The following is a 144,179-nucleotide window of genomic DNA, read 5'->3' as shown; positions in this document are numbered from 1 at the left end:
TCTAGTCCTCCACTGATGCTTCTCTCGACTCTCCATAGCTAGGTGCTCCTGATACATCTCCTGAGTAGGTGGGAGTAGAGGCAAAGGCATGGTTGGAATAGATGCAGACACATATCTCATGGCGGGGTAAGGCATACTAATCTTCTCAGCTTGGTTTATCACCCACTGTGTATAGGCCTCATGAGCAACACCGGATCTCACACCCATATGCTTCACCTCTTTCTTCCGAAGCTTAGACCAAGCCTCCATGAAATCTTCTCTTATTCCCGTGGGTGCATTGGAGTAGTGAAAGAAGTAAGGAGATGTAGCAAGATTGATGGGCTTTTCTTTCATCGGGAACCCAAATTGTCGCAAGGCAAGCTCCGGGTTATAGTTGATTCCACCCCGGGTACCAAGAAGAGGCACATTAAAAAACTTTCCACCACCAAAGATAATTTCCTTGACTCTAGCAGCGGGAGTGAGCCAAACCACTTCACTAGGAGTGAGAGCCATGATCCGCTGTGAAATAGACCAATTCTCTGGATTATCATGGAAAGACTTCGGAAGGTGCGAAATAAACCACCTATAGAGGAGAGGTACACTGCAGAGAATATATCCACGACCCTTGCCGGATCGATCATGAATAACATGGTATGTGTCAGCTAGCAAAGTAGGAACCGGATTCTTGGAGTGGAAGATCATAATAGCATTCATGTCCACGAAGTCATCAAGATTTGGAAAGAGAATAAGCCCATAGATGAGGAGTGCAAGAATGGCTTCAAGAGTGTCTTTGATGAGTCTATATTTAGTCTATTTTTATGCATTATTTAGTTTAGTTTTATTTAGATTTGAATTTATTTTATTGCAATAATATTTCCTTTTTTGAATCTTTTTACTACAATTGCATATTTTATATTTCAGGAACGAATATATGATGGAAGGTGTCTTGGAGCAAAAGAAAGGAGTCTGGAGCTGATTTGGAGCAAAAATACGAAAGATTCGGAACAAAAATATAGAGCCCCCAAGTCAGAAGCTTGGCACGGCCCGTGCTAAGGTTGGCACGGCCGTGCCACCTCTCTGGATAACTTTTACTGCTTTTGCTTTAGGCCCAAGTTACCCTGTTATAGTTTTACCGAATAGCCCTTATAGTTGCTTAGATTTTAAGTCAATTGTAAAGCTATAAATAGAGTAGCTCTCCATCATAAACATTCATCTTTTGTTCTTGGAATAAAAGTTCACTTTTACTTTACTGTTTTATTTTATATTCTTCTTCTCCTTCCTCTCTATGTCTACAATGAACGTTAGTGAGTAGACTCTTCTCGTCTTGGGATTGTTGGATAAGTCTAATGACGTAATCCGGATCAAGCCAAGCCTTAAACCCTAATTATATGTTACCTTAATTTCTTATCTAAATTCACCGTTTTAACATGAATTAATTATTATCAAACTGTGGAAGCGAACGCGGAGGGTTTGATAATGGTTAATTCATCATCACAAATATCAATTCATAAAGCGAACGCGGAGCTTTGATATTCGAACAAGTGAATTTAGACAAGGTTTGCGAAACATGAGAATAGTCTAGCAAACCTTGGGACACATAAAGTTTCGACCTTCAAGGGTCCCAAAGGCAATCACCCATGAGAATAGGTGTGGTTGTTGGAGGGATACACTCACTGACTTCGAGAGAAGCTTTGATATGCTAAAGAGAAACTTGTCCTTAGAAATTAAGAATAACATAGAATTATAAAGTTTAAGGCTTGCTTGTGAAAAGATTCGTTATTATGATGAACCAATGATCCCAAGGCTCTTTTATTTTTATTGTTATTTACCTTCAGCAATTAACCCCCTATTTTATAATCTTTCTCCTCTTCTAATCATTCTCTAAAAAGTTAATTGAATTCACAACTCCCTAGCGGAACGATACTCTTTCTTACTACTATTACTTCGATAGGCCGTGCACTTGCGGTTTGGCCCTATCAAGTTTTTGGCGCCGTTGCCGGGGAGTTGTTGAAATTTGATTAACTTTTTAATAGTGATTAGACTAAAAAAAAAAAAAAATCTTTTTCGTTGTTTTATTTTATTTTATTGTTTCTTTCAAAAAAAAAAATCTTTATTTGATTCTATTTTATTTTATTTACTTCAAAAAAAAAAAAAATCTTTCTCTTTATCTTATTTTATTTTATATATAAAAAAAAAAAAATCTTTTTCTATTTCTTCTTTTTCCTTTAACTTCTTGGGAAGACAATAACGATATGGCTAAGGAACGCTCTCTCAACGAGTATGCAATCCCATCTTCAAATGAGTCATACGATGCTATTGTGTACCCAACGGTTGAGGACAATTTTGAAATAGAACCTGCACTTATTGAGTTAGTGCAGCAAAATCAATTTTTCGGATCACCCACTGAGGATCCGAATCTTCATGTTTCAATTTTTTTAAGACTCAGTGGAACCTTGAATGCAAACCAAGAGGCCGTAAGGCTGCACCTCTTTCCTTTCTCCTTAGGGGGTAGAGCTAGTGCTTGGTTTCATTCATTGGAAATTGGTTCTATCTTTTCATGGCAACAAATGAAGCAAGTTTTTCTTGCCCAATTCTTTCCCTATTCTAAAACCGTCCAATTAAGAATTCAAATCACACAATTCACTCAAAAAGATGGAGAATCTCTTTACGATGCGTGGGAGCGTTTCAAAGAAATGCTTAGACTTTGTCCCCATCATGGTTTAAAGAACTGGCTTATTATTCACATTTTTTATAATGGTCTTTTGTATACCACAAAAATTTATGTTGATGCAGCTGCAGGTGGAGCTTTAATGAACAAGAATTACACAGAAGCATACGCCTTGATTGAAGACATGGCTCAAAATCATTACAAGTGGACCAACGAGAGAGCCATCACTAATTCTTCACCCTCCAAAAAGGAGGCAGGTATGTATGAAGTTTCTAACTATGATCACCTAGCCGTTAAGATTGATGCATTAACCCAAAAATTTGAAAACAAAAATGTTAGTGTCATCTCTTCTTCTTCTTCTTCTGCATCTCCTTCTTGTGAAATTTGTGGTATATTTGGCCATATTGGCATTGATTGCAAACTAGGTAGTGTTGTTAGAAGTCCTGAGCAAGTAAACTATGCTCAATATAATCAAGGGTTTAGAAACAACCAAATTTTTTTTCAAACCCCTCAAAATCTTTTTGGACAACAAACAACACCACCCAGTTATGCAAACAACCAAAGAGTCCCTCAAAAATCTAGCTTGGAACTTTTTTTAGAAAATTTTTGTATAAATCAATCCGAGCAGCTCCAAGAGCTTAAAAATCAAACTGAATTTTTGAGTGACTCTCTTGCCAAACTTACGTCAAAAGAAGACTCCATAGTTACTCACAATCAGACTCAGACTTCTCAAGTACCCCAACATGTGGCTACTTCCTCTCAATCCTACGAAGTCCTCCTAGACCAAACCGAAACCAACCCCAAAAACCATATAAGTGCTATTACTCTTAGGGATGGTAAACAATTAGAGGACCCCGTTGTGAAAATTAAGAACAATGAAGGAGAGATAGGGTGTGATGAGCCTCAAAGTGAGAAAGCCATAGGAGAGAATGAAAAGTCATTTGTTTCACCATCTCATGAGCAAGAAATTCCATTAACACAAGGGTTTGATGAGTCCAAGTTAGATGAGCAGTTTATGAATCTTATTGAAATACTTCCAAACAAATTGCCACCTAAACTTAAGAATCTAGGAAGCTTTTCCCTACCTTGTGTCATAGGATCTGAAACCTTTGAGAAAGCCATGTGTGATTTGGGAGAGAATGTTAGTTTGATGCCATTGTCCCTTTCTGAACGATTGGGTATAGGATAGTTAAACCACTTTCTAACCGTCAAGCTAATGACTCTAAACGAGCGCTTCGTGGGAGGCAACCCACGCATTTATTTGCTTTATTTTGTTTGTTTTCCTTTGTTTTAAGTGTTTTGTAGGTAATTGTCCGATTGTGATTCAAGAAAAATTGAAAAATTTTGAAGTCCCATGTCCAGAAGGTTGGCACGGCCCGTGCTAAGGTTGGCACGGCCGTGCCAAATTTCCAAAGCCAAAAACAAATCCAACTACCAGAATGTTGGCACGGCCCGTGCCAAGGTTGGCACGGCCGTGCCCGACCCCTATGCCTCTATAACCACAATTTTTCTCTTCTTCTTCCTCATTCTCACACACAAACCTCTTTCATCTTTCAAACTTCTCTCTAAACCTCCATAACCATCCACCTTCAAACCTTCATATCTCCCTCAAAACTTCACCAAACCAATCAACTCTTTAACCCAATCAACTCTTAACTTCATTCTACACAAAACCCTTCCATCAAAAACAACTTTCATCCACCCAAACCCATAATTCACCAAAGCCTTATTTCCCTAAAACCTAACCCAAAAACCACATATTCTTAACCAATCTCCACACCTAAACCAACCTTTCCTACCAAAATTCTTCCCAAACCCTAACCTTTACCCAAACCACACAAAGTCAACCTAAGGTTGATGGCTTCAAGAAGAGGTGGTAAAGAAGTAGCAAGCTCTTCCGGAGGACCTCAAGCAAAGAAGAAAGCACCGGCAAAGAATCATGGAATCCAATTCAAAGACAACACACAAAGGGATAGGTATCAAGTTCTAACTTCTAAACCTTTACATCCTTGTCGATATCCTGATTCTCATAGTTTGAATGTGCTAGGCATTAGAGATAATGTGTATAAGTTGCTAGGAAACTTAGGATGGATTGAGATATTGAAACCTATGAGAGGGTGTGAGAATTTCACCTATGAGTTTCTAAGTTCAATTGTTTTTTCTAAAGATAGGTTGAATTTTGATGATCCTAACCATAGAGTTTGTTTCCACTTAGGCTGTGAACACTTGTTTCTACTTGCTTGATTATCTTGCCGATGTAGGTAATAGACCTGCCGGAAAGGGGGAGATAGTAGTGAGTGGCATCATCACATACATAACTAGGCAATTTTGAGTGGGTGAAAATGAGGGGGTAAATCCAATTGAGGGAAACAATAGCCTAAACATAGAAACCCTCATTGCAATGAACTTCATAAAACATCATCCGCCCATGCAATATTCACTCAAGCTTAATGTGTCTATTTTGTTACTACTTCCTAACCCATCTCGGACTAGCATCGAGGTGGAAGCAAATTTGTTGCATGTTGATGATAATCAGGTACATGAAGAGAACAATCTTGATGGAGGAGACAATGCTAACTAGCACCAAGAGGAGGAGCACCATGGCCATAACACCGATAATCTAAATGAAGATCAAAGATGGACATGGATCCACAATGAGATTGAGAGGATGAGCACCGAGCAACAAAAGCAAGGTGTTGAGATCTTCGGGCTTCGAAATGATGTTCAAAGGGGCAACCACTTAACACAAGAAAATAATGAAATGCTCCGCCGGATGATGCAACACCTTCATCTCCAAGGTCCTCCCTATGGACCTTAATGAACAATTGTGAGCTTTCCTCTTCCTCTCTTCCCTTATCTCTTCTTCTTCATCTTCTTCTCCTATTCTTCTTCTTCTACTCCTTCTTCTTCTTCTCTTTTCTTTTTCTTTGAATCATTGAGGACAATGCTTCCCCTAAGTGTGGGGGGCCTAATAAAGTGTCTAGAGTCGTAGTGTTCCCAAACTCCCTTGAACTTTATTCTTTTGTTTTGTTTTTATAACAAGAGGCATGATTAGTAGCTTGTTTTTAATGTAAAATATGGCATAAAAATTTTTGTTTTGTCTCTTCTTTAAAAGTTGTTTCTTGTACATGAAAGTAGTTTCTTGTGTTCTTGCTATACCCACATCTTGTTTTATTGTGAAAAATCTCCAATGAGAAAAGCACCCAGTTGCAATCTTTGAGCAAGTGTATGAATAGGTATTTTAAGGAGCACGTTCTATCTTTAGTGTTAACTTAGACCCTTTAAAGTCTTCAGAGTAAAAGTAATATAAGTTTGTGTGGGAAAATAATCAATGTTCTTAATTGTTTTATGCTTAATTGTTAACGTTAAATTGAGGCGGGAGAATGGCACCAACATGTGGGGGAAAGGATAATCCCTAACTTCCTAATTGTGGTGGTGACTCCCTGATTTGAACTTAAAGTGAAACAAATTCATCAATGCTAGGGGGAAAGGACAATTACATCCAAAAAGACTTCCTACGCGGAGATGAAACAAATATTAATTTTGCAGCACTGCTTAGGGTGATTTTGAATCTAGGGGGAAAGGACAATTACATCCGAGAAGACTTCCTATGAGGATAGATAGCCCCTAAGCATCTGCAGCCCCTTTGTGCTTAATTGTTAATATTTAATTTTAACTTAAATTCCCATCACTCTTATATGAAATGAAGAAAGGACTTTTCTCGGTTACTTTAGCATTAAGGATAGAACCTGTTCCTCATAATATCTGTCTTATACAGGAGCAAGAAAAGGGTTGGACTGCACACACACACTCACTTGAGACTTGATGTTGGGTTGAATAGGTTCACGAGGAATGTTTGAAATTGTGATTAGTGTACTTGAAACAAAACCTTCAAAGAGACTTGTGTTTTCAATTGCATTGCCATAATTAATCCTTTTAGTTGCTGCTATGTCCATTGCCTTTTGCTTGAGGACAAGCAAAGATTCAAGTGTGGGGGAGTTTGATGAGTCTATATTTAGTCTATTTTTATGCATTATTTAGTTTAGTTTTATTTAGATTTGAATTTATTTTATTGCAATAATATTTCCTTTTTTGAATCTTTTTACTACAATTGCATATTTTATATTTCAGGAACGAATATATGATGGAAGGTGTCTTGGAGCAAAAGAAAGGAGTCTGGAGCTGATTTGGAGCAAAAATACGAAAGATTCGGAACAAAAATATAGAGCCCCCAAGTCAGAAGCTTGGCACGGCCCGTGCTAAGGTTGGCACGGCCGTGCCACCTCTCTGGATAACTTTTACTGCTTTTGCTTTAGGCCCAAGTTACCCTGTTGTAGTTTTACCGAATAGCCCTTATAGTTGCTTAGATTTTAAGTCAATTGTAAAGCTATAAATAGAGTAGCTCTCCATCATAAACATTCATCTTTTGTTCTTGGAATAAAAGTTCACTTTTACTTTACTGTTTTATTTTATATTCTTCTTCTCCTTCCTCTCTATGTCTACAATGAACGTTAGTGAGTAGACTCTTCTCGTCTTGGGATTGTTGGATAAGTCTAATGACGTAATCCGGATCAAGCCAAGCCTTAAACCCTAATTATATGTTACCTTAATTTCTTATCTAAATTCACCGTTTTAACATGAATTAATTATTATCAAACTGTGGAAGCGAACGCGGAGGGTTTGATAATGGTTAATTCATCATCACAAATATCAATTCATAAAGCGAACGCGGAGCTTTGATATTCGAACAAGTGAATTTAGACAAGGTTTGCGAAACATGAGAATAGTCTAGCAAACCTTGGGACACATAAAGTTTCGACCTTCAAGGGTCCCAAAGGCAATCACCCATGAGAATAGGTGTGGTTGTTGGAGGGATACACTCACTGACTTCGAGAGAAGCTTTGATATGCTAAAGAGAAACTTGTCCTTAGAAATTAAGAATAACATAGAATTATAAAGTTTAAGGCTTGCTTGTGAAAAGATTCGTTATTATGATGAACCAATGATCCCAAGGCTCTTTTATTTTTATTGTTATTTACCTTCAGCAATTAACCCCCTATTTTATAATCTTTCTCCTCTTCTAATCATTCTCTAAAAAGTTAATTGAATTCACAACTCCCTAGCGGAACGATACTCTTTCTTACTACTATTACTTCGATAGGCCGTGCACTTGCGGTTTGGCCCTATCAGTCTTGACAAGTGGTCTTGAGGTTGGCTTTCTCAAGTAGGTACTTCGAAGTGAACCCTCGGATGTGAGCCTTAGTGACAAGATTCTTGGAGACATCGGTGGTCTTGAGATGAAGATCACGGGCAATAACCAAAGGAGTAGGAGGATTCTCAAGTCCTGCGAAGGGTACCCCCTGAGCAATAGATAGTTCCATCAAGCAAGAATAAGCCTCGAGTGTGGGCACCAACTGAAAGTCGGGAAAAGTGAAGCACCGATAGTCCCGATCATAGAATTGCACTAGAGTGTGCACAAGATTCTCATCCACATTAGTCCGGAGAATGGTAAGTAAATCCCCATAACGGTGTCAGAAACCAATCGGATCCTTGATCTTGAGTGCCAAATCTCTCAAACTAGCCGAATCCACTTCCTTGAACTTGTAGGACTTAGTCTTCCCCATTCCTACAATGTTTACAAATTCAATTGGTCTAAGCCCTTCGATAAATGCATGGAAAAAGTTTATGCATGTATGCATGTATGCATGATTATATTCAAGTACGGAGAAAACATGTTGGGTTGAAGTTCAAAGTCAAGGAGTCATGGGTAGACACGGTGTCCGGTGTAACTAGGGCTTTGGATAATAGTAACCGGGTTCTAAAAAGGTTCCCAAGTTGCAACCTCTCCGACGTATATCATAGTACCACGAGACAAACACTCGCTCCATGATTATTCGTAAGAAGACCTAACTTGAGTGTAGTATCGCGTGACGACTAAAACTCGAGACGGCACTCAGTTTAGCCTCCGCACTACATCCTAGAAAATGGCCATGGATGGGTTCGGTTATCTATGGTTCATAGCGTCATAGAACAATTAGAAGTAAAGTGCCTAAACGCGACAACACGCGCCGACAACATCACCCCCAAAATGCCTCAGCTATGTGGGATTGATCACATAATCCAATACACGAGGCAACCCTCGGAATGAATTGTCGATTATATCCCTCCTAAATCCTAAGTTCACTCAGCCCGGGTGTAGGACTTTTGATATTCTCACCCCACACGTTTGCAAAAATCTAAACATTTATTCACATAAGAAGACAAAAATAAGCAAGTAAAAGCGAAGGCGCAAGCGTGGAAATAAAGACTAGGCGTAACTCTCGAATCTCCCAAGTGAAGTCGCCAGCTGTTTTATCTTGGTTTTTCGGGTGTCAAACATTGATTACGTTTGAACCTTTTTAACCGGTGATATCTCATTTTTTCTTGGGAAGGGAAAAAAATAAGCAAAACCCTTGAGAATCGAGGTCCGGGAGTTATTTTCGCTACGGGAAGGTGTTAGGCACCCATAACGACTATAGTATCCTATAGGAACCGTCTTTACTTTCTACGCGCGCGCTTTATTTTTAAATGCTATTTTGAAAGTGTTTATTTAAACCTAAAAGTTTACTAAGTGAAGAATTGGAGGGAGAAGAAAGTGTTTGAATTTTTATTTTATTTGAATTGAAGGAATTTTGATTCCTTGCCTACGTACCCTTTTAAGGGATCAAATCCACCGTAGTTCTCTTCCAAAAAATGATTTTGTTTCTGTTGGTTGTTTTTAAGTTTGAAAATGGGATTTTGAAGAATAGAAAGAGGCCTCAAGGGCATAAGATTGTGAAATTGTGGGGTTGAATTAGTTATTTTGCAAAAAAGTCTAAGTATGATTAAGAATTTGTTAAGATTTTTGTTTAAGAAAAGAGAAGGAAAATTCAATGGGATTTTGATCCCAAGGTTTATTTAGAAAATTATTTGAGTGATATTGTTCATATTTTTTTGGGAAATTGATTTTTTCTAAGTGTAAATCCTAAGCATTCATCTAACCATGCAATCCTAAACATACGTCTAAACATGCATATCCTAGCCATACATCTAAAGTAACCATGTGATATGTGTGTGCATGTGTCGGTGCTTGTGTCGGTGTACATCATTAGAGTCCATTGTCCTTTACATCATTGGCCTAGATACATGCTATGGTCTTGGGAAGCAGTCTGCGGAGGAACCCAAGCCCAGGCCCAAGGGAACATGGATCCTGGATCATCCAAACGCATCAGGGGCGTTGGATTGATCCAGGTCAATCTAAACCTAAATCAAACGGTTGAAAATGAATCAGAGCTGAACCAGGACTGAACCGGTCTGGTTCAGAGGTCTATAAAAAGGCCAAGGGACCGGTCCAGTCCATTTCTCACTTCTCTTTCTCTCTCTAAGCTTATCCTAGTGAGAGAAGCTCTCACTTCTCTCTTCTTCTCCGTTCACCTCTCCACCGCCGGTTTCTGGAATGAAACGGCTGGAGACGATGAAGATTCATCGGAATCTTCATTGTCACCGCCGTGAATTCCAGATTCCGGCGACATTTCAAATGCTTCGAATCTCATGAATCCAAACCCTAATCTGTTCTATTTTTCATGCTGATTATGAATTTGAACTTGATTTTACGAAATAAACGGTGAATCATCCTAGATCTGCATTTTAGGGTTTCGGTTCTGAACTTTTTCAATCTTTTTCAAACTTTTTCGAAAGAACAGGTTTTAAAAATTGTTGATCTACTCTGTTTCACCGTTTATTTTTGGTTACGAACTTTCGATGATGATTTAAAACAAAAACGAGAAGAGTTCGTGTGTTTACCTGGCTTTAAGTTGGAGATTCGAACGAAAGATTCTTGAGAAAGCTTTTGATTCTTCTGGTAAGTGTTGAACCGAAAATAAATCGGTGAAACTCTCTTCTCCTTCTTCACCGGTTCGAAACTTGCCTTGATTCTTCTTCTTCTCTTCTCAAACCTTCTTCTTGTGATCGTCCTCGACTTGAATTGCAAGAAGATGAATGATATGGTTCGATGATGATGATTTCCGTAAGGAATCACTGAGAACAAACATGAATTAAACCGAATTTGATGAAGGTTTTTCTAATTGAAACGGTGTTGATCTTTGGTTTTCTGAAAGTTTATTTTGATTTTGTGTGCTTGATGATGAATCTTTGATAGAAATCTGAAACGGTTAGGGTTTTGTGATGATGAAGTTCTTCGTAAGTTTCATCATGTTCTTGATGAAAAGTGATTTTTGATTCTGTTAGAGGAGAGAGAATTGGTGAAACGTGTTTGTTGAGTTGGCAAATTGTGATTGATTCTGTTGGCACTTGTGCAGTGATTGTGCCTTTTATAGGCTGCCATGTGTTCTGGTGCTTCAATAGAATGTTGACATGTGGACTTTGAACTTTGTTGGCTCGGCCTTGCTGAGTTTGGTGCTTAAGGACTAATCTGCAAATCAAAAACTTAAAGGGACAAAACTGAAAAAAAAAATAGAAAAAGGACTGAACTGCAATTTATTTAAGACTAAGGGCTTAATTGCAATTGACCTAAAAAGGACTTTAAAAAATAAAGTTTGACCTGAAAGGACTAAAACCTAAATTAAGAAAAAACTTTAAAAGAAATAAAAATGAAAAAGGACTAAAGTGCAATTTTTTTAAAGTTTGAAGGACTGAGATGCAATTTTAGAAATTTTGAGGACTAAAATGAAAAATTAAAATAAAATTGAATTTAAAATTGGTAAATGGAAAATAACGTAAAGTGGAACCAATAAAAAACACAAAATGGACTAAAATGAACCAATTACTTAAATGAGGTACTTCAAAGTAACCTCTCTCTGTCAAAATTTTGTATGAAATGACCAAAATGCCCCTAGGGACTAAACTGACTCAAAATGACTCAGATGCAATTTTAAAATGATTTTTTTAACAAGGAATTAAAGCAAAAGTTTATACAAGCACATTGAAAAAGACTCAGAGACAATTTTTAGAAATTAAACAGAGTTTTAACACATGAAAAGACTAAAATGCCCCTAGGGGATAAACTGACTCAAAATGACTTCAAATGCAATTTTTGAAATGGATTTTGACATGGAATTGAAATAAAGACTTATTCAAACTATTTGAAAAGATTCAAACAATTTTCAAGGACTAAAATGAATTTGAATGCAGGAAATGACTAAAATACCCTTTTTCATGAATTTTGCAAATAACATTGAAATAAAATGCAGAGAAATATGCAAGTGATCAGAGACAAATTCAAATGACTTGAAATGCAAGAAAAGAAGAATTGAGCTAGTATTTTTAGGTCCAAAATTAGGGTATAACAGGTTCTTACTCTCTCAAGGGAAATTGAAGCATAGACTTAAATTAGAGTTCCTAAATTTATCATAAAGGTTCCCTTGTCAATGAATCTTAGAAGTGCATCAGAATACTCTTTCGCTTGCTAGCTCTACCAACGAACAACCCTATCTCGTCTACCTTACCGAGGATAAAAGGGTAATTATACTATTCTAGGTGTGTAGATTCAGCCACAGTGTTCATAGTTAAGAGAGTTTTCCTAATTCAAGTGGTTGTCCACTATTATCTTAGATACTTTCTAATTCGAGTAATTCACCGTTATATTAGGTATCTCACTTCCCGAATGGAGTAATTTATCGTTATCTCATGTGCATCCTAGCTCATGTGAAATAATCACATACTTTGCATAATAAAATTAAACAGGACACATAAAATAAATTAATATAAAGACTTAAATTAAATACTCCAATAAAATAAAACAGAGGTTCATCTTAGAACCCTGTCCAATAGGGTTTAGTTAGAGCATCCACAATGGAGACCCTCAATCTTGAGGTCTTAAACGGGTCCCACTTGCCACGTCACTTTTTTATAATTTTTTAATAATAGTACCTAATAGGTACTCAACCAGTCCAATAGAGACCCTCTAACAAAATGTCTAAATGAGTCCCACTAATAACTCTTTATCGTTTACATTTCAACAAAAGCAACTCAATAATGATTATTTTATTAAAAAGTGGTGTGATGTTCACTTAAGACTTAGGGTCTTAAGAGACCCCCAAAAAAAATTCTCGAATAGGAGTACCTATTAGGTATCGGGTCTTAAATAGTGAAGACCTCACCATTGAGGATGGTCTTACTCATGGTAACTAAAGACAAATAAAAACAATCACGGGTATGGAGCATATATCTAAATGGATATTGATAACATGTTATTTACTTTATTTTTAGATAAGTTTTTATTTAATACATTAATGTTTTTATGTAAGTTTATTTGCATTTCACTACATTTTCCTTTTGTTTTGAATAAATAGATAATGCAAGAGAGATATGAAGATATAGTGCAATATAATGATGGAATTCTTACAAAGAATGAAGACTTGTTGACCAAGACAAGTCTTGAAGCAGTGAAAACTCCTTTCAAAGACCAAGCAGTGAAAACTCGTTCACCAAACCTTCAAAAATCATAGCAATTAGTTTCATAATTGCCACCAAAGAAGCAAGGAAGATAAATATCAAGGATTTAAATTGTAGTGGTTGTTACGGTTAGCCCTAATCCCAGCCTACAACCATAACAACCAAGTAGTTTTAATTTTTGTTTTTCTTTGAAAGATCTTGGATGTTTTGTGTTGAAACTATCCTTAATGTCTTGTAATATCTGATGGCGCAAGAAGTTAGAAGACGTAGGCTATAAATAGGACAAATCTATAATTGATTCTCACCACACTTCACCATAGAACTCTTGTAATTTTGCACTTCTTTTCAGTAAAAGTTTTATTTTTGTTTACTTGTTTTTTTATTTTTATTAAGTAGCTCATCACTTTGATGAGTGATTAGTCTCTCTTGGTCTTCCATCATGGAAAGTAGTCCTATGATGAACTTTTCATAATCCCGTTATTTTCTTTTGTTAATGGAATTCAAAACATAATCTAGCCTTGGTGTGTTTAAGAAAAATATTAGTCAACTACTTTAGTCCAGAGACAAAGAGGTTGCTGGAAATATAAGGCTAAACAAAGGTTTCAAATCATGAGAACAACCTAGGAAGTTTTGAGATAAAATGGGTAATCGGGTTTAATGGCTCGAGTAAACATAAAAATTGCAAGAATAGGAAGCTATGTTTATGATGCACTTCTTTTGTTGCTAGAAATAGAAGAATATATAATAAAGAGATTACATCATCCTAAGGTAATGAATTCCTAAGGCAAAAGAAAAGAATAGGATTCGAAAATGTTTGGTGTAGTGATGAACTACGACGATTTTGAGGCACTTTTATCAATTACATATTTTCGACTAAAATACAATCATCAATCTTTCAATAACTCACAAGTAATTTTAATTGCATACTTAGGAGAAAAAGATAACCCTGATATTAACAAGTCTTTATAGATACGATACTCTTTTATTACTATGACATACACATACACTTAATTTAAACTGATATTTAAAATAACAGTCAGCTAATGGATGCAGAGACGGGGTAATGGTGCCTATATCCGCAGATATTTGTACCTGATAGTAGATTAGTAAGACTACTAACAGATCTTATTATTTAAATATAAAATTTTCTCCCCTGAAAGAAACCATAACTTAATTTTCTAATTTATGTTTATTCTTTAATTATTAATTTTGTTTTCCAAATGTGAGTGCAATGCATTAATATTTGTATGTGTTCATATACTCTTTTGTATTGTCAAAAAACGATATTTTTTTTAAAGATATGCAATTTTGTTTTATACAACTTTATATTTGTGGATATTCGCAAATACATGTAGATATTTCAAAATTGTTAAATACTCATCTAAAGATACTCATGCAGATCTGAAACGAGTGAAACTATCATTTTTATCCAACGAGACGGATAATAAATTGCTGATATTTGTGTATATAGTAATAGTATAGAAGATTATTGTTAAAAAAATATAGAAGATTTTTTTTTGAAGAAAAAAATACATATTAATGGTTTTCACATTATTTTTTCGTAAAGCATTCTATAACCAATTTTTAAATATTTGGTAAAATGCTTTTAATGTCACATATCGTGAAAATAAAAAAAAATTATAATTCAATAAGAAGGAAATATTTATAAGATAACTTTAGTCTTTTTTTGGACAAAGGATAACTTTAGACTTTTGTTTTTATTAAAATTGGTAATATCATTGAAATGAAATGTCCTTTAAAAAAAATTATTGAAATTAAATGTATATAGAAAATAATTATAGAATAAATTAATTAATTTATATAGAAAATCATTGAAATTAAATGTATATAGAAAAAAATCATTGAAATTAAAATTGGTAATACAACTTTCTTTATATTCATCGACAAAGTGAATTACCTTTCATTAGTCAAAAAAGAACGAATTATCTTTCAAAATAATTATAGAATAAATTAATGAATTTCAACAAAAAAAAGAACAAACAAGAATGAATTAATAGAAATATCTATAATTTATACACCAATGCATAAAAAAAATTCAACACGCGAACAAAGATCAGATATAGTGAATGAGGTTAGACTCCTACAATGTAGCAAACCATTATTCAAATTTAAAATGGAAAAGATATCTCACACGTCTCGAAAAGTATTATCTTCGACAGAGAGAGCAGGGGGCAAAAAACTCAACACATATTTTCGTAATTATAGCGGTCCATGCCCCATGTGAAAATCAATGGGATAACTAACAACCATGTAACTATATGGTAATTATCCATTCTTGTCTAAAAAATAATAATAAATCATCATAAAATCTGAAAATTATGATTATTTCCAAAATCAAAGTCTCGTATTAATGATTGAAAAGTGCCCTCACACTATAAAGCAACCCTTCCATAATCCCAATTCATTTCATTTTTCATAGTCTTTTGTGTAATTAACCTAGTACTAAATACACAATGGAGATGAAGAAGATTGCTTTTGTTGTTGTTCTCTTTGCTGTCATAAGCACCATTCTGGCACATGATCACCATGGTCATCATGAGGCTCCAGTCCCAACTCCAGGACCAAGCAAGAGTCATGCTCCAGGACCAAGCAAGAGTGATGCTGCTTCTCTTGGTTCAATCTTTGGTGCCTCTATCTTCTCCTTTGTTGCCTACTACTTGCATTTTCATGTGTAATAACACACGTGGGTGTTTGTGATTGGAAAGAGATGACGATGTAATCTACATTGTTCAAATCTATCTAATTTTAATAATAAGAGGAGGTTTTGTATTTCCCGTCATGTGATGCATGCAACCATTACTTGTATTGCTGAGAAACAACAATTAAAATTTTTAGAAATATTGATCCTCCTTTCTTTATACCTTTTGTTTTGCTTTTAATTTAAATTTTTCAGTTATGATCAAATGTGTAAGCATCCAATCAATTAATTGATCTCTAGTAGTTAACATGCATCAAATTGTTTTTCGTAGATGACAAACTGAAATAATAAAATAATATTTATGTCATTTTTAAAATGATAAAAAAAGTGTCTTCTCTCTTAACGCCCCTACTCTCGTGGTGCAATCACAGGTTTTCCATCGAAACACCACCTACTTCAACCTTTTTTAGGAACTGTTAACGCATTCACTGTCGTTCCTCCGCGCCAGTGACTTGCTTTCAGTGACTATAATGTGTCTGAGTGTGGCTCTGTTGGATCTGAATCCATTTGGTTTTAAGATTTGGTTTTATGAAATTTGTTCGATCGGTGGTCGTGTTTCAATCATTTATTGATGAGTTTCTGGGTTCTTCTTCGAAGGTCTCTAGTTACCTCATTGTTGCCTCTATTATTGTTGTTGTTTCTAGTTTTTTCCATAGATTGACAGTGATAAAGGTTATGAGTTGCTAGTGGTTCATTTCTCCATATCTGGATTTGTTAGTTGTGGGTTCATTGGAGATCTTAAGATTGACATCGAACTATATGGCTTGAAATGGTCGTGGAGCTTGGCTGTCATAGTGTTTCGATGCAGTGAGTTGTTGATTGTGTTGATCTGTTACCGTGTTGGCGGTCAGTTTCGATCGCCATTTTTAAGAATGTTAGTGTCTGTGGCGTGTTCCTACCCCTAAATTCTCTTATTATTTTCTAGATCTCTTAAGTTATTTACTTGATTCGTTACTCATATAATTTTAAAGATCAAACATATAAATATCTATAACCATAACATATATAATTTATCTAAAGTTGATTTCCTCGCCGTTTTAGTTTACAAAAATGTTACAAATTTTTTTAGTGTTAGACAATATTTAAATCTATTAAAAATATTAATTATAAGAAATTTTGTAGAAGTAAATTATAATAATTTTTATAAAAAAAAGTTATTTTTTATACATGCCAATGTGTTTAATCTGTGACCCGTATAGGACCAAGCTCAAGTAGTTATTTTTAGAACCTGTATTTTAATACTCCCTCCATCCCAAATTGTATGACGTTTTGGGCATTTCACACATATTAATATTGTGTGGAAAAGAGATATTATAAGTTGTTTTACAAAATTGCCCTTAATAAATAATATGGGAAAGATAAATGAAAGAATTAAAAGAAGGGAGAGTAATAAATATGTAAGGTTATAACAGGAAAAATAACATTAATGTTGCATTGGTATTATAAAACGACATATAATTTGGGACAGAAATACACAATATATAACTAGAAAAACTTGAAAGATGGTAAAACGACATATCTTATACCATTAAGAAATCAAAAGATGGTAAGAAGTTCCAAAATTTAAATCATGCCAAAATTCATTTTGATAGTTTTAACCTATAAACAACTTCTTCCTAGTCACAGAATCTAAATTCCTCCACCAATTCACACAACCCTTCTTCCTCCAATACACATTAGCAGCATTTCCAGCCACATTCAGCTTATCCTTCAATTTCATAATCAAATTGTCTAAACTAATTACTAGTTCAATTATCTTAAGGTATGTTTGGATAGAGTGTTTTGGTGGGAACAACCTACTTTTTTTTCTTTAAATTGCGACCACTATAAAATGTTCATGTGTTATTCCAATTCCAAACAGTCATAAATGTCACTCTTAGGGGCTTGTTTGGATTGACTTATTTGAGCTTATCTACTCACAAGTTTTGTGAGATTGTTTGCGAGAACTTATGAAAACAGCTTATGACATTGTTCATAAGCTATTTCCAACTTATTTTCATAAGTTGTCCAAGATAGTTTATGAAAACAGCTTATAGCTTACACGAAAACAATTGATTATTATTTTAACTTTTTCTATAAAAATAGTTTCTACATAAGCACTTACCATGACAAGTGCTTTTTCTATATGGAACAAGAAAATCGAAAAGAAAAAAAAACGAACTGAGAGCAAATATCAGACCAAAAATACCTGAGTTGCAGAACGAATAGGACAATGATACGGTGGGAGAATGGACGGTGGTTATCCGCCAACGGTGTAGCGGAGGCGGAGCGAAAGAGATATGGTTTGTTGGGATGGTGGCGGCTGTGAGTGGTGAGAGTGAGAGACGAGAGACGATGAAGTTGGTATTATGGTTTCAAATTCAGGGCATGTTTGTTTAAGATTTTTTTTTTGAGCAATTTAAAAACATGTTTGGAGAATGAAATCTTCATAATACATATTAACATATTTGCAAAAACCATTTTCAAAATATATCACTTAAGATTCAGGTTCTTTTATTTTACTGTATTGTGTCTGTAATTATTGTTCTGACTTTGTTGTTTCCACCCTGGTACACCTTGTGCTAGGGGGATCTTTTGTTGTGGTAATATAATTCATTTTAGCCTCTTCAAAAAAAAAAAAAGATTCAGGAAATGAATATGTTAATGAGGAAACTAGAACAAAATTTATGAACATCATCAAATTTTATACGGTTATGTTATAATTAAGGTATTTTTATGATCCAATTCTAAGGCATACCATGATATGTCATCTTAGGAACAAAGTTTAGATGAACCATTGAAAGTAAGAATGATTCAAGTTGCATTTTACAACAAGAACTTATTTAGAAATGCATTTTAAGAATATTACAATGATTTCATTAAGAATGCCAACAGATGAATTTTGTCGAAATGATGTTGAATCATTTATCATTCATAAAGATATCTTAGAAGGAATAAATGTAAAATTAGGGAATATTATTCAGAAATTTCACTTTATACAACATTAGCTGTTTTTTGAATTTAGAACACACTAATTCATATTAAATGCATTCTTAAACATGTCTTCTTAAAACTTAAAGCATAATTCAACAATTTTAATCATCAAATCCGATTTATAAAATAGGTTATGGATATTATATCTCCATGAAAGGAGCATGAATGAAAAAATAGTTACATTTTAGGCTAAGAATTAGATATCATAAAAATTGATGCAAACAACTAAGGTTTAAAGTCATATATTTTTGGAATTGATTTTATCATGCATTTCTTAGAGCATCAAATTATTTATAACAAAACATTGCATACCAATTTTCAAATATTACAAAGTTTATAAATGAGTGTTATAATTATAGAAAAAGTATTAATCTAAGTTATTATACATTATTATGTGATAATATAAATAGTTTTAATAATTTTTGTGAAACATTTTGATTAATTCACACCGCAAAAACAATTATTTGTATCGCAGCGTCCGTTACAACCGAAATCGAGACAACCTTAACGTGACCGCGACCTCAACCGCGACCGTTATTTAAAATCTTACGGTTTAAAAAGAATATAATCAAATGGAGAGACTGAAAACAAATCAGTTTATTTTCAAAGCAGAGAAGCTCTAAACTATGAGCCCAACAAACAATGCAAGTATCACAACAAATATGTGAATGACTAGTCAAACTAAAGACATGGCTTCTAACTTAATTGGTTGAGTAACAGACAATTACTAAAATGAGTCACAAAATGAAAATATATACCACACCATAATGATAAGCACTTGTTAAGTTATTCCGCCGGACATTAACTTTTACACTATAACTATAAAGCATACCATCAATATCAAATTCAATTTTCCCTCACTATCCGACCCACCAATGCCATTCTTAACATCTTCTATTGATTTTCATTTGGTGGCCAAAACAATAAAATGCATATCTTATACCATTAAGAAATCAAAAGATGGTAAGAAGTTCCAAAATTTAAACCATGCCAAAAGTTCATGTTGATAGTTTTAACTTTTAAACAACTTCTTCCTAGTCACAGAATCTAAATTCCTCCACCAATTCACACAACCCTTCTTCCTCCAATACACATTAGCAGCATTCCCAGCCACATTCAGCTTATCCTTCAATTTCATAATCAAATTGTCTAAACTAATTACCAGTTCAATTATCTTAAGGTATGTTTGGATAGAGTGTTTTGGTGGGAACGACCTACTTTTTTTTCGTTAAATTGCGACCACTATAAAATGTTCATGTGTTATTCCAATTCCAAACAGTCATAAATGTCACTTCTAGGGGCTTGTTTGGATTGACTTATTTGAACTTATCTACTTACATAAGTTTTGTGAGACTGTTTGCGAGAACTTATGAAAACAGCTTATGACATTGTTCATAAGCTATTTCCAACTTATTTTCATAAGTTGTCCAAGATAGTTTATGAAAACAGCTTACAGCTTACACGAAAACAATTGATTATTATTTTAACTTTTTCTATAAAAATTGCTTCTACATAAGCACTTACCATGACAAGTGCTTTTTCTATAATGAAGAAGAAAATCAAAAAGAAAAAAGAAACGAACTGAGAGCAAAGATCAGACCAAAAATATCTGAGTTGCAGAACGAAGAGGACAACGATACGGTGGGAGAATGGACGGTGGTTATCCGCCAGCGGTGTAACGGAGGCGGAGCAAAAGATATACGGTTTGTTGGGATGGTGGCGGCTGTGAGTGGATAGAGTGAGAGACGATGAAGTTGGTATTATGGTTTCAAATTCAGGGCATGTTTGTTTAAGGTTTTTTTTTTTTTTAGCATTGTTTATTTAAGTTAAAACTTAAAAGAATAAATATAAAGTTCAAATTTTAATTTTTTGGAAGTTAAATTAAAATCAGAATAAGAAATTATCACCAAAAAAATATTGAATTTAATTTTTTTATTTGATTTGTTAACATTCATTTGAAGATTTGAATTGATTTGATTTTAAATTTAAAATAGGTAGGACTAGATTATTCATCAAAAACAATAAAAAAAAAAGTACTCCCTCCGTCCCACAATACTTGACACAGTTGACCTTCTTACGCATCCCAATGCATAACTTTGAGCTTAAATATCTTGAATAATATATTAGAAAAAAATTATGAAAATTTGATATTTTGAAAATACTCATCGAGACGAATCTAACGACATCTTATATGATATTATTTATCTTTGTATATTAGTAGAAAAATACCGTCAAAGTAAGTGTTTACGTTGGATTTTCGTAAACAACCGCTGGTTTACAAATGGTAACTTGCAAGATCAACCAGTAAATCTTAGGACATATTGTGTTTGTTCTTGTTGTTAGAAATTCTGCGTTTTTGATGTCAAAAATATAAGAAATATGATAAAAACAATCGAATTCAATCCACTTGAACTCAATCGAACTTAATAAAGTAAAGTGCAAGAACACTTAAAGAACAAAGGGTAAATTGCATTGATTAAACAAAGGTTGGTACACAGATTCATACATTGCAACTTGTGACTCGTTTCTCGCTTCCATACGGATACTTTGAGTGTAAGTTTGTATGACGGAATTGTGACCCGTTTTTCCTATGAAAAACTACTATTTATACTAAGTCTAGAAATAACTACACTTCTTTGAAATTCAAACTACAACTGCCACAAGTCGACAGTTTTACTTATTTGAAAACAAACTTAAAATAAAAACTGACTTAAAGAATAACTGTTGATAACCACCTTCGAAAACTGCTTTATCGAAGTCTTCTAGCATCTTCGAACCCATATTTGCTTTCAACACAACACTCTGTTCGAATCTTCTTTAAATCTAGGTCAACTATACTTTGACCACATTTATTACAGCTAGTAAAATATATTGGCTAACAAATTGCCCCCCAGAAACGCCATTTTCGATTTCACCGAAGGAGAAAAAGACGTTTTTGAAAAAACTAACATTCTCCATCGAAATGAATGATGTCAGTATTTAATTCAAAACTAATTCAAATTTCCTTTAAATACTGACCCCACAATCTTAGTTAGTGGGCCACGTTCTCTATCATTGGAAAAGACAACACTTTAATGGTAAAACTGTCAAAATAAGATCTTGACATGTGTCATGATCAAAGGTCCATATAGAAGCAAACTCACCTTTACTCTTTTCACTTTTCACCATTTCATTTTCACTTTCACTGTTCCTCTTCTCCGCCAAAAAGTTCTCTCGAAGAAAAAACTTTGAACTTTCTGCAACTCCTATCTTTAAACACGAACTATTCATCAAATTCTCACAAAAACACTTAAACAATGACGAACGCAGCAGGAACCTCTCATGTGAATCGCGAAGAACCCATTGATTTTACTAAAGAAATCGCTAGTACTGCTCCTGCTTTTATGAACGAACCAGAGATCAATGAAGCTGAAAAAGCTATCTGGAAAACCCAGGTAATCATCCCTTGTACTGATACTCCACATGCATTTTTAGGCCCCATTTCTCTAGAACCTGAAACTCCAGAGATTAACTCTCTTTTCCCATGCATTGAAACTCAACCTCCTTTAATTTTCACAAAAGGTCCTTTTGACCTAAGTTTTGTAAAATCCAAAATTAGGACTGAACCGAAAACTTATCCAGAATACATTGCTTGGTTAGACAAAGTTCAAAAACAAAAGGGCCAATTTTGGAAAGAGAAAGGGATTTTTGATCTCATCCAAATATCTCGATATGGTCCAAAATACCATAATGAATTGATATTTGCTGCTTTACATTTTTGGAACCCATCGAACAACAGCCTTCACTTGAAATGTGGAATGCTCACTCCTACCCTTTTAGATGTGGCTGGCCTTACTAGCTTAAAACCAACTGGATACACCTTTAATCCAGATGTTACCACTTCTCAATACTCAGTAAATTTCGATAGCCCTGCCTATGGTTTATTTATAGCTAACAACCATGATACCGAATGTGCTGAAGTATCTGCAGATGAACATGTAGCTTTTTTGACCTACTGGTTATCTATGCATGTTTTTTGCTCAAGGTCAGTACAAGTCCCTAAGAAATTCATGTGTCTAGCTAGTCAGTTGCATGAAGGAACAGATATCTGTTTAAGCAAACTGATTCTAGGTTCTTTATATGAAACCCTTAACCAAACAACTAATAATCTTAGAGATTATCCCCAAACTGGTGGAAATTTAGTTGTATCAGGACCCATATGGTTGTTTCAACTATGGCTTTTAGCCATTTTTGGATCAAAACTTGCTTCGATCCTACCTTCCTCTTACACATCAGCATACTCAGACAAGACCACTGAAGGTATAGGCTTAGCTATGTTTCACCCCGATGGGAACAAGTCTTCACAACAACTTTTTGAAAATGCTTATACAACCCTGCTTGATTGTCCCATTTTCACCCCTATGATGGCACCATTTACCACTAGGAAATATGGACCTAACTGGTTCAAAGAGGACTTTCCTACTACTTCGAAAAAAGCCAATAAAACAGAAATCAATGCTATATGGGAAGCTTATTTGACCCCTACCTATCTATCTAGCAGACTTACACCTGGTAGCCCTTATGGAGTATATGGTTATCAACCTAACCATGTAGCTAGACAGTTTGGTATGGTTCAATCAAAACCCAGCTCCTTGTTCAAAAGTATAAGTGAATGGAAAATTCCTCTGATCGAACCTGTGTGGAAATCCATAATTCAAGCCAAGAGAACAACTGTGTTCGAGCCTACATATTTTTCAACATCATTTGCATGCTCTGAAGCATTCTTTCGATGGTGGCGAAATTATTACATACGCCAATCCAATCGAGGGAATCCCGATGAATTGCTGCCTCAACTGACCAGTACTTTTCACACTTTGCAGAACAAAGACAAGAAGACTAGAGGTACGCACATTAAAGAAATTCAGCAATTTCAAAGATATTATCAAACAACATATGACCCTTTACATCCAAAGAGGACAGTATATTATGCTGCTCAAACTCTGAGAGATAAAGTTCGAGAGAAAATTTCAGAAACAATTTTTCCCCCTGGAACACCCAATAAATATCTTTATGTTTTAGAAAAGAAAATGAGACTAGCAAGACTTCCATCTTGTAATCTTGCTTTGGCCTTCAGGCCACCATACCCAAAATGGTTACTTTATAATTTCAAATTCCCACAAAATAATTTAGTAACCTATGCTAAATGCAATTTATACCAATATAATGGTGAACTTGGCTATGAATTATCCCAAGTTCGAATCGAAACTCCCAGTATCATGGGTATGATTTTTTCTTTCGCTAAAACACATTAATACTATTGTTAAAAGAAATAGTACTTATCTGTATAATCACATATTTCAGCTTTGCCTTTAACTCCAGGAGAAGCAAAGCTCGATGATGCCAGCACCCAGAACACTTCGAAAAGCAAGTCTGACAAGAAGAAAAAGAAAGCTTCCCAAACTAAAGAAGTTGAATCGAAGAAATCTGAGGCTGCATCGAAGGAACCTCCTAAATCAAAGGAACCCAAAGTGAAAACAACTTCATCAAAAGGACATTCTAGATCGAAGAGCAAGAAAGAACAAGCAACTGTCGATCTCTCTGATGATGATAGTGAGGTGGAGATAACTAAAGAACAGATCGAAGCTTCCAAAGTAACACTTCCCAAAGTCCATACTGAAGGAAGAAGGAAAAGAAAACAAGAACAAATATCACTTGTCCAAGAAAAGGAAGTCGAAGTGGAAGCTTCTGAAAGTTCTCCCCCCATCTCACCATCTAAACCATTCAAACGTCGTCGAAAGACTTCTCATTCTAGTGCTCATTCACATGTTGGTGATAATGGTTCGAAGGTATTTTATCGAAACCATATTTTATACGAAATATCTCTAAATGTCTTGTTTTTTAAGCATCTATCTTATTCTTTTTAGGGTATCGAACAAGAACAAACTAATCCATCACAACATGGGCAAGTTCTTCCTTCTTCGAAGACCACTTCACCAACTGCTGAAGACAAAGAGGATGAGCATGATGATGCTAGCAGTCCAGAAGGTCTTAAAGTGGATCCTCCTCAACAACAACAGGCAGAAACACCCACTGATGACTTGGTAAATGATGAATCACTTAACAATGACCAATCTCATTCTGCACCCACCCTTGGAGATAATGTATCGAACTTTGCTACTGAAGATACAAACATAACTACTCAACAAGATGCTCCTGGTGATGCAGAGATGATTGCTCAACAAGATGCCCCTATGATCGATCTGGAAGAAATCGATCGATTGGCCAAAGATGATCCTTTCAATGCCTTTGCCTTGATAGCTAAGAGTAATACTCTTTTCTCAACTAGCACTGGCCAAACTTCTGATTCATCCAAGGGAAATCCCTCTGAGACTTCAAAGAACAACATGCTAGCAGAATTTCAAAAGAAGATCATCGAAGCCAACTTGCTAGAGTTGATTGAAAAGGATGCTGGAGCTCTTGCTGAAATCAAGAGTTTATTTGAAAAACTTGGTGCTCTCCCAACTGGTTGGAAGTTTCGAAACCTGTTTAATTATCTTGAACCAATGTTGGAGAGTGTTAATCAAAATTTCCAGAAGAGGAAAACTGGTCAAGCTCAAATGGCAGAGAAGAAAGCGCATCATGATCAAATTGTGATCGAACTGTCATCCTTCCAAGAGAAATTTAAAATTCTTCAACAAGAAAGAAACAATGCGAAGCAGCAAGTGGTTGACATCGATGCCAAGATTAAAGAACTGGAAGCTCAGAAAGCTGAAATTTTGGCTAAGGATGAAGCCAGAAATCGAGAAGCCAATGAAGCTGTTAACAAATTCAAGCTCTCCAAGGAACTAGAGTCTACCATTGCTCAACTTGCAAATGACAACCATGCTCTCGATACCCAATTGGCTGAATACAAAAGCCAAATTGAGAAACTCATCTCATCATTTGAGATTTAGTTCTGTTTCCATTTTATTCTCTAAGACTTTTATTTTATTTCAGCCTTATCGAATATCTTGGTCTGTAATGTTTTTATAACAATTTGTGGACCATTTTCTATTTCGAACGACAATTTCTTTTCAATCATCGAAATTCCTTTCTTATTTTCTTGTATCGAATTTAAATTTTATTTAAATCCAAATAAGATTGGAACAATTTCCAAGACATTTTAATGATGAGGAAACAAAAAAGTAACTTTTTGTTTAACCCAACAAGTTAAACTTGCCTAGGAAGTTGAAAAGAAATAAAACAAATAAATGACCTTTTAACACAAATTAATCCTTTTTAAAATAAAACCTTTAAAACTTCCCTCAGATTACGAAGTTAAGTAACCATTGGCCATCGGAATAACTGTTCCCACGTGTCATCATCTTCAAAGCAAGAAGAACCGTTTGATTGAGCCACTTCTTTCAACTTCCCTCCATTATAAATATGATTTTCCCTTTTATAAAAATCACTCTTTTCTTTGTTTCGTCTTCGTCTGAAAAATCTTTCTTACTCAAAGCTTTTCTTTCTTAAATCATCATGACCACCATTGATAATCTGAGTGATGATCTTTTAGTCAAGATTGCTGCAAAGATTGCTGCTCAAAGCAGGAAAGATCTTTTCGCCTTTCGCCATACCAATAGCAGGCATTGGCGCGTCAGTGAAGATTCTGAAATTTCTAGGGCTTTTGGAAATGATGTCCTCTACTTCCTCTACGACCCCAATGAATGGTACAACAATGCTATGGTGGCTCATTCTAAGTTTGCTTTTAAACTTAGACTCTGGAATCATGGCAACGCCATGTTCTGTATTCTTCGAAGCACTCAACACATGTTGGATGCTAATCCAAACATTGAAGAAATGAAACGCCTCCTTACTACTGCTATCAATGCCACTGGCTCTCTGAGTGCAAGGTACTACCTTCTTCTCATCAATGCGCTCTCCATGCCTATGCCAGAAAACATCCTCGAAGACTTCAAAGATCTTGCATGGACACATCGATTGGCAGAATTTCGAAGCGACATTTTGGGAGGAACTTCAACTTATCGATTTCGCTGTCCTTGGTGGAATAGGCCCATGCCTATTTGGCTTACTAGGCGTCGTTTTTGCAACAACTACCACAACTGTGCAGGAGATGGGAGAATTGGAGGCTGGTATTCACTTCTACCTGGGCCAGATCATGACTACTACTTGGTCAATGCTTGCTTCAGGTGTCGTCTCGATACAGAAATTCGCTGGTTTCTCGATCGTTTTGGGATTGTAACTGAATGGTGAAAACCATTTCTAAATGCTTTCTAGACTTTAAGTACTTTGTGTTTTCTTTTGTAATGGTTTTTCCATTTTAAGCATTTCAATGTAACCTGCCCATCAGTTGGCATTTTTAAATTAACGCCAAGTTTTTATTTCGAATCAAATTACTCTTGTGTAATTTTAATTTCTTGTAACATCGGTTTATATTTTTTCAAATATTTACCGTTTATGCGTAGAATTCTCTGATCTTCTTGTAGTTCCTCGATCTCATACGCATTATTCGAAAAAACTCTTAGAATTTTCCATGGTCCTTCCCAACTAGGAGACCATTTTCCTAAACATCGATCCTTTTTATCCATAGGCAAAATAACTTTCCAAACTAAGTCTCCTTGCAGGAATAATTTCGATTTAACTCTTTTGTTATAGGCTTTTGCTATTCTTTCTTTTTGCTTTGTAAGCACTTCTAAAGCCATCAATCTTTCTTCATCAATATCTACTAATTCATCCAACATCATATCCAAATATTGATTTGTTGGAATTTCGATTTGTCTTTGAATTCGAGTAGATTGAAGTAAGATTTCTGTTGGCAATACAGCATCATGGCCATATGTTAATCGAAAAGGAGTAGTATTTATAGATTCTTTAGGAGAAGTTCGAACTGCCCATAAAGCTTCATAAAGAAACTCATGTCATTCTTTGGGTTTTTTCTTTTGGCTAGCTTTTCTTTTGATTATAGTAATCAAATTCTTATTTGCTGCTTCTACCTGACCATTTGCCTGAGCATAATATGGTGTTGAAGTCAACAATTTATATCCCATTTCTTCAGCAAATTTTACCATCTTTCGACCAGTGAATACAGATCCTTGATCTGTAGTAATAGTTTCTGGTATGCCAAATCTATAAACAATAAATTTTTGAATGAAGTTTATAACTTCATCTTGAGTAACATCTTTTAGTGGAACAGCTTCTATCCATTTAGTGAAATAATCTATTCCAACCAAAATATATTTGTAGCCTTTGGATGACTTAGGTTTGATTTCCCCAATTACATCTAAAGCCCATCCTCTGAATGGCCAAGGTTTTACTATTGAATGTAATTCACTAGCTGGTACTTTTTGAATTCCAGCATGTTCTTGACATTCTTTACAACCTTTAGCAAAGTTTATGCAATCTTTTAACATGGTTGGCCAATAAACACCTTGTCGAAACAAAAGCCATTTTATTTTATGGCCTGCTTGATGTGTACCACAAGCACCACTATGAGTATTCGATACAGCCAAATATGCTTCTGCTTCACTAAGGCATAAGTAAAACTCCTTCTGGAGTCTTTTTAAATAATTCATTGCCTATTATCACATAACTCAAGGCTCTATATTTGACTTTTCTACAAGTTGTGCCATCTGGATTTTCCAAAAAATTGACTATGGGTTTTCGCCAATCATCATCATCCAAATTGTTAATGACCAAAATTTCAGAAAATTTTGCACTCTGAAGGTATCCTTGAGATGTTTCCATGCCCCCAAGTTTTGGTCTTAACAATTTGTTAGGCACAATGTCCATCGAATTACGCTTTGTTTTAATTTCAATAACCTCTTGCTCTTGTTCCTTCGAAAGTTTGTACCCAGAAGCCAATTGAGCTAAATCATTAGCTTCTTGATTTTCTGCTCTAGGAACATGTTGAACTTCAATTTGAACAAAATGTTTAAGTAATGCATTAACTATAGTGTAATACATTATCAAAGTTTCTTTGAGGCATTTATACTCTTTTGTTATTTGCTTTATTACTAATTCAGAATCACCTCTAATAATTAAACATTTTGCCCCCAGTCCGAGCAAAATCTCTAAACCATTTATTAAGGCTTCATATTCTGCCTCATTATTCGAACAATATTGGCTAATTCGAAATTTATATTTGGTTACCTCATTTGTTGGTGAAACAATAACTATACCTATTCCAGAACCATTTTTATGACTAGACCCATCGAAATACAATGTCCATGGAAATGTTTCGATGCCCCCAGTCACAGGTTCTTCAATGGAATGATCAGCAATAAAATCAGCCACTATTTGGCCTTTCACAGTTTTCAAAGATTGATAAGTTAAAGAATATTCTGTGAGTGCCAAAGCCCATTTACCAACTCTACTATGCAGAATAGGTTTAGATAACATGTGCTTAATAATATCGAAATGGGAATAAACATAAACATCAAAAGGCTTTATATAATGTTTAAGTTTCATACATGAGAAATATAAACAAAGACATAGTTTCTCACTAGGATGATATCTTGTTTCAACATCACTTAAAACTCTACTAAGATAATAAATGGCTCTTTCTATACCATTTTCATCCTCTTGTGCTAACATACTCCCTATAGTTCTTTCAGATGATGCTATATATAACTTCATCTTTTTGTTTTTCAACAAAGGTGAAAGAATAGGAGGATTAGATAAATATGACTTTATGTCTTCAAATGCCTTTTGATGTTCAGGCTCCCATCTAAAAGTTTCCTCTTTCTTTAATCGAAGTAATGACGAGAATGCTTGCGCTCTGCCACTGAGATTAGAGATAAATCTTCTGAGGAAATTTATTTTGCCTAATAAAGACTGCAACTCTTTTTTGGTAGAGGGTGCTTTAGCCTCCATTATAGCTTTAGTCTTATTTTGATTGATTTCGATGCCCTTTTTATGGACAACAAATCCTAAAAAATCACCTGCACAAACACCAAACGCACATTTTAATGGATTCATTTTTAATCCATATTGTCTCATCCTTTCGAATGATAACCGTAAATGTTCTAAGTGTTTGTTTTCAGAAGATGATTTCACAACAATATCATCAATGTAAATTTGCATAAAATCTTCAATAAAATCATGAAACATTGAATTCATTGCTCTTTGATATATAGCACCAGCATTTTTAAGACCAAATGGCATTACTATCCACTCATAACATCCTAATGCCCCTGGGCATCGAAATGCTGTTTTAGAAACATCTTCTTCAGCAATAAATATTTGATTATAACCTGAATAACCATCAAGCATACTCAAATATTCGAAACCTGCTGCAGAATCTACCAACATTTCTGCTACTGGCATAGGATATTCATCTTTGGGAGTAGCGAGATTTAAATCTCTAAAATCAATACAAACTCTTATACTACCATTTTTCTTTTTAACAGGAACTACATTAGCTAACCAATCAACATACCTTGCAGGTCTGATGAAGCCACATTTGAGGAGTCTTTCGATTTCTTCTTTTATTTTTGGTAGAATCTCTGGTGCAAACCTTCTTGGAATTTGCTTCACTGGTTTCTTGTCTGTCCTGATTGGCAATTGCAACTCTACTACCTTTCTACTCAAACCAGGCATCTCATGATAATCCCAAGCAAAGCAATCCTTGTAATTTTTCAAAAGCGCCACAATTCGATCTTTGAAGCTCTTAGGAATCTTTGAACTTATGTATGTTGGTCTTTTTACAGAACCATCTCCTATATCCACTTCTTCAAGAGGATCTTGGGCCTTCATTTTTATTGTAGATCCCATTGGATCTTCTTCAAAACCCAAAGGTTCATCATCATAAATACAATCTAATTTTTTATCATCAATGAGGTCATCAGAATTATTTTCCACTGAAGCATCGAAGACCTCTTCTTCTTTGGCTGTTTCAGCCAAATCGAAGTTTTTCTCGGCTACATAAGCCGTAATCTTTTCCCATATGCTGGGCTCAACCATTGATCACTTATTGATATCCCACCTAGTTGGTGAGATTCCATTTGCTGAACATCCTTGGTCATCAGTGACCCTCTTGTACGAAGTACTTCTTGTCTTCAGCAAATCTTTTTCCTTTACAGGTATCTTCTCATGGCAATCTTCGTTGTTCACCACTACGAAGTCATCGTCGAATGCAGTTTTCCAACGAAAACCCCATTCTGGTGCAAGTTTTACAAAGAATTTTTCTTCTTTAGTCATAGAACTTGATGCATCATTTTCCATGAATGGTGCAATAAATTGAAGCTGTTTGTCAAAGTTCTTTTTGTTGATATCTTGATTATCAACTTCAGCTTTAAAATAATAACTCTGATCAGCCTCAATATTCTCTACCAAACCATCTTTCCTCCAAATCACAATCCTTTGATGCATTGTAGAAGGAACTGCACCTACAGCATGGATCCATTCCCTTCCTAATAATGCATTGAAATTGGCTTTAGAAGGAACTACCAAAAACACAGTTGCTCTGGTTATGCTTCCTACTACCAATTCTAGTTCGATAGCACCAAGAGATTGTCCAGTAGATCCCTCATAATTAGTGAGCACTACATTATGTGGTTTCAAATCACATTCAGAAATACCAAGTTTCCTTAGAAAAGATTGTGGTAAGAGATTAACAGTAGCACCACCATCTACCAACACTTTGTTAATTCCAACACCATTTAATTTAGCTTGAATAAACAAAGGCTTTAAATGAAGCTTCATGCTATCATCAGGTTTCTCGAACACTGCATGTTGATCTTCGATGCAGCCATTATTCATAACATAATAACATAGAGGTCTATGACGAGCCATTTCCTCAGTGAAATCACATTCATCATCATGATTGGCCTTCGAAGATACATCATGTGCATATTCAATTGGTAGTACAGAAACCACACATATAATGTCAAGACTTGGTTCAGAATCTGAAAAAGTAGAAGTTAGAATATCATCATCCCCTTTAGGGATGTTTAAAGCAGAAGATAATGGAGGGAAAATTCTTTCAGTAGCTGGTTTTTTAACCATTTCGAAAACTATTGGTTGTTTTCCCTTACTTTTGTCACCATTAGTGACATCTTTTAAAACTCCTTCCTTTTTCTGGCGTTGAAAACGGCGCCATTGAGTTCTAGTCATAGGATTCTTACCTTTATAGTTATTTTTGTAAGCATACTTGTTAGGATTAGAACTCTCTGGTTGGTCTGGAACTTTGACAGCTCTTTTTACCCATTTTGTTGGTGGTGCTGGAGGCGCAGAATGACCAGTTTTCTTGCCTCCAGAGAAAACCCAAGTATCAATAGGAGACTTCGATGAAGGAACGAACGTCTTCTTATGGTTCTTCACTTGATACTTCTCTGAAGTTTTCATCTTGTAAGGAACACCTCTTTTGTTAAAGCCAAACTTAGAACGGTTCTTGAACCACCCTCCTTTACGTTTTGTTTGAGGTTGATATCCTTCAACTGATTTCGCAGCTTCTTTATCGAACACTGCACTACATCGAGGACAAAGCATAGCATGGGTGTTAGATATTTTACATCGGTTTAAAAAATCAACCAAATCTTCTTCAGCCTTTGGATATGCTTTCTCCATTTCCTTGGCCAATTGATCTTCAGTAACCACTGGCTCTTCAATTCGATGGTCCTCAGTAACCATTTCTACATCAATATTATCTGAAATTTCCACCATATTGATAGAAATACCAGCAAACATGGATTCTACCACATTGGTAGACACATCAGCAAACATGGACTCTGCCTTTTTCATAGGATCTCCATCCACTTGTTGTTTTGGTTTTTCTCCGAATTTTAGCCTCCCTTCATCAAGAGCTTTTTGTACAGAATCCCTGAAACGAGTACATCGAGATAGGTTATGACCTAAAAAACCATGGAATTTACAAAATCCTCTTTTCTTCCTTTGTTCCAAAGGAGGTAACTTCATATTAGGTGGCACCAATATTATGCCATCATTAACTAATAGATCAAAAATTTCTTCACTTTTAGTAATATCAAAAGTATAAGTTTTAGAAGGATATTTGTCACTCTTGGGATCTTCAGGATTTTTTCCATTGGATGGCCTCAACATTTTACAAGCATATGGAGGTCCGTCTTTTAATTCTGCCAGGTTTATATCATTGTCTTCAACGATATCTAAACCCCAATCGAATTCGGGTTCACTATCTCCTGTTTCTATATAGGCAATTTTTTCTTTTTTAGAAAATTTGTTATGAGTTCTAGTTTTTTCAGCTTTAAGTCTTTCAACTTGTCGAACTCTGTCTGCCAATTGGGCCATGTCTCTTAAGTACTGGGTATCTAATTTCTTTCGAACAGAATAATCGAGGCCACCAGCAGCCATTTCGACTAATTCATATTCTGGAACAGAAGTAAAACATCTAGCCTTAAGGAGACGAAACCTATTGAGATAATCATCGATTGACTCATGACTTTTACATCGAACACTGGCCAATTCTTTCAAACTAATCTTAGATTGACCCATGTAAAATTGTTCATGAAAAGCTTTTTCTAATTGGTTCCAACTATAAATTGAATGAGGAGGTAAAGTTGTAAACCAAGTAAAAGCATTTTTTGTCAAAGAACTTGGGAAATATTTCATTCTCAAATTTTCATTTTCTGCAATATTTCCTGCTTCCATGAGAAACCTAGCAATGTGTTCGACAGTAGATTCATCAGTTTCTCCAGCAAATTTGGTAAACTTTGGAATTTTCCAATTTCTAGGCAATTCAGCATCTAAAACATACTCAGACAAAGGAGACGCAAAATTTGGTCGACGTAAACCCATATTAAAACCACTTTGGGCTAACAAGGCCTCGACAATACCCGCTATATTATTCTGACCATCGAAATTGTTCCGACGGGCTTGTAAAACCACTTGATCGGCATCCTGGTTTCTATTAACCAAAATGGGTTGCCTTTCAGGTTCTGCCTGAACTTGTGGTTGTACTACTTGTGGTTGGACAATATTTTCATGATTTCGAACCATTGGTTCATCAGCAATTATTTCAATTGCCCTCACATTTCGATTTTGAGGCAATTGGGTATTTTGGATTGGTGGAGCGCCAAAGAAATTGGCAATTCTTTCCATTTGATCAGACAACCGTTGATAACTAGTGTTGGTGTCTCGAATTAAAGGATTTATGACAGTACCAATTTGTTGGGTCATCATATTAATCATATCATGATTAGTTTCTTCCATAGTTTGCCTAATGGCAGCCATAGAAGTGTTGGTTAAATTTTGTTGGGGACTTCTATATGTTGTAGATACCCCAGGACCAAAAAGTTGTGGTAATGAAACATTTAAATTCTCTGAAAACATATTACCACTAGTTTGTAAGCCTTGCATTAATGATGATGGCATACCATATGGCATTGATCTATGATCCCAAACTCCTTGAATAGAAGTATTATTTGGATAATCATGTGAAGTTTGGGTAACCATCGAAGGCATGGCTTGAGAAATTACTGTGGCCATCGAAGGCATGGCCTGAGACGATGTTTGAATGACTGTATTACTAGTTGGAATAGCCTGGGATGTTCTAACATTCCCTGGGGATGAAACATCATCTTCAACCGTCACTTGATCCACATCTTCATTTGAAGATGTTGGATTTGTTTTCTTTTGGTTGTTAGCGCGTGTCATATTAAGAAGCAATTTCTTGTTTCTTAATTGCATACACAACAAAACAAACCAGAATTAAAAGAAACTCTAACAAAAACTATAAACAAAAACACAAACGGTCCCACTGGGCGTGCCAATTTGTTTACGTTGGATTTTCGTAAACAACCGCTGGTTTACAAATGGTAACTTGCAAGATCAACCAGTAAATCTTAGGACATATTGTGTTTGTTCTTGTTGTTAGAAATTCTGCGTTTTTGATGTCAAAAATATAAGAAATATGATAAAAACAATCGAATTCAATCCACTTGAACTCAATCGAACTTAATAAAGTAAAGTGCAAGAACACTTAAAGAACAAAGGGTAAATTGCATTGATTAAACAAAGGTTGGTACACAGATTCATACATTGCAACTTGTGACTCGTTTCTCGCTTCCATACGGATACTTTGAGTGTAAGTTTGTATGACGGAATTGTGACCCGTTTTTCCTATGAAAAACTACTATTTATACTAAGTCTAGAAATAACTACACTTCTTTGAAATTCAAACTACAACTGCCACAAGTCGACAGTTTTACTTATTTGAAAACAAACTTAAAATAAAAACTGACTTAAAGAATAACTGTTGATAACCACCTTCGAAAACTGCTTTATCGAAGTCTTCTAGCATCTTCGAACCCATATTTGCTTTCAACACAACACTCTGTTCGAATCTTCTTTAAATCTAGGTCAACTATACTTTGACCACATTTATTACAGCTAGTAAAATATATTGGCTAACAGTAAGTTAGGTCAAAATTGCATATTTTCAAATGAGTCATCTATTGCGGGACAGAGGGAGTACTAGATTATATTTGATTTGATTCAAATTAAAAATTAGGATTAAACTCGATTATTACATTAAGTAAAAAACTGTTGACTGAATGGTAAAATTGTTTTGTTGCAATAAGACAAAGATTGGAAGAACGCTCTACAATCTTTTGGTTTAAGGACGGACATGATTCTTCCTCGTCTTGTTTGTTCAAGAGTTTATTTAGATTAAATTGTCAAATCAGCTTCGATCCAATTAATAACTTTGGTGTCGTTAATATTGCATATCCGGAGACATGAGTATTCCGGAGACTTGAATAAAGTCATATTTATAGACTTATGTACTTTGACGTTTTACGATATTAACATGGATGATGTGACTTTGTTCGCAGATTTTTTTTTTTTTTATAAAGCAGATTTATTCTTTTGGGTTTTTAGAGAATTTGTATTGTATCATTATACTTTATCAAATATTTTTGTTGTAGTGTTATACTTTATCAATTTGAATGAATGAATGTCGTTTATTTTTAATAAAAAGAAAAAACGAAACATGTTTATCATGTTCCTTTCTTATTCGTATACAACTATGTATTGAATCATGTTTCTATCATATTCTATATTCTCATAAATAAACGGATATGCGATAAACATATAAAAAAATCCATCATTTTTCATATATTTTAAATTTTCCCTTAAGTGCAACAATCAAAGTCTGGAGAAATATTTGATATGTTGATATTCAAACTCGAACTTGCAATAGTCTTAATCTTTTGTGATCGAGATTGATTGTTCAAGCTTGAACAACGTTCGTCGAGATGGATGTTGGGGGTGGTCTTTATAAACACTCCGACAATCAAGTCAGTATAACATCAAAGCGTGAGAAATATTAGGTGGAAAGAATTGTGTACCTTGCATTGTGTTAAAGAAAGATTTTTATAAGGATCAGACATGAGTCGTTGGACGGTGATGGAATGGTAGTTGCAAACAACACCCTCACCAATGTTTAGATCTGATGGTCGTTGAAGGGTGTTACTAGTCGTTGGGCCGTTACGAGTTGGATAGGATTCGATGATGATGGAGAGTTGTGGTGGATTGGCCTTTGCTTAGTGGACAATGAGTTGATGATAAATTTGGATCTTGGGTCAGTCCAGAACAATACTCTCTTGTTTCATGTGAGTTTTACCTCCGCGTTATTTTTTTGGATACGAAGCTAAAGAGACGAGAGAGGAAAAACAAGGAAAACTACACCCAAGTTCCCATATAGTACGACTTGTGTTGAGAAGGTTTGAGAGACATGGGTTCCCATATAGCAAGAAAATCAGCAAAACAATTTTCATCCTAAAGAGTATGAGCGATGCGGATATTTTAATCTTACGAAGAAGATCTTTGATGTTTTAGATAAAAATAACAAACTTGTGGAATATTGAAGTTTGACCATTGAGGACGTCAACACACTAAAGAGAGTTTGTGGTGCAAATCACCTCATGGCAGTTCAGTTGCTTAGCCTATAAAAGTTTTTGATAGATGGCACGAAGCTTTGCTTTAAGAAGAATTTGAAAGGATCTTGAGAATAGCCCAAAGAAGCCTAATATCTTTTTTTTTTGGTAGTGAAGAAACCTAATATCTAGTTACCGGAAGAGTGACAAATAATACCAAAAAAATTAAAAAAATAAAAACAATTTGATTTGATTTGTATTTGTCGTCAAAACCATTCATAATAAAAAGAAGTTAAACCTTCGTTTTAACCTAACCAAAAACCCTATTTCTAACCTAGCTTGGCACATGCATGTGACATCATATCATCAGTAACAACGACATCCTCCAGTCCTCCACCATGAAAAGGCAGAAAATTTCTTGCAATTCTTCGCAACAACAGATGCTTTCTTCAATAGATTTTGATTTACCGTATGATTGCTGCGAACTTATCTTCCAATTCCTCACCGACAGCGACGACCACAGCTACTTGAAGTCTCTCTCCGTCTTCTCAAAACAATTACTCTCCCTCACAAACCATCACAAATTCTCTCTCACTATCTCTAATCAAACCCTCCCTTTCCTTCCTCGCCTTTTCCAAAGGTTCACCAACCTCACCTCTCTTGACATATCATCTTACTACGGTGACCACAACAAGCTTCTCATCCAAATACCGGGTTTTCCATTAAAACTCACATCGCTCAATCTCTCCAACCAACCTGTGATTCCTACAAATTGTTTACGAGTTTTTTCCCAAAAGATTACAACTTTGACCTCTCTCACTTGTTCCAACATTGGTTCTATCTATAGCACTGACATCAGCCTCATTACGGACTGCTTTCCTTTGCTCCAAGAACTCGACCTTAGTTACCCCACAAAGTTTATAAGTCACACAAACAGATTCCTTGTTGGAGTAGAGGCTCTTTCCTTGACACTTTTGAAACTCCTCAAGGTTAATCTCTCTGGTCATTATTACATCAACAACAGTTTAGTTTACGACTTGTTTAAGAATTGCAAGCATCTTGAAGAAGCGTTCATGCTTGACTGTGATCAAATAACCAACGCAGACGTTGTTGCTTCTGCTCTTCTTGAAAGACCAACATTGAGGTCTTTATATTATGATCTATTGACGGTGTAATATTTGTTAATACTATGAAGTGAAAAGATACATGCATGCTTGTTAAGAGAAAAGAAGGGTTCCCTTGTCAATGTGGTTGGGGTTAGAGAGACGGGGTCGTTGCTCAACTAACCAACCATCGCGAAATGATAATTCATATGTTGGACGGTGAGATGTTCATCAGATTAAGATGTTCCATTTCAGAATCCATGCTTACTCTCCTTAAAGACATGAAAATGATGATTTATATGTTGTTGATGTTACTTGGGACTCACTCACTTCACAGTCACAGCAAATTAACAAGTGTCACATATTCTAAGAAAAGGTATTCGGTTGCGGCGGTCCATATATAAGTACTGCTTGTACTAAACGAGAGAGTATATATATAGACATAGTATGGACCTTATATTTAGAGGACCATAGTCATAGGTGCACCTCAGTAAATTACCGTCTATAAAGGGTACCAACTTTGTGGGTCCGGTTTCCATCTGCTTCTTCTTTGTTGACAAAAAGTCTGGTTTCCATCTTGTGTATACAAAATTCATCACTTTTTTCTCTAGTTCTCTAGTTACATAAATGGCTTCTCCGAATCACAAATACGTAAATATGACGGTTTGGGCAATTTAAAATGTATAGGCAACTTTTCTTCCTCATTTCAAGCAATAATCATATTATTTTTTTTCTTTCTATTATGAACAATTGTAACGATCTCAAACAAGAAAACCATAAATTAGTTGGTTGATTACATGCCCAATAGATCTTTTTCCTGAAAGAAAATAATCTAAAGTTAGTCCTACCTTCTTTGTTACTAAAAAAGCAGGTCTAATGAAGTCAGGAACATCATGCCAAAAAGAAATGGAACTCAGATATAGACCATGAGTGGCCAAAGAGTCAGCCATTTGGTTACCTTCTTTATAAACATGCGAAACAATACAATGCAGGCTTAGCAGCAAGACTTTCACATTATTCCAACGGTTCCGTAAATGCCAAGGAACATGGTTAGAACTTTTGGAAGCAAGAACAACTAAAGAAGAATCAGTTTCAATCCAAATGTTGTTCCAATGGTTTTGAGAGATAATTTCCACAACTCTCATAAAAGCACAGAGCTCAGCCTGAAAAGCTGTACAAATACCAAGGGGTTCAGCGAAGCAAAGAATTACATCAGAGTTGTGATCTCTAAAAATACCTCCACAAGCTGAATTGCCAGGATTGCCGGATGAAGCTCATCAATGTTACACTTGATCCAGTTGGAGTGAGGAGGAAACCAAAAAACTTCTCTAATTTGAGGAGCCTTAGGATGACGAATCTTACAACTAAAAACTTCTCTAATTTGAGGAGCCTTAGGATGACGATTATTATTATTATTATTATTATTATTATTATTATTATTATTATTATTATTATTATTATTTTGTTAATGTCCTTTAAAAAAATATAATATTTTGTTAACGTATTTTAATTTTAAAAGAATTGATTTATTACAGTGTTTTTATTTAGTTGTTTTGTTGAGAAACATTATTTGAAATTCAAAAAGACAAAAGCAGAATTGAGTAGTAACCACCATTTCCCTCTCGTGCGATTCTCCTCCGCCAGCCACGTCCGGAGCGCCTCCGTCACATTTACAAACAGGTTCGCACGATTCCTTCTGCTTCTCGAATTGCAATTTTCTCCTTGTAACAGATTCAAATTTCAGAAATTCTCATAAATGGATCAAAATCAGAAACGGGAGGAGGAATGGTCGATCAACGACTTCGAGATCGGAAAGCCACTCGGGAGAGGCAAATTCGGCAGAGTCTATGTTGCCAGAGAAGTCAAGGTACTGACTCAATTTCCCCCCTTTTTCACTGCTGAAAGTTTTTATTGTATTGTACAAATTGGTCATGAACAACTAAATGTAGTAGAGATTTGATATGATGATGGATGACAACATTATAGAGACTATAGAGTGTTGGGGGGGGGGGGGGGGGGGGTAACATCTATTGTAGAAAAGATGGTTGAAATTCGGTTTAGGTGGTTTGACTATAGAGAGAAGAGATGTAGATTATGTTGTAGTAAGGACTAAGGAGAGTAGATCAGGTAAATTTAGCGGCATCCAATAGATTCTTTAGTAAATTTGATCTTTTTTTCAGAGTAAATATGTGATTGCATTGAAGGTCATCTTTAAGGAACAACTAGAAAAGTATAACATTCTTCACCAACTGAGGAGGGAAATGGAGATACAGATCAGTCTTAAACATCCAAACATCTTGCGTCTCTATGGTTGGTTTCATGATGCCGAGCGTGTTTTCTTGATTCTTGAATATGCTCATAATGGTGAACTATACAAGGAGCTTCGCAAAAAAGGTCATTTCTCTGAGAAACAAGCTGCAACGGTAATCCTTTATTTGCTTATTGAGTGTATGCCTATTTTGAAGAATTATCATCATGATGCTGTTTTGAACTTTGTTTTAACTAGAGTCATGACTCATGACATGGGAATATGAAGGTTGTCTTTCCTGCTTACCTTTTCATAGCTATTAGATGCCTTCCTGCTTTTTATGTCATTCTAACAAACTATTATCATTGCTTTGACCTGGCCTTGTTTTGGAGGATGCCTAACTGTATCTAAGTTATGGAGGAACATTTTCATTGGTTCTAGGCATTTTGTTAGGTCATTTTGTTTGGTTTTGACTTTAAAGAAAAGTTGCGAGAGAAAAGAAGTCATGGTTTGTTTTAGAGAAAGTTTTTTTTTGAGAGGTTGTTTTAAGAGAAAGTTATTAACATAACTGTTGCTTTATAAACTACACACACACACACACACAGAGAGAGATAGATAGATAGAGAGATAGAGAGAGAGAGAGAGTGAGAGAGAGAGAGAGAGAGTGAGAGAGAGAGAGAGAGAGCTTTTGTTAATGCATCTTGCCTATGTCATATCTTGATTGTTAATTTTTTGATCGGTTTCTCGTAGACTGTATCCGTGTGCGATAGTATCCATGTTATGATACCATTGATATGTCTATGATAATTTTAGCAGTTATGCTAAAATTAAATTTGTAACAAAATGCAGTGTCATATGGACTACAAAGAATTTCTAAGTAGGGATTACGTCATATTCTATCATTCTATGCTTATTGTTTTTTGAAGTAAATCTTTGTAGTATACTGACTGTTTGTTTATTTCAAATTTGAAAATTTTAGTACATTTTAAGCCTTACAAAGGCATTGGCATATTGTCACGAGAAGCATGTTATTCACAGAGATATTAAGCCTGAAAATCTGTTGCTTGACCATGAGGTATGTTTTTATTCTTTTGCCTATTTTATTACCCTTTTCTAGTGCTAACAATGCATATATTTTTGTTTGCTCTGTCAATGATGGTAGCACAATCTAAAGAATTCAGTAACCTTCATAATATTAAGCATAAACCATTTTGCAGTACATTTCAATCCTTTTTTATAATCTTTATTGTAGATATTTGTAGATATCAATTGGGAGTTCATTTTAGCCAGTTGATTATACAATTATATTTGAATTTTGAGGGAACTTGTACAACTAATTTGATAATAGCTTGTTTACAGGGTCGTCTTAAGATTGCAGACTTTGGTTGGTCTGTACAATCTGTAAAAAAAAGAAAGACAATGTGTGGAACATTGGATTATTTAGCTCCTGAAATGGTAGAAAACAAAGGTCATGATTATGCAGTTGATAACTGGACTCTGGGTATTCTTTGTTATGAGTTCCTCTATGGTGCTCCTCCATTTGAGGCTAAGAGTCAAGAAGATACCTTCAAAAGGTATGGAATGAGTTCCTTTATGGCGTGCGCGCGCACACACACACACACATATAGTAAACTAAATCGCTTCCTATGTATATATGTAATGTAATGTATTTAAACTTGTGTAGGATAAGAGATGTTGATCTGAACTTCCCTCCTACCCCTCATGTTTCTAAAAATGCCAAAAATCTGATAAGTCGGGTATGATTGTTTTACATTATATCTATCTACATTTACATATCCATGATTAGGCTGTTCTTCTTACTGCTACATGTAAATTTGTGCAGCTACTGGTAAAAGATTCTTCAAAAAGGCTCTCACTTCAGAAGATAATGGAGCATCCTTGGATAAAAGAGAATGCAAACCATACGGGTGTCTGCGAGTAGTATCGTTACTTGTTACGACGACTTTTTACATGTGGTGTCCAATTCATATGATAGTCAGACTCTTGATTTTGGATTACAGCAAAACATTTCATATTAATTCACAATCTGACTACTATAAATACTTTTAGAATGTATGTAAATCAAGGTAAGATGTGCCCCTCTATCATTCCAATTTCAAATGATCACTATGTTTGCTCATGTTGAACCACAAATGAGAAGTTAGGTTCAATTTATTTCAGCTCCTGTGACTTCTTTTCCAATGTCGAAAACAAACATGATCAGATCGTATCAGACCAGACTTTGCTCAAACCAAACAAAATTGGATCGAATCTGTTCAAACACAAGAACATGTGCGAGACCAAAATATTGCCTACTGTAACCGTGTCTTCAAAGTCAAAAATATGATTCACAGTTGGATAAAATTAAAGATTGTGATCCTAAAGAACATGCAAAAGGAGGAATTTGGGTTGGTTGTTAGGATTTAGATGTTGACTTGGTAATGCTTTTTTAGATTCCGCACTCCATGTGTGTTTGGTTGCTTAAGACTTGATTGACTTGGGATGTTAAATAAATTGAGTTTGAGTCTTGAAGATGAAAAAGTGTAGTTGAGAGAAGAGATCTCACTACATCCATGTTTTTAGTATTTCTTGTTAAACTAGTCATGAGCAAAACCTGATGATACTTCCCACCATTGATCAGATTTAGAAGATTTCATCCATTTTTTAAAAGAACTTTTATAATGTTCTAATCATCTTTGCGAAAAATCATTCATAAATTTAAAAGTTTAAGACTAAACTAACTTAAATTTAGGAGGATTTCATTTTTGGTAGGGACAAAAGTTTTTTTTTTTTAAGTAGTTTATTGGGTAAAAATTCATCTCTTAAAGTGAGTAAGTGAATGTTTAAGGCATGAATCCTGACCCCTTATATATATAATCTTTCTTTTATATATATAATGTAATGTTTCTACCAATTGAGCTAAATTCACGAATCTTAAAAAGTGCATATCATCCCTTAAAAAAATAGGAAAAACTTGTTTCAAATAATTTGTATTCCTTTTGAAAATCATTTATCAATAATTTTTAATAAGGTAAACCAACACAAAATATATTTTATAAAAAATCTCAAAATTAGAGAATGTCAAAATCAATTCTTTCTATAATCACTTTTTATCTTTGTAAACAAAAAACAAATAACAGCAGTTGCATACACTACCCCAATCTTCACCATCTATCTTCCTTCCCACACCACACTGCAATTCAATTCAAGTTAATCCATTCTCCATTTTCAATTTCAATTTCATTTTTCATAACCCATTTTCCCAAATTTTCAATTTTCCCCTTTCCCCCCTTTCATTTAATTTTCCCTCATTTTCTCGAGAAAATAACCAGAAAATCACATAACCAATTTTCTCGGTGTTTCATTTTTTCAGGTGAAGGAGTGAATCGAACATGTCGAGTGCTGTAGATGCTGCTGGAAACCCGATCCCAACATCTGCTGTATTGATGGCATCTTCGAAGCAATTTGGAGTTTCTGAAATGTAAGAAGAAAGATCAAAATAATCCTGAAAAGTGTCTTGATAAGGGACGTGATGTTACTCGCTGTGTCCTTGGACTGTGAGTTTCTTCTTTAATTTAAATTAAAGGGTAAATTGCACTGACCTCCCTTGAGGTTTCATTAAACTACACTCACACCCCCTCTAGTTTTTAAATAGACACTTAACTCCCTTACTTATGTTTGCAATTGATAGAAACTCCCCTCTCACCAGTTTGTTCCTGCTGCTTGCCGTTTGCGATTTGCGATTTTGTTGTGTGTTTTTTTTTTTTTTTTTTTTTTGAGTGAATAACACTTTCTGTTGCGTATGCGCAGCTTCCTTTTACAATAATAATAATAATAATTAATAATTACTTTTACATGGTTTATTTGCAAAACCACACCTTTCTTGTACCTAGAGAATAAAATTCACCACTTTCTCAATCTATCTCATATCACACTCCTCTAATGGCCGCCATCATTTCACGTAGGTTAAGGTTAACCTCTTCAATCCTAAAACCCTCTCATTTTCAATCTCCATCGTCTTCAACCAACCCATTATTCAACAACCCTCAATTTCCAATCTTTGAACCCTTTTCCCACAACCCATCTTCTTCCTTTTTCTCTCAATCAACAAAACCCACTTTCTCATCACACAAAGTTTCAAATTTTAACAACCCTTTTGCTCAATTCACAAAACCCAGGTTTTTATCAACCAATGATCCATCATCATCATCATCATCATCTGATTCTGACAAAGAGAAAGAGAAAGATTCAAGCCCATACCCAAGTGAAAATCCAAATTTCAAGCACCAAGAAATTGAAGGACCAACAGTGGAAAGAGATTTATCACCACTTGCCAATGAAACACGTGAGGTTCTAGAAAGAATGATGAAGAACATCTATGGATTAAGCAGGGTTGTAGCGTTAATGGGTCTAGTTCAGCTTGGTGTTGGAGGATGGATCACATACGTAACAAGATCTTCACCTATTACTGAGGTTTCTGTGCAAAGCTTTTTGGCTTTTGCGTTTCCTTTTTGTTTGGCTTTTATGTTGCGTCAATCTTTGAAGCCAATGCATTTCTTTAAGAAGATGGAGGAACAAGGTAGGTTGCAGATTTTGACACTGACGCTTCAGGTTGCGAAGCAGTTGAATATTTTGTTTGTTAGGGTTCGTGGGGTTTCTTTTCTTTGTATGATTGGTTTGTCTGCTGGTTTGGTTTTTGCTGTGGTTTCTAGATGAGGTTGTTTTTGGGATAGGGGTTACAAATTTTATTTTGATTCTAGTTTAGTTGCTATATTTTACTTGAAAAGGTGAAATGTTATGGGTATAGGTGTTTTGAGAGCTTATTTGAATTGTTTTTACAATGCTGTTTGAATTCATTTACTTACTTGGATGATGTTAAAGCATGGAAAAGAAATAATATGATTGTTGAATAAACTTTTTTTCTCTTGAAGGAAACATGCTTATGTTGTTTTGTATAAAATGCAAGAATTAATATGTTCCAACCTCAAATTCGCTGTGTTTTCAATGTATTGTTCGCTTTAGGCCTAGTTAGGTTGAGGTGTGCTATGTTGTCAATAGCGCCCTACAGCAGTGCCAATGTGGAATAGCATAGCAGTAGTAGTTTTCGGCACAATGCTTTTGGTCCACAAATCGCTTTCAACAATAGCTGTTGTTGCGGCTGTTGATTGCGGTGAAATTGTGGCTCCAAACCGCGCTATCATGTTTGCTATTAGGATTTTGAGGCGAAATTCCTCAAATCTTTTTTTAAACTGATTTTTATCTAGAGTATAAATGTCAATTCGAACCCTTTTAAGGGTAATGTTCTGTTCTTTTTAAGTTTTATTGCTTTACAATTTAGGTTCATATATTATTAAGTATGATGGCATCTTTAATATTGTGTATTTTTCGAGTTTTGAGTATTTATGTTTACCTTGTACACTGATTTTTAGTCATTTCAATTGTGGCTATCCCACTATCTGCTATTACCACTACAAAATTTTAGGGGGTCAGTGCTAGGCAATTCTATCTGAGACTAACAACATAGGGTGTGTGAGTGTTGTTTATATACTACTCGTAACCTCAATTTCCAAACAATGAGATTTTTTGGCATACCAAAACAAGATACAATAGGGTACTTGAAAAGCATCATGGAGACTAGGTAATAATATAATATCTCTAGCTAGCTTATGAGTTGTCATATTAACTTGTCTGTTAACAAATATAAGTCTATAGTTCTGTTAAGAGTCCATTAAAGTACGATATTCGTGAAGGATGGACTGAAGATCATAAACATCAAATAAAGAAGTAGGAAACTTGTCTACAATCCCTTTACAATCCACCTCAAAAATGACATGCTCTTGGTGAAGCTCTAACATTCTTTGAATAGCATGAAGAAGTGCAAGAGCCTCACCATCCATGGATTTAGGGACAGTCACCATATATGATGCTACAAACGCACCGCCTTTGCCATTTAAATTGTAAGCCAATACGGTAAATCTCGTGTTCTGAAAAAGTGGCGTGTTTACATTACACTTCATTGTACCCTTTGTTGGTGCATCAAAACCAATTGCTGGATGGTTTGTGTCTTTGTGACAACTCTACTCCGAACACTTGATGCACCTTATGATTGTTCCAATCGGACCAAGTATGGAAGGCTTTGTTAACGACCTGGGGTGCTTGTGTGTCTTCTTCACCTTTTCAAAGCATTCTATTGTATTTGCTCCACAAGATCCAACGTGGAATCACACAACACAACCACTAGCCTAAGGGTTTTTGCAGTTGCAGGGGTGGATAGACTTTGAGTATGATACCATCTTAGAATTTCAATTGAGTTAAACTCAACCCTACAAAACAAGGTTTGTAAGGCAAGCGACTTTTCCCTACTTCTTAACACATTTTTAGGTCGTATCTTATCGAATGTGAGATTCTCGGCATTATGTTATCAGTAAGTTGGGGTAGGTTGTATTTGTATGTCAATGTATTGTGATATGTGAGAAAATGGAATTGTGTTACTGAGATACTTGAGCACTATTTCTCTATTTGTCACTGTTGTTCTGTTTTTATTTTAATATTTTGGACCATTTGTTGAAATGGCCGTTTGTGTGTGGAACCTTAGCTGAGTTAGGCATTCAATGAGCACGCTATTCTTTGGAAAAAGTTAAATATGCAAAACCTATTTATTTTACCCTTGAATCCAGCTGAATGATGTCAAAGTTCTGGCATTTTCCCCTCTTGCATGGCATTGCCCTTGTTATTTATTTATTGATACGAAGTAGATACTAAGACCTTGGTTAGTGATTGTATGATACCCTATATGGTCGACAGCACCTTAAAGAGGCTAACCACTTACTGAAATTTAGAGTACCTGCTTTCTTACGGCCTTGACACTGTTGTGTTCGGTACTTCTTGCTTGGTACCCTAGTGATTTGCGCCAGGCCTCGCAGACCGAGGTCAAGCAGGTTGACCGGGGTACAAAACCCCTTGAGAGCTGGCCAAATGAGTTACCTACATCAAGGAAAATCTGACCAGCTATTGCGTGCCACCCTCACTCACAGCGTGTACCTCACCCAATCATTGCCAGCTAAGAACAGAATATTCTCTGGGACCTGCACTTCACTTGGTTTTGGGCCTGGCAATGATTGGAGGGACTAGAAACTCACGAAACACTAGAGGAAACACTATATTAGGGGGACTTGGCTTCTAGAGCAAGGATCAGACTCACTACGTACACAACACTCTCCCCAAAACCCTAGATAACAGCCCCTAATGAGGACCCTCGGACAGTGTTCTAGACCAGAACAGGGATGCTTGGATAATTTAATCTTTTAGTTTATGTTCAATTTGTGATTGTTGTTGGAAAAAATTTCTTCCAGTTTCTTTTTGATTGCTCATGACATATCTTACTCATATTGGTTTTGACATGCTTCTAATTTATTAGAGTGTTGAATAGCTGTAACAGTTCCAATTTAATACGGGAATGATTGCGATTTTTTCCTTTTCACAAGAAACTTCAAATGAAAATACAGTTTTATAATACGGGAATGCTGCTAGCATATTTGAATTTTAACCTGAGATTTAATATGATGACGATAGTTAGTTTTTTAGGAATCCTCATTTTTTATACTTGAGAAACAAAATCATGCTCCTATCTCAAAAAGTTATGTTTCTTTTTCTTTTGTTTCAAGTAAAAATTAAATCGATATTAATACCCTTTTCAGTGGTATTTTTTAAGGGGCCCTTTTTAGTGGTTATTGTGTCAATTTTAATTTACTTTTTTTTTTTTTCATCAATACGTAAAAAAATTCCATTCATCACTGAATTTTATATCAATTAAATTAATATTTTAAAATTTCATAGAAATAAGTGGCTCGTGTGATTGTTTGAATATTCAATAGTCTTGGGGATTCGTCATGCTTGTTTATTGCTGACTTCAGCCTCTTATCACCAAATTCATGGATCTTAACAAGTCATTACTAAACCTTTGGTACTTTGTTTTTAGAATAAAACATTTCTTAACACAAAAGTACCATATGTTAGATGGATCTTATTATTATTGGTCACACCGCAACCATTACTCTCTAGTTTTTCAGTTATTGAAAGATGCAAACACCTTATTAAAAAGGTACTGGTTGATGACTCCTTGGCCTTTTGAGACTAAGAATCATTTCACTTTTTTTGTGGAAAGGAAAAAAAAAAATGGATAAAAAGGCCATGCATTGTGGGTGTAACACCTAATGAAAATCAACTATTTTGCCACATCACCCCGCTTTTATAAGGGTGTTTTGAAATTGGTGGTATGAGATGGAAAAATGGTGGTCTCTCATTAAATGTCAGTGTAAAATTGTTTTAAGCTGACCGTGTATGACCATTATTAAACTCTAAACTTATTGGCATTAACACCGCTGGATACACTGCCTTTTACAAATAGTTTAATTTCAACATAACTCTGCTTAGAAGTAAGGGAAACCCTTCTATATTCAATTCATTGGAAAGGTATAGTATGTTGGCACAACTACTTGCTTATTCCTGTCCGTCTAATCGGGTTGGCCTATCAACCCTAAAAATCTCATCAAGCTCTCACTCTTTCAGGCTCAACGGTTCAATGTTTGCTAATGTTCGAAAGAATTAGAATATACCTCTGTATTTAAAAACCAGCGTAAAGAGCTGAACTTTCTTCAGTCTCTTCCCCAGTGGGTCCAAGACTTCTATATGAAAACTCTCTTAATACTATTGAAATGTACGATTGGGCAGTCAAATAGACATTTAGTCTTGACTCTGGCTTTACTTAGCCCCACTTCCCCGCTTTTTCTTGGTATTTTTATTCTGGCATTATTGATTTTCGATCCACCTTGTCAAGATCCATTCAAGTAGATTTAAGGCCCTACTTTATGGTTTTTGAACTGACCGAAAGTCCTTAAGGAGTGTCCTTAACGGACCTATACCTCTGGCCTCTCCCTTTGTTAGAGATGCTGCTTCAGTCTATTGCTCAACGGCCTATGGCTTCTAGAGTCAAGAGTATTCCTAGAGCCTTTCCAGATAAGTCCTTGTATTCTATCTAGGTTTAAGCTATACAAACAGTTTTTTATGATGATAGTTGTTCTCTAAGATACATGATGTTTTTTTCTATTGATTTATTTGATTTGTTATGGACTTATGGTTGAGTTTACAGTTTGATGACTGGCAAGTGTTAATCAGTTTCTATAATTGTATGAAGCATTCTCTGTTACACTTACACAACTGATTTTCTCCTCAAGAATTTCCAGTTGATAGTATTAAATGCTTGTTGTGCAGTCTCAAGGATCTACACCAAAAGTGCACGAAGGAGATGGACGATTACGTCGGTTGCATGTACTACCATACAAATGAATTTGACTTGTGCCGCAAAGAGCAGGAAGCATTTGAGAAAAAATGTTCTTTGGAATGAAATGAGTGCACACTGCTCTTGTTCAAAATAATATCACAGGCAATTTGGAGTTGAGCAAATGCGCCTGTTTCACAAATTTAGTTGATTTTTCTCTGTTTGTATGAATCTTAGCCATCGACTATGTTGGTCATCTATATGCCTGGAGAAATGCTTCGTGCAGGACAAAACAATACTCTTCAAACATAATAACTGATTAGAGATTTTGAAGTTGGAACATGCTTGCAATTTAATTGTGTTGAAAATGCACATTTTTATTGTGCTGTTAGATAAAATGGTGTCATGCCAAACTATAGCTATGATGTCCTTGTTGGCTTTTGCTAACTGATTGAAACCCAAGACACACTCCATATTGATTTTCTATTGCATCTTTGAGAACCATAATCAAACTTGAGCAAAGAAGACTATGGCTTCACCAAGATTAAGAATTACTTTTAGGGTCTTGTTAACGAGTGTCCCCAGGACACTCTTTTATTGAAGTAAGTAATACATTATTATTGCAGAAATTCAAATTTACAGAGATTAAAACTAGTAGTACTATGTCCTCCACTGTTGGTTACTTTGGCCATTTCAGCGTCAAGGGACGACGATTCAAGGATTCAAACCCTGGTGTTGCCATTTGAGTGTGTTTGTGTGGTGTTTATTTGTTATTTCGTCTAAGCTGGAAAAAAAAAAAAACTAGTAGTAGTTGGCTAGTAAAATTGGAAAAAAAACTAGTAGGAGTTGGCTAGTAAAATTTAATCTATGTTAAATATGATACACACGAAAACAATGATGAGAATGAACATATAAATATTCTAAACAACATGAAGATACAACGATATGAATTAACGAATGAGGAATCAAAACACGACAATTCGTCAAGGTTTTATGTTCAAGTCTTGTAAAAAAACGAGTTTTAAAAAACTTGGGTGCTTATATAGTTTCACTGGCATGACTTGTAGAGTTGAAAATCAAATCAATGTATATCCTGTGAGTCTAAATAAAAAATTAGCAATTAGAGATTTAGAGTTCAAGGTGACTTTTAAGTAGCATGTCTAATAAATTTCATCGGAGAATGGAATTAAGTTGTCGCTACATGTATAAATAAGTTAATTTATTCATGGAATATTGTGTTTTTCCTGAAATTTGATATTAAGCTCAAGGTTTGATTAATCTGGGACTTAATCCCACGAGTCTTCACCACTAGGTCAACTTTTGGGTTGTGAAAAACATTTTCATCAAGACTATTCTATAAAAAAACAAATTAAAGATGATGATTTACCACCCTTTGACATTTATATTAGAGAAATATGTAAAACATTACTAACGCTCGAGAGTCATTTTACCCTAGCTCGAGATTCATTTTACCCCTCACCGTATGTATTTTTATTGACTAAACAAATATAAAAATCTAGAATATTTTTTTAGAAAATTTAGTTATACTTGTTTACAAACCAGATTTAAAATTGTAAGAGTTGGATTCGACTGAATTAATTTACAAAACGTACCTGTATATACTGAACTCCTATTAATGTCATCTGTATTATGGTTAAATAAAAAAAATGGTACAAACTAACAACAAATGGTTTTGTGGTGTAGTTGGCTATCACGTCAGTCTAACACACTGAAGGTCCCCAGTTCCCGAACATGGGCGAAGCCATTTTCCACTTTTTTTCAATTACCTGCACGAAGCCATTTTCCACTTTTTTCATTGAATTTTGCTCTCCACCCAGCACGTTTTGCTCGCACCCTGCAAGCGTACCAAAAATGCCCTTGCGCAAGTTAAGTCACGCAGCGTGACTTAACTAACGCACGTTGTATTTATGCGTGACTTAAGTCACGCAATACGCGAGTTAAGTCGCGCTAATAAGACTGATTTTTACTTCTTGTTTTTTTTATGCCCTCTTGAGGTCAAAACTTATTTGATACCCTCTTCGGTATATGCCAAATAGCTCATGGGAAAAATAGTGATCAGCCCTGGGGAAAACGACATCAAGATGCCCTTTTCCCGACCGGACCGACCACTACTTCCCCCCATAAGCCACTGGTATATACCTAAAGCGGTATAACCACCCTAGAAACTAATAAGAAACAAAGAAGAAGAAGAACAAGAAGAAAAGAAAGGGGGGGAGAGTGGGATGAGAAAATGTGAGGAAAAGAGGAAGTATGTGAGGGTTTTTATAGGGGGTATTAGGTATATAGCAATTAATGAGTCAAAAAACGTGGTCAAATGTGAAGGAAAACGTGCAAAAACCATTGAAGACCATTGACTAGCGTCCAAGAAACGTTTGTGCTTCAGTTTTTAGAACCGGCCAACTTACGCAAGTTAACTTGCGCAGAGCTTATAACGTGTGTGACTTAAGTCACGCACAGCTTATATGGTGCGTTAGTTAAGTCACGCATCGTGACTTAATTAACGCACTATATTTTTTCTAATAAAGTAAAAAAAATAAATTAGAAGATTAAAGTCAATAAAATAAATTTGAATAAAATTAGAATAAATATTGCGAGTGCGTGAATTCGAATAAATATTGCGAGTGCGTGAATTCAAATAAATATTGTGATAGCGTGAATTCAAATAAATATTGCGATAGCGTGAATTCAAATAAATATTGTGATAGCGTGAATTCAAATAAATATTGCGATAGCGTGAATTCGAATAAATATTGCGTATCGAATAAGTGAATTATAATAAGTACACAACATTAATTCAAATAAAAATGACGTATTGAATAAATAAATTCGATAAGTACACAACATTAATTCTTAGACAATTTTATTTAGATATAATTTCATCTACGTTACATTACATTGTGGTATCATTACATTACATTACGTAAAAGACATGTACGTCAATTCGGAAATGTACCTTCCAACTACAACAATTGTCTTACCTCTGAAATGGGGTAAATTCAAATTTGCCAAACAACGGGACTCAAGCATTTCGCTCGCCATTCATGCTTTCCTTTGAAAAGAATAAATTTTTGTCAGGCTTGATTTAGATGAAGGTATTCAAGTGCCACCGAAATGAGGTCCATTCCTTGACACTTAATACCTTCATCTAAACCAGCCTAACAAGAATTTAATCTTTTCAAAGGAAAAACATGAATAGCGAGCGAAATGCTTGAGTTAAGAAAGCACGCAGCGTGAGTTAACTAACGCTGCGCATGTTAACTCACGCAGCGTTACTTAACTTGCGTAACAATTAACACTTGCGCAAGTTAACTTGCGCAAGGGTATTTTTGGTACGCTTGCAGGGTGCGAGAAAAACGTGCTGGGTGGAGAGCAAAATTCTTTTTCATTTTCATTTTCATTTTTCTTTTGAATGGCCCAAATCTGTGCACATTGGTTGGTTTTCACATTAAAAAAACCTAAAATGCAACTTAGAAAATCTGATTCATATATTCTTCATGAACACATATTGATAATGTGTTAGACCATTACACATTTACACACAAAACTGATCTCAGTTTGCAGATAGGTTAACAAAGTTCATTCATATATAAACACCAAACATGTTACAAGAAATTAAACAAAACTACTTAGAAAGAAAGATAGCTACACTCATTCATGGTGTCGGTGATGGTGGCACTACTATCATCAGCATCACCGCTGCTAATACTTTTCTCATTACAATCAACAAAGGGCGAACTTTCTTGAACCGACATTGAAAGTTTTGTGCTCGGAGACCAACAATTCGCTTTCTGGATGTCGGTTGGAGCCGAAGGGTAGGGCAACTGAGCAATGGTAACAGCTGAACTAATATCACTAGTTTTAGGAATAACCGTGGTGGCAGGAAGAGATTCGAGGTTTGTAAAACGCCTTTTAGCACCTCTATGCATATGTGTTGCACAATACTTCTGACCAGGAAGAACCGCGCTCTTGCATCACCACTTCTTACCGTCTGTTCTTCGGCGTCTACCGGGTTCAGGTTCTATTATACTGGTTTTGATGTTGATGCATGAATCATTGCAACCAGAAACTGAAATTACATCAGAAAATGAGCAAGAAAGCTCTATTAGCTTTATGATGAAAAGTTTTCCCAAAAATAAGAGATTCATAAACAATGCTACCTCTATCCCTATATATAAGCTTCCTTTTAAAAACAATTTTGTCATTGGAGATAAGAAGTCGGAGTGAAACACATTCACACACTATATTTTAGGAACATGTATACACAAAATAGACATTAAATACATTACCTACTCAGGTTACATATATGTAGTTTCATACTCCAAACAGTACTCACCAATAACATTAGTCTTTAAATTAGTAACAATATAAGAAAACCCCTTGATGTGTCTTCTCAATAATACTACTTGAAATTGCACATTTTCCCAACAAATGATTCAAATAGAGGAGTTAGCTCCTCTGGACATTTTTTCTTTTGGAAACTCGGTAACTAGCCCAAGCACCGATGCTCCTTTGGACTTAAAATGAGATCAAGACACTATCCTCAAACAACATCGCAAAAAGACTTAGACCACGGAAACCAAAAAACAACGATGCAGCTCTGGGGGATTTATTTTATTTTGGGTTAACTAAATCGCTAATGAGGGGCTAAACATAGATGAAAATTTTTGTACGAGACCAAACATGATAGGATGATATTTTATAAGAACTAAAACCATATTTAACTCTTTTATCCCTTGAATCTGGGGTGACTAATATATACAATGTGAAAATGGGATGCCAATACAGAACCACCCCATTTTCGTAGCCGCTGCCCCCATCACCCCGCCACTCCATCTCTCTCTACCCTAAGCCCTCCCCATCGAGATACTCCTCACTTAAATCCACCCCGACCTCCCTCCTTTGTCCCTTGAACGACATCACCCTCGGCTGCCCCAATGCTAGGCCGAACACTTAGATGCCTCTACCTCCCCACTACCCTAGCATTTTTATGGACGCTTGCCTATGGTAAACAAACTGACACTTTGTGTACGGAAAAACACGCCTATGCAATCATCCAATCCCATGAAATAAAAACAAATTTGTTGCAACAAGAATTACCTTGAAGAACACTCTTTGGGGAAAAGCCTATTCCAGTAGACCATCGAGGGTCTTTATGTCCCATGATTTGATTGAGTTTGCAAACTTCTATGGGACTCTCGATGGTCTTTGAATGAAGTTAGACCATCGAGGGTCCAATAGAAGTTTGCAAACTCAATCAAATCATGGGACATAAAGACCATCGAGGAAAGTCCCCTCACTTTCATTGAGAAATAACAAGTAAGACAGATATCAATAGAGAAAAGAAGGTACCTTTAGCTTTTGTGTACTGTCTTTATTCTTTATCCAACAAAATTAGAAGCGCCATCAAATCAAGGAGTTGCAAAAGTGTGATGAACATCAATGCAAATAGTGTAATGAATATCAATGCAAAGGCATGAAAGTTCTCACACGAGTAATAAATCCACAACTTATTCAAATCATCATAAGTGGTCTCTTCTTTTATAAAATTGATCACAGAAAGTATACCACGGATAGTAATGCTTATCTCTGCCATGTTTATAGCAAGTACTATTTTGCTTACATTTGGAGGCAGTTTCTATAAAGAATATAAAAGCAAAAGAGTAAATGATTTATCTAAATGCTGCAAGATTGATTCAAAATCGAACATAAAAAAGGTTCTACAAGCATTATGATATTTTCTGCCATCAACTACATATTGAAGAAAATGTTTTTGACAAGAGAATTTTTAGTAAGAGAGCATGAGAAGGAAAAATAGAGTTATCATAGAATACCCTAGATTTGTAAGTACCAAAATTAGGGAATACCTTCGCAATAAGCAGGCAAACATAATTGGCAATGACCTTCGCAATAAGCAGGCAAGCATAATTGACAATGAATGTGCAGAATTTATTATGCATACATTACATGAAGTTTTCACATTCCTTCAGAATCTTGTTATAACATGATGCAAACAAACTTCGCACGATGAATGTTGTAAGCAGGAGTTCTGAATGCTTTTACAACAGGCCGCATTTTACATCAACAACAGTATATGCAGTGGTCTTGGAAAACCTGGAGATTTTGGAAGTAAGGATGGGCTAGAAAAAGAAACAGGCTCAAATTTAAAGTAATTACAAGTATGGATAACTAAAAACAAATCTTTTACATAATTTCAAATGTTTTGATCGTACAAATATTTATAAAAACAAAATTAAGTTATTGTTCTCTATGTTGTTGATTTTCCCTTTTTCTAATAAGGAACATTTACCAACTTAGCCCTATTTGTAGCAATGTAACTTCCATAGTTTAATCAAACATAAAATCAATTTACATATTTCAAGACAAGTTATTAGTATTAATTAGGGACATGTTTAGGAAAAAGATAATAAATGCATCTAGTAATTTGAAAAAAAGTTTACATTTAAGGACAAATATAAAATCAAATGGGTGGTTACATATAGAGACGGAGGGAGTAGTTAAGAAAACAAATGAAGAAAATTTTGTATTAAAACTAATGTTTTCTACACTTTCAATAATTACTAAGTGGCGTCATCATACCGAAACAAACAAACACGATGTGGCGTCAAGACAAGTTATTAGTATTAATTTGGGTCTTGTTAACCGATGTCTCCGGGGCATTAGTTAAGAAACTAAAAGTAGAAATAAAACACAAAATTTGTATTAAAAAAAACACTTATTCAAATATAATACACATTTTCCGAAGTAATATTTCCTTTTATAATTGCTTAACAAGTGCCCCGAGGCACTTGTTAACATTTTCCTTATTTTTTAACAGTCAATGTTAATGGTAATACTTAATACGTTGATTATTATGGTCTTTCTTTGATTAATAGTTGTTTACTAAAAAGATATTTTGATGAAGATCGATAGTTGTCAACTATAAAGATATTTTGATGAAAAGAATAAGTTGATCGACATTCTTTACTTTAAAGAACTAATTTTTTTTTTTTTTTTAAAATTTGAGTGTTTTAACTAGGGGTGTTCGTGGGTGGGTTTGGGCTGGGTTTGGTCAAATCTAAGACCAGAACCATATAGGATACTTTGGTTTGGGTGACGTAAAACGTCCACCCGTTATATTAATGGGTGGATTTGGGCAAACCCACTTGTTTCCGGTTTGGTTTGGGTTGAGTTGTGGGTGACCCAAATTATTTTTCTCTTTTTTTTTGTTAATATTAAATGGCGCGTCCTCGTATTTTTTCTCATAAAAATTACTCAAATTTTTATTTTCTTAAAAAAATTGTGTAACATATTTCACTATATTTTAGCGTTATAAAATAATAAGTTATAATATTAAATAACAAATTTCATCATAAAATACTTGCAACAAACCAAAGTTGGATGACGTAAAATTGCTTTAACATCAAAATAACTAAAAAGTGCAACATCATAATTTGTAACTATAACATGTTTTGATTTTCAATATAAAGAATTTGTTGTGTCAATTTTTGAAATTAGACTTGAGTTATAACCATTTTTTTTTTTAAAGAAAGATTATAACCAAAACCTTTGTTATTCTCCTTCCTCCCTATGAAAATGAAAATGAAAATAAAAATATGAATATTATTGGGTAAGTGGATTTATTGAGTCTGGGTCTGGTTTTACCCAAAACCCATTATTTTTTATGGGTTTATCATTTTTTAAAACCATATCCACCCAATCACCTAACCCAACCCACTTTTTTTGGTTTTTTTGGGTGGGTTTGACGGGTTTTTGGGTTGACCCAACCCATGAACACCCCTAGTTTTAACTTCCCTGATGACATACCTCAAAGAAAATATTCGATACATTGTCCAAGAAAGACAGACACGAAACATACTTCCTCCGTTTCAAAATAAGTGTCACTTACTAGCCATTTGCACGTATATTAAGGAATATAATGAAATGATCATTAGACATAACACTTTTACTAAACTTGCCTTACTTTATAAGAAAAAGACAAACTTAAAGTTGCATTGAAAATTGTGTGAGAGAAAAGAAAATTGTGTGAGAAAAGTTGGAGAGGGTAAAGTTGGAGGAAGAAAAAAAATTAAAGTTGTATTGGAAATGTAAAGTAACATTCATTTTGAAACAAATTTTTTTGGCTAAAGCGACACTCATTTTAAAACGGAGGGAGTATAAAGTAAACTAGAATACTTTATCAAATTTTTATGCATGTCTTGTTTCATGTGATTTAATTCTAGTTGATGATGTGAGAGATAGAGATAAAATGGAGTTTTAAATAAATGTGTGAAAAAGTGGGGTGTACAAATATCAGGATCCTTATTAATAATGTCATCATCTCACTTCAACCCCGGTCATGTAAGAATTAGTTGTTACATATTCAATCTCCAGCACCCCGAGTCCTAAACCTTAATGTATATCAATCAATAATTATTCTTCAAAGTTGTCCGGGTTAATTACTAGCCAAATTTACGAATTGAAAGTTTGGTCATAAAACTATGTTGGTCAGATATCATTTCATATCTTCTGTCATTTTATGTTGCCCTTGAATTCCTTATTATTTGCATGTCGACTTTAAAGAAAAATATCACAGGACAGACTAGCAAAATAACCATAAAAAATGCACTCATAAGTGAAGACTGAAAACAAAGTGAATGTTATGTAAGCAGTAACACCAGCAAGGCATCAATAACCGCAAGAACAAACTGTAACCATAGAAAGAATCAAGTATCTATGTACACAATGAAGTTGAATGAAGCAATAATACACTAGTGTATGTTTTGTTTTCCCCTTTTACCTCAACTTTTCTTTCCCTAATAGTACTTACAAAGTAACACAAGACTATCCAGCGACAAAAAAAGACCATGTCAGGATCAACAATATCCAGAAGAAATTTAAACATTGGGAGGAAAAATTCATGTCAGGATCCCAACAGTTCCATATTCATTCTAACAAAATTCATGTCCTTATCATCTGTGGCTTCAACAACCAGCGATGAAAAATAGACACTATTAAACTTCACTTGCTAACTTGAATATCTAGATACTAAACTGTCCTCCAACATGTACAGAGAATAAAATTCCAAAAATCAAGCCTCAGGTGTCTCCTAATATTCAATAGTTTGTTTTCCTTGGTTTTTTGGACCATCAGACATTAAGCTACTCTGATGCAACAACTATAGTCTGCGACCATTTTTTGAAGAATTAAACTGCGTTGTACTCAAGCTGCCATCTAGCTTAGATTCTGGTCTGACATAGGTGAGACCTCTAGAAACAGGTGCAGAAATACTGCTGTTATTTAAAGTCGCACCGTTGTCAGATGAAGTGCCTTGGCCATCCCGCTTCCATTGCAAGCTCCTGGCACCAAATTTAACTGGGGGCCTAGGTCTAAATGCCCCAGCAGTACCTGTTGGAATGGGAGCTTTGAGAAATCTTGCAGAAGGATAAGGAGATCCCCTAACTCCACTTGACCATGGCACGGCTGGAGCATAGTCTTGTTGTTCTGCAGTACTTTTCCTCACAACCTGTAACAAGATTAATAGCAAAACAATTCAGTCACTAACTAATGTTTTTAGGTACAGGAATAAGTCAATTTACTATCCAATCAAACCATTTATTAACCAAAACACATGTGGCTGGTGAATAGAATTTTAAAATTGCATTAGAAACATGAAATGTAGGTAAATCAGTTAGTTACATGATATGATCCCTTTTTATTGAGTTCTAGGAAAAACACCTTCAAAAGCCATTAATTACTGGCCACATCAAGAACTCAAGAAACCTCAGATCACAAACTAATCTCCTCAAGTGATCAAACATGAGCCTAATGAAATCAGCCATCCATATCGACTTTACACAGCCAAATTCATCCTTCCGGCATTTGTTTATTAGCTTTACGTACAAAAAGATACCGAAAAAAATTTCCAAGAGACTAGTGACAGAAATGGATCAAAACATTTGGAAGGGGTGGATGAGTAATGGGCAGTACAATATTGGGAAATGGTTCACTGACAGCAACTCTTACAAAACACATACATAGTTTCATAATATTTTTTATTCAAATTTCTTTGGGAAAGTTCTGATAGAGCCCAAGAGTACATGCCCAAAGAAGACGTGATCGATTGAATCATGGACGAAAGTTATGGAGAGTTTAGTTTAGAAGAAAAAGGAGAAATCGAAATCAAATATAAGAGGAAGTTGTTCAGCCACAGGTTTTGGCTAACTGCTCTGGGAGTGGTAGGGTCGGAAAAAATCTATGGAAAAGTTAGAGGGGGAAATAGTAGTTTGACATTTTTCAGAAGTGGTCAGCCATAGGCTTTGGCTAACCGCTCCGGGAGCTTAGGGATATTTTCATTTTGTTATTCAAATTTCTAGTGTTCAAATATAGCCTTTCTTCATTTAATTGTAATCCTCATTTTAGATTATTAACCAGAGGATTATTCTTAAAATTCTGTGTCATAGTTCCATCGTATTATTGGTCTGACCTGTCAGATCAGTCCCGGTGCAACAAGATAGAAACCAAATTACAATTCCTTGTTGTGCCAAACGAGACAGAGTTAGCAACGATGGAGGCAAAGGTTCAAGAACTAATGTTTTTGGGTCTATCAAGTCAGAGCAGCAAGAGCACTCGAAGTTCTGCTCTCTCTTTGCTAAGTTCACCAAGCAATGGGAAAATAATCAAAAGGGGAAACCATCTTTGCTTCCCCAAGGATCAAACCGCTTGGATTTGTGATGTTTGGAAGTGAAACACATTCTTTCAGGACAATGAAGCTGGAAGGATCAGAGAATAGCGGTGGGGCCACCCATAACTTTATTTCAACGGAAGTTATTAGTACATTAGAACTGGGGGGAGGGGGTGTTCCAGAATAATATAGGGGGATGGTTATAATCATATAACTTTCACATGAGGAAGGTTTCTGACATCGATGTGGCAATTGGCAAATATTCGAGTGTCATTGACGCTTGGGTGTTGGATATGGGTCAATTGGATTTAGTTTTAGGTATTGCATGGCTGAGAACTTTGGCAGAGGTGACAATAGATTGAGTAACCATGAATATCAGGTTTCAAAATAAAGAGGAGGAAGTGCAGGCAAGATTTATTGAAGTGTTTCAGGAACCTATTATCTCCCTAAGGAACTTTGATCCTGCTATTAATTTTCTTCCAGGGAAAGGTCCGGTTAGTTTTTACCCCCTATACATGCCCTCCGCTACACAATGATGAAATCCAAAGATATGTCCAGTACCTGTTGCAAAATCGAATTACTGGGAACAGTAACAGTACCTATTATTGCAGTCCTGCTATTCTAGAAGGATTTTAGTTGGAGTGTGTGTGTGGATTATTATAAAGCCCTTCACAAGGTAACAATACAAGATAAATTTGCTGATTGCGGCTGTTGGCTCCATGAATCCCACTACTTTTCTAAGTTGGATTTAAAATCTGGCTATCACCGTAATAGGATGAAAGAGAAGATTTCAAAAGACTGCATTTATTTAGGACAGATGATGGTCATTAAGAGTATATAGTAATGCCATTTGGCCTTACTAATGCTCCATCAACATTTGAAGCAGCTAGGTATGATGATTTTATTGGCCTTACATTCCAAACATGTTTTACTGGCAAAGGAGAATCATGAACAACGAGTCCTTAATGAAAATCATAGAAAACTTTCGATTTCTTATTGTGGGGTTTTTTCTATTTATTTCTTAACTTCATGTAATAATGACACAAATTGTAAGAACTGACTCCTGGACCAACATTTCAAATATGTTTTACAGGTGTTTTATACCCATTCAGATGCAAGAGCGTAGCAGTCAACAGGCAGTTGATTGAGAGCATTAATCTTAGGTTAGTGACACAATGAAAAGCTTATAACATATCAACTATCTAATCAATTTAAAGAGATACAAACAAACCGTGGAGGAAAACCGAATATGAATAATTATGAGGAAAGCCTCAAGATAACTCTAGTACTATGCATACATCAATACCTTCAAAATACGTGACATGAAGGAAGTTCCATCCAGTGATAATGCATTATCTGCTGCTTCTTTATACATGAACTCCACATAAGCTGCCCTGCTCGAAAAAAAAGTGAATTGATATAGAGAAATACAAAAAATCTTGAACATAGTCATAAACATATAATGCCGACCCCACTTAGTGGGATAAGGCTTGGTTGTTGTTGTTGTATAGTCATAAACATATAATGTAAATGAACATCTGAAAATTCTTACCCTTTTGGTTTCCCTGTTATCGAATCAGTAACTATAACAGCTTTTAGCACTTCCCCAACTTTATTAAAATGCCGACATATGGCATCTTTGGTAGCAGCAAAATGAACCTGAGAAGATCAATATGCAACTTTAGAGTAAACAAATCTTATTCCTAAGTACCCCGAAAGGACCTACCCAACCCATAACAAAGGAGCAAGAGTTATTACATTGCTAGCAAAAATGGTTCGAGAGTCAGCATCATCTAACGGACAACTAGCAGCACTTGAACCTGAGAACATAAAAGCTCATATAATTAGTACAACTTCAGATAAATAGATTGGAAATGGAAATTCTATTGTGCTGTGATAAAATAAAATAAAAAATGGTAAAATTTATGTCCCACACCAAAAAAAACAATATTTCACAGGCCTACTGTGAGCAGGAAGCTTTGACGCCAAAGAAATGTAGAACTTACCGGTACCGGGAGTTGATGGTTGTGCCTTCTGAGTCACTTTCAGAAAATCCAAAGTAGGTTTCGCCTGTTAACGCCATAAGCCAACAACATCAATGAAAATGAGCTCACAGAAACTCCAAGTGTCATTAGACTGTATGCAAGTAAAACAACTCACTTTTCCACTGTCAATTTTCGCAGTTTTGGCATTCTCATTCACCATACTCAGGCCAGATTTTGGAGCTCTAGTTCCACTGTTTAAAGTTTTGTGACCAGATAATTCTGCAACCTTTCTTGGTTTTGCGTATTGTTTTGGGACTGGTGGATTCCAAGCATTTACATTAACAGAAATATTCACTATCTTGGAACTGTTAGGTGCAGCAGCAGATTGGTCCTGGTTTCTATTCTTTTTTAGAAGCATACTATCATCATTTTTGGCTGCACTATAGTTCCCCATCAGTGAATCCTCACCCCTCTTTCCACCAGAAGAACTAAACTGAGAAACTCTACCCACCCTATTGCTCATGAAATTAACATCATCAAACCCTTCATTGTCTGAAGAAGAATCAGAAGGAACACCAGTTTCATGATCCAGCATCGTCATATTTGCAGCATACTGATCACCAAAGTCATTTTTTTCATGATACAAAAATGGGCTTTCCTCCTCGTATTGGTGATCTTCGAATTGAAAACCAGTTTCATGATCCAACGTCGTCATATTTGCAGGATACTGATCACCATAGTCAGTTTTTTCATGATACAAAAATGGGCTTTCCTCCTGATATTGGTTATCTTCAAATTGAAAACCAGTTTCATGATCCAACGTCGTCATATTTGCAGCATACTGATCACCATAGTCATTTTTTTCATGATATAAAAATGGGCTTTCCTCCTGGTATTGGTTATCTTCAATTTGAAAACCAGTTTCATGCTCCAACATCATCATATTTGCAGCATACTGATCATCATAGTCATTTTTTTGGTGATACAAAAATAGGCTTTCCTCCTGATATTGATTATCTTCAAGTTGCACGTTACCATATGGGCTTTCCTCCTGATATTGATTATCTCCAAGTTGCACGTTACCATATGAAGGATACATATCACAATTAATCGGATCAAATGCACTTCCTGAGGACTTAAACTTTACCATGTTGGAAATGGTCTGCATCCTATGAGGATGTTCAACCATCGATGACTCAACGTAGGATGAAGAAGCTGCAGCACGGAGACGCTTTAAAGAGGGTTCCACTGTTGTGCCCAAATTAGAAGCAGACACTGCATCTCGCACAGCAAACTGAAGCAGTCGTCGAGGAGCATCAATAGTTACTTGTGAAACCGAATCCCTCTGCCAAAGTTATTTGGTAAGCTAGATGCTTGTGAAAGCATAAAATCAAGATGTATTCACTCAATTATACAAAAATAAAATTGGGCAAGGAAAATAACACCGAGCTAAAATTATATTCAAATAGGATATAATTTATTTACATATCATTGGATCTAAAAGAAAACGAGTATTGATAAACAATAAGTGATGGGGGGCTAATTTATTTATTCAATACATTTCCAAAGAGCAAGAATGCAGTGTCCAGAGCAAGTGAAAATAAAATCACTAAAGCAACTATTGTTCCACATGTGTTGTGTATACATGTCACTTATACCATACATGATAAACCCATTATTAGTGTTGAAAATTTACTAGAAGAACTAAAATAAAAAAATATCCGAGAATGATATCATTAGTGTTTCAAACCTTGGTCTTCTGTTGTTCAACAGCACAACCCCTCTTCATAGTCTTCTGTTGTTCAACAGCACAACCCTTCTTCATAGTCTTCTGTTGTTCAACAGCACAACCCTTTTTCCTCTGAACAGGTGGTGCAAGAGATGGTGCCCTTGGACCACGGTTGACTTTAGATTGGACTTTTTCGTCCAAATGCATGTTGTCAACCACAAAGCTCAGCAGGGGTGGTGCTTCAGTATCGCTGCCCACTAACCCGTTCCAATCTTTGTTACGACGACTTCTAGACTTTACACTTTCTGACTTTTGATTCAAACTCTGAAAATCATCATCGCCAGCTTGGGCCTTTGATAGAATCTTGCTTTTGGGAGCTTCATCTTGCAATCCCTTAGGTTGTACATATAAATCTATATTCAAAGCCAAATGATCCCACAGCCTGTTAACAAGACACAGATACAAATTAGCACAAACAAAGAATCATGGTTGTACTTTTAGGTACTGCATTGCTTTCACTGACATTAAATTTACTGGTATCTATCAAAAAGGGGCTAAACAGAAGTTACCACTTACCAGGATACAAAAGAATCACTGTCATCCCCCAAAATAAGATTCAAATCATTCTTCGCTTGATTTTTAGCTTTACCATTCTTCAGTAATACAATAACATAATTCTGCCAGTGCATTAGGTAAGTGAACTTCAATTCTCATTTGTAATAACAAATACTTTACATCAATAAAAGTAAAAATCCATCGTATGGGAATCGTAATATCCCACAGTAAATTCCCTTTAGCTAACCAATTACAAATACCACATGTATAATAATAAAAAATTAAACAGGAAAAATGTCATACTCATTCAACAAAGTCTGACATGTACCAAAAATTAAATAAAAGAATAAAGAGAAAGTTGTTATATGATATTTTTGAAATTGAAGGTTAAAACAAACAAAATAGAGAATCAAATTAGAAATCAAACAGACACCTAGTTCATCTAAAACAACCTTCCCCGGCAACTTGCCTACTTATTTATCAATCATACCAAAAGCAGAATTATTAACTACACTCAAATCCAAACATGGTTGTAGTGACATCATCTCCTTGTTCATTCTCACCAACAAAAAAAAAATTACTACAGGGGAAGAAATTTGTTTCAACAATGAGTGGAATTCATAGAACCATGATTCATATATAGCTCCTATACGCAATCTATGAAGGATTAATTCATATACATGGTCAGCGTAAAGATTTTTTTCAATACCAATCAAACAACAACAACAACCAAGTTTTATCCCGGTAAGTGGGGTCGGCTACATGGATCAAATTTCGCCATAATGTTGTATCATAAACCACGTTTGGATCCAACTCATTAATCTTTGAATCTTTCCTAATAGTTTCTCTTATCGTTTTTCTAGGTCTTCTCGCTACCAATCAAACATAATCGTCAAATCATTAAAAATGTGTGACTTTAATCACAATTACTTTTAAATTTGTTGTTACTTTTAAAATGGTTGGCTGCACTTCTGATTGAAGGTGTGTATGATGTCTTCACACCAACACAGACACATGTAATTACATTCAATTATGTTATTTTCTCAAATTATTATCAGCTATCATGTGTTAATGTGGTGCCTGGTGTCCGAGTTTGTGATTCATAGGTCGACAGTGTAAAAAAAAAATTACACTAACAATGAATGTATCAAAATTAATCTCATCTATGCAACACTGAACATTATAACAAAACCAATCAAGAATCTAAAAGATAGTGTGGATGAACACGTACCACAAGAGTTTCATCAGTATCCCCCATTAACTCCTTGACTTTCTCATTCAATTTTTCCTTTAACACCGCTATTCCCTCGTCGGTGAAATTCGTCTGAAAAGACCGGTTATCGGAACGATCAATGCTACCCATCTCCAATCAACAAACAAACCCTAAATCAAAAATTGCGACGGTTTTTTTTAAGGGTGAACGAAATAGGGTTGAGTGTATCGATGAGAATTGCGACGAGAATCGAAAATAGAAGAAAAAGAATGAATGATTATGATTTTGAATTTGAATGGAATTTTCGCGAGAAAGTGATGGAAAATAGTGGTGAGAATGGAAAATTTAAACCCCCCAGAGAGGGGAGGGAAGTGATGAAGAACAGAAGTGGTTTCCAAAGCTTCGTTTCTTATTGTACCCTCCCTACTGTAGAACCACAAACATTGCGCAGCACACGATTCTTGCTAAACTATTGTATTATGTCCTCATCAATAGTCTCTATACTATAGAATATATCATCTTTATCTGGGTGAACTAAAGTGAATATTCTAAGTTATTTTTTGTAGATCAGATTATCATGTAAAAAAAAAAAAATTGAATGATATCATGTAAAATTTAATTAGTTTATAGTTGATCTAAATTAGTATTTTTTACTTTGATGGAGATTATCTATAAAGAACTCAAATATAACCCACATGTTTATATTTTTTTTTATTTGTAATTACATGTAGTTAAATTAATATTCATTTTGAATCAAAATTAATTATAACAAAAAATAAAAACTACATTTTCAATGGAATAAAAATAACACATAACAATAAAAAAAAACAAATTACATTTTAACTGAAATATAAAATAATACAAAAATTAATGATATAAAATAATAGATTTGATGCTTGTGATTTTTTATCTATGATTTCAATGCTTGAGCTTTTTTTAGGTTGGTTTTACAATTGATGCACCTTAAATTTTAGTTCATCCTTTTCCATGTCATGCTTACAACAATGCTAGTTTTTATAGTTGTTATCATCAATAAAAAAATAAAATAAAAAATTGGGCATAATGCATTGTGCACTGAAGTTGCTCTTATCCATTTCAAGGCTCTTTTAATTTCACCTAAAAAAAGATTTTTTTTTTTATTTGACAAATCAATTTCTTGATTTGTTGAACAAAATTCGTGATTAGTCCTTTAAAAAAAACATATCGTGATTAGTCATTTCATGGGCCTAATTTCCTTTAATAAAAAATGAACCTTACATTTTTTTTTTGGCTTTATCTTTTAGTATTTATTAAAATGGTTATATTTATGTTATAAATACTAGCGAAAAGAGGAACACTCATGTGTCCGTCTTTCCGCTCTTTTTATTGCGCCTACGTTTAAAAATTATGAACGGTATTTTTTTATGAAATTTTGGTTTTGATTAAAATTAAAAATATAAATGATTTTTCTTTTAAATTATAACAAATAAATTAATCATGATTAATTATTTCAATGACACCAATAATATATATAAAATATATAATTTAAATTCTTTTTTTAAATGACACCAACAACAATCTTTATTATAGAAAAAAGTTGTTTAAGGGTATAATTAGGATAATAAAAAAGTAAGTATAAATATACTCATCTAGTTTGTTACACTTTTTCAATGATAAAGGAATAAAAATTGGACAAATATATATACATTCATATCGTGTTTGTTACATTTTTTTTAAAATTTAAATTTATTCTTATCTATTTGTTACTTGTGTTATTTGTATTAAAATTAAGGGCATTTTCGGAAAGAGAAAAAGTCAGCACAAAAGAGCTGAAAGAGATATTTTTCTTTATATGTAGTATTGATAATAGGCTCACGCTAATAAGAGTAATCGCTTCTAGTAACTCATAATGAATAAGGTTGTTTTTGTGATGGTTACCTCAAAATTGGGAAAGAAGAAAAAGAAGAAGAGTGATAGTTATGAGGCTCAAGAAATTGATTCCAAAGATAAAGGGGAATAATGTATTGAGAATGTGAAGGATGATGAAGATGGAAAATATGACATCTTCACTTGATGATCAACGAGATGTTAGTATTAGTGATGTTATTGTGGATGATTTATAGCTTCATTCCATTGATTAAGAAGAAGATGACGATGTCACTGAAGTGGTAGACAACAGGGAAGGAGGTTTTGATGATCTTGATGACTATCTTCTTGACATGGGATTGAAACTGTCTTGGGCTTAAATGCCTAGTCTTTCTTCTATGAATTATGTCTTTTGAGAAACTTATTTTGAACTTATGGTTTTTTTTAGTACTTATGAACTAGATGTTTTGGTCCTCGTGAGCTTAGCTCAGTTGACAAGGACAATGCATAATATATGCAAGGTCCGGGTTCGAACCCCGGCTACCACCAAAAAAAAATAGATGTTTTGAGTACGTGTGAACTTAGTCTTTTGGATTTTGAGTTACTTTATGAACTCACTGCTTGGTTGTTAGGAATTTGAGGAATGATGATTATGACTTATTAATTTAATTTAATGTACTTATGATTTATAAGTTATTTTGTTCTTGTAATATAATTCCTATGCTTAGTCTGTGTGTGTGAAGTTTTAATTTTTCCTTTGAGTGGGTTTTTACGAACCGTGTTACGTTTTTTGTGTTTACCTTCCTTCACCGACCGGCCAATCCTACTCAGGATCCCGATCCTGACTACATTGGCCAGAACAACTTCAACAACCTAATTCAACATATTATAATAACTAATACAACAACAATAACAATCGCAACAACATAATTAAACGCAAATAAGATCATGATGAGGCAAATTAATCTCTTCTTCAACTTCATTCATTCACGCTCTAATTTCTTCATATGTTTTAGGTTGAAACATATTTCCTGAATATCATGAATATACCTCACCAAGGAATTGTCTAACTCAATCGGTTCCTTCACACTATACTGATCAAGTACAGAGAACGTGATTCTCACGTCATTGTTGTTCTAGAGTTTTATCTATTTGAATCACATGTGTCCATCTAAGCCAATTGAAGACCGCAAATACTCAACATTAAATACCATTCTCGTGTAGTTGTGGTTAAGACATATTTTAATTTGGTTAAATTGATCTTTCAAATCAGACACGGTAAAATCAACACTAATCAAAAACATAATAGGTTATCCCCATGTTGTAGTAAACTACATCTAGGTTAGAGTTCATTTAAACTAGATATTCATTATGTTGTGGTGTGGAATATGAAAATGAGCCAAACACGCCAATTTATAAAAGTTTGTGTGCATTGTGGAACACAAAAATGATTGGTGCATTATTGACCATAGAAAATATTGTCTTTGACTAGCTCAGATTATAGAATATGAATTGTACCAAACCCTGATCTACAAGGTTTTACTCAAGTTTGAATACTCCCTCCGGTCCTATTTATAAGAGAAATTTGGGTCAACAAAAGTGAACGTATTTGGTCCAATTTTTTAACCAGGTACATTAAATTTTATTAACCAAAATTTCTCTTATAAATAGGACCGAAGGGAGTATTAGTATATTGACAAGTTTTGGATTGTATAGAGTGAATAAGTAAAATATTGTTTCAGTTTATAGAATCTAAACTAGGGATGCACATGATTTTGCAATTTTCTGAACTTGTGTACACATGTTTTGAACACATGCATATAATATAACAAGATAGGAAACAATATAACATATCATATCATCTAAAATGTATTCTATCGTTAACACATAATATCATCCAAAATGTTAGACACAAGAGCTAACAAATAATATATCATAAAAAATGAAATATACTCGTTGTCAAATAAAATGCAACCAAGTCAAGAATAAGCAAATGATAGTCATGAGACCGATTATTTGTTGTAAAATTAGAGTATGTATATGTGGATATTTTTCTATTTTGACAATTACTCTGTTGTAGTGAGTTGTGCGGGTCACCTTTATTTGGAGAAAGAAAGGAAGGATATATACATCAGAGTTGTGGTGAGTTCTCTGTAACAAGTGTGTTTTTTCTACTGAAAATAAAAGAACCGTAAGGTTTTGTATAGTGAGCAAGTTTGGTGGTTCCTTATAATTAGGAAGTAATTAACACATGGTCAAAGCAAAAAAATAAATGCAACATTTGAGAGAGAAAACTACAAATAAGGCTAATTTCAACATTTACAACTTTGACTAAGTATATCAAAGTGTGGTCAAATTAATAGTTTAGTAAAGGAAAAAGATTCATGAACACCCCTTTTCATACCACTCCTCCATACACCTCCTAGCTGGCAGGTATTTTTGTAATATCAAAAAAGAAAAATCTTTTAAACCAGTTCTTCAAAAAACCAGTTTAAAAAGTCTAAAACAAAAACACAGCAACAGAAGGAAAAAAAAACACAGTAACATTCTTTCTCTTTCCCTTCTCTCATCTCTATCCCCACATATCACTCACCAGCGCCGCCGCCCCCATTCTCAAGCCTTCTCCGTCCTCTTGCTCGCGCCTCCGACCCACTCTCACACCCGTCTCCGACCCTAACACCACCACAATCACCACCTCTTCTCTTCAAAACGATTTGACTGCAACACAACCTCACCGCCTCCTCTTCTTCTTCACAACCGCCGTCCTCGTCAATATCGTCGTTGTCTCTTGAAATCTGTTCAGATCTAAAAACTACGGCGTCGACAACCCGACCTCCCGTCGCCCCGTCCCTCACTCCCTCCGCCGGCATCTGCTTCAAATCTGACAGACATTCAGATTCGCTTTTAAAACAATCACCGTTTCTGCTTAGATCCGGCTCCGACGTCGATGAGAGAGTAACGGTGGTGAGAGATGATTTCTTTGAATTTGGGTAGATTTGAGAGGAGGATGAGGAAGAGGAACAGTTTCACTCTGCCCCCACCTCCGTCGCGTCCTCTTTGAATTTTGAATGCAGGGAAAAAATGGTTACGCCTTTGACAAATTATGGTTATATTGTTCGTTTATTTGGTTATCTGTAACTTACATGTGCAAAAAAAAAAAAATCAATTCAAGCCAATTGTCACTGAGACATTATAATTTATGAAAAAATAGTGGTCACGTATATGTAAAAATGTGGTCATACAGACCATATATTTGGCTAGTTTTTCTTTCCCAGGTGTAAATAATATCGTTTTAGGCAAATCGAACGCATGATCTCATTTGATCACTGCACTAAAAGCATTTCCAACCATAAATAACCTGTTTTACAATTGGCAAGTTTATCACGCCTAAGGACGGACAAGTTCTAATTTATGAAAAAATAGTGGTCATGTATTTGTAAAAATGTGGTCATACAGACCATATATTTGGCTAGTTTTTCTTTCCAAGATGTAAATAATATCGTTTTAGGCGAATCGAACGCATGATCTCATTTAATCACTGCACTAAATGCATTTCCAACCATAAATAACCTGTTTTACAATCGGCAAGTTTATCACGCCTAAGGACGGACAAGTTCTAATTTATGAAAAAATAGTGGTCATGTATTTGTAAAAATGTGGTCATACAGACCATATATTTGGCTAGTTTTTCTTTCCCAGATGTAAATAATATCGTTTTAGGCGAATCGAACGCATATCTCATTTGATCACGGCACTAAAAGCATTTCCAACCATAAATAACTTGTTTTACAATCGGCAAGTTTATCACGCCTAAGGACGGACAAGTTCTAATTTATGAAAAAATAGTGGTCATGTATTTGTAAAAATGTGGTCATACAGACCATATATTTGGCTAGTTTATATTTCCCAGATGTAAATAATTTCGTTTTAGGCGAATCGAACGCATAATCTCATTTGATCACTGCACTAAAAGCATTTCCAACCATAAATAACATGTTTTACAATCGGCAAGTTTATCACGCCTAAAGACGGACAAGTTCTAATTTATGAAAAAAATAGTGGTCACGTATTTGTAAAAATGTGGTCACACAAAACATATTCATATTCATAATCTGTCAATATCTATCTTAAGAACCATAAAACCATACATAGTGCGATTAGAAGGAATAGTACATTACAAGCTTAGTGAGTACCATACTATAGTATTGTTCAAGAAAGTTAGTAAAAGAAGGAATAGTACATTACAAGCTTAAAAGAGCATAAAAAAATTTACATTAAATTTTGATTACGCGACTACACTATTTTTATTCTTCCTCGTATCACTCTTCACCCAAGGTGTTCCAAGAACCCCGCTCTTGACACGATTTCTTGACTTGTCTTTTATTCGAGTGAACACGGTTGATGCTTGGTGATCTTCATCATCTGATACATTTGATGATCTTCATCATGTGGATACCCGAACCTTTGCTTGGTATTATATTGTAGAATTCACAAGCTTCACATTTGGTATTCTTGCACCCATCTTGTTCAAGTTATCATCAATTTTCTTTGGCATGTTAGCCTGTTAAAAATCTAGCCATAAAAGGCCATCGTACTCTGGCCAAATAGATGAATCACAACACCAACCATATACTCTAGCCAATTAACTCTCTCCCAAGCTCAATATGACAACATTAGATGCCACCATTTCAACACTAACACATGCATAACAATCCCACAATACAACACCAGAAACTGAACCAGAACACAAGCTTACGATGAAAAAAAATTGGTTGCAAAATAGTGAAGATTGAGCAGCTTGAATTGACAAATAGAGAGATGTGAAAGCAATAATAGGTGAAGCAAATAACGAGAATTTTACAAAGGTTTAACACAAGCCTTAAACCATGTGATCAGAGTCAATTCGGACTTAATTCAAGCTATGGATTCACTTCAATGTCGAGTCTAACAAATTCGGATCACGCAAATGTGTCCATCACAATACTTTTTTCAATTAACTTGCACATCCCTGCAGAATCAATAGCAAGACATGTGTATAAATCATGTATTCATTACCTTGGAAAACAAATTATGGAAGCAAACCAACATTTGTATAAAGTATGTATTCACTTGAAAATATTACCTCTCTCACATTCTCACTTAAATTAAATGTGTGAAAAGATCCGATTCATGAAAATGAAAAGTTTCTATGCAACAGGTGCATGCATCTCACCTGTATGTTTCATCCAATACACTACGAATTTCCTCTTTGAAATGATGAACCCAGCCTTTCCAGGTTGTCGATCATATAGAGACGGGCATATATATATCCAGAGGATAAACTGTCGGAACTGAATATTTTAAAAAGAAAAGAAAGATTAAATTAATGCACAAAAGGTTGGTAGCTGAAATAAGTTTGGAGAAATGTAAGTTTGAAATCATACCAGCATTCCCAAACTTTGATAATATTGATTGAAGGTAACTAAGACAGTCAGCATTGTTTAAGTGCTGAAAAACAACTGCTGATGTAGCATGTGAATTAAAGAAAGATCCATTCTTTTCTTTGATACTTCATGATTGTATTGAAGTCCAATGAGTTCAGCATTCCTTCGGATACATACACTAGATGTGCTCTCCACCCTACTGAATTACTTTCAAAGCCTCTATATTAAATCAAATGCACCAGAAATAGGTCAGTTTGGTTATTTTCTATTTTATGTTTTAAACCTGTAGTTCCTCCTTGCAAGTTAACCTATTGTGACATCTAGAAGCTGACCATTGCAGATCCATTCCAAGTTAACCTTTCATAATCTAAGGGATAATCCAAGTTAAAAGCTGTTCCGGAAGAAACATGGTAAAGAGAAAGAAAAGAAACCATCAAATTAAATTCAACTTAGTATTTGACACGTCTAACAAACAACAAAGAACAATGAATCTTCACAATTGTGGCAGATAACTTGTAATCAACTAAGAATATTTTATCACTACTTTAGATTTTAACATTGCTAAGAATATACATAAATAATACTAACACTTGCTTGAATCCAGGGGTGTGCAAAAATGTGGTTAACTGAAACCATATCACTAAGCTGAACCAAACTGAACCATTTTAATGGTTGAGTGGTTCATGAACTGAACCACAAATTTAAACCAATTCAATAAGACACAATTCCACCAAATAAAAATCACCAATTCCATCAAATAACAAGACACAGTTTCAGAAACAACTCAACACTGGAACAACATAATTTTCCTAATTTTTTAGGCTAAACAGAAAAATTAATTTTTCACTAATTTCACACTTGCAGGAACTTATTCTTCAGTTTTTCACAAATTTTGCATCAATTACACAATAATAAAAATAAAAACAGGATTAAACACAAACAAAAAAAAATTGAGTTATTCTAGATTGAATACAGCACAACACAGATAATGAAATTGAACAGAATCAGAACAAAATCGAAGAAGTTTGTAACAACAACACAGATAATGAACAAAATCGAAGAGGTGTGTAACAGCAACACAAATAATGAACAGAATCGAAACAGAATCCAAAAATTGAAAGGGAAGAAGAAGTAGGTTTATACCTGAACAATCTGAAGAAGTGCGTAACAGCAACAACTTATGAAATCTGGAGATTATGCGGTTCTTTTCATTGTGCGAGAGAGATCTGAAGAAGTAGGTTCAATTGATGCTTTGTTGTTTTCATAGATGGATGGAGTAAGAAATTTGGGGATTTAGGTTTTCATAGATGAAAGAAAAAGCTACTGAGTTGAATAGAGAAAGAACACATTTTGCCAACATATATCACATTTGTTTTACTATTACTGACGGATTTTGTGTATTACTGACGGTGGCCGGTGACGAAGGTGGTGGTTGCCGACGAGAAAGAAAGAGGGAGTGGTGGTGGTTAAGGAGTGTGGTGGTGAGATAGAGTGAAGTGAGAGAGATTTGTTTGGAGATGAAAAGAGAGTGGTTGTGTGATGAAATTTCTAAAATGTCCCTTGCCACATGTCATTTTTTTATGTGGGTGTAGGAGTGGTATTGCCACCTATGGTGGTATACCTATCAGGACTCTTTAGGAAAATAAAACATATTTCTAATTAACTTTTGAAATAAAATAAAACTCTGGAATTACAACATTATTTGGGTAATTCAACAAAGGTAAAAGGAACAATAAATGTTTGATGCCTATAACAGTAAAAACCAAACAAATATATGTCTTCTGGCAACATTCCATCCACATCTTCATCTGGACGAGGCAATGAAACACATGCTAAAGAAAGGATGGTCACTATATGGGGTGGTCCCACAAGATAGTCACCTTTATTGGAGGAGGCGACAATTGGAAAGGTTCTCTTAAAACGTGGTTCTTCCTTTTTTGATATAATCTCTCTATACAACGTAAGAATGAATTCTTCTACGCATGAAGGGGAAGAACATGATCAGTAGTATGCTTTGGTCTCTTCTTCATAATGGAGAGCCTTTTGGTCTTATTACATAACTTGAAGACAGACATATCTTAACATATATAAATGTTAAACAGTGCTGATTAACCCTAATCCCGCCACTGTTTAACCTAATCCCACCTTTTTTGATGGATTTCAAAAATATTTATGAAAAAACTCCCTACAGAGAATCGAACCGCAGGGATTTAAAAAATATTTATGAAAAAACTCCCTACAGAGAATCGAACCGCAGCACAATGGCAATTTATCAGTATTATGCCCACTAAGCCACCAGCACTTTTGTGACACATTTTTGATTCCAACAAATGATATCCAATATAAACACACCCATTTTAAAGACTCTTTCAATCCCTTTTTCTTTCTTTCCTGAACGATTTTCATCAATTTTCCCCCTTTTTTCCTTCGACCTCAACCCACAGCTGACTGGTTTTCATCCGTTTCTTCCCTTTTTCCTTCAATTTCTCCTCCAAAATGTGATACAGATTTTATAAATGGTATGACTACTGAACTAATTTTCATATTAATGCTGTTTTATTCATTTTCATTTTTTGGTATCAAAATAGATTACAGTTATATTGATTGTGATTGTGCAAGTAATATCGATTGTGATTGTCTCAATTTTGTTATTATAGGCAAATATTTGAATTAGCCCTAAAAATAGGGAAATTTTCCAGCTCAAGCATTATTTCCTTGAAATGCGCTTTAGTTAGTTTTTCTTGAACCTGAACACGTTGCATTTGTTGTTGTTGCTTGAAAATAGCTACCACTCCAACCATTGCTAATGTGTAGTGGGTGGTTTCACATAAGTCCTCTGATAAATCCTTGAAAATATCCACCACTCCAAGCATCGTGGGTGGTTTTCATAAAGAACAAGTAACTTTTAAATTCTCATTCTCTTATAAATAGACACTTCCCTAAAATTCATCTCTGACATTGCCTGTGGGAAGATTGAGTTTAACGTGAGCGTTAGAGTAATTCACCTCTGCTCAATTCTGAATCACACCAACTCCTAAGAGGAAGGAAGCATTCATATGCTTCTGCTGGATGATAAGGTAATATATTAATTCTGTTCATTACTGCAGAATTAAGCTTCATTGCTAATTTAGGTAATATATTAATTCTGTTCATTACTGCAGAATTAAGCTTCATTGCTAATTTTGAAGATGTCCATATGGACTTTTGTTGCTAGGTTCCTTGATGCAGATTTTGTGGAGAAGGAGAGGTGGAGGTACACTGCTCTTAATCAGAAAACAATTGAAGTTTAGTATTATGTAAATTTGATTTGTTCATTACGTTATTTGGATTATAGAAAACTAAAAAATGTGTGAACTTGGATGAAGATTTTGTGTTGATTCTCCCAAGGGAATTAATCTCTTATTCACTCATTTGTCTGACAAGTTCGCAAGTTATTAGACATCAAGTTATTAGTTCAATATAATTTACTTCTTTTTTTGGATAAATTTTGTAAAACCAGTATTCAAATTATGTGATATGTCTGTAACAGATGGAAAATGAAAATGCCGAAGTTGATGATGTTTATGCGCTTAGTGACATGGCTGACAAAAACTTTTGTACTTTAAAAAAAATGCTTTGGTACTGTTTTGTTTTACAACCTTTTAAAATCATCAACATTAATACAATTTCTAATGTTACCACTTATATTTGTTTTAGGAAATTACTGAAGGTGGTGATTCAAATGACAAGGAAAAGTTAGTTGGAATAGATTCAATGCCAACCCCAATCACCAAGTCATTGGGTAAGAGGCCTGCTGATAGTATCAATATTTGGTGTTGCGGGTGAAGAAGAGAGTGGTGTTTCATCCGTGACTAAAGAGCCGAAAATGTGTGTAAAGCTTGAAAACACCAAGTGATCTTATATGTTATGTTTCGCGTATCTTATGTTTTGTTGGTCCGCATTAGTGTCTTCTGTTAGGGCCTTATTATGTTTTGTTAGTTCGCATTAGTGTCTAATGTTTGGGTCTTCTTATGTTTTCTTCAACATGTTGTGGTGTCTTAATTTCAAGTGTTTTATTGAACAATGTAATTGCCTTCCATGGCATAATTTTGTCAATAATTTGGATATGCTTTGGCCCTGTCCTATTTTGTTATCATTTTTATGTTATTCTCTATGAATTTGAACTTTAGTAATTTGAATTAATAATCTTCCAATTATGTTGTTCTCTGTGAATTTGAACTTTAGTAATTTGAATTAATAATCTTCCAGGATTTTCCAATTAATTTATTATAGCCGTGAACAAATCTAAAAAGAAATACTTATTGTACATAGTAATTCTACCTCCCGCTTAGTTCCAGAGACATGTTTCCATCAAGTCCTGTTCCTTCATTATAAGTGCTAATCAAAGCATGACGATTAAAGTTTGTAACACTGTGTTATAACTTATTTATCTTCATTAGTTATATTTATGATGACATATTTGCTTTCCATAGTTAGAAAAGAGTAGTTATTCATGTGGTTGCTATTAGTTCCGTAAATCCATTTAATATGTTGCTTATTTCTATCTACAAAGGTTCGAGTTTTTGCTTGCAATTGTAGAATGGAAAATGGTGAGTTGATTAAAAAAAATCATAAATTTATTTATTCAATAGTATCATTGTCTTTATTCAAATGTTATACATAATACATTTAAGCATGTCGACGACTAATAATATAGTCAATTTGTTAAAGCTTATATGTGAAACTCGAAATAAACCCGTGCATCGCACGGGTAGGGGTCTAGTTGAAATAATACATAGACAAAAATTAGCATCTACGAACTAACTTTGGCAACTATAATCTAAAATGATGATGAATCCAATTCATATACTATATGTTGAAGGGCACCGAAAAACCATAACTTGTAATGCTTATTAACCTTGACACATGCATCAAAAGATAATTTTCAATGCAATCGGAAGATGCTTTATGATCAATCTGAATATAGTCCTTGTAAGGATAAAACATAGATTTTACTCGTGTGTTTTAGATTCTTTATGTTTTGGTCCTCTACTAGCTTAATCACTCTTGAGGGACTCAACTAGCTTAATCACACATGAGAAGCTAATATGACATAAAATCTTGCCACACGATTACTACCATGTGAATTCTTTAATGATGTGGCATTTTTTATATAAAAAGTTATTTTTTCCACAAATTAATATTTTGTTATCATCTTTTTCTCTCTATTTCAATCTAAATAAGTGATTTTTCACATCGATCTAGGTTTTTTCTTTATAATTTTGTCATCCAAGTGTGGTGGTGGTGTGTTGTTCGTCGTCTTGTGCGGCGCTGTTTGATTTTCCGTTTTTTGCGGTGTTCATTTTATTCATATTGAAAGATCAATTATTCAATCAAAGATTTGTGCTTCAATGTTGCAGATCCGGAGACATGGGTATTCCTGTTACTTTAATTTTATCATATATTTTTGTAGGCATTATGCCGTTATATGCTATTAACTTGGATGATGTGAGATTGTTCGCATATTCATCCTTTACGTTTTTAGCGGTATTGAATGATGTACTCTATCGATTTGAATGAATGAATGTCGTTTTGCTTTTGTAAAAAAATAACATTATTCGATAGACTATAATAAAGAAAAAAATGAACCATTTTACCTTGTAGACATAAAGTCCATGAAAATGGAATAGGAGTCAAATTTTTATGATTTTTGTAGGCTTATTCAGGACGTTAAAATAAGGTCTCCCACATAAAATTAGATTTTTTTTTTTACAAAGATCAATTTAATTATGAATTTTAAAGAGGTAAACACTCAAAAACTAAAATAACATAAACCTCAACCTATAAATTAAATTTTGAGTTTTTTTTTAGAGACCTCGATATAAAAATACATAGAAAAGATCGTCAAAGTTTTATAACATTTGAAAGACACCTCGATTTATTTTAATTTTTAGACGAAAATGTCTAAAATTGAAATTTTGTTCCAAGTAAGCATATACTCACGAGTCATATTTCGTTTTCCTATTCTGCACCATGTTCAGAACATCATAAAAAATTCTACCATGAAATTTTGAAGTTTTTAAATGAGGGGTGAATTAATTATGAATTTTCATTCCCCATACTTATGAATTTCTTAAAACAATTCATAGTTAATCATTCTCTCTTTTAAAAAGTCCAAAATTGAATGCTGGAGGTTCTTATAATGTTTTAAAGATGAGTGGAAAATTTCAGGAAAATATTTGACCCGTGAGTATATATACTTATTTAAAACAAAAATGCAATTTTAAACGTTTTGCTCGAAAAATCAAAATAAATTTAGGCATCTTTAGAATTCTATAAAACTTTACCGATATTTTATATGTAGTTTTATAGAAGTCTCTGTAAAAATCAGCTCAAATTCAATTTCTAGATCGATGTTTATGTTTTTTTCTTAATTTTATTTTAGCGTTTTTGGTGCTTATAAAAATTCATAATTAATACGCTCTTTGTCAAAAGTTTATAATTTTACATGAGAAGCATTGTTTTAACGTCCTAAAAAATGACATCTAAGTCACTTTTATGGACTTTATGTCTACAAAACATAGTTTATTTTTCTTTATTTCAGTCCCTTAAATAACGTTGGTAAAAAATTATGCAAAAAAAAGTAATTGTGAGAAAAAAAATTATGCAAAAAATACCACATCATCAAAATAATCCGAGTGACAGCAGACATATGACAAGATTCTCAGTCATGCCAATATCTCCTACGTGACTAGGCTGTTGGAGGATCAAAATGGAAAGAAGAAAAAAAGGGTTAAATATGTTTTTGGTCCCCATAAATATGTCAACTTTTCGTTTTAGTCCCTCTAAAATTTTCCTTCAATCTTCATTTTTGGTCCCTCTTTTAAAGTAAACTCTTATGTAGAATTCATATTTTTTAATAAAATTTTCCAGAAAAATTCAAAAAATTATAAGAATCACTCCCAAAAAAATTTAGAATTTTTTTATAAAACATGAATTTAATATGAATTTTTATATTTTTTACGGTTAAAAATTCATATTTAATTTGTGTTTTGTTAAAAAATTCTAATTTTTTTTAGATTTTTTTTTAATATTTTACACATTTCTGCACAATTTTATTAAAAAATACAAAAATTAAATTAAAAATAGGGACCAAAAGTAGTGATTGAAAATTTTATAGGGACTAAAAGTTGAAGAAATTTTTTAGAGGGAATAAAACGAAAAATTGACATATTTATAGGGACCAAAAACATATTTAACCCAAAAAAAAATCATGTATAACCTGTGTTTTTGGTTTTACAATGGTTATTTTCAAATTTCATGTATATTACATGAGGTATTTCAACAATTAACATATTCTAAACATTTATGCAAAGACTTGTTAACAAATATGAAAGGTATATCTAAGTTGATTAAAAAGTATGGACCAAAATTAGAGATGAAAAACTTTTTACACTAAAAATTGAAGAAATATTTTAGAAGAATTAAAAAAAATTAAAAAATTTAAAAAAGCTTAAAACTTATTTAATCTTATTTTTTTGTCGAATAGTCTAGTGATCAAAATTCATTTTTTAAGATGCATAAATGATGTGTTTGATGTTGAAACCCTAACGTATTATACATTGTCCCTGGGACAATATATTTTTCTTCTCCAATATTGGTGATGACATACACATTTTAGCATAGTGTACGGGGAGGGCAACCACCCCTTGAATTTGAGGCTTGGACCCTCCATGTTTCCTTTCCATTCCCTATAGAAAGAGGACACGAACAAATGAAGTAGCAGTGACGGGGCAATGAGCGTGTGAGCCACCAAAAGGTTGAAAAGGACTTATAATAAGAAGAATTCGATAGAAGGTATCGTGGTCAGATTGGGCGGCCGACCCCTCCTTCCTTGTTATTGTCACTAATGACACACTGTTTTTTCTTTACCCTTCTCTTTTCCTATTTTGCCCTTCTTTCTTTTTCGAGACAACAACTTAACCATAAAGAAAAAAAGTGGAGTACTAGCCAAATAAAATATTAACCAACTTGCATTCAGCAGCAGAGAAATTGTATAATGCAGCAAATAGTGGCATATGCAAAAGCAACTATCCAAATAAATAAAATAAAATCATTATTTCCCATTGTGTTCTATCAAGCAGGCCAATAATAAACACATGTTTTACTTTTATAAATAATAAATATTAGTAGAATTAAATAAATACAGATGACTTTTTGAATGAAATTTATTAAGTAAACAAGAAAATTCAGAGGAATATAAATTTTATTTGACTCGTAATTTTTCTGTGCAAAAGCTGAACTTTTTTTATAAATTGGATATCCTCCACGCGTAGTTAGTAGAGACTAATTCTCGAGTTTTGTGAGATTTAAATGAACGGCAAACTCTTTTATACAAACTGAATTCAAACATTTGATTTTAGTTAAGTTAAAAGAGACTTGTGTCATCTCATCCAAACGGTTTTGGGTTGTTAAAAACTGATTTTGCTGGCATTTTAAAATCTGTAAAAGCAATTACTTATATGAAATGAAATAAGTTGATTTTAATATACACTCAATGAAATTTTATAATTAAGCAAACGACAAAGCCCTGAAATTGCACTAAGCTCTGTTGGAGCATGATTGCCGTTGTTGCAAGTAGTCAACTACATGTGATTGCCATTGTCAGCTATACTACATCTTTATTCGCACAAAAAAGTACCACTAGAGTTCGTTTAATATTTACTTGTATTAGAAAAAAAGAATTCGATCATTATGTCGTAAGAATGATTTCCTACTCTTTGTTAGTAGAGTAATTTTTAAAAGATAAATGCCTAAGAAAAAGATAAATATTCCTAGTAACAATACTACTTGTTGGAGTAACTTTTTAGCAAAACCTTAAAATACTATATATACAAATCAATTTTTTTTATATATTTAATATTTAACTCATTCACATATAAGATTTGACTTCAACAATTCTCTCTCAAGTACGAGTGACTTACATTCTATACTTGCATCATCATCAACACAAACATGACATAGATCATGACTACATTGTTAGAAAGACAACACTTGCGATACAAAGATTCAACAATGGGATTGACTCTCGCTCCCTCTCAAGTCAAACTAGGATTATGATACCATTTTTGAAGAGACAAGGAGAACGCCGAAAACATAAACAAATCAATGCTTCAAAACCACAAGACAGAGAGACCGCCTCTTCACAAAAACATTAATGCAATGAAGAAATGAATCATATTTCTTATATATATTCAACATTTAACTCATCCACACTTGTATATGACTTAACCAATCACACCTTAAACTCAATATTTGAATGACCCTCCCTCCCTCCGGCCATCATGCGAACAAATCATGCATACGAGTCATATGAAACAAAAATTCCAAAATTTCATTTCAAAATGTTAAATAGATTTTGTTCTTTGATAAATTATATGTACATAGCATAATTATTTAAAGATATTTACATATATTAGCAAAAAAAGCATGTTAAAATGTTTTTCAAACACAAAATATGGCATCAACACTATATTTATATAATATATAATGAGAAATGTTATTATTAAAAACCTTTTGGTTGTTCAACACCGCATTTCTCTCTTTTATTGTAACACGAATAATTATAAATTATGTATTTTTATATAAATTGTCAAATTATTGTTGATTTTTAGATATTTAAATAACATTATTCATTTACAATGTCCAACTTTTACATCGTTTTTCTTTGCTTATCAAATAAAAAGTTGTTTTTTCTCCCTTCAATTCAAACACCAAATACATGCGAATTACTCATGTTCTTGTTAAAATGACAAAATTCTTTTTTTACACATATACTGCTGACCTAAATCCTACTCATTTTCCTATTAAAACGACTAATTAATTTTTTTAACACATTTAGAATAACCCTAAAATAAAAGTAGACCACGTCAAAAGAGAGCACAATCAGAATGGCGGTGTGGGAGAAATAAAATAATGGACAAAGTAGTAAAATTGCATAGTGGGTCACAAAAAGGCATTATGATACGCGTCTCCATAATGTCCATAATATTCAATTTGCATTTCCCAATTGCATTCTCAATTTGCACAATTTACCTATCTCATCTCATCCCATCCCTTTATACTACAACCTCTCTTCTCAATTCTCAAATTCTCTATCTCTATCTCTTCCTTCAACCACCAACAACCAAAAAAACTCTTTCATTTCATTTCAAGAAAAAGCCTAAAAAAAAAAAATGGCTCACAAAATAACCAAAAAAGAAGAAACAGAATTCCAAGTTCCTGAAACAATAACACCACCATGCATCAACCCAACACAAACAACAACAACAACAACACCAACAACAACCACAACAACAACGTTAACAGAACCATCTAGATTCTTTGAAGACAAATCTTCTAAAGCCAGATCTGCCACGTCATCGTTTTCACAAAAGAGATCTCATCCAAGCAACGATGATTCAGATCTTCAGCCTCAAACGACGTCGTCAGAAGCAAAACGCGCCGTGAATCGTTGCTCCGGTTGTCGGAAGAGAGTCGGTCTTACCGGATTCCGTTGCCGATGCGGTGATCTTTTCTGCTCCGAGCATCGATACTCCGATCGTCATGATTGTTCGTATGATTATAAAGCTGCTGGAAGAGTATCTATTGCTAGAGAAAATCCTATTGTTAAAGCTGCGAAGATTGTTAAGCTCTGAATCTGAACAAGCTTGGGAAAATTTAACGAAGAAATTGATCGGAAAAAACACGAAAAATATGAAGAAAATTGTTCTTATTCAGATCGTGATTTGATGAATTATTCGTGTCTGTTTCTCGCAGAAAAATTCGAAGGAGCTTGGATCTTTTTCTTTTTAATAATTTCTAATTTTTCTTGTAATTTTATTTAGTTTGGTTTGGAAATTTATAAATTATATTGATTACGTGAAAAAATTGAAATTGTTCGAATTATTTTTTATTTTTATTATTTTGTTTGTGATCGTGTTCTTGTTATCGTGAATTCTTACAGGAAATGGTTTGATGAAGAAGGATTAGGGGGTGTGGGAAGTAAAATTCGAACGAGTTTTGAGGGTAAAATTGTCATTTGGGGGGTGTGGAAAGTAAAATTGAATGAGTTTTGAGGGTAGAATTGTCAATTTGAGTTGTTGTACTTTGGGGTTATCGAGAAGGTTGATGAATAATGTGGAAAAGTTGGCTGGACCAGCTTTGCTTGATTGAGCATGTGACGATTATTTCGAGATGCGATATGGTCGCGAGATTTTGAGTTTGCGTGTTTTTATTTTTAAAATATCGTGAGATTGTGACTTTAACTTTTTAGGTGTATTGAGAGCCAATGGGGTTGTGACATGTGTGAAAGTATAGCTTGTGAATGGAATATTGGATTTTTTTTTTTTTTGGTGTTTAATTTTTAATTAGTTTTGGTTGTGGGTGATAATTGCGTTTTGCTTTATTATTGTTGTGGGAGGAATCTCGAGGGAACGTCATGATCCAACGCATAGGATTTGGTGGGGATGCCATTTCGTGTCGTGGATTTGGTGGTGGATGTTGTTTTGGTATCTGATTTCAATGGATTGATAATTAAAGGGAAATGCTAACCTACACCATCTGGTCACTATTATAAACAAAAATCAACATTTTAGATTCATTTATTTAATAATGTATGTGGTCTATAATAAAGATCACATACATCGTTAAATGAATGAACCTACAATATTGTTTTTTGCTTATAATAGTGATCAGCGGGTGTATGTCTTAAGGTACAAATTAATGAATTAAATATACGAATTAGAATGTGTGCATTACATTTAATCTTTACTCTCTTCGGTCATATTTATAAGCAAAAAAACATTTTTGAGATTCATTTAATATTTAATAAATTTGGTTTATATATATACCAAATAGATTATGTATTCAATGAACCTTAAAAGTTCTTTTTTGCTTATAAATGTGATCGGATGAAGCAACTTTCTAATGAATTGAATGCACAAAATTGGAAAGAACATTTCTTCTTTTGGGTTTCTTAACATGTGTTTTAAAGACACAACTTAGCACTACTTATAATTAAAAAGGGAAATGTTAACAGATGTCTGATATTCTTTAAAGATAATAGTAGTAAGTATTTATGAAAATATATGTAATAATGTATTTAAAATCGAAAAATTTAACTTTTTTTAAGAATAATTGCTTATTTTTGGAACTCTTGAAAGTGTCAGGATTCGTGAGCTTAGCTCAGTTGGAAGGACAATGTATAATATATGTAAGATCCGGGGTTCGAACCCCGGCCACCACCCAAAAAAGACACAAGACTTAATTAAAAAAGAGGAATAATATTTGTACGACCGATAATTTTTGAGTAAAGATACTATCCATTTGCTTAAAATAAATGGATAATGACATTAGGTGGGAGATAGATACAAAAAGTATGCAATGAGTTTTACCGCTAAGTGGATTCCACCATTGTTAATTATTTTCAAACTTTTTTGTGTTTTTATCTCTCCAAATGAGAGAAATGGAAAGATTAATAAACGGAGAGGATCCCAGCTCATAATTTTTGAGATAATTTTTTTTAAAGGAAGATAGAGAGAGTAAGAATACAAATATGAGTATGTTGTTCAAAAGTTGTCGCAAAATAGTTGTATAATATTTTTTACAGCTATTTTGTGATAGATTTTGGAGTAATATTTTTTTCTTCTTCTTTGTATTAGTCAAAAACGATATACAAAGAAAGAGGAAGAGAGAGAGTAAACATACAATGAAAAGTATGATAGAATTGTCTAAAAGTTGGTCAAAAATGGTTGTACAAATATTATTTCTTACTAGTGAAAAGACTTTTCCACTCTTTTTATTGTGTTAACGTTTGAAAATTATGAACATTTTTTATGGAAAATGTTAACAAGTGCCCTTAGGGCACTTGATAAGAGGTTTAAAATGGAAATTTTGTATTAAAATTTGTGCATTTAACACATTAAAACATCAAAAAGTAACTTTTTCTACGTAAAAGTTATCAATTGTTTCTATTTTTTGAATCTTTAACAACTGCCCTAAGGGCACTTGTTAACAAGACCCTTTTTTTATTATGAAATTTTTATTTTGATTAAAACTAAAAATATAAATGTTTCATGTTGTCACATGAGAATATCAACATATTAGAGACAATTTCAAGATAGACAAAATGTAGAGTAAATTACAATCCCCTCCCCTCAAAGATGCTTGAATTACACTCTCCTCCCCTCTTATGTTAAAATATACACTACCCTCCCTTCAAAATAAAATCTATACTCCCCTCCCCTATAAGATGTTTGAATTACGACCCACCCCCTTAATAATTAAATATGGACTACACTTGAATCTATTATAATATATATTAATTTTGAATCACCGTTTAAAAAATATAAAATTGTTTCTTTATAATCTAAATGTCAATGACAATTAAATTTAAATATTTTGTTATTAATTTTATAATTTAGAGTATAAAATTCACTTTTAAATAACCATATTTAATCGACTTTAGTAATTTTTCATATATTTTAATTTTATTTTGGGCTTTTTCATATTTTATAATAGGGTTTAAAACTACATGTTAATGAAATTGTGAATAAAAAATAGATAAAGATATGTATTCAAAATTTGATTATATTAAAATGAACCCGCAGTGCTATTTTTCTTTGAAGTGTATTAGATTATTTTTTTTGCTAGATTATTAGAAATAAAAAAAATCTTGAGGGACTAAAACGTAAATTTTAACATAAGAGGGGAGGGGAATGTAATTCAAGCTTCTCTCAAGGGAGGGGAGTGAAATATTTTCTAATATGTTTTGAATAAGAGGGGAGGGAAGTGTATATTTTAACATAAGAGGGGAGATGTGTGTAATTCAAGCATTTTTTATTGGAGGGGAGTGTAATTTACTCCAAAATGTATGACAATAAGGTTCTGTTTAGATTGATGAAACAAAACGGAGCGGAACAAAATGGAATGAAGTGGAGCAGAGTAAAATGGAACAGAGGTTCTATTCCATTGTTTGGATATGTTATGATATGTTCCATTATTTTCATTTTTACCCTTATTTATAAAATGCTATTATGATGTAAAACAATATTACTAAGATCTTATTTTTTTCCTTCAAAAGAAATAGAATAAAAAAAGGGTTATGTTAACCAGTGCCCCCATAGGACTGGTTAAGGAAGTCAAAATAGGAAATTTTAAGTAAAAAAATATACTCCATCCATTTCAAAATATATGTTCAATTTTTGCAATGTGCACTATTAACTTGACTTACTTTGGTCATACTTTTTAACTAATGTATAAATACAAATATTAACATGTAAGTTGTTGTTTGATTTGTCTCGACAAATATTTTCAAAATATTAAATTTTTATAATTTTTTACTTTAGATAATTAAAGATATTAACGGTCAAAATTGTGCATTGGCATGTGCGAAGTGGTTGCCTTGGACATGTATTTTGAAACGGAGGAAGTACTTTTTAAGCTTTTAATGCATTGACTACACAACTTTCAATGCACTGGTTAGCATTTCCCTAAAAAAAGAAGGGAAATGTTAATTTGTGCTCAACTAGACACAAATTATATAGAGTACAATGATGCAAGAAACCGAGAAAGTTTTTTTTTGGTTTCTCAACACTAAAAAATTCACCAAATCAAGAATAAAAGGAAAAAAACACGTTAGAGCAAAAATCATAACATGCAGAGATGAAAGTAAGGAATAACACACATACAAGACTGTTTATAAAGAAACTTTGGAAATAAAAAATGTAACTTAACTTTTTCATATATTAAATTTGGTATTTCGTGAAGAAACCATATTAATATCGGGGTTTGGATCCCCTCCAATAACTGCACCATAGTGAAATCTTATCCATTAAAAATTAATTAAGTGAGAGTATTTAATGTTAAAAAAGAAGGAGAGAGATAACTATTAATAGCTATGATTAAAACTGCAGAAAAAACTGGAGAGACTCCACTGGAGAGGAACTTTTCCCTTAGTATTGAGTGGATTCATCAAGCAACAACATGGGAGACGATGAAACGAAACGGTGCAACAAGGATTTTTTTTTGGTATGCATTGAGCATAAGAAGAAATGTGAGAATACATATTGGAGAGGATCTAAGGAAGAGGTATTAAGATAGGGATAAAATAGTAATATTTTAATTATAAAGTTCCATTTCATTGGATACATCTCAAATTGGGAGGAAAGAATATTGAAGGATCTGATGGAATGAGGTGGAATGAGTTCCATTATGTATCATTCCACTCCATTCATTTTTAACAAATCTAAGCAATGGAACATAATTATAGTTACCACTCCATTCCATCTCACTCCATTACATTTCGTCAATTCAAACATAACCTAAATTTACAAGGGTTGACAATAGTGATTTACCCTAAAATTTGTATCATCTCTCTCTCCACAGACAGGTATCTTCCAAGATGATTTTGACATAGATTTATTGGTTGGTGAATTTGTTTATATATTAAAAAATTAAACAACTTCATCGTAATAATATAACTTATCACACTATGAGGCTATTGTATTCAATTAAGACATTATTAGTTTGCTAACTACTAATGTGAAATATGAAAAAGGGAATAGAAGAGAATATGAAAAAGGGTGTGAAATATGCATTTGAATTTGATTTTTCATTCCTAAAATTCAATCTAACGATTAGTAATTACATAAGTAGTGTGTGTTTGCAACAATATTATAAAATATCTCTCCGTGTGTATTTGTGTTTTTTAAGATAGTTTTTCATTTTTTTTAACATAGTTTTTTTTTCCAGTTTAAATTGATTTAGGTGGTTACAATTATGTGTTTCATTTTAATAGATTCTTTGCATGTATACCAAGTTGATTTTTGGATAAGAATCTTCCATTTCTAATTGTGAACAAGCATATTAGATTTTTAATGTTTTTTTTGTTGAAAAAAATCATGTTTAAATAGAGCCCACTTCAATTTATATTAATCATGTTATATTATCTAAAAAAAATGCCATAAAAATGTCTCCGTGAGCATAACTCAGTTGACAGGGACAAACATTATTATATGCAGAGATCGGGGTTCGAACCCAGGACATCCCATCTTTTCACTTTAAAAAGTGAATTCTAGCCACTATGCTACTTGACAAAAAAAATGCCATAAAAATAATAAAATAGTTTAAATATTGTTATAAAAAATAGTCAATGAAAGTTAACGCACTTGATATGAAAAGTTAACTTACCCGCAATGCCGTGTGTTTAACTCCCGGGTGATGATCTATTTGATGGATGATTTGTAAGTACCTCTACCATCGTTTATTGAGCCTTAAGGCCTACTATGACCATGCTAAACCTCTGAAGCCCGAAAGGATAAAAGAATTTAAATGAAGAAAAACAATGAAATAAAAAAAATCACTTCAAAAATATGTTTATAAGATATACATACATTTTCATGTATTTTAAACTTATTCTTTTTTATAACAAGTATTATCAACATAAATTAAAATATATAAAAGAAATCCAGCACAAATTTTCCAATGCAGGACACAAATTTCAAACTAGTGATTATAAAAAAAAAACTTGTCTTTTTTATATTCAGATAGTATAGAGTATTTAATAAGGAAAATAATAAATTTGAACGTGTTTTCCATAAATACAATAATGTATATGATCTTTATTATAGACTACATACATCATTTAATGAATGAATCTAAAATGTTGATTTTTGCTTATAATAATGATCAGATGATGTAGTGTTTTAAAATTAGAGATGACCGTTTTGATTCCCTGAAAATGGTTCGTTGTTATTAACATTGATTTTTTGTGATTTTGTATTGATTATATTCTCGTTTTCATTTGCAGGTCCAAAATAACATTAAGCTAGGATGAGTCAAACAGAACGCGTGGTTACATGATTTAGTTGTACTCCTTCAAGAATTCCTTTTATGGCTCCAAAATCTGAGAAGGTGAGTGGTAGCTATATACCCGATGACATTGCAATCTGTATTTTCTCTAAACTTCCTGATAAATCGGTTAAGCGGTTTATCCGCGTTCGCAAACCATGGTCACTTTTGTTTGAAAATGTTACTTTCTTAACCATGTTCCGCAACAATTTGGTTTCCAAATCCCATTCATTGTATGATGATGACGATGATGATGTATGTCTCATCTTCAATTGGTTTTTGTTTCCGAGTATGTTGTATATGCTTTTAGGTGAGAGGTTTGCGAATAAGGTCAACTTGGATCCACCACCTCCATACGATCATCATCTACCAAGTGACAATTTTCTTCTTCATATTTTAGGTTCTGCTATTAATGGCATTATTTGTTTCTATAATTGTTTCGATCATAGAAATGTAGTATTATGGAACCCGGCTATTAAGGAAATTAAGGTCGTTCCTCCTAACCTCTCTAATGCATTTAGTCTTCAAGCATTTGGTTATGATTATGTTAGAGATGATTTCAATGTCATTCGACGTTTGTATTGTGATTTATCTGATGATGAATCTTTGGAAGATGTGTTTATGTCGCCCGACTTTTGAGAGATATATAGTTTAAGAAGTAACTCGTGGAGAAAACTCAATGCTAATATTCCAATTCCTTACTTTAGTCCTCTAGGTTCTGAAGTGTACTTGAATGGGGTGTGCCATTGGTTGGCGAATACAAAGGATCAAACTTTTGTTGTATCATTTAACTTATGCAATGATGTGTTTTCCACTACACCCATAGATGGGTATGATGTTTTTTCTGTTAGATTGGTGGTGTTAAATGAGTCTCTTGCTATGATCACAAAGTATGACAATGCCACGTCTTTCAATATATCAATTTTGGGTGAAATCGGCGTCAAGAAATCTTGGACTAGACTCTTTGATATTGGACCTTTCTCTTCCGTTGAACATTCTATCGTAGCTGGGAAAAAGGACAATATATTCTTCAATAAAAAAGATGGTAAAGTAGCTTGTTTTGATTTAGCTACCAGGATGATTGAGGGGATTGATGTTAAAGGAGAAATACGTAGTCGTTGTTGTCAAATCGTAATTTACAAGAAAAGCCTTTATCCAATTGAAGGAATGAACTATTAGTTCTTCTTAAAGGCAAAGCTTAAAGCTTTCACCCTTGAGGTTTGCAAGTCTAGTTATTAAGATTTAATGCTTTCTAAAACCCATTTGGGTTGACCTAGTGGTATAGGTTTGGGATCTGGGAGTGTGCTCTTCCTCGAGGTCTCAGGTTCGATTCTCCCTAATGTCAATTTAGGTGAGCTAATTTAGCTTCTTCAAAAAAGGTGAGCTAATTTAGCTTCTTCAAAAAAAAAAAAAGATTTAACGCTTACTGATAATTTTATCAAGTTATTTGTATGCAAATTTGCTTTCTCTGCTTTGCTAATTTATACTAATGTTGATGTAATGAAAGAAGTAATAGTATGAATTCTACTTATGATATGCATGCACTATGTTTGCTTTTTGTATTACTTACTTTTTAGTACTTCCTAGTGAAGTATGTTCAAGCGATTTGATTGCTTTGTTAATCAAGCTTATGAACTTTAGAGTTATTATGCAAATAGGTACTATAATATACATTGACTTACAAAGAATTGTGCAGCTGCAACTTGTTTGAATGTGATAATAATAATAAGATAGTCCTCATTCAGCAACGGCTTACCTTACACTTACCCTCACATGAGCCGTTTGAATTGTAAGAAGGGTAAGTCATGCTATATCTATTGACAAGGTAATTCCTAAATTTGTAGGATAATGAAAACTTCAGGTTCAAATCAATTAGCCACCTTAATTAAGTAGTAAGTACTAAATGGTGCTGAAGTTGTTGCAAAGTTTCTCTCATTAAATCAAGGATAAAATTTTGATTATGAAAGATTAAATGGTGGAAAATCTAGTTGCAATTCAAGCCATCAGAGAAAGAGTCACTACTCGTTGGTCTTCATGTTGAGCTTTTCATCTAACCGGAAAATAACCACACGCACATCTTACACTGATGTGGTGAAAATAAACATTAACAACACGATAACGACCACAAGGTGTGGGGCAAACGGAGCTAGCCTGATGAGAACATAATATTCTCACCTTATACAAGAGATAATTTAATAATGGAATAAAATTAACCAAGTTAATTTTGGTTCCAAGTGTTATTTTCGTAGGCAATTATATAGCTGTCTTGTTTTTCTCATATCTAGAGTTCTGAATGTCCGATTGAGGTGATCTTTAATGCGTTGGAAAGCTTAGAATATTTCCTAAATTTCTTATGTTAGACTCGATATCAGATTCAACATGTTTCTTGGCGTAAAATGAGCATGAATTGGATGACGTGATTTTGATGAATGAGCTGATGTAAGAGAAGAAACAACACATTAAAGAAGCACAATGGAGGTTAGATGGAACTGAATTATGAAAGTGTAACGTCTTGAAACTATTCAGCCATGATGATTAAAGAAGCAAATGAATGTATAACATCTCCATGCATTGATGCTGCGACTCACCTTAAAGTCATTTTGTAACCTTTAATTTGCATTAATCAGCCATCAAAACATTATTGAAATTAGTGGCTGCATTTCCTTTCATTTTCTAACCGTTTTAGAGTCAAAATCATCATGTAATAAGCTTATATAAATAGAGCATGAAAATGATATGTAAGATAAGTTGAATTTTGTAGAATTTTACACTTATGTGTATTGAGAGCCTTGTCTCTTGTGGTTCTGGATTGAACCATCCTTGATCTTATCAAAAAATTCATATTTCTTGTGGCGATCCTCGCATCCATAGACTTATCACTTTCTTGGATTAGAAAGTGTGGCGTCCCTGTCTATCCATTCCATTTCTCCGCTTCATTTTAATTTTGAGTCATTTCACCTTTTCCACCAAAAAATATTCATAGTTGTTTCCGACGGCTCCGTGACACTCATCATAGCCATACCACACTTATATTACCACACATGACATTACGTTGATCTGCATAAATTAAAAAAGTAATAACATCACGATGAACATGAACGTATAGAGTCCATGGATGCACAACTTGAAAAAACTAAATTAATGAAGAGTCGGAAAGAAGACATGAAATATCTTTCTCTAATTGATGCGGACCTACATTTTCCTCTTTATCAAAACATACGAATATCATATATTAATGTGACACAGCCGGCCCTAGTTTTAGCGACAGAAACTCCAACTTCTCTCTAAACTTTCTTTCTCCTTCTTCATCCGTCGATGAGGGGGTGGTTTTAGGTCATTTTTTGACATAAAATCACTTCTCTACATCTTTTCCTCTTTTCTTTCAATCTACATAAGTGGTTTTTACACATATCGAGTTTTTTCTGTTGTGATTTCGTCGTCTAATTGTGGCGTTGTGTTGTTAGTCGTCTTGTGCAGTGTTTGATTTCATGTCTTGTCGCGGTGTTCATTTAGTTCCTAGATCGACATCAGTCAATTACAGGTTAAATCAATGATTTGGGCATCAACGTTGCAGATCCGGAAGCATGAGAATTTCGGTGACTTAGATTTTATCATATTATTTGTAGGCATTTTGACGTTGTATGCTATTAACTTGAATGTTGTGACTTTGTTCGCAGATTCATCTTTTACATTTTTAGCGATGTTTGTATCTGATGTGATGTACTCTATCAATTTGAATGAATGAATATCGTTTTGTTTTTGAAAAAAAAATCAAATATTAATGCGAATATTATTTTTTGTCAAGGTCAGAGTTAGACCGCAAAAACAATGTGAAGAATCAAACAAAATTGATAGTCTTTAAATAATATTTTTTTGGTTACAAGTCTTTAAATAATACGAGAACACATGATATATTATCCTTCTCTCTTAAAAAAAAAAAAAAAAAAAACTATCATATTTTGATGCCTCATTACCACCCACCCCACGAGCACAGACGCTTATAGGTCTTTCTCTTGGATCATTCATCTACATATATAAACCTCAAATAGGATGATGAAAAAGTTGGGTTTCACATTCTCAGCCAGCAACATGCTTACCAGAATTAAGCTTTAAGCAGTCCTATATTTAGAAGCAAGGTTCCTTTGATACGGAAGACAACGAGGCATTCTTCTTTCTCTGGAGAACAATGCGCCAAAACAAACTATGCTCCACATTTAGAAGACGTTAGATTAGTTATAGGTCCTATTCCAATCACCAGCATGTTTCAAGGAAAAAATGTTTGAAAATGGAATAGACGCTGCAGGTGATTTCTAACCATGCTAATAGTCTTGTTATGAAAATCAATGGTAAGCATATATTGTGCTCTATGAGCTCTGTGATTATCAATGATTTATTTTGTTTTGATCACTTTTAAGAAATTGAATTGCATATTTGTTAGTTAGCCAAGACATGAATTTAAATCACTACATATATAGCAAATGGATATGGATAATTTATTTTGTTTGTGATTGTTGAGTGTTGACCTATGTGATTGTTAACTTCCAACTTTAACATGTTTTCATAATTCAGCTAGCTAGCTTGCAACTTCAAGTTGATAAATGATGTTCTTCTTCCTAACCTTAATCTTTGTAACTTTAGTTGTTCTTGAATTAAGGGTTGGCTGGATGAATGACTTATTTATCTATACAATGGTAATGAATGTTTAGTTTAAGTGTTTAACCTTTTGTCACACAATAAGGAGAGAACCATTTTTAATTCGATTGTATTGTTTACTATTTTTTCGTATGGATATCTTTTGACTTTCTTGGATTGCGAAACTAGCTAGTCCTGAAATTTGCGTCAGTTCATACAAGGTTTTGCTTTGACTTTAATTGAGCTTTCCGTTGGTAGACGGTGGAATTGACCCACAAAAAAAAAAAAAGCAATATCTTGTTGTAACTGTCACTCTAATATGATCTCCTCTCATGAATCGATCCTTAGGATCATTCCACATATCAACAACATTTTCTATGAACACAACAGTTTGAGCAATTGACGGTGAAATTGAATTGATTATCCATGTATGAACAAGATTGTTACACATTTCCCACGCCGCACAATTCAAATCATCTTCTTCTGAAATTGGAATTGAACCATCCACAAATTTGAATTTGTTCTTTATAGCCAATGCTCTTCGCATTTCATGGACCATGAATGATAGTTATCTCCAGTTAGCAGTGGCGTCACACTCACAATTGTTTAATTCTCTGATGGATCAACGAAGTCAGGATCAAGACCTTGATCTTGATTTTCTGCATTGTTGTTGTTTCTCACCATGATTTTCAATCTTTCTTGAACAACTCAATCAGGAAACCAACATGTAGCTGAATCAAAGAAATGAGAACAAATTGAAACGATAACAAATCGATGAAAAAGAGAGTAAGAAGTAGATTATCAAAAGATAAAGATGGACAAAATCAATGGATGATTTGTTCAATCTTACAAAGCGGAAGCAGAGCCGGACGAACCTGCTCTGATACCATCAAAGCAATTCTCAAACATGAGAGAATATAGAATTTGGTGAAAATTGTGAATATTATTCAATGATTCAATTATGTTAAAAGGTGTAGCTTATATACAAGTTAGAGACGACAACTAAGCATAACTAACTCGTAACAAACTAAATGAAACTTAGGTGCAAATGAAATCTAAGCTAAATAACATAACTTGCATTCCAAGCCAACTGTAACTTGCATTCCAAATTAACTGTTGTCAAGCCATGGGCGGACCTGAACAGGTCCTGGTGTGGCAAGTGCCACACCAGCCCAGCCAAAAACTTTTTATGAATTGGTAATCTTGAATTCTTGCACAATTAGCAGAAAACAAAGAACCCATGTACCAATACCACCACGTACTTGAAAAGCCTAAAGTTTTTCACCCTATGGGTTTCAAACTAGTGAGTATTGTTCAAACCAAATACTAACAATGACCCACAATGCATTGGATAAAGCACAAAGGGAATTGTTCACTTATACATTAGATGTGGGACTTGGTATCTATTTCTGTTTTACAAAGCACATGCATATATAACTGGAAGTATTTTTTTCGACATATAGAGAATGAAATTACTTTCTATAAAAAAATAGAGAATGAAATTAATTATCTAATTTAATATTAATAATAAGTAATATCAGTTTTTGTGATTATCAAGCTATATATTTTGTGTTGCTTGTTGGAAAATGGTTTTACAAAAGACCTAAGAATTGAGTTTTCATCGTTAGCATCGTATGTTTGTCAAGATATTATTGGGTTTTGACTACTAAAATTGATTTTATATTGTTTGAAATTGAAATTGAATCAGGATGAAGAATATGTGAAGAGTCAATTAAGTATCAAGATGGATGATTAATGGTCAAATAAATGATCGTTTTGCCACAACTATTTTTAATATAATTTCTTATTAAATTTAGTTTTGTTTAATTATTTGACAAAAAAATTGTGCCTCACCAACATTGTGAGTCCAGATCCGCCCCTGTGTTAAGCTATCCTAAATCTCTTCCTTCTCATATGTTGTGTTTGCTAATAGATACTAATTTTTTTTTTGTCAATGACATAACTAGACCGCAAAAAAAGACTGTGAAAAATTAAATTGGATCTTTATTATTTGAATAATACGAGAGCATATGGTATATTATCCTATTTGTCCTTTAAAAAAGATATATTATCCTATTTTGATGTTAGTAAGGATCCTATTTATTTATAAAAATAAATGGAGGATGCCATTTAAAAAGAGATACATACAAAAAAAAAATTGTGGGTCCATTCATTAAGTGGGTCTCATCATCATTAAATATTTTTTACTTTTTTCAAATTTTTTTATGTCTTTTATCTTTCCAAATGTAAGAAACGAAAAATGTCATAAATTAAGAGGATCTTAACTCATTTTTATGCCTGGTTATTTCCACCCACTCGACTTACGGTCATGGTTATTGGTCTTTCTCTTTGACACATTCATCTATATATACACACACAAGTTGCGAATATAGTATAAATAAATCTCAAATGGGACGAAGAAAAAGTTGCATTACATGTTCTCAGCCAGCAACTTGCTTAACAGTTAACACAATTAGGCTTTAAAAAAATCCTATATTTAAAAGTAAGGTTCCTTTGACACCAAAGTCACTGAAGCATTATTCTTCTTTCTCTGGAGATCAATGTGCCAAAACAGACTATCCTCCACATTCAGAAGACGTCAATTAGTTATAGGTCCTATTCCAATCACTGCCATGTTTCAAGGAAACAGTGTTTGAAAATGGAATAGACGTTGCAATGAAGGCCCGCTATGAGAAGAAGACCTATAACTATGCGGTGTCTACTACCGAATGTGGAGTGTAGTCTGTTTTGACACATTGATCTCCTCATAAATTTGAACTGACTGATAGGGTTTGGAAATAGCAATTGTCAATGGACATACATGAACATAGGTTAAGTGACAAGTTGGATTTTGTTGTTTTGCATTTGTGCTGCCAGGTATGACAGAGGTAATTTCTAACCATGCTAATTAGTAATTAGTCTTGTTATGAAAATCAATGGTATCTGGGCGAACTCGTTAGAAGCCCTTGAAGTGTATATGTCCATAGGTTTTGCAACTAGTTTGGTGAGTGACATATTGTGCTCTATGAACTCTGATCATCAAAGATTTATTTTGTTTTGATCACTTTTAATAAAATCACTAAATATATAGCAAATGGATAATTTATTTTGTTTGTGATTGTTGAGTGTTGACTTATGTGATTGTTAACTTGGAATTTTAGCATGTTTCCAGGTAGCCAGCTTGCAACTTGAAGTGGATAAATGGTATGCTTCTTCCTAACTAATCGTTTTAACTTTAGTTGTCCTTGAATTAAGGGTTGACTGGATTAATAACTCATTTAACCTTTTGTCTCACAATGAAGGAGAGAACCATTTTTAATTCGACCGCGTTGTTTACTTTTTCCTGGTGGTATAGATATCTTTCGACTTTCTTGGATTGTGAAACTAACTAGTACTCACCTTTGGGTTAGTTCATACAAGGTTTTGCTCTGACTTCAATTGAGCCTCCCACTAGTCGACGATGAAATTGACCCACAAAAAAAAAAAAAGCTAGTACTCACCTTTACACAAGCTTAGGCTTGGTGAGCTATGTTGGAATTTGAGCCCTTAAAACACTTTGAAGCCCTCAAAATTTTGGATTTATTGCTATACTTAAGTTCATAATTTCATATTTGATTAAAATTTAAGCCCTTAAGCATTTCTATTAATGTTTTTGGGAAAATTTAGGCCTTCAAAAGTTTGAGACCTTGTGTTGTAGCCTAGCTTGCATAGGCTAGGAGCCGGCCCTGGTGACGATATTAACCATAAAAATGATAATGGTGAGAAAACTAACAACAATATACTTACTAGTTAATCATACATTGAGTAAATTTGTTATGTGAAATCTTTTTTTAGTTTGTTAATCTTTTGTTTTGTTTCTGTTAGGCAGGTAGGTTCACTGTTGGTTTGTTATTCCTTGCTTGTGAGGGTGGTTTGTTACGATTCTTCTATATTGTAATCCATGAGCAGTAGAAATGTTTGTATATACCACTTTAGCTTATGAGATCTGCAAGTACATTAGAAATGGTTGTCTAAACAAACATTCTAAATAATCAAACTTATTTTTCATGCTGAATAGGATACAATGCGAGGTTGTGCACCTGCAAAGACACTCTAACGTTCAAGTCAACGAGGTTTCAAGGTGTTTTGAGGCTTTTCTCAGAATGAGAATATATACCTGATTTTGCATATTTCCTTGAGGCCGCATGAGTGTGGCTGTTTTGCCGGTTAGACCATTGTGGCGTGAGGGCCAGGTGGCTCCTCGATTATTTGTAGGGCTCATATTGACTATTAGCACCGTATTTAATGTTTTTCAGCTCTTTGCCGGTATAGGTGATCCAAAACTGTATTTGGGCGCTGAAGGTGAGAAAAAACACAAGAAGGGGGGTTGAATTGTGTTTTTGGAAAATTCTTCGTTTCTCCTAAAAACTGAACACACTGATCAGAAGCTAAGTGAGACAGCTTCTGAAGTGATAATCAGAATCTAAATGCAGCGGAATAAATCAGAGAGAGAGAAGAAGAACGACACAAAGCAATTATACTGGTTCCTTCCACAATCCGGAAGTAGTCCAGTCCCCCTTGCACTTCCAAGGAGATTTCACTATGAGTAATATCTGATTACAAATGCTCAAGCACACAAGCAAGAGACTTCCAATGCTCAAGCACACAAGCAAGAGACTTCCTTTGCTCAAGAACACAATCAAGAGACTTCCTGCTCAAGCACAACTGCAAGAGACTTCCTAACTAAACAAAATTACACAGAAAATTGTTTAAGGTTGAACACTTGATATACAATCAGAGGTGCTCACAATACAAATCAGATACAGACTCAATGGACTTAAGAATTTCTAAGATATGACTTTGAGACACAGAAATTCTAAGTGAATGCAGAACAATTTCAGCAGAGGTTTGGTACTTGTGAAAATCTTTTTGAGTCTTTCGTTCAGCGTTCTTGCATTACCAATTCTCTAGGTCTTCACTCCTTTATATAGAGGTGTGAAAGAGACGTTGTGAAATTGCCAGCACACCAAAGAGTCGTTGTTGAAGCTTGATCTTTCACCAATGATCTTTTGCCTGATTTGGTTGTTGTCCTATGAAGAACCAATTTGAAATCCATTCCTTATCCAAAGGAACATCTATGCAGGCGAGACCGTATTCTGGAGCTGTTTTCTTGTCTTGAAGTGCAGACACAAAACAGAGTAGTGGAGAACGTGGTTGTACAATTCGTACAAAGTACAATGTCAACGCTTTCGTCCAAATTGCAAACACATGCCTTCAAACACCTTTGAAATGACCGTTGCAAACTCCACTAATCCTTTGTTTGTGTTTTCGAATCCAATAGACAGCTTTTGCATTGATGATTCTTCAATTCTTGATTCTTTGCAAATCCAGTTGATATTCAGCTTCTGGTGAAATGGCTTCTGATGAGGCAGCTTCTGATGATGCAGCTTCTGATGAGATGACTTCTGCAGCTTCTGATGATGCAGCTTCTGATGATGTGACTTCTGGACCTCTTGTCTTCAGGAGCACTATTCTTCAGGAGCAGCTTACTTCAGGAGCGCTATTTCTTCAGGAGCAGCTTGACTTCAGGAGCGCTTTTTCTTTAGGAGCAAGTTGCCTTCAGGAGCGTCCAAGCTTCAAATTTTTGTTGTTTCCATAGCTCTTTATTTGCTCATTCAGAACCAATGATGATGTAACTTTATAATTATGGTCCTGTACACTTGAACAAATATTAGCTAATCCAATTTACAATTTTTAATACCTTGTTATCATCAAAACTCTTTAAGGTTTATTGTTAAACACATTTTGTTCCAACAATCTCCCCCTTTTTGATGATGACAAACAAAAGTATTTAAAATTGATCAATTGTTGTTAATCTAATTAACAAGTTGACTTTGGGGTTCTGAGGTTTGTAAGCTCAGAATCTGAGGTTTGTAAGCTCAAACTCCCCCTGAGTCTGATAGTCTTTAAGGTGAGGTTTGTAAGCTCCCCCTAAGTTCTATCCAGGTTAATTAAATTCATTTTGCGCGCAATAATTATTATCAGAGCTTAAAAGCAAAACTGAATCAATGAAAGAATTTACTTATAGATAAGAAGAATGGTTCAATTAACTTTACTTGAATTTTGATACTCCTTCGTTCATTCATAGCTTATACCAATAAGGTAAAAACATAGAAGTTTTTCAAAAATTTCAAATGCCATTAATGGGGCTCAGAGCCTTTAAATACTTGTCACATATACTCCCCCTTTTGTCATTATCAAAAAAAAATTAAAAAAATCTAAGCACAAAATACAAAAAGATATGAGAAAAACTCAAACGTGAGAGAGTATACTAAGCAATGAACTAAATAAATCAGAGCAAAAATCATGTATATTCAATTGTCAGAAGCAGCTAAACAGTCAGAATCAGTAAGCATTCAGAAGCAAAGAGAATTAAAACAGAATGGTTTCAGAAGCAAGGACTAGGAATTCAAAACAAACAACAAACAAAAAGAAAAACACAAGGGTGTGCAACTAAGTGTTGGTTTGATGTTGTTTCTTCATCTCCTCCATTTCTTCAATCTTCTTCTGCAACAGTTCTTCAAGCTGTTGTTGCCTCTGGAGAAGAGCCTGTTCCCTTTCCTTAGCTTCTTGCTGCTGCTGTGCCATCTGTTTCTTCAGAAGCTTACACAACCTTGCTTCTCTGGTCAAGTAATCCGTTTCTAAAAAGAAAGGCTGGTTTGCCAGGAGCAGTGTAGAACTTCTTATTCTGAGACTCTGATTCAGATGCTCCATTAACTTCCTGACAGAAGCTTCCTTGCTTCTGATGCACTTAGCCCTTAAGCTTTCAATTAGCTCAGTTGCCCGGTTCTGAAGTGATGCCCAGGAGTCTTCATATGCACTTGTGAGATCAATTGTCCTTCGTTGATCCACAAGATTAAGCAATTGACTAAGGATTGTCTGAAGCTCAGAATTGATATATCCAGATTCCAGGATGTTTGTGGGTGGATGTTCAAGGATTTCAAGATCAGAATCACTGATTTCTAAGTCTTGAATAGGGTTAGGAACTGGAATGGTAAGGTGTGTTTGTGTGTTAGAAGATGAGGGCTGGTCAGAATCAATGTGTGTGGTGGAGGTTGAGGCTTGAACATTGACTAGAGAGATGTCAACATCCATGGGAGTTGGTTCAGGAGAGTGTTCAGGTAAAGGTTGAAATTCAGTTTCAGATGGTGGTTGTTGTGGTGAAGTTGATGTTTGAGTGTTGAGTTGGGGGTCAATGGTAGCTGTTGGTGATTGTGGGGGTGTTGTGGGTTTATGTGGTTCAGGTGTTTGTTGATGAGGGTTTTCTGAAACAACATTTTCAGAAGCAGCTGCTTCTGGAGTTGTTTCAGAGGCTTTTTCTGAGGTGGACTCAACATTTTCAGGAGGAATCATGTTGAGAGGTTGAATGCAAAGGGGTTGAGGGTTAAGGCGAAAGATAGAATCAATGACTCTTTCTCTTTGCACAGCCAGTTCAGCTAACTTCTCATTAACTATGTGGCCAACTGGTTCATAAGAAGTTGACGAAGAGGGCTTATCGTTGGTTTTGGTTGATGTTGATTGGCTTTTTACTGGTTTTTGAAAAAGTTGAGCTAAGGGTACATCATCATCAGAATCATCAGAATCTGATAATGATGCGGATGCGGAATCTGAAGATATATTAATTACCTTTTCTGGTTCAGGATCAGAATCCTCTTTAGCAGATTCACTGGACACCTGCAACAGTTGCTTGGCTTCTGAAACTACAGACTCTCGTAGCTCAGCAGCAATTTCCAGAACTTTTTCAGCGGCTGCTTTCTTCTCTTGTAACTCTTTTAACTTCAAATCAGAAGCAGCTTGAGCTCTTAAGGTGATATGAGGAAAATCCTTGGTTCTCCTCAAGGCTGGCTTTCTCTTCCTCTTTGGTATAGCAGGTTGATCAAGAGAAATGTCAACACCCATGATCATCCTGGAGTCCATGTCTTCAATGGCTTCTTCAATAGAAGGTACTGATGAACTTCCAATTTTGAGCTTGTCAGCAGCAACTTTTTTAGTAGGTTGTTCAACCTCTAGATATTGCTCTGCAGTCATCTTCCTTTTTGACTTTCTGCCTCTGGCTCGTGGCAGAGCACCACCATACATTTCCTCTGGAATATCTTCCAATCTGATTCTCTCATTGGTTGCCTTAAAATGTTCCTTGATATAGTACAATTGCACTTCAATGGGATCCTTCTTGCAGATGGGTGGAAAGTCCTTCATAAGATCAGACATAACAAGTGATTCACTTAAATCAGTTTGAAGTTTGGTGACTTCACTGATTAGCTTCATATTCAATAGAGTATGAGCATTAATGAATTTTCCAGTTTTTGTGTCAAGTAGCTGATCTGTGAAGCCTTGAGATTGACTGAGACTGTTCAAGATACTTCCTTGATAGAATATCTCTGAGAGGAGTCTTCCATAAGGAACCCAGGGTTTATCCAGTAGCTGACTCTGCTTCAAACATTCTACCAAGTACTTGAACACGTATTTGGGCACATTCACCTTTTCCTTCTTGATGAAGTGCTGGAGAAGGACCTTCTGAGCTAGATTTGGTTTCACACAGTCACCACTTGGAAACAGGGTCTCATTCTGAATCTTCAGAAGCATCTTGGTTTCCATGCTCAATTCAGCATATTTCTTCTCCTTCTCAGAATTGTAAATCACCAAGTTGGCTTGCTTTTTCCAAATGCGTTTTTCAGCAGCATCTGAAAGATCAATTCCAGAGTAGTATCCAGAGGCTGCAGCCTTGAGAACATACTCTATGTGCCATTGTGCAATTCTTATTGGAATACCACAGATGCTCGACCTGATTTCATCTTCAACAAATGGCGCAAGACCCATTTCTTCTCTTGTTTTCCCTTCTAATTCAGGATACATTAGCACCATTTGACTTTCCTCAGATAAAGATGCCGCTTTGTTGTAAAATTTTGCTCTTACCCAGAAGTGTCTAACCAGAGCTTCATATGTTGGTCCATTCAACATTCTGAAATAATCCATGAGTCCTTGCTCTTCATAGTAGCTTCTGATAGAACACCCATGAAAATTCAGAGAATCAAAGTCCACTGGATTCTCTATCTGAACTTGCAAATCCCATTCTTCCAATTTCATGCTTCTTCCTCTGTAGTCATATTCAGGGACCATTCTTGAAGTAGATACTGAATCTTTTCGTTGCGAGCTTGATGATGCCATTTGATGATTGACGAAGATTTGAAGAAGATGAAGATTTTTAGGGTTCTAAGGTTGAGAGAATGCGCTTACTTCGCAAACGGTTTGAGAGCAAATGTGTTTGTTGTGAGTGAGTAGTGTGTGAATTGACAAAGTGTTAAAAGTAAAACGATTGCAATTCAAAAGAGACAAACAAACATAACATTAATGACAAAATTGGGGGCGCGTGAAAAGTACTTTCAAAGCTTTTAAATCATCATTGCCCTTTTAGTTATACACCAACACATACAGGCCACGTAAGAAGTTCACAGAGTAACTACCAAGTTAGTGGGCCAGAAGTTACTTTAAAAAGTAACTCCTAACGTTTCCACTAATCCAACTATTCAGAAGCAACAAATCCAGCTTCTGGACTTCAGATGCTGATGTCATCATCAGAAGCGAGTTTTCCTCAGAACCTCAATAAAGAGCTTCTGATGGACTACTGCTTCTGAACTAACTTCAGAACCTAAAATCCTATTCAGGAGCAAGCAAACATTTAATCAGACACGAAGTGCATGTTCAAATTTTTCTTAATAAAATCAAATCTTTCAACAGTTAAAGGCTTAGTAAATATATCAGCCCATTGATTTTCAGTATCAATGAATTGTATATCTAAAATTCCTTTTTGAACATAATCTCTGATAAAATGGTGTTTGATTTCAATGTGCTTAGCTCTTGAATGCAAAATTGGATTTTTAGACAAACAAATAGCAGCAGTATTATCACAATAAATGGGAATACTGTTAGCAGTTATCTGATAATCTTCCAACTGATGTTTCATCCAAAGTAGTTGTGTACAACAACTTGCAGCTGAAATGTATTCTGCTTCTGCTGTAGACATAGCAATAGTTGTTTGTCTTTTGCTAGCCCAGGATATAAGATTATCACCCAGAAATTGACAATTGCCACTGGTTGATTTTCTTTCAATCCTATCACCAGCATAATCAGCATCACAGAATCCAATTAGCTTATAATCTAAGGATTTCCTATAAAGGAGTCCAAGATTAGTTGTTCCCTTCAAATACCTGAAGATTCTCTTGACAGCAGTCATATGAGATTCTCTAGGATCTGATTGGAATCTTGCACACAAGCATACACTGAATAAAATATCTGGCCTAGATGCAGTGAGGTATAACAAAGAACCAATCATACCTCTATACAGCTTCTGATCTACTTTAGCTCCTTCATCTTCTTTGCTCAGGTTGCACGTAGGATGCATTGGAGTGTTCATCACTTTACAATCTTCAAGTTTGAACTTCTTCAGAAGCTCCTTTGTGTACTTTGATTGATGAACATAGACTCCATCTTTGCATTGATTGATTTGAATGCCAAGGAAGAACTTCAGCTCTCCCATCATGCTCATTTCAAATTCATCCTGCATTAACTCAGAAAATTCCTTGCAAAGAGATGCATTAGTAGAACCAAATATTATATCATCAACATATATTTGCACAACAAGAATATCTTTCCCAAGGGTCCTTCTGAAGAGTGTAGTGTCAACCTGTCCTCTCTTAAAATCATTTTTGATTAAGAAATTACTTAGTCTATCATACCAAGCTCTGGGAGCTTGTTTCAAGCCATATAGTGATTTCTTCAATTTAAAAACATGGTCAGGATATTTAATATCCTCAAATCCAGGAGGTTGCTTAACATACACTTCTTCTTCTATGACACCATTGAGAAATGCACTCTTGACATCCATCTGATATAATATTATGCCATGATTAACTGCATAGGAAAGAAGTAACCTGATTGCTTCCAATCTTGCAACTGGAGCAAACGTTTCAGTGTAATCAATGCCTTCTTGTTGACTATACCCTTGTGCAACAAGTCTGGCTTTGTTTCTTGTTACTTCACCTTGCTCATTCAGCTTGTTTCTGAATACCCATTTTGTTCCAATAATGTTCTTGTGCTGAGGTTTGGGTACCAGATCCCACACAACATTTCTTTGAAATTGATTCAACTCTTCTTGCATAGCTAGGATCCATCCATCATCTGAGAGTGCTTCATCAACTGTTGTAGGTTCAATCATTGAGATTAGTCCAATCATTGACTCTTCTTGTCTGAAATGTGATCTTGTTCTTCTTGGACTATCTTTGTTTCCAATGATTAGCTCCTCAGGATGTGAAGACTTGTGTTTGAATGTGTTTCTGGGAGGATCTTCTTGATGTGAGCCATCTTGTGCTTTATCAGAAGCAGTTTCATCTTGCGCTTCTGATGTGGGTTCAGCTTCTGGACTATCTTCAGACTCAGCTATCTGATCAGGTTCTGGAGTAGCTTCAGGAACCTGTATCTCTGCAAAACTTTCACCCTGCTTTGAAGTTTTATCTTCAAGCTCCTTGTCATCAAATTTAACGTGCATAGATTCTTCAACACAGAGTGTTTCTGAATTATACACTCTGTATGCCTTTGACCTTTCAGAGTAACCTAAAAAGATTCCTCTTTGGGCCTTGGCATCAAATTTCTTTAGGTAGAGCTTGTTGTTCAGAATGTAACAAGTACATCCAAATTGATGAAAGTAAGAGATATTGGGTTTTCTTCCTTTAAAGAGTTCATATGCTGTTTTCTCCAAAATAGGTCTAATATAGATCCTGTTTTGAACATAGCATGCTGTATTCACTGCTTCTGCCCAAAAATGTTTTGGTAAATGGTTTTCATGAATCATGGTTCTGGCCATTTCTTGTAAAGTTCTATTCTTTCTCTCTACAACTCCATTTTGTTGTGGTGTTCTAGGAGAAGAGAATTCATGGAAAATTCCATGTTTTTCACAAAAAGCTTCAAATGGCTCATTTTCAAATTCTCCACCATGATCACTTCTGACTTTCAAAATTTTTGATTCTTTTTCAGATTGAATTTGAGTGCAGAAGCTACTGAATACATCACACGCAACATATTTACTCTTTATGAATTTCACCCAAGTCCATCTGCTGTAATCATCAACAATGACTAATCCATATCTACTTCCATATAAGGATGCAGTACTTACTGGTCCAAATAAATCAATATGGAGTAATTCTAAAGGTCTTGAGGTTGAGACAATGTCTTTGGTTTTAAAAGATGATTTCACAATTTTCCCTCTCTGACATGCACCACAAAGTGCATCTGAATGATAGTCAATGTCTGGTAGCCCTTTCACAAGTTGTAACTTACTAAGCTTAGAGATTAACCTCCAGTTAGCATGTCCCAACCTTCTGTGCCACATCCATTTCTTATCATTCACTGATAGTAGGCAGATCACCTTCTGATCAGCCAGTTCAGAAAAATTGATTTTATAGACATTGTCAACTCTCTTTCCCTTGAACACAATGGATTTGTCTTTCTTGTTGATTACTGTACAGTTGGGTTTTTCAAAAAGCACATCATAACCATTATCACAAAATTGACTTATGCTCAAAAGGTTATGTTCAAGACCATCTACCAACCATACATTATTAATTGAGGTAGAGGAATTACCAATAGTTCCTGTACCTATGATCCTGCCTGACTGGTTGCCTCCAAATTTCACATTTCCTCCCTCTTTCATTGTTAGGCTGAGGAACATGGACTTGTCTCCTGTCATGTGTCTTGAGCAACCGCTGTCTAGGTACCATGATCTTTGCTTTGGCACTGCTCTTAGACATACCTGCATCATTGACATTTTTAGATTTAGGTACCCATTGTTCTATGGGTCCTGGAAGGTTAGTACTTAAGGCTTTACTCTTCACTTCTTGTACCTTGTGCTGTGAGTTGGGTTGCTTCTGATTAACCATCACCTTAGGTTTTGGTACTTCAGAAGCAGCAACTGTCTTCTTCTGAAACTTAGACTTCAGAACCCCAGATTTTGGTTTCACCAGACTCTGAGGAATAGGTTCTGATCTTTTCAGGATCCTAACCTTTGAAGTTTTGGAATCAGATTTGATCATAGCCTTTGACTTAGAGTTCTTTGGCTTTGAAGTAATCTTAGCCTTAAAACTGGAAGCTTCAGGTTCTGATTGAACAACAGTTTCCAACTCAGCCCCTTCTGGTACAAAGAATGTTTTCAGACCTTCCTTGATGCATTCACAACAAGACTTTAGATTGGTTTTCTCCAGTTTCACTTCTGGAAAACCAATTCCTCTGCCATTGTTCTTGTAAATGCTATAAATCATAGAAGCCACTCTGCTTCTGTCAATGCCAGATATAATGAAGTCTTCAAGAGCAATTTCATGATTACTTAAAGGTTTTTCATTACACTTTTCTTGTAGCTTCTGACATAAGAACCTGAGCTGGTCTTCATATGTTTTACACATGAAGTCAAAGCCCCTAAGTCCCTGTTCAGAAGCTTTCAGATCCAATAGAGTTGATTTTTGCTGTTGTACCAAATCAGCATATTTTTCTTTTAAATCCTTCAACTCATTGGTTCTTACTTCAAAATGTGTAAGAAGTTCTTTAAGTGACTCAACAAGTTCATCTCTGGGAATTTTGGAATATACCTCATTTTCATCTTCTGAGTCTGAATCTGATCCAGCTTCTGAAGTTGCTGTTGCTACCAACCCAACAGCTACCTTTGCATCTTCATCAGCTTCCTCTTTATCAGATCCAGATTCACTACCCAAATCATCCCAGGTTGCCATTAAACTCTGCTTAATCTGCTTCTTGAGTTTGCTTGGTTTGAAGGTAGACCTCTTTGACTTGTCCTTTGACTTTTCTCTTTGAAGATCAGGGCATTCAGCAATGAAGTGACCTGGCTTCTTACAGTTGAAGCATCCCTTCTGATCTTCTTTCCTTGAGCTTCTGGAGTTACCCCTTCTGGAGAGAAACTTTCTGTTCTTCTTGGCCAGATATTGAAGTCTGTTTGAGAGCATGGCCATTTCTGCAGCATCTGGTTCAGAATCTGAACTTGACTGTTCTTCCTCTTCAGATTCAACCACTTTGAGAGCTTTTGATGACTTGCCTTTGGATGGAAGAGCTATTGATTTACTCTTCTTAGTAGACTCATGTTCATTAAGACTTAACTCATGAACTTTGAGAGAACTAACAAGATCTTCGACACTTAAAGTGTTTAAATCTTTAGCTTCCTCAATGGCAGTCACTTTTGGTCTCCATCTGGCAGGTAAGCTTCTGAGTATCTTGCTTACATGATCAGAAGCAACATAGCTCTTCTTTAGAATCTGTAGACCAGAAACTAAGGTTTGAAACCTTGAGTACATCTCCTCAATAGTTTCATCATCCTTCATTTTGAATAACTCATACTGATGTACAAGCAGGAGAGCCTTTGCTTCTTTGACCTTCTTGCTCCCTTCATAATTTGAACAGAGAGAAGCAAACATAGCTTTAGCAGTGGATTTGTCACTCATCTTCATGTATTCTGCTTTGGGTATGGCAGTGACAAGAGCTCCTCTGATAATATGATGCTTCTTGTAAAGTTTCCTCAGTTCTGGAGTATGTTTCTTTCTATCCACAGCAGCTCCTTCTTCATCAAGGACTAAACTACCAACGCCGTCTTCCAGAATATCCCACAATTCTTCATCTAGGCTCATGATGTAACTGTAAAAATTGGTCTTCCACCAAGAGAACTCTTCAGCATCTCCATTGAACTTTGGAATTTTTCCAACACTGGTTTTCTTACTATCACTATAATCATGTGAGACATTTTTATAGCTAGTATCACCATCAGGAGGAGGAGTAGTCATGTTTTTCTCAGATCTTTGACTGTTGCACGGTTAAGTGATACACAACAGACCAAGGCTCTAGATACCAATTGAAGGTGAGAAAAAACACAAGAAGGGGGGTTGAATTGTGTTTTTGGAAAATTCTTCGTTTCTCCTAAAAACTGAACACACTGATCAGAAGCTAAGTGAGACAGCTTCTGAAGTGATAATCAGAATCTAAATGCAGCGGAATAAATCAGAGAGAGAGAAGAAGAACGACACAAAGCAATTATACTGGTTCCTTCCACAATCCGGAAGTAGTCCAGTCCCCCTTGCACTTCCAAGGAGATTTCACTATGAGTAATATCTGATTACAAATGCTCAAGCACACAAGCAAGAGACTTCCAATGCTCAAGCACACAAGCAAGAGACTTCCTTTGCTCAAGAACACAATCAAGAGACTTCCTGCTCAAGCACAACTGCAAGAGACTTCCTAACTAAACAAAATTACACAGAAAATTGTTTAAGGTTGAACACTTGATATACAATCAGAGGTGCTCACAATACAAATCAGATACAGACTCAATGGACTTAAGAATTTCTAAGATATGACTTTGAGACACAGAAATTCTAAGTGAATGCAGAACAATTTCAGCAGAGGTTTGGTACTTGTGAAAATCTTTTTGAGTCTTTCGTTCAGCGTTCTTGCATTACCAATTCTCTAGGTCTTCACTCCTTTATATAGAGGTGTGAAAGAGACGTTGTGAAATTGCCAGCACACCAAAGAGTCGTTGTTGAAGCTTGATCTTTCACCAATGATCTTTTGCCTGATTTGGTTGTTGTCCTATGAAGAACCAATTTGAAATCCATTCCTTATCCAAAGGAACATCTATGCAGGCGAGACCGTATTCTGGAGCTGTTTTCTTGTCTTGAAGTGCAGACACAAAACAGAGTAGTGGAGAACGTGGTTGTACAATTCGTACAAAGTACAATGTCAACGCTTTCGTCCAAATTGCAAACACATGCCTTCAAACACCTTTGAAATGACCGTTGCAAACTCCACTAATCCTTTGTTTGTGTTTTCGAATCCAATAGACAGCTTTTGCATTGATGATTCTTCAATTCTTGATTCTTTGCAAATCCAGTTGATATTCAGCTTCTGGTGAAATGGCTTCTGATGAGGCAGCTTCTGATGATGCAGCTTCTGATGAGATGACTTCTGCAGCTTCTGATGATGCAGCTTCTGATGATGTGACTTCTGGACCTCTTGTCTTCAGGAGCACTATTCTTCAGGAGCAGCTTACTTCAGGAGCGCTATTTCTTCAGGAGCAGCTTGACTTCAGGAGCGCTTTTTCTTTAGGAGCAAGTTGCCTTCAGGAGCGTCCAAGCTTCAAATTTTTGTTGTTTCCATAGCTCTTTATTTGCTCATTCAGAACCAATGATGATGTAACTTTATAATTATGGTCCTGTACACTTGAACAAATATTAGCTAATCCAATTTACAATTTTTAATACCTTGTTATCATCAAAACTCTTTAAGGTTTATTGTTAAACACATTTTGTTCCAACAGGCGCCTCATTGAACCTTAGCTTTGTGAATGGACTTCAAGTGCGATGATTAGACCTTTTCCTGAATTATATAGTATAGGTGGACATCTTGTTAGTTGACTATTATCTTATATTTTTCTTAAATACCCAGTCCTCATCCTTAACAGAAACAAGATTGCCTTTGGCAGCACACTTTTGGGTATAACCTTATTGCAGATACGTTTGGGCAGCACACTTTTGGGCATAGATACTATGCACATTGTAGATTGCACCATCCATTCCAACCCTGCATTGACCTTTTATTGTGATTTAAAGTTTATTCAGGGTGACTGATGAAGTCGGGAATGAAGCTGAAAATAATTTTGTATCCATGATTTTAACTGCTTTACTTGTGTTTTGTGACAATCAATGTTTCAACTGCTAAACTAAAATTATTGTATAGGTTTGAAACTCAGATTGAATTAAACAATTCAAACTAAGCATTTTTAATGTTGCAACAATTAATTATCAGCATTCTATCCTTTTAGCATTGTACTCTCCGGATAGGTTTCTGAATTGTTCGGATTGTACAATCTAGGCGATACTATTACAAAAGTGTACTAAGTGAAAGTAGTCACAAAAGTGCAAGGAAAAGTAACGAGGAAAGGTTTAGAGTCACGTTATCTTTGCTTTCGATCGAAAATTGTATGAATGTGAATAGAGTCAACATATGATAAGAGTGTGTATTGAAACACAATTTTTGTAATGAAGTAATCTTTGAGAGGTTTAGAATGAAAAAGTTGAAGAAAATGTATAGGTTTCAAAACTCATACTCATGCATATATTGGATCCACGCAGATTGTATAATTTGGACAAATTTCGTCCAAATTGTAGGATTTGGAAATAGTAAATTTGACAAAAAAAAAAAATTTAAGACTTTTGAGAACATAAAAAGGAGGAGAAAGTTCAGTTCAACTTAAACACCGGTGCATTAGATTAGATCAAGCCTCGGGTTGGATCAAAATTAACAGCTCTCTAGAGAACACCCTAAAACCAACAACATTAATTTAATGTCTTTTATTTACTATCTATAATTGTTTACACAATATCTTTTTATCAATGGAACACTTTTTTTTTTGGTGCCCGGGGTTCGAACCCCAAACTTTGCATATATTATCCATTGTCCTTACCGACTGAGCTAAGCTCACGTGGACATCAATGGAACACTTGAATGGGATGGAAAGATATCATTTCCTTTTAATCCTTTTCGAAGAGAGTTTTGCTACTCATTTCGATCTTATTTACACCAAAAAATTGGCATTGGAATTTTATAATATTTTAATTTTTTTTTTACAACTATGTTTTCACCCTTCACAAAATGTAAAGTTTTTAATTTAGCCCTTTTAGAAAAGTGGTGTTGGAGGTTAAAGAGTGAGAAGAATGGACTTTGAAGTTAAGTTCCAGATCATAAATATGTGCTCCAAAATGGCAAAGTGATTGATCGGATAAGCATAGATTCAGTGTGGTGGATTGATATTTTTAGTATTGAGAGATGTGATGAGGTGAGTGTAGGGAGATGGTTTGTGGATATTGTTTTTAAGAAAATAGGGAATTACAACAAGACGAGCCGTGGTTGGGTTAGGAAATGGTTAATGAGCGTTTTAGTAGAATGATTAATTTAACGATGGAGAAAAATGTTTTTGTGAAGGATATGGTGTTAGGCAAAGGTGTTAAGGGAGGTTGTTGGAGTTGGAGGAGAAATTTATTTGTGTGGGGAGGTTGAGGAGTGTAACATTTGTCTGTCTAACATTTCTTCGCAGAAGAGTGTGGAAGATACTTGAATTTAAGATCTTAGCCCTCATGATATGTACTCATTCAAAGAAGCTTATATGTTGTTATCTAATGTTGAAAATATAGAAGATAATTTACTTTGAAGATGGATGTTAAATTTAACATCTTTCTTGTGTGGCAGATTGTAATTTAAAAGAAACAGCTAATCATTTATTCTTTAATTATAAACTTACGGATGAATGTTTTATGATTTTATCTTAGTTAAAAACTAGTTGTTTATATAAATAATTGTTATTATCATGCGGTCCAATTCATAGTAAATGATCCCAGACGTTGGTTTTAGATTGGACAACTACGACGAGTAACTGCGTGATGCAGTTACTGCGTCAAATCCAATTCCTTATTTACCATAAAATTATGGATGAATGTTTCATCGTAGTTAAAAACTAGCTGTTTAATGGTAAATAATTGTTATTATCATGCGGTCCAATCCAATTCATATTTGATTTAGTAAAAAAACATAATTTAAGTAATTTTTCCTTTAAAAAATAATAATCTAAGTAATTTTTGTTTACCGTGTACGGTCACTTCCCCTGTTTCGAAAACGTGATCATAACAAATTGAGAATCGCGCGCGAGAGTTTCATTTCAATTAAACACCCCCAAAAGCCAAAACCTTCCTTCGCCCTTTCTCGCAATTCAAAACTCAACACAATCATCATGGACGAAACCAACGCAATAACAGAGCGAGTACCTCACACGCGCTCACCAAAATCACCACCACCTCCATCATCGACGGCGAAAAACTCATCTCCAGTCACCGACGAAAAAGTCGTTTCCGGTCTCAGCACACTCCTCGTCGCATCAATTCAAGAAGCCAAAGACAAAATCTCCCAAATCGAATACGTTTTCTGCTCCCAACTCTACCCTAATTTCCAATCCACTTCCAAAAACTCAGACGCAAAACGCCGCCGTATCACCGAACTCGAACACGAACTCGACGAAGGCATGACGCTGCAAAAGAATCTCCTTGATTTAATTCGTACGAAAGATTCTTTACTGAAATCGTGCGAAGAGAAGCAAAAAACCGCGGTTGCGAAATTGGAGAGTTGTGAGAGCGAAAACGCGCAGTTGTTGGGGAAAATCGTTGATTTGGAAGAGAGATTAAGGTTGAAGGTGAAGGATGTTGAGGTTTTGGAATTGAAATGTGATGAGAATGAGGGTTTGTGTAGGAAATTGGTTGAAGAAGTTGAATTGTTGAAGTGTGAGGTTAAGGATGAGAAATTGAAGAGGAATCGTTTGAATGAAGCGTATAAGAGACTTAAATCTCAACATGTTTATTTGAGGAAAAAGGTTGGGCTTAATGAGGAGAATATGATTCGGGAGAGTGAGAGTGATTTGGGGAAGAATCAGAGTCCAATTGTTGAACAAGGTATAAGATGGATTAATGTTGTTAATGTGGATTAAAGAGAGTTTATTATGTGTTTTTGTGTTAATTGTGTGTTGTGAAACTGTTTTTTTATTGCATATGTTGCGATTGAAGACCGTAATATCAATATGGATGTTTGTGTAAATGCTAAAGTGAAGATTGAAAACCCAGATGAAGATTTTGAAGGTAAATTGAATTATTTTCATAGTCCATATTGCTATATTATGTGCATGATTTTAGATTGTGTTTTGATATGCAACAATAATTGGAATGAATTGGAGTAGAATTAAACTAGTTATTCTGTTGTTTGGATACTTTTATGATGTAATGGAAAAATGGTTCCATTATGTATCTTAAATTAGATTCTGTTAGGTTTATGATAGGGTAGTAACCTTACTGCTAACCCTTTTGAGCAGGAAACGGACTCCGAAAGAGGAGAGGGGTAAAAGGATAATGAAAATGGCTGAAATTATTCTCTACTTCATTCATTTAGGTTTACTTCACAATTGAAATATATGAAGTAATAACCTGAGAGAGATTGAATCATTGTTCATGATAAATTGGCATTTGTTAAAGCTTTGACTGATAATTGATCACCCAAGGAATTAGGGGTCATTTGTTAGGAAAAATGAGATTTTGAGCTAAGGAATCGGTCTTAGCCTACCTTATTCATTTATCAATACTCAAAATATATAGGTGAGTTGGTTCCTGATTACTTGCATCAGGTGCCAGGTGTGCGGAGGATGTTACAACAAACTAACAGTAAGGGAAAGGGTCTATAATTCAACAATGGAAGTTTCTAACAGACTCTAGGGAATCTTTAAGGCATTACTAGAAATGTGAGTAAAATGGAATCAATTGAAATCTTCTATTCAAGGTGTGCCTTTGAGTGTTTGTGTTGTGGTGTACTTAGTTGGGCTTCCTTGGACTGTTGGTCCCAATACACGTATCAGTTTACTTCATTCTTCTCAAGCGTCATAGTTGCGCTATGACGCTTTCGCATTGGCAGATTCTCTGGAAGCAGTCATAGGCTGCAACGCCATGTTTATATGGCGGGCTTTTGGCTTGCCACCATAATTGGCCATCTATCTTTGGTTTACACTGTTAGTATAAAACAAATTTACACTGACATCCGATGTGAGACCACCATTTTTCCATGTCATACCACCAAATAATTTACACTGAAATGGAGTAAAGTGGGTGATGTGGCAAAATAGTTAGTTTTTATTGATGTTAGTCTAAAACTATTTTACATTGACAGTGTGTATCCTTTAAATCCTTTTAAATAATTGGAATATTAGAACCTATTATTACTGTTATTCAGTACATGCCACTTAACCCCATTTCATCCTTCTAAGATAGATTGTGAAGTGGCCTTTATTTTGATCCATATGCATCAAGTTGCATTAACATGCATAGATTTTGTTGGCAAAATGCTATGTTGAAACAGTGAAGTGTACAGCTTAGGTTAATTGCTTGCCCATCATCTTCTTTCTATGTTTTCAGGCCTCGAGAAAAGAACTCCTGAAGTTTTTGTTGCTGTGTGTGACATTAATGAGGTGAAGGAGAAGGCATTGGGGGATGACAAAGGAGCCAATTTGGGTCCTCCTTCTTCTTCAGGTTTCCATGGTGTCCAAAAATGTCCACCCAGTACAAAATTAGCTTCTGTGTCTGGTACAAAGCGGCCTGCACCTTCCTGGAGGCAAACCCGGTCTCATCAAAGTCGAGCAGGCAATGACCTTCATGATGACTTTCTTGACACTCCTCTTGAAAATATCAGAGATAATTTAAACAAGGATTTGAATAAGGAAGATCTCGCACAACCTATTCAGAAAGACATTAGCATGGACAGCTCAGATGACGAAACACAGGATTTGAACGCCAGAAGCAGTCCCCCGAAGAAGCAATCTTCCATTACAGTGGCCAATAAAAAGAGTTTCAAGTACATTGAGCCAGTGAGAAAGAAGGCTGAGCGCGAAAATTTAAAAGGAGTCGACTGCAAACAATGTAGGAAGTTCTATGAAGCTGTTCTTCCTAATGCTGATGGTAAGGACCCTGATAGCAATAAGCAAAATAGTCGTTGTGAGCATCATGATGGTGTTTCTAGGCATCGTTATAAGTATGTTCCTCCTTTGACTCCGGAAGGATTTTGGAATATTGGATTTGAATCTGAATTATAAGGATAAATTTAAGCCTGATTAGATTACTGCTGTTCAATCTATACATGGATTCATTATTCAATTAACTTTTGGTAGATAAATAAAAAATAATCCGTTTTGAACAATTTTCATTTATAATTAATTTATTTTGTTGTTTCTTTTTATACTGTTTCCTTAAACGGGATGGCATGCCTTTTGATTATTTAGTGTCTGTTGCTTTAAATTGTTCATGGCAAGTGATATAAACTTACAAATCAACTGCAATTTTCTTAACCTCCTAATGCCATATTGCACATGAGAGTTTGCCTTTGATTAAGCACCTCGAAATTTGTGAGATAATTTTCAATTGTATCCATGCTGATGCATGAAAGCAAAACATTAAAAAAAATTGAAAATTGAGAACTGCTCTTGTAGCTCAAGAAGTTACTAATGACTTACCAAGCTTCACAACATCATATTGTACTTGGGCTGTAGATTCAATTCTTACTTTTTCTTTCCCTCTAAATTAAAGTATACCATAATTTGTGGATGATGATTGTGCTACTAGCAATTGATCAAGTGTTTAGATAGATCTCGATGTAAAAGTGATCGTGCATTGCAGTACTCGTATTATATCTGGAGTATTTCCTTCAGAAATCGGAAGCTTTATTCCTCTATGTGGGTTTCTTTGGTTTAAATGGTCGAATATTAGGGTATTGACTTCATTGGTGAAAGATGATATATGGTGTAAAGACGCTTTAACTTTGAGCATCTCTGGTGCTCTTTTTTAATTTCAATATACTTTTTGCTGATTCAATAAAACATTGGTAGTTACTCAGGGTGAACACAAGGCCAAATGTAACTACTGTTGTGCAATACTAGTATATAGTTGCCACCTAAATAAACATGACACCAAATCCTCTAAGAAAATATTGCCACCTAAATAAACATGACACAAATCCTCTAAAAAAATATTTCCACAGATCTTACAAATGTATGCTACTAAAATGGGTAAGAAAGGGACGGCTATATTAGAAAGATTATTAAGCAAAAGATGATCTGGTTGCAATTAATTTTGTTGGTTATAAGCTTATCTCAAGGTCTGAGGTTCGATTTTTTCTAATGTAAATTTCGGTAGACTAATTTGGCTTCTTCAAAAAAAAAAAAAAATTGTTGGCTATAAGCCATACGGAAGATTGTTAGAAGGTTGTAGTGGAATCTGTTATATCTGATGACGTTATGGTTGTAGAAGTATGATTGGGACACGTGTCGGAGAGAGAAAGCGACCATCGAGAAAAAACGACATGACAACATAAAAGAATAGTCGTCTATTCTGAACCGCCGATCAAACTTAAAAATACCACGCCACTTTTACGAGCTCATCACATATCATTCACGCCCCTTTTTGGAGCTCGCCATGTCTTAGTCAAACCACTTCGCTCTTAACTAGGACCTGTGCTTGGGAAGCTATGAACCGTCATAATTGGAATAGGACCAAAAAGTCACAAACAAGGACGCCGCCTAAACCCACGAGACCACCCTTTCGCCCTTACCTCCCAAAACAACCAAATCAGAGCCTTTTGGCGGAATATTCAGTTAGAGATAAGCCATACGTGCCCCTTACTATAGGTAACTGATTGGATAAACATACAAAGGCTGTTACAAAAAAGGAGGCCAAAGAAAGCTATAAATAACACCCTTAGAATCATTCTCAAGGTATGACCTATTCAGATATATAGAAAAACCTTAATCATTCAATTCATCTAAGCACAATTGTTAACGAGAAATTGACTTATGAGATTCAATGGACGAATTAATTGCATGGGACATTCAGGATATGTTATAGATTTTTTGAGGGAAGGATATGTTATAGATATATGGAAGGTATAGGAAAACATGGGTTGGGTTATAAATAAAAAATAGGTGTCACTTGTCTTTAGTAGAGGTTGCCTCTGGAAGTTTGAGGGTGGGGTCTTATCAGCATCCTTCCTTGATTAATATATACAAGAGTAAGACAGTGTTAATATACCTGCAGAATTATAATTTCATAGGCCTTCTGTAGTATACTTTCTGAGCCATTCAGAGGAGTTGTCATAAGTATCTTTTAAGAAAAGACGGTAATTAAGTCAAAAGAAACTAGAATAAGTTTTTTTTTTTACCCTCTAGAATAAGTGTTTTTTGACAAACATATGGGTGGAAAAGAAGTTCCCCCTCTTTTATATGTACGTAAGATAAGATAACATTAAGTTTGTGACTCAGAGGCGAGCCTAATAAAAATGGGAAAAACCTTTAGGCATAAGTAATATTAGCCTTGGATGAAAGACTAATTGTATCTTACTGAATTTATCATATGTGTCACATAATTTTGCAAAAGCTACACTCATTGAGCCACTACGATACTCAACAGACCCTGAATGCATTAAATAATGTCGATGGTGTTTTTATGAATAGAGTGGGGGTTTTGGGAAAATCCAAGATGACCAAAACTAAATAAGATCTTGAGAGATCTTTGACATAATACTATAGATAATAATGAGAATTCCAACTTTAATATCTTCAACTGCTCTGAATCAGACATGAAAAGACATGGAAATCAAAACTTATTGTTAGAAAAACATTGTTATTTCCTCGCCTCCTTTTCACATACTTTTTTTTTTGTCAAATAACTTAACGGCTAAAAATTTCATATTTTTAAGGTGAATAAGTGAAATGTTCAGAGCTCGAATCCTTGCTCCTGAATATATAATGCAATGTTCATACTAACTGAGTTAAACTCACGTTAACGTGTGTGACATACTTATAACATGAAATGAATAACATTATTGATAGGATTTAAAGCATGTATATAAAAGACAAAAAGGCAATACAAATTTTAACGATGATCTTTATTTAAAGTAGAAAAATGAAAATAAAGGAAGCTGCTGGCGGCTGTGGTGTGGGGTTGCAAAAAAGAAAAAGGAAATAATACACTTGGGTTGGTGAGTGAAAACCATGTGATCATTCACATGCAGAAATGGGTGCTTTTGTGTGGGGTAGCAAAAATGTGAATGTTAGTGCTGTGGTGGACCGTGCTCATATATTTACAAGAGAGGAAAAACTTTTTTCATCTCCATAATGCTAAAAACTTAGGGTAAATTTAGAAGTGTAATTATGGATGATATAAAATATTTGTTTTTTCTGGATATGTATGATCGATTTCATGATGGGGTGAAGAAAGTTTCTCCATAATCAGTAAAGGGGAATCAAGATATGTAAAGTAGGATTGCAAAAATGTGTAACTCCTTAAAAACATCAAATGTTAGGTCAGGTTTAGTGGCAATCAAGTATACGAGGTATCATACAATTTGTTTGCAGGGCCGTCTTAACAAATTTGTTGGCCCTGTTTAAATTTTTAAGGATTCACAAAAAATTTAAATTTTGGGCCCCAAAAAACCTAAATAAGACACTAAAAAGAAAATTATTAATTAACAAAAATCACCTTAGTGGGAGTTGAACCACCAACCACAAACACAACCAAAAGAAAGCGCGCCACTGAAGCTCCATGTCTTTTTTGAAATTTTATTCGCATTAACTATATATAAATACTAATTAAGTGCCTAACATATAAAAAAAAATATGTTTCGGGCCCAAAAAAATCGAGGCCCGGTGGCATAGCCCAGCCTCGACGGGCTATGGGCCGGCCCTGTTTGTTTGTACTTTATAATATCTATTATCTTTCCTCCTTCATCCTTGGTTAACTTGCATCTTGGTGCAATGTGATTGTAGACCATGTTACAACTCTCCATTCCAAACTTTTGTAAGATTTGTTCTTTTGCATATTTATGTTGATGAACGAAAATTCCATCACCATCTTGTCTTCAATCCTTAAAAAGTAACCCAGTCTTTCTAGATATGTCATTGTAACTCTTCGTTTTCATTGAATTTTTAAATGCTGCAATCATACAATCGTGATTTATAAAAATGAGATCATGAACATATAGATTGATTATCAAATAAACAACGTGTACTCATAAGGACATTTCTCAAATCCTTCGCGGAAATAGGAATCAATTTTGGTGTACCATGCTCTTAGGGCCTGCTTAAGACCATACAAAACTTTCTTCCAACCTATGCGCGTTATTCTTATCTTCATTTTGATATTCCAAAGAGTGTTCAACAAACACTCTCCATGTAGGAATGCACTTTTGATCCATCGACCCGAGTATTTTATCAACGATCACAATTCGCGGTATCAATATTCTCTCCATTACTCAAATAAATGGAGGGCGACATTAATTAGAGGAAAAGATACTTAAATAGGGTGGTGGATCCATCAAATATAAGTCTCACTAAACATGAGACATATCAAACTCCTTAACACGTCTTTCACTCTCATAAATAAAGCTCTCCATTTCTTTAAGAAGTGGAGATAACCTTCAACCACACCCAACATGGATAAAGTCCACTAGACATAGAATCCTCTTGATTTAGTACTCGTTTGGACATAATAGTGCTTCAATGCATTCCAACAGTTATTCTATGACACCATTGATGAACACCATTTGCAACGATCACTTATAACTCCTCATCGGCTCCACTAAACACCGCATATATAACTCCTTTTACAATTATGCAAGGTATACAACAATTGTTAACTCTCTTGTCTATCACTTTTGTTCTATTGTTGACTTGAACGTCAAAATGCTTGCAAATAATTGACCCATTATCTGTTCAACACGAAGCGCTTCTCTCAAGTCCAACCAATCTTCTTGGTCCATCAAGATCAATTATTTTATACATATTTTCTTGATTTGTTAGAAAACTAGATACCATTACAACTTACTTTTTTTTTTCTAAAACTCGGTATCCAAACAAAAGACCTATTAATATGTAACAATCTCATCATTCATTGCATGTGAGAATTATTTTTATTATTACGAGGATTAATCATTAAAACACACCACAAAGTATCTTTTCCCACTAGTACTCATCTAATAAATACTACCATTATTGGTCTATTATGGTCTACCATGAGTACCATTACACATTATAAGCCTGGAGATCCACACATACATTATCAATTATATGGCTATATCTATTTATAATCTTCTTTAAAATATTATGGATTTATGTAGTAGAATAAAAAGCTAAACCGACCAAAGGGATCATAATCCAAATCTTTCACGTTGTCAACCAAACTCACATGCAATTACACAACAATATTCCAACTTTGCATGACCTATGTTTCTCATATCCACATGCAAAGTAGAACTGCAGAAGCATAGCATGTGACTTGCATCTGATCCCATATTTTTTGTCCACTATAAAATATTACATTATTATTACATGACAAAAACATATTACATCAAATTCAAAATAAAACTTAACTTAAGCCTCACTTCACTGTAATAATAATAATAATAATACAATAATAATCAAATAATAACAACCCAATAATTTTTTTTTGGGTTTCACATTAATTAACAAGTCTTCAATGGGTTTCCACATAAACAATCATTATTACTAAACGACGCCGCATCAAGATGATCAAACGGTGACCCGATTGGTATAGTTCCACAAAGATGGTTATTGCTTATATCCAAGTGACCCATAAACTTTGCTGATGATAACGAAGCGGGTATCCGACCCGTTAAATTATTAAACGATAAATCCAGAACCATAAAATACGATTTTGATCCGAATACATCGGGTATGGTTCCTTCAAACCCGTTTCTACTCAAATTCAAAATACCCATACCCGTATTACTTAACAGAGTTGATGGTATTTGACCCGTCATAGAGTTACCGTCAAGTTTCAAAGTAGACAAAACCCGCATTTTTCCTATCCGAGCTGGAATCGAACCGGTTATCCGGTTCATAGATAAATCCAAATCCGCAAGCCGGTTCATTTTCAAAACCGAATCAGGAATCGAACCGGTGATTTGGTTTCGGCTAAATAAAGCGCGACTTAGTCGCCGGAGTTTTCCTATATCGGAAGGTAACTCACCGGAGATTTGGTTTCCGGCGAGGTCAAGATGCATTAGACCGGAGATTCTAACTATCGACATCGGAATCTCACCGGAGATTGCATTATCAGCAAGGTTCAAAACAGTGAGATGCTGAAGCTTTCCAATATTGCCGGGAATATCGCCGGAGATTTTGTTTCCGGTGAGGTCAAGAATTCTTAGCGAAGAAAGAGAGGTAATGCAAGAAGGTATTTCACCGGATATGGATTTCCAATCAGCAACAACAAGGGTGGTGAGTTCATCAAGTTTACAAATCTCCGGCGAGATTTCTCCGGTCATGTCACCGGAGTGAGTGAGGTTTTGGAAGATGGGGTCTTCGGAGTCGCCGCGGAGGTTAATGTCAGTAACACGCCAGGTGGTGGGGTTGCAACTGACGCCGTGCCAGCCACGGCAACAGTCGTAGCCTGACCAAGTGTTGAAGATGCCGAGGTTGGGCTCTGTTAGGGCAGATTTGAAGGCTAAGAGTGCTGCCCGGTCTGATGGCGGGCAGGATTTAACGGTGGAGATGACGGTGAGGAGAAGAAGAAGTGTGAGTAATGAAAGTGAGGAAGCCATGTTGTGTCTGTGTTTGTTATGAGTGAAGTGCAATGAGGATGAGTTTGCATGTGATATATATAGATTTATAGATTTTTTTCTTTTTCAGTGAATGAAAAGCACCTCACAGTCACAAGAATCAGTGACCCATTATTAATTTCAGAGAATAAAATACTGGTAGTACTTTATAATTTTAATGAATGATTGATATTTTTATGGATCTTACTTGTTAAGGTTTTAAAAATAGGGTCCTTAAAAGAAAGTTTTAAAAATATAAATGATTTATAAATTTCATGTAAAAAAAAAGTTATTTTTAAACTTTTAATGTGTTAAATGTATAATTTTTAAGATAAATTTTTCTGTTTGAACTTTTTAACAAATGTCTTTAGAACACTTATTAGTATTTCTCTATTTTTATTTCTTCATCTACGATAGACTTTTTTTTGAAGAAAAAAAGACTTTTAAAATAGTTTATGTAAATAAATAAACTTTTATTTTAATTTATAAATTTTTATTAGTTAAACTCTTTATAAGTTATTTTTTTTATAACTACCTTGACAAACTTATAAATATTGAATAAAAGCTTATTATTGTATAGACTATCTTTCAAAAACTCAAAAATAAATCAATTCAATTGGGTCTTAGTGTATGTTTCTACAAAGACAATAATGAAATTTGAGTGAATTGATTCGAGATAAAAGTGAGTTGAATGTTAGGTAATTTATTTTCTGAAGTATTTTTGTATAAGTGGATTTAAAAATAAATTTAAGATTTTCTTATAAAAAAATTAATTAATTTAAGATTAAAGTTAAATGTAGAACGCAAAAACCACAAATTATAACTTCAAGTATAATCAATTCTTTGCTAAAAAAAAGTATAATCAATTCTACTATTAATCATACATACTACGAGTTATAATTATAAGGAAAATGCTAGAAAAATAGCATCAAGAATTTTTCAAGACACATGTGGCAAGTTTTAATTGCATGATTTAATTGTCTACTTCCTATTTTTCAGCCACACCTCCTTGAATTGTGGCAAATAGTGCATTGTGATTGGTTGCTCTTTATTCTTGAAGAATTCTTGATGTTTTTTTTCTAGAAATATAGCATTGCCCTAATTATAATACATTAGTTATAACTTTCTTTCACCTAGAAAGAAAGAGGAAATTTAATGAGGATCAATCTACTACAACACTATTTTTTTTATTTTTGAAATTGGTCATCATACACGTCACAAATGTTTGTTTGTCCCTAATCAATTAGTTAAATTTAGTATTCTTAAAAAAATGAGTCATCATATATGAGACACGAAATCAAATTCACTTCAAATTTGCAAAAGTTAATCTTAGCAATTTGGTGTATGTACTCAAACCAAACCATAATGTATGTGATCATTCTTTAATTATTGAAAGTGTCTAGCGGTTCAATAAAAAATATGTTTTCTAATGCTTATTTTGTATAATTTTAGAGGCACATTAGATGGAGCCTATTTTTTCTGTTCTAAAGATTTCAATTACATATTTTTTTTGGTGGTCGGGGTTTGAACCCCGGACCTTGCATATATTATGCATTGTCCCTACCAACTGAGCTAAGCTCACGAGATTAATCGTTGAGATACTGTCCAAGAAATTGTTTAGAAGCGAGATATATTTCGAGTTCAAACTCATGTCACTACGTATCAATTGTTCAAGCAGCTACCAACATGAGTTGCATTTACAAAACATATAAGCTGGTATTTTTGTCGTGAACACACACATAATAAAAAGATTGTTATTTGTACCAAAAAAAAAAAAGATTGTTATAATTATTTTTTAAATAATATTTATTTATTTTGTCTAATCAATTTATATTGCCACAATTGTATGCATACCAACTTTAACAAAAGTAGACAATTAAGTTCTTTTTTTAGGGGAATTAATTTCTTTTTATAGCGTGCTATGTACAGCGTGTATGATTTACATGTTGAACTTTGTTATCTCATTTGATGTCTAATGATTATCACATTTGATGTCTAAGATTTTATGATTAACTTTGTTATCTCATTTGATGTCTAATTATTATCACATTTGATGTCTAAGATTTTATGATTAAAAGAGTTTTACTTTTACATTCCGCAAATTTCCTTGCATTTAGTGGTTTCGGAATTATGATAAACCTATATAAGAACACTATATTGCATAAGTCTTCATGTCCCATGATGAAGCGCAAATAAACTGATGATCACTTTCCCTAAAAAAATCTGATAATCACTTCCCAAACAATGATAGATAAAATATTTGCAAGATTTATGATAATCATTAGGCTAGTGTTACCGGTGAAAAGGGAAAATGATTGATCTATAAAAGAAGAAAGAAAGAAAAGGTAAAATGATTTAACCAATGTTTTAAAAGGGATCAAGTAGCTCAACCGATTCGAACTAAGGTTTAAAGGGTTGAAGGTTCATGTTCAAGTTTTGATAAAGAGAAAAATAATTAACTTTCTTATTTTGCGTGGATGATGCCCTGAGGTTAAAAAAAAAGTTGTTTTTTTTTTAAGCTGACTTTCAAAAAACTTTTGACTCGGTTAATTGAATTACCTCGAAATTGTGATGGTAAAAATGAATTTTTCTATCCTTTGACGGAAATGGATCATGGAATGCGTGACAACAGCTTTTGCTTCAATTTTGGTGAACGGGAGCCCAACTAATGAGTTTAAATTTGAAAGAGGGTTTCGTCAAAGAGATCATATTTTCACCCTTTCTCTATTTATTAGTTGTTAAAGGCATTGATGTTCTGATGAATGCAACCATGGAGGTTGGACTTTTTACAGGGTACTCAGTTGGTCGATTGGATAACATCTCAGTCTCTCATTTGCAATTTGTTGATGATACTTTATTGTTTGGAAGTAAGAGTTGGGCAAATGTTAGATCCATGAAAGCTGTTCTTATCCTTTTTGAGGTGATTTCAGGCATATAGGTCAATTTCAATAAAATCATGTTGGTCGATGTTAATGTGGATGCTTCTTGGTTGGTTGAGGAAGCTTGTGTGTTGAATTGTAAAATTGAACACATCCCTTTTCTTTATCTGGGGCTTTCTTTGGATGGGCGATTGGTTCTTTTGAAGTATATTTTGTCCTCTCTTTCGGTCTACTTTCTTTCCTTCTTCAAGGCTCCAACAAGTATCATTTCCTCTATCAAATCTATTTTTAATTGTTTTTTCTTGAGGAAAGTGAGGATGTTAGGAAAATTTCATGGATAAATTGGGATAATGTTTATTCTAAAAAAGAGAATGGGAGTTTGGGGGTTAGGTCATTAAGGGAAATTAACATGGCCCTGATAGGTAAACGGCGTTGGAGGTTGATGGAGGAGCATGAGAGTTTGTGGTATAAAGTGTTAGTAGCTAGGTTTGGGGAGGAAGGTCGTATTTTGCGTGTGGATGGGGAAGGGGGCACAATGTGGTGGAATAATTTAATCAATATTAATCAAGGTGTTGGTGCTAGTGTGGGAAGATGGATATATATTGACTATGTGTGTGAGTTAGGTGATGGAGCTTCATTTTTATTTTGGTTGGATCCTTAATTGGAATGATGAGTTTTGAAGGATAGGTTCAGTCGCCTTTTTGAGCTCTCCAAGAATAAAATGATAATTGTGACCGAGATGATACATTTAGGTTGGGGTGAGAACGATGAGACTTGGAATTGGTGTAGGAGGTTGTGGGCTTGGGAGGAGGACCAACCAAGGGAGTGGTCATTGAATTCAATTGTTTTGCAGGATGATGTTAATGACATGTGGCTGTGGATATTTCATGCTTCTAAATATTTTACAGTTAGTAGTGCTTATAATTTTTTACTATCATCAAATCAACAAAACATTGCCAATGATAATCATGTAATTTGACATAGGGATATTCCTTTGAAAGCTAATCTTTTTATGTGGTGCTTAATTCCGAACCACCTTCCAACAAAAAACAACTTGATCAAAAGGGCGGTAAATTTTAGCCAATACTCGGGTTTGTTTGAGGCAGGGTGTGGCAATAGCCACGCCAGCCCAATGTTTTTTTAATTTTTTTTTGTTGACAAAACCAGGCCCAGTCCAGTACCCTCATTCATTCTCCTATCAGCTGTAACACACCGTTTTCCCAACATAAAAATTTCATCATAAAATCAGAGTATTTTGATCACAACGGAATGTCACATACTTCGTTTAAATCATAAAATGGATAATAATAATTATCCTTCAAATTCAACATCATGAAAGTCTTAAAACTGTTGCAGCGGAAAATAGTTCAACATTTAAAGTCTTGGCACGCAGGCCTTATTGGAAAATCTCATAAATTAGTTCATGAAAGAGACACGTAAGGAATAGAAGTAAAAGCAAGCCCCCATCCCGTTACGTATCAGAGCACCTAAACACCAAGTGAGGAGTCCACTCACGAACGCCTCTAATCTTTATTACCTGCACATTACCCACGGTCGAGGCAACATATACGCAGAAGGGGTGAGATTTCATAATCAATACATTAAGCATATAATCCAATAAAATGCATTTAACAACTTAAACATTAATAACATATCAACAAATTAACAATTAGCATATTTTTCATTTCATAACAAATACAATCATCAAATACCATTACTAATTTTCATCACAAATCATAATCAACTTAACACTCAACTTGACGACACAACTCATCTTTGACCATGCAACTCTATCAACTCAACAACAACTTGACAACACAACTCATCTTTGACCATGCAACTTTATCAACTCAACAACAACTTGACAACACAACTCATCTTTGACCATGCAACTCTATCAACTCAACAACAACTTGACAACTTAAACATCATGAAACTTCTTGATATGCAAATGCATGTGGTACCAATCAACAACAAAATGAGCATAATAGGCTCTTCAACGTGTGAGCACAAAGGCTGCCGGGCCTAAAGCCCCCAACTTTAATGAGCACAAGGCTGCCGGGCCTAAAGCCCCCAACTTTAATGAGTATGCAAAGGACTCAACTCCTACAACTTAGACATCTTGAACTTCTTAGACAACTTATATGATTCCAATAATTTGGACAACTTCTTACGACTTCACAACTTAGACCGACACTTACAACTTTATGACATTAATGGTCAACAACATCAAACGATAAACATCAACATCTTAAACATCGCATCAACATAAGCATCATAAATAACACATATTTAAATCACACATCTTCCATATAGCACTTCATTATATAACACATCTTTAATTCACATAACTTCAAATAACACATCTTCATAAAACACATATTTAAATCACACATAATTTTTCTCTATAAAATCACTATAACATTATAGCATATTATTTTAATTAGTATCGTTGCAATTCTTCACCTAACATGTATTTATACACATTTGTTTCAAAAAAAGATGTATTTATACACATACACATTGTATACGAATACAAAGTAGCAAGGTCACACAAATCATTATCATCACAGCCAAGGAGACAAATAAAGGTCACAGAAAACTAGCTACCCGATTATCATAAGCATATCACGAAATAGTTCATCTATGATCCAGTATCATTACTAAGTCACACTAAAATTTATCATTCAATCTATAATATAAATAATAGTTCAAGGGATGTGTTAAAAAAAAATGATAACTTTGTGAAGCAGCAAGTCGAACTCGGCACCTCAAAACAATATAAACCAGATCAAAATTATTTCAAAGATCATTCAAATTCATTAATGATTTTGCTAATAGAAACAATTCATTATTAAATCACATATAGTATGTGGTTTCAAATCACCAAAGGTAGTCAAAGGAAATCAATTAATATAAATGTTCTTGTTGCTTTACAACCCTGAATTATCATCTAAAACAAATACATGCTTACCTATAATCAACACAAGAAACAAAAATTGCCTAGTGTACAACAGAAAATCGACGGCACCCTTAATACAAGAAAAACTTTAGAATTTGCTCTAATTTTAAATTCAATAAAATAAATTAATCAAACTTAAATTTAAGTTTAGTTATAATCACAAAAGCAAAGTCGTTATTATTTTTTTCAATGAATATACATGTGCTCAAATCCAAAAGGACCTATATTATAATTATTGAATCAAAAGGTACATGAATTTTACGTAGTCATCTCAAACAAGAAATCAGGTTTTTCCTTAGACTATGTAGCTAAATATCAATCACGAACATGCAAATAATGAATTCAGAACAAAAATATATTCTCAATCACATCAACAAATTAGAGAACAAATTTAACACCTAATCATCAATTCTCACTCAAACCCTAATTCTCAATTCTCACCAAAACTCAACCTAATCATGCTAAATTCATTTTTCAGAACCATACCCTTAATAATATTGAGAGTTAGTCTCACCCTTACCTGGTAATTGAAGAAAATCGATAGCCTCCTCTTGTTCTTCTCTCTTTCTGACTGTTTCTCCCTTTTCTCTAAAAACGTACGTTCTGCCTAAAAACTTTTCTCAACCTAACTCCTTCTATTTATAACCCCACTCTAATTTCTCTTTACACCTCTAAAAATGCTCTTTTCACATCACAGCCCAAATTCTATTATTTTTATTTTATTTTCATATCTTATTTTATTTAATAATAAAATAAGTTACACCAACATTATAACGTCACAAAATCACATACTTCACATCAATCTTGAAAATCACACAATTTACCTATAAATCATGTAAACTACTTAAATTCATAAATCATATAAATCACACATATAAATCATATAAATATATGTTAAAACTCATCAAAATAGTTAAATAATTACGACGGGCGTTACATCAGCCAATTCCAACACTCACGCTCCCCCTTTCTAATTCAAACACTCACGACAATATTCAACCTAAAATTTGCTACTTATTATAAGTTTTTAAACAAGAAAAGATGACAATAGCATTAATTATCTCAATGAAATATAAACAATATGAATATGTAGATTCTTAGTTCTAATTTAATAGTCAGGACACTAAGAAATATTAACTTCCTTTGGTCAAAGCTTGTCGAAACAAACAAGTGCATTACTTTTGATCTTTGATGTGGTGTACAAACCTTTAAAGTTAGCTCCGATTTTGGCAGTGACAACTGCAAGTGTTGAACATACCTTTTCAACTATAAAATATGTGAAGAGTCAATAAGTAAGAAAATGAGTGATCAATGATTAAATGTCCTTCTTGTAACGTTTATGGAAAAATTGTTCTTAGAACAGTTAATAATGATGAAATTTTAGCTCGTTTTAAACAAATGGCTAATAGAATATATATTTTTTAATTTTTGGTTGTTACAACTATTTTTAATATATTTAGTATTACTTAGTCATGAACAAATTTTGTTTGCCCCACCGATATTTTATGTCCAGATCCGCCCCTGCGTGGGAGGTTGTGGTAGTCTAGAAGACGTGTCTCATCTTTTTCTTTATTGCGACTATTTGCATGTGCTTTGAATAGTTGTTTATGATTGGTTAGACTTTGTCATAATATTAAAAACCGGACCGGTCGGTCGGACTGGGAATCGATGGGTATGGTGGTTCGAATAGCTAGATAGATCAGTAATGTTGTTAAACTGGCGGAAACCGGCATGACTTTGTTAAAACCGGCGACTCAGCAGTTTTTTACAAACCGTTCGGTTCAATGCATGGCCTTGCAAAAAAAAAAAAACCAGACAAACGGATCGTATAAACTTTATGTAGTTCGATCCAAAATGAAAAGTAGAAGGGAAGGTAATTGCGAGAAAGAAAACGATAACAACAACATGTTGTTGCGCAGATCACTCATGGGTTTGCCTTTCTAACTGTTGGTTTTGTGATTGGTGATAAAGACGACGGCACATTGTCTGATGCGTGTCTCCAAAAACTTATATAGTTTAGGGTTTATTATAAATGGGCTTGGGCTTGTGGTTTGTAAGTATAATAATATACCTTTCTTTTTATAAAAAATAATAATAATGATAATAATAATAATAATAATAATAATAATAATAATAATATATGTTACGATTTTTATGGAAAAAGTTTTTCTCAATTGTTCTCAATTTGATATTTGAATTTTATCAACAAAATATAATAATCAACGTGGTTCAATCTGGTTCAATACAATTTAATACTTATAAATTTTTTCTATAAAGACTGGGTTATACAATCGAGTCATTCGGTTTAATCCGGTTTAGTCATGTGGTTCATCTAGTGGCTCAATGGTTCAACTAATGAACCAGTGACCCAATGGTCTTGCCAAATCGATGACCGGTCCGATTTTTAAAAGTATGAGCTTTGTTATGATCACACCTAATTATCTCTGAAACCACTTGTCATAGTTTAGTGTCTTGGAGGCTTCTCAAAATACAATTATGAGCTACTTCAATTGATTTGGTTTTTCCACTACTTGGGTTATCCAGAAAGAAATAAATGTCTAAATATTAAAGAATAAAAATGTATCCACCACCTGCTTGACAAAGTTAATACACATTCTTATCAGCGGCTGAAGGGAAACACGTCAACTTTGGTTTTAGTTACCATATGTGGTGGCTCAATCATCTTTTATGCTTGTAATTATTAGTATTTATCATTTTTTTTGTGTGTTTTACTTCGTTATCCGATGTAACTACACTTTTCTCTTTGCTTATTCCTAGCACTTCTCTGTGCATGGGAAGTGAAGTTGTTTGGTTATCCTTATTTATTAATTTTGTTAAGTCTGCAGCAACTTAACCTAATTTTTTCCCTCCACTAATCCCTTATTACGTTTGTAACAACTCAATCCTAAAGTTTTGCCTCTAAATTTGCATCATTAAATGCTAATCCTCAACCCTAAAATTTTGGCTCTAAATTTGCATCATTAGTTTTTATTTATTAATTTTATTAGGTCTGCAGCAACTTAACCTAATAATTTCCCAAAACATATTTGTCAAAAATATTCTCAAAACTCATGAATTAAGCTCATGAACCATATTGCATAAAAAAAAAAAAAATTATGAACCATATTTGTTTTAAACTATTAATCAATTTGTGATTGCGTAGTTTATATTTCTCTCAATTTGAAATTATGCAGTTTTTTTTTATAAGTGTGATTGTTGTTGCCTATTTAAAATATTTGAAATTGCCTCTTTAGATTTATTGTGTGAAATATTATTGATTTTATGATTGTATTTGCTTTTGGTGCATGTGAAAAGACTAGTGTGTGATCCGCGCTCCGCACGGGTGGCATTACCGACAGCTACGAACCACAAAATATTACCGCGACGAAATAAGATACAAATCAACAACGTACATCAAGGCATTAGCAGCAGACCTCGCGCTCACAACGGTAACTATAAAATAAGCGTCACACGCGCACCCACACCAATCTGTTGCAAAGTGGACATCCTGAGTCGTACGAACGACACGCCACACACTGAACGATGTGCACAACACCCAAACACAAAAATTTGATCATGGTTAAAAATTAAATATTACGACCAACGAAAGGCCATACACTGCATCACACGGGCACTACACAAATACAAACAGCGGAACAAAACCACCAAGAATTTTCCACCACATATATGGGAATACTATGCCAATGGAACCATACAAATTTAACACCTAAATTGGATATTTTTCCCACTACATAACCTCTTAGTGGCCAACAGCAAGGAAAGAAAAAAGAAGCCAAAGCTGGAAAAAAAACCTGCCAAAAGCACACCTATAGCTGCTGTAAATTTGACCAAGGACCATAGCATAGCAGCACGAACAATCATCAAACATTAACACCACCACGTGAAGCAGCAGAACAATAGCATGTACTGTGCACAATGCAGTCTATAAAAAACACCATCCTCTCCACACAATCTTCATTCCATTCACAAATACTTCGGTCACACTAAAAAAAATTGGGAAAGTTTTTTCTAATTTGCATTAATTTGTTCATAATTATTTTCTTCCTGGTTAACATCGTCAACATCGAAGAAATTTGTGTAGATAGCGTAACAATTGTCATGGTCTGCATTTTACCACTGCTAGTCATGACATGGATTGTTACTATTTGTTTCGATAGAGACACGAAGTAAGATTGTGCCTGCCCCCTCTGACTCCAACAACTACATAAGGTGATTTTTTCATGTTTGTGCCTAAAAATAGTTTGTTTGCTTCAAATTGGAATGCTGGCTGGTATTAGTTTTTATGCTTCATGCTGAATCATAAGTCCATGAGATCAAGTTGAAGCCAGCAAGTTGTCCCCAGAATCTGTATTCAACCCATGTCCAATAACCTCTAGATTGAACCTTCTAATTGTAATGAAATATTGTCACAAGTGGAGTTTAATTAGAACCTTATGTCATCTTGTTTCAATTGTTATTTAGTAATATTTATAGTATTTCAGCTGGATTAACACATTATGTAATTGTTGTTCTAAAATATTAATTTCTTGGAACCTTGTGTGAAAAAATGGAACCTTAAAATCGTTCAAAAAAAATAAAATTCGACCTCTGAAAAGGAAATAAAACATAGAAGTATTTGTGTGAATTGTTCTCACTCACAACCATTGTTTCTCGACCACCATCCAGATCTGGTACATGCAGAAAACCACCTTCACTGCCCTTCTTAAGCAGATAAAGACCAAAAACACTATTAAACACAACAATGAAGATTATTTCTTGGCAAATGACCCACAATTAACTTTATTCACTCTCTGTTCAACGTGCCCATCATCTTTTTGTATTCCAAACATCCAACGCTTATAGCCCTGCTAAAACAATGATTCAGGTCGCCATCCTCCGTAAATGGCTAAACAACAGTTTCATCTTACAGATCTTATTCACAAATTCCACAGCGTCTTGGAAAATATTCTTTAGCGACTCTTAAAAGGATATAAATGAAAAGAAAAAAAAATTTGAATAAAAGGGGGCTTTTGCGACTGTGAGGCAACCATAGGGATAAAGATGTGGACCGTGAGAAGCAGAAAATTGTAGTAGTTAAAATTTTTTTCGTACCAAAGAAAAAATGTATAATCTATTTTTTTTTTACTCCAAAAATGAATTTGAGAAAATTAGATTTTTTTTCCCCTTTAATTTGTGCGAACTTTAACAAAAGTTCATAAAAATCAACTCGTCTTTAATCTGCGCGAAAATGAATATGAGAAAATTAGATTTTTCCGGCTTTCAATCAACTCGCCTTTAATTTGTGCGACATTCAACAAATGATCATAAAAATTAAAAACAACAAAAAACTGCAAACGATGAAAAAATGTTATTATACGACCCTTTCTACTATCCTTCTTATGGTGATAACGATCACGGTCATGTCTTGGATGACAATGAAGATTCTTACTCGTTAATGGCTTGTCATCAAAAACATTACTGCTTCTCTTTTCGTCCTGCGTTATTAATCTTTTTTTTATGGGTCTAATCCGTTATCTTGTTTTTCAAAGTCCTTTACGGAAGAGTTTAGTGGTAATATTCATATCTATTATGAAGCTTAACAATCATTAAAAATGTCCATCAAAGGTAACACTTCAAAGAAATACAATTTTTAGAACTCAGGGAGGAGAATCCACATCAGTACCTCACATTCGACAACACTAAAAACCGGAAGATGAACATAGTAGTTAGGAAACTCATGTCAACAATGCTCACAACAACATAATAAAATAGTGCAGTCAAAAACATGAAAAATGTTACGGATGCTTCAGGTTACATTGTTTGATATCAAATGACCACTTTTACTAAGGATTCATGCTAATCATGAAGAAAACTATACGACATGATTATTGTAACAGTTAATCAATCTCTAACATTGATATCAAAATAAAATAAGCTTTATGCATACTCGTCTTTTACGCCTCCTAATATTGCTCTCGAAAGATAATAACAGATGAAAATATTGCTAAGTTAGAAATTCTCAGATGCTAGAGGCTAGTTTTATACTGTTAATCTCAATCAAGTTACATACACCAACACATTGTACAAACAATTAGAATAATAAGTTTTGAAATTACTATTAAAGTTGAGAATCCAAAGCCACAGATATTTAGTGTACCACAGTTAAATTCAATCAAGTCATACATAATAGAATATTGTATAAAAAATAAGAATCAAATAGACAATTGAACCCTTGAGTTTGGTGAGGTGTCACACAACGGATAAAGGGTAACTTTGGAATTTCGCTGGCATACAAATTCTTTATATATAGATAGATTTAAAGATAAGGACATGATGATGTGCTACACAATATTTCCTAAAGTCTTATCCAAAGCACCACACAGACGTGATGGTACTACCATCAAGAGAGTATAAATGTAATGCACATATGTGACAAAAGTTTTTTAAATTATCTAGAAACACACACCTGGTGAAAACAGCAGGGGGCGGGGGGGCTGAACGTGCCTGTCTCTTTAGTTTGTTCTCCCGTTTTTTTTAATCATGCTCTTATCGTTAAATAATGTTTTTTTAAGGATCCTTCGGTAATGTTTTTTTGCATGATCCTTGTGACCAAACAATAGCAATAAAAGATCTTACGACATACTTGTATCAACCATGCTTTAACTACAGAAGCAGCTGTGGCACACCATGGTCATAATAAAGCAAGCCATATGCATTCAAACTTTAACCAGACAGGTTTGCACGTAAAATAAACCAAATACGAATTACATAATAGAAGCCACCTGTGATGCAAATTCATACATTGCACAAATAGCAATCCTTCGACGCATTAGTACGACAAACCAAGAGGTAGGCTAATACCAAAAGGTAGGCTAATATATATTAGAAATACTTTGGAAACCTAAGACACACAACCCATGACATATTCCACTACTTGGCCTTGTTAACAGATTCCTGGAAAAGCGACCCAAGAGAGAGTGCCAGAGCAGGATCCCCCAAGTCCATTGGCATATCATCGTTGCCATGAACACCCGACAAACGACCACGAGAAGTTGATGCCTCATCAGAACGATTAACCACAACATAGCTACCAGCAAGAGACAGAGCAGTTGAAACCGATCCACCATCCCCACCGGAAGGTGCGACCTGGATGAATGGAGGCTTGAATATACACTGAAAAAAACAACTAAACTGTCAACTGCAACACAACCAAAACAAACACCTACGGCACATCACAATTGAGATATTGATCACAAAAAAGAAAGCATGGAAGTCTCTTTAAACTTTATATGAAAGGATAAGGATCAAAACCACACAGCAAGATACAACAAAAAACCAGTAAGCAAGGCTAAAGGAACGAAGCAGCACCTAAAATTTAGCCAACAATATTGCCAATTTACACAGCACAAAAAGCTAAAAAAAATGAGAAATAAAGATGGAAGATTTTCACACATGCAATCCTTGTGCATACTCATAAAACATGACATATACCCCAAAAAAACAAACACTCCTCATCCAAAATCAAACAAAATTCAAGAATGGGAGAAACCTAATAAATCGACATCACACCTTGAGTGGAGTGTAGTTGTTGCCAATGGCATGGTAGCTCCTAATGGTTTCCTCATTATCTGTGACGCGAACAACCTCGAACCTTTCCCTCCCCAAACCCTCAGACTGAGGTATCTTCTTCACAATAGAAAGAAAATATTTGTCCTTCATTTCTGCCATCCCACCCTCACTCATAACATACTTTAAGCCCTGCAAACCATGGCAATCAATAAAAATCCACCAATGAAAACAACATAACAGAATAAAAACAACAGCAGCATCCAAAAATTACACACAACATGTATACTATCCTAATCATGGAACAAATACCAACCATTGTTTTGAAATGCAGAGATGGAATTCCATCGAGCACGTAATCATACAGCTGGAACTGAGCAGTGCCATTTCCATCATCAACAACAATACTCAGCCTGCACCAGACTCCTATATTAATTCCCAAACGAAACATACATCCCCAACACCACAAACAAACAGGTAATTGAATAAATGGCTTCTTCTGGAACACATACAACAGCTGTTTCCTGACGGTGGCATGAATCTTGGCACCCTAGCACAACAAATCATACAGTTTATGGGTTAAATTGCAAATCGGGAATGAAAGCAACACACCAATTCAAACAACCAACAAACCATCAGAACCTGACCAATCAATAAGAACAAAATACCTTTTGATCAATCAACATCATCTCCAGGGAGTTAGTCTCGTCAGGCTTCAAAAAGGATGGAACCTCCCACATCCTGAGGACACGCACCTTGATCCTCTAGGTCTCTCTACCGGGAACAATGTCAGCGAGACAATCCAGACCCTTCTCCATCTCAGAATCCGAGAAACCCAGAAACCCAGAATGAATACAAACCCAGATTCAAAGAAATTCAAACTCAAAGCAAAACAGAACAGACAAACAACTGGAGACGTGGTGCAAACCTTATGCAAACACATATATATATAGTAACCATGGGATGGGGGCAAAACGGGTACATGAACAAAATCAAAAACACTAAGAGACAAAATCCAAGCAAAGATATCAAAAAAAGATTTGAATTCAGACCCACATACGACAACAAAAGGGTGCCAACATCACGTACAAACAAAAGAATTTGAATCTTCCAAAGGGTGAAGACAAAAAACAATACGAATCCAGCCAAACCCTCAGACATTCTCTGCACAAACCACAGTCAAAGCCCTAAATTGTCGCAAAATGAGACAAATTAGGGATAAAGGAACACGACAAAATCCGGCCAACAAATTGAAGAATTTGAATCTTCCAAAGGGTGAAGACAAAAAAAATACGAATCCAGCCAAACCCTCAGACATTCTCTGCACAAACCACAGTCAAAGCCCTAAATTGTCGCAAAATGAGACAAATTATGGATCCAGGAACACGACAAAATCCAGCCAAGTAATTGGAAGAAAAAAGATTACCACTAAAAATGGAGATCAACAGGTAACAGAGAGACTATTTTCTCTTGTAAGGGTTATTGATATACATGATTAAAACCCCGAGCTTATGGTTGTTGCAGGAGATTAAAGCCTATAAAGTTAGGACATAATCATGTATGCATCAGATCAAAGCCTCTGAGTTAGCAGCATAGAAAAACAAGTTATTTTAGGCATTTTTGGATTGTCTTATTTTCGAACTTATGAAAATAGGTAATGCAGGTAAAAAACTTTTTTGTTAATTCATAAGTACTCACTAACAAAAATTGAATCTTCATAAGTTGCATTTTTTCATAAACTACCTCTACACAAAAAAAGTGTGCCATCACTTTGAATTGAAGACTCTATTTCTAGACTTTTAGCCCATGGGTCTTATCGTTTGTAATTGACTCCAATATAACTAATATTACATATTTCTTCTTATTTTGGTCAAATAGTCTCATGACTTTCTAGCCACTAGACTCTTTGGCTAATATATATCACTTATTAATGTCTTTTAAAGTCGATAGGATCCGTGCGTCGCACGGGTAAAAAGTATAGTATAATTTTATTTTACCTTCTAAAATTTAACTTTCTTATGTTGCAATTGTTTTTTCATTTCAGTAATAACAATTGCAAAGAATTCTTCAAAAAAATAACAATTGCAAAGTAATTTGATATGGATTGAAAATCAAAAAACATTTTAACCAGAAATATATTTAACCTGAAAATACATAATTAATCAAGAAAATAACCCATATAAATAGTTTCTGTCCCAATTTGCAAGTTGTATTATGGTGTTGGAGCTTCATCCTTATTCTCTTCTGTGACCGAACGTTCATCGATTACCCCTTTTTTTGGTTCACCAACATCCTCGTTCTATTCAATTCATCATCGATTGCATCGAATTCCGCACACGATTTTCATTAGGTTAGTTTCTCGTACTTCTATTAACAACGTTGTTGTTGTTGTTTTTTTTTATTTGTAGTTTTTTTCCTTCAGTTTATTGTTTCTCAATTAGGGTTTGTATTTTCGGATCATACGGTTCAATTAGATTAGGGATTTGTTCGATTAGATTAGGGATTTGATTGTTGTGACACTTTTACCCCGTAATTTTGGTGTTGATAGCTTTTACTGTATGATTCCTCGATGTTCAAGATCTGGGTTTTGATTGGTGTTATGTGTTAATACAAAATCATATTTGATTATAATTAACCATAGGGTATCGAAGAATCACGTTAAAGTTTGTTTTTTTTATCTGAAGAAACCTTTGTGTAATTTGAGTCATGGCATGCCATTACTGATTTATTGGCATAGTATTTTGATGTCCAAAGCGATGCCAAGGGAAAAAATTGTGGTCCCGTCGGCCCTAGCTCGAGTTATTAGTCTCTGCAGTTGCGAGCAGAGGATACCCGGTTCACACCAAAAATAGTATTTTGATGCCAAAGGCAAGAAATAATAATAGCATTTTTCTTAATATGAAGTAGCTAGAATGAATAAACCATCAATTTAGTCCCTAAACTATTGCTCACTCTTCAATTTAGTCCTTAAACTATATAATTATAATAGTCGTTAAAGTATATAAAATCTGTTAACATAGTCCCTGTTATTAAGATGTCGGGGACTAAATTGAATGATTTTCATATACGGGTTTCATATACTAGGGACTACGTATCGTAAGTATATCATTTAGGTACTAAATTGGAGAGAGTGATAGTTTAGAGACTAAATTGGTGGTTTTTTATTCCAGCTAGAATATAGCACAGTTGGGTAGGTTTAATTGTTGTGGCAATTATGCATATTCCAGTGGTGGTATTGTGTTTCATTATCAATAATGGGTTTGTAAACTGGTTTAAGATAAACTAGATCTTTAGAGCATTGCCATTTTACAGTTTTGCTTATGAACTTGGATTTTCTAAGAAGGATTTCCCTTTTAATTTGGCAGGTATGAAACTTCAAATGTTGGGAGGGCTTTAGGGTTGTTCTTAGGCTTTTCTTCTAAGGCATTAATTTTCCAAAATTTTATTGTCTCAGCTCATATTTTGCTTCCATTTTGGATGCTTGTATTGACTAGCAGAAGCATAGAATGTCTGTCATGGAAATTCGGATCAATGAAAAAAAATGAAATTCTATTGTCTTTTCAGGAAAGAAGAATTTTTAATTATTGTTTCCTATATTTCTTTTTCTGTGAAGTATGGCCTCTTGTCAATAAGGTTTTGAATTGGAAGGGGGTTCCTTTTTTCTTCTTCATTTTTTTAGCATTTGTTAGTTTGATGGAACAATTGGTATGATGATTTCACCCAGCGAAGTCTATTTTCTATAGTTCATGTTTACATTCGTGATCATTATGTATTTCATAATTCAACGGTCTTTATCTCCTAGTCTACGTTTCATCATTTATGAATGATTTCTGGCAAGGTTTTTTGTCTTGTTGATGATGTTTGGTCTGGTATTCATGTTTATTGTTCATGTGACCTATGTTATTGATTTCTACATAAATATACAACACTATTATCTCTTTGAAGTTTTAAATGACACCTTATATTGGATAGAAAGAAACCATGACTTTAGATTTAACTGCAACGTCTAAAAAGCTTTGCAGCTTGTTTGTCAAACAGTGAGTTGCTGAAAGCCACATTGTTTATTTTGGACCTTAACCGATGGACAAGGGACCACCTCCTACCCTCTTTGTCAATGATGGTTCGTTTATGGAGAGGTTCAGGCAGCTCCAACAAGAGCAGGAGAAGGGGAAAAATGCCAAACCAGAGGACTCTAAACCAATTAAAGTTGTTTCAGGACCTCTGACTCCTAAACCCTCCATTAGTAAGGCTAATGATGCAAAGAAATCCTCCCAGGGTGGTTCCAGTGGCAAGCTTGCTTTCAGCTTGAAACAAAAGTCAAAACTTGTACCACCCCCTGTTAAGTTGGCTGATGACGATGAAGATGAAATAGATACTGGGTATGTTTCGAATGATGCACCAACAAAACGGCAAAAATTGGGTCAGGATGACGGCATTGAGCAATCATCAAGACAAGTTGATGTTGGTAATTACTTCTCACTCAAATCTTATGCAGATAGTTGGTAGGAATTATCCAATAAAATTATTACGTAGTGATTCTATATTCTAATTATGGTTGGTCATATCCATGTCTATGGATTAGTGATAATTTTGTTTTCTTTTGATGCACGTCATGCACTCTCTTTCTAACTTACAGATCACTGCAGCTTTCTGTCTATTCAATATGTCTTAGATGGCATCTACTTCCGTATTTTGTTTCCTCCTTGTCTCTTGCTGATTTTCTCCCCATTCATAATCACAATATTTTTTCATATGAGGATGAACGAACATACATGTATTGATTTGAAATAGAAATTTATTTGTCATATTTATCCCCTGGATCATAAAAAGGAAGTAGAGAAGTGGATAAAATGAGTGTCCTCTTGGGTGTATTTATGAAGCATGTCCTGAACTACTCCTTGAGGTATTTATTTGAAGGAAGATCTCAAAGTGTGTTGCCTCAGCCAGAGGCATACACTTACATTCACACTATTTTTTTAGCCTCTTTCTTCTCATATAAAGTAGATTCCTCTACATTAAGCTCAGTCTCATTATTGAAGAGGTATTCACCACATATTCCTTCTTTGCTAACTGAAAAGACATTCAGCAAAGAGGAGAAAACGTCTTTGAATATCTTGTGTCATGAATGCAGCTTATTCCTCAAGTACCTATCAAGAATGGGGTATTGGCACGCCTGCTACAAGAGTAATTTCCATTCCCTTGTTCATGCTCTTGGTATTAATCAGTTTTATAAGTGATATGCAGCACCTCCTCCCCCAAGTGATCCTACAGTGAAGAAAGTTGCTGACAAACTTGCAAGTTTTGTGGCTAAAAATGGAAGGCCATTTGAGGATGTTACACGGCAAAAAAACCCTGGAGACACACCTTTCAAGTATGTTTGGAGTTAACTCATAGTCCTATTGCATCAGTCTTTTGCTTATGATTTGTAATTTCTAACTGAATGTGTGGTGTTTGTTTGAGCATGCAGGTTTTTATTTGATGTTAAATGTTCTGACTATAAATATTATGAACATCGACTTGCTCAAGAGGAGAAGGCCCTTTCACAGTCCAACGAACCACAGGCATATCAAACTGGTTAGTGTTTTTCATGAATTTACTATTTGTTTTTTTGGGTAGACATGGCAATCAAGTCTGGGCTTGCATGCACATATACACGTGAATAAAATTAAAAAAATTGATGGGATGGGTTTCTCTTTGCTGACCTCAATGGGGAGAAGATAAGGTCACTATCAATTTGTTTGACCCCACTAGGGATGGGGGTGGAGGTGGGGACGCAGGGAAAAACCCGCCTCTGCCTTGCAAAATTGCCACGTGTAAGACATTGCCAGGCGTCCTTGGCAACTGTCTCACATTGGAGGAAAATATAATTTCACATTTCTTGAGAGTTGTTTTTCGTAACTGCAATTGTTGTTTTAGTGGGAGATTGATGCTTGAATTAGTAAATCATATGTCCATATGCCTCATTCACTAATCGATGTGTAGATATAAGAAGTGTTGTCTTGGTTTGCACTTTATTATGTTTATATTTTGTGATTAGTCTCCTGGCTCTAATTCCTGCGATATGTTTTATCTTTTTCTTTACATGGTTTAGTCTATTTTGGCTTGTAATGTTGAACAATTTAATCCTCAGCAGGGACAAGCATTCCATCTTCCAGACCAACAAATGGTCCTCAGAGATTGTCCCAGCAGCAGTCAAGTTACCAAATCCCTGCCTCTGCTTTATATGACAGTGTTGATGTATCAAGGGGTTCTGGATCTGCAGGACAAGCATTTTCAGTTGGAAGCTCAGGTAAGGGATACTTATACAGCATGGCAGTTTAGCTGTCATTATGATACTTTAGCTGTCATTATGTTGTTTTCAAAAGGATATGGAAATTATATTTGTATAGTTGAATTGAGATTTACTCGTCCAAAAGGAAAAGATCCGAATGTGTAGGACTCTCAGTTGTCAAAAACCTCATGTATCTTTGTATGCAACATTTTATTGATGCATGTGTTTTGTTTATCTGTTCAGATGAGCCCGGTGGATCATCAAATGCCAATTCTTTAGCGCTAATGGAGTTTTACATGAAGAAAGCCGCACAGGAAGAAAAGTTTAAACAACCTAGGCATTCAAAAGATGAGATGCCCCCTCCTCCATCTCTTCAAGGTTCAACTTTTGATGGTGATTGTTACCTGGTTTTTATTGGACTTGCATTCATTTTATTTGAACAGTTTGAATTTTGAATTTTCTTTATGTAAATGTAATAATCTCTTGATTGCTTCTTCTTGAGCGTAGCTTCAGCTTCAGGGAAAAAAGGCCATCACATGGGTGATTATATTCCTCAGGAAGAACTTGAGAAGTTCTTGGCTAGCTGTAACGACGCAGCAGCTATGAAAGCTGCAAAGGAGGCTGCTGAGAGGGCCAAAATTCAGGCTGATAATGTGGGCCACAAGCTTTTATCAAAAATGGGCTGGAAAGAAGGTGCTTAGAATTTCTTTAAGCGTTTTTCCTCTCAAGTCGATGAATGCATTTAAGAGTAACTCGTTTAAGATAGTCCAACTCAAGCTCTAACTGTTGTATGCCATTTATATACTTGTCATTTCTTTCTTGTGCTGACATTGATGATAATGCAGGTGAGGGTCTAGGTGGCTCTAGGAAGGGTATTGCAGATCCTATAATGGCAGGCAGTGTTAAGAAAGATAACTTGGGAGTAGGTGCTGTCCAACCTGGGGAGGTGACTCCTGAGGATGACATCTATGAGCAGTACAAAAAGCGGATGATGCTTGGCTACCGTCACAGGCCGAATCCTCTGGTAATTGCCCCTTTTATTATGATTTGTTTTGCAGTGATGTCTTGAGTTACTATGTAACCTTGTTTTCATATTGTGATTGTGTTTGTTTTTACAGAACAATCCTCGCAAGGCTTACTACTGAACAAACATCACCGAAACCTTATGTCAACTGTATTGTTGGTTAAGTATCCCTTTAGATGTTAGATGGACTTGTGCAGTCGTCACTGGATTTTGTGAACGTTTGCGCTTTATTGCTTTTTTGGAACATCAAAATTTTCGTTTGCCTTTTTTGTGGGGGAGAAATGTGTTTATTACTATCATCACATGTTTAGCTAACAAAGAATAATGTTTTTACCGTTTGAGCTTTTGGAGTGTGTTATTATTATTGGCACAGTTAAAAGAATTGCTTTCTTTTGTTGTTAAAATTGAAGATGGTTTTGTTTAAATGGGACAGGAAAATTAGAAATTTAAAATGGCAAGCAAATATTTTTAAAATTTTGTTAACTTAACTCATTGCAGAATATAGCACGTTTGTTCTCAATTATTCATCACATTGTTTTTGAGAATGCGATCAAGGTTTCGAGACATATACTCCTACGAACTATCCTGAATAACTTGAGTTAAATCTGGAGTTGAGATTTTAAAATAGGGAATTTTGCAAGTATTCCTATCGATTAATACAAGTAACATTCACCATTCACCAACACAAGTTAAATATAGTGAAAAGGGTTTGACTTCTACAGCGTAATGAATCAAGTTCCAATTTAACCTAGTACCACATTTATGTCTTACATGTTTTGGATGTAATATTCTCTTTCTGCTGTTTTTTCTTCCTCTTGGTTCCTTTATATAAGAAACATAAACCCCTTCTTGTGCTGCTGGTATTGACCATTTTGTGAGTAGAGTGCCTTAACACCGATGTGGCAACCGGGAGGCAGCCTACGAAGGAGTTCGTTTGTGTTGCTCTTTGGGATGAGGCACTATAAAGACACTCATCATTCATTTATGTCCTCACTTGCATTGCGTGGGACAATGAAATTTGTTAAA

At 34.6% G+C, this 144,179-nt stretch overlaps 8 protein-coding genes, 4 long non-coding RNA genes, 1 other non-coding gene and 2 pseudogenes across 52 annotated transcripts; 10 read left to right on the top strand and 5 right to left on the bottom strand.

Annotated features, from left to right (window-relative positions):
- Positions 1–2,594: 2,594 nt before the first annotated feature.
- LOC146898155 (small nucleolar RNA R71) lies at positions 2,595–2,701 on the bottom strand. The gene has a single exon (XR_015024349.1). It is a non-coding gene; the product is annotated as a small nucleolar RNA R71 (small nucleolar RNA).
- Positions 2,702–36,999: 34,298 nt separating this feature from the next.
- On the top strand, positions 37,000–38,085 carry LOC146898154 (uncharacterized). The gene has a single exon (XM_085736510.1). The coding sequence runs from the start codon at positions 37,000–37,002 to the stop codon at positions 37,774–37,776; it is 777 nt and encodes a 258-aa protein (XP_085592636.1). The 3' UTR covers positions 37,777–38,085.
- A 1,172-nt stretch (positions 38,086–39,257) lies between these two features.
- LOC146898153 (serine/threonine-protein kinase Aurora-3-like) lies at positions 39,258–42,127 on the top strand. The gene is made up of 7 exons (XM_085732923.1): positions 39,258–39,384; positions 39,449–39,571; positions 39,885–40,127; positions 40,932–41,027; positions 41,312–41,526; positions 41,637–41,709; positions 41,796–42,127. Exons 2-7 carry the CDS (start codon positions 39,461–39,463, stop codon positions 41,892–41,894), a joined length of 837 nt encoding a protein of 278 aa, XP_085589049.1. The 5' UTR covers positions 39,258–39,384; positions 39,449–39,460; the 3' UTR covers positions 41,895–42,127.
- Positions 42,128–43,325: 1,198 nt separating this feature from the next.
- LOC146898151 (NADH dehydrogenase [ubiquinone] 1 alpha subcomplex subunit 8-B-like) lies at positions 43,326–49,771 on the top strand (annotated as a pseudogene). The gene is made up of 2 exons (XR_015021581.1): positions 43,326–43,509; positions 49,223–49,771. The product of XR_015021581.1 is annotated as an NADH dehydrogenase [ubiquinone] 1 alpha subcomplex subunit 8-B-like (transcript).
- LOC146898152 (uncharacterized) lies at positions 43,729–44,887 on the top strand. Its single transcript, XM_085732924.1, has one exon. The coding sequence runs from the start codon at positions 43,895–43,897 to the stop codon at positions 44,666–44,668; it is 774 nt and encodes a 257-aa protein (XP_085589050.1). The 5' UTR covers positions 43,729–43,894; the 3' UTR covers positions 44,669–44,887.
- A 2,967-nt stretch (positions 49,772–52,738) lies between the features above and the next one.
- On the bottom strand, positions 52,739–55,876 carry LOC146898150 (uncharacterized). The gene is made up of 2 exons (XR_015023564.1): positions 54,600–55,876; positions 52,739–53,316 (listed from the first exon to the last, which is right to left on the bottom strand). It is a non-coding gene; the product is annotated as an uncharacterized LOC146898150 (long non-coding RNA).
- Positions 55,877–57,939: 2,063 nt separating this feature from the next.
- LOC146898149 (uncharacterized) lies at positions 57,940–65,796 on the bottom strand. Of its 2 annotated transcripts, XM_085732099.1 has the most exons (10): positions 65,432–65,796; positions 64,222–64,322; positions 63,772–64,087; positions 63,667–63,735; positions 62,092–63,261; positions 61,938–62,001; positions 61,690–61,751; positions 61,484–61,590; positions 61,238–61,325; positions 57,940–58,773 (listed from the first exon to the last, which is right to left on the bottom strand). In XM_085732099.1, exons 1-10 carry the CDS (start codon positions 65,561–65,563, stop codon positions 58,426–58,428), a joined length of 2,457 nt encoding a protein of 818 aa, XP_085588225.1. In that variant the 5' UTR covers positions 65,564–65,796; the 3' UTR covers positions 57,940–58,425. The 2 variants fall into 2 exon arrangements, with proteins under 2 accessions (XP_085588225.1, XP_085588224.1); XM_085732098.1 differs by having other exon boundaries at positions 63,667–64,087.
- A 5,589-nt stretch (positions 65,797–71,385) lies between these two features.
- Positions 71,386–74,169, bottom strand: LOC146898148 (uncharacterized). Of its 3 annotated transcripts, none has more exons than XR_015021919.1 (4): positions 73,825–74,169; positions 72,682–73,072; positions 72,471–72,588; positions 71,386–72,266 (listed from the first exon to the last, which is right to left on the bottom strand). It is a non-coding gene; the product is annotated as an uncharacterized LOC146898148 (long non-coding RNA). The 3 variants fall into 3 exon arrangements; XR_015021920.1 differs by having other exon boundaries at positions 72,682–73,048; XR_015021918.1 differs by having other exon boundaries at positions 72,682–72,900.
- Positions 74,170–74,658: 489 nt separating this feature from the next.
- LOC146898147 (uncharacterized) lies at positions 74,659–76,877 on the top strand. Of its 6 annotated transcripts, none has more exons than XR_015021926.1 (5): positions 74,659–75,200; positions 75,339–75,758; positions 75,843–75,965; positions 76,211–76,299; positions 76,378–76,877. It is a non-coding gene; the product is annotated as an uncharacterized LOC146898147 (long non-coding RNA). The 6 variants fall into 6 exon arrangements; XR_015021923.1 differs by having other exon boundaries at positions 74,662–75,200; positions 75,467–75,758; positions 75,813–75,965; XR_015021921.1 differs by having other exon boundaries at positions 74,664–75,200; positions 75,467–75,758.
- A 5,844-nt stretch (positions 76,878–82,721) lies between these two features.
- On the top strand, positions 82,722–84,045 carry LOC146898146 (uncharacterized). Its single transcript, XM_085732423.1, has one exon. It carries the CDS (start codon positions 82,896–82,898, stop codon positions 83,355–83,357), a length of 462 nt encoding a protein of 153 aa, XP_085588549.1. The 5' UTR covers positions 82,722–82,895; the 3' UTR covers positions 83,358–84,045.
- Positions 84,046–89,592: 5,547 nt separating this feature from the next.
- Positions 89,593–93,847, top strand: LOC146898145 (putative F-box protein At3g10240; annotated as a pseudogene).
- A 2,868-nt stretch (positions 93,848–96,715) lies between these two features.
- On the top strand, positions 96,716–111,008 carry LOC146898144 (uncharacterized). Of its 4 annotated transcripts, none has more exons than XR_015021957.1 (3): positions 96,716–97,940; positions 98,051–98,514; positions 110,582–111,008. It is a non-coding gene; the product is annotated as an uncharacterized LOC146898144 (long non-coding RNA). The 4 variants fall into 4 exon arrangements; XR_015021956.1 differs by having other exon boundaries at positions 98,047–98,514; XR_015021955.1 differs by having other exon boundaries at positions 96,716–98,137; positions 98,240–98,514.
- Positions 111,009–112,962: 1,954 nt separating this feature from the next.
- On the top strand, positions 112,963–116,040 carry LOC146898143 (protein gamma response 1-like). Of its 2 annotated transcripts, none has more exons than XM_085733723.1 (3): positions 112,963–113,759; positions 113,871–113,942; positions 115,263–116,040. In XM_085733723.1, exons 1-3 carry the CDS (start codon positions 113,048–113,050, stop codon positions 115,934–115,936), a joined length of 1,458 nt encoding a protein of 485 aa, XP_085589849.1. In that variant the 5' UTR covers positions 112,963–113,047; the 3' UTR covers positions 115,937–116,040. The 2 variants fall into 2 exon arrangements, with proteins under 2 accessions (XP_085589849.1, XP_085589848.1); XM_085733722.1 differs by having other exon boundaries at positions 112,969–113,759; positions 113,856–113,942.
- A 5,001-nt stretch (positions 116,041–121,041) lies between these two features.
- Positions 121,042–122,484, bottom strand: LOC146898142 (uncharacterized). The gene has a single exon (XM_085732124.1). The coding sequence runs from the start codon at positions 122,452–122,454 to the stop codon at positions 121,354–121,356; it is 1,101 nt and encodes a 366-aa protein (XP_085588250.1). The 5' UTR covers positions 122,455–122,484; the 3' UTR covers positions 121,042–121,353.
- Positions 122,485–138,067: 15,583 nt separating this feature from the next.
- LOC146898141 (SWAP (Suppressor-of-White-APricot)/surp domain-containing protein / D111/G-patch domain-containing protein) lies at positions 138,068–143,494 on the top strand. 27 transcript variants are annotated; one of them, XM_085734749.1, is made up of 10 exons: positions 138,068–138,208; positions 139,897–140,323; positions 140,990–141,019; positions 141,103–141,229; positions 141,326–141,432; positions 141,992–142,147; positions 142,373–142,522; positions 142,637–142,822; positions 142,975–143,153; positions 143,248–143,494. In XM_085734749.1, the coding sequence occupies exons 2-10, from the start codon at positions 139,939–139,941 to the stop codon at positions 143,272–143,274; spliced, it is 1,347 nt and encodes a 448-aa protein (XP_085590875.1). In that variant the 5' UTR covers positions 138,068–138,208; positions 139,897–139,938; the 3' UTR covers positions 143,275–143,494. The 27 variants fall into 27 exon arrangements, with proteins under 27 accessions (XP_085590875.1, XP_085590871.1, XP_085590878.1 ...); XM_085734745.1 differs by having other exon boundaries at positions 141,989–142,147; XM_085734752.1 differs by having other exon boundaries at positions 139,881–140,323; positions 142,373–142,507.
- The last annotated feature ends 685 nt before the right edge of the window (positions 143,495–144,179 follow it).

This window comes from Medicago sativa, chromosome 8 (assembly GCF_051527215.1).
Source record: "Medicago sativa cultivar Bolivia chromosome 8, Bolivia_mono, whole genome shotgun sequence".
NCBI classification, from domain to species: domain Eukaryota; kingdom Viridiplantae; phylum Streptophyta; class Magnoliopsida; order Fabales; family Fabaceae; genus Medicago; species Medicago sativa.
The sequence above is the reverse complement of the archived record's forward strand: the minus strand, read 5'-3'. Positions and strand labels throughout refer to the sequence as shown.

Excerpts from the sequence above, each read along its gene's own strand:
- LOC146898154 (XM_085736510.1), top strand. The coding sequence starts at position 37,000 with ATGAAAAGGCAGAAAATTTCTTGCAATTCTTCGCAACAACAGATGCTT.
- LOC146898153 (XM_085732923.1), top strand. The coding sequence starts at position 39,461 with ATGGATCAAAATCAGAAACGGGAGGAGGAATGGTCGATCAACGACTTC. Across the intron at positions 39,572-39,884 it reads ATGTTGCCAGAGAAGTCAAG|AGTAAATATGTGATTGCATT; the intron begins GTACTGACTCAA and ends TCTTTTTTTCAG. Across the intron at positions 41,527-41,636 it reads CAAGAAGATACCTTCAAAAG|GATAAGAGATGTTGATCTGA; the intron begins GTATGGAATGAG and ends AAACTTGTGTAG.
- LOC146898152 (XM_085732924.1), top strand. The coding sequence starts at position 43,895 with ATGGCCGCCATCATTTCACGTAGGTTAAGGTTAACCTCTTCAATCCTA.
- LOC146898149 (XM_085732098.1), bottom strand. The coding sequence starts at position 65,563 with ATGGGTAGCATTGATCGTTCCGATAACCGGTCTTTTCAGACGAATTTC. Across the intron at positions 63,262-63,666 it reads TTGAACAACAGAAGACCAAG|AGGGATTCGGTTTCACAAGT; the intron begins GTTTGAAACACT and ends TAACTTTGGCAG. Across the intron at positions 61,752-61,937 it reads ACCATCAACTCCCGGTACCG|GTTCAAGTGCTGCTAGTTGT; the intron begins GTAAGTTCTACA and ends TTATGTTCTCAG.
- LOC146898146 (XM_085732423.1), top strand. The coding sequence starts at position 82,896 with ATGGCTCACAAAATAACCAAAAAAGAAGAAACAGAATTCCAAGTTCCT.
- LOC146898143 (XM_085733722.1), top strand. The coding sequence starts at position 113,048 with ATGGACGAAACCAACGCAATAACAGAGCGAGTACCTCACACGCGCTCA. Across the intron at positions 113,760-113,855 it reads GAGTCCAATTGTTGAACAAG|ATGTTGCGATTGAAGACCGT; the intron begins GTATAAGATGGA and ends TTTTTATTGCAT. Across the intron at positions 113,943-115,262 it reads CCCAGATGAAGATTTTGAAG|GCCTCGAGAAAAGAACTCCT; the intron begins GTAAATTGAATT and ends CTATGTTTTCAG.
- LOC146898142 (XM_085732124.1), bottom strand. The coding sequence starts at position 122,454 with ATGGCTTCCTCACTTTCATTACTCACACTTCTTCTTCTCCTCACCGTC.
- LOC146898141 (XM_085734745.1), top strand. The coding sequence starts at position 139,939 with ATGGACAAGGGACCACCTCCTACCCTCTTTGTCAATGATGGTTCGTTT. Across the intron at positions 141,020-141,102 it reads AAGTACCTATCAAGAATGGG|CACCTCCTCCCCCAAGTGAT; the intron begins GTATTGGCACGC and ends AGTGATATGCAG. Across the intron at positions 141,230-141,325 it reads CCTGGAGACACACCTTTCAA|GTTTTTATTTGATGTTAAAT; the intron begins GTATGTTTGGAG and ends TTGAGCATGCAG.